This window comes from Bos grunniens, chromosome 26, assembly GCF_055505025.1.
Source record: "Bos grunniens cultivar Pamir isolate PY7600 chromosome 26, Bosgru_T2T1.0, whole genome shotgun sequence".
In the NCBI taxonomy this organism is placed as follows: Eukaryota; Metazoa; Chordata; class Mammalia; order Artiodactyla; family Bovidae; genus Bos; species Bos grunniens.
The window spans coordinates 38,677,301-38,821,479 of NC_141190.1; the positions used below are offsets into that span (position 1 = coordinate 38,677,301).

The 144,179-nt window shown below is 43.4% G+C and overlaps 1 protein-coding gene and 2 long non-coding RNA genes across 5 annotated transcripts; 1 reads left to right on the top strand and 2 right to left on the bottom strand.

Moving 5' to 3' along the window:
- Nucleotides 1–10,817: 10,817 nt before the first annotated feature.
- CACUL1 (CDK2 associated cullin domain 1) lies at nt 10,818–80,909 on the bottom strand. 3 transcript variants are annotated; one of them, XM_086377648.1, is made up of 9 exons: nt 80,305–80,909; nt 58,350–58,476; nt 57,142–57,244; nt 32,630–32,725; nt 30,599–30,701; nt 28,053–28,142; nt 24,428–24,566; nt 16,234–16,277; nt 10,818–15,799 (listed from the first exon to the last, which is right to left on the bottom strand). In XM_086377648.1, the coding sequence occupies exons 1-9, from the start codon at nt 80,660–80,662 to the stop codon at nt 15,759–15,761; spliced, it is 1,101 nt and encodes a 366-aa protein (XP_086233774.1). In that variant the 5' UTR covers nt 80,663–80,909; the 3' UTR covers nt 10,818–15,758. The 3 variants fall into 3 exon arrangements, with proteins under 3 accessions (XP_086233774.1, XP_086233773.1, XP_086233775.1); XM_086377647.1 differs by lacking the exon at nt 16,234–16,277; XM_086377649.1 differs by lacking the exons at nt 10,818–15,799; nt 16,234–16,277; nt 24,428–24,566; ... (1 more) ...; nt 30,599–30,701; nt 32,630–32,725 and adding an exon at nt 51,959–54,261.
- Nucleotides 80,910–80,939: 30 nt separating this feature from the next.
- On the top strand, nt 80,940–84,880 carry LOC147344406 (uncharacterized). Its single transcript, XR_015155315.1, has 2 exons — nt 80,940–81,225; nt 84,342–84,880. It is a non-coding gene; the product is annotated as an uncharacterized LOC147344406 (long non-coding RNA).
- Nucleotides 84,881–108,904: 24,024 nt separating this feature from the next.
- LOC147344407 (uncharacterized) lies at nt 108,905–113,607 on the bottom strand. Its single transcript, XR_015155316.1, has 2 exons — nt 112,879–113,607; nt 108,905–109,270 (listed from the first exon to the last, which is right to left on the bottom strand). It is a non-coding gene; the product is annotated as an uncharacterized LOC147344407 (long non-coding RNA).
- Nucleotides 113,608–144,179: the final 30,572 nt, after the last annotated feature.

The following is a 144,179-nucleotide window of genomic DNA, read 5'->3' on the forward strand; positions in this document are numbered from 1 at the left end:
CCACCCTCATCTCTCCGTGTTTCTGAGCAGATGGAGGGGGAAACGAGAACCCCAACTCTGCTCCCGCCCTAAGCCTCCCAACTCTCCCTCCTAGGGGCAGAGCGCAGTTCACTTCCTCCCCTACTCCTGGCCCCACCAGACTCCTTGCTTGGAAAGAGGCTGCCTGCCCACCATATGGTTAACTCACCCCCTGTGTTATTCATTACATCTTTAACTGCCCATCAGGACCGGTTAGGCCAGAATGAAACTGCCAAAGTGGTCATGGAGAGTTAATAGCTTTCCAGCTACCAAATAACCCAATCTGAACAGCATTTCAGAGGTAAATGATCGGTTTCTAGTGAGGGTCCTAAAATGCTGAGGTGGCTCAGAGCCTCATTCTCGAGCTGGGGTCTACAGCATGACCCGGGACTGAAATCACAGCCCTTGGGGACAGACCCAGATCGGACCACAGCTCTATCCCCTAGTAGGTGTTGTGCTTAGTCGTGCTTAGTCCCTCAGTCGTGTCAACTCTTTGTGACCCCATGGTCTGTAGCCCGCCAGGCTCCTCTGTCCATGGGGATTCTCCAGGCAAGAGTACTGGAATGGGTTGCCATGCCCTCCTCCAGGGGATCTTCCCAACTCTAGGATCGAACCCTGGTCTCCTGCACTGCAGGTGGATTCTTTACTGTCTGGGCCACCAGGGAAGCCCTAGTAGCTGAGGGACTTTAAATAAGTTACTGGTTATCTCTGAACACCACTTACCCCATCTGTAAAATGGGGCTGAAAATGCTCATAGCTCCCTCCTGAAGAGTCTTGGGGATTAAATGCCAGTGTATATAACATTTTTCACCCATGGCCTGACAATGCTCAAGTTCAATAATTGAAAGCTACTGATTCTGCCCAAGGCCTTCCTTCCCTCACCCGCAGCCTTGGACGCCGAGGCACAAAGCTAATAAGATGGAGACATCTCAGACTACCATGGAGGTTGTCTAATCTAATCTGTAGAGGCTGCTCTGTGGCTGTTTATTGAGTTAAAAGAAAATAGGAATCTAATTTTAGCCCAAAGAAGAGAAAGCTATATGACAACTAGAGTAATGGGCTCTGGCTAGACAGCTTGATAGTAACTGATGATGTTTCCAGCATTTACTACATGGTAACTGCTTTCCCTTAAAGGAAAAAAGTCATTTAAATTGACTACAATTATAGCTGCTATCCGTTTTCCCAATAGGATTACTAGCCCCACTTCTAATACAAGCCCAGTGTACCTGTAGATGGGGAAACGACAGTCACATCTCTAAGGGGCTGAGCTGAACTGTCTGCCTCCCTGGAACCAGGCTCCTTCCTAACAAACACCCCGTTCTGAGCATCAGCAGGAAAACTCAGTGGCAGCTGACACAGCACCAGTTCTTGCAGCTCTGTGGGAAAAGGGACAGATGATGTGGCCCCAAGCAGCCCCCCAACGTCACCTGCCCAGGGAGTGGACGCCACAGTACTGCCATGCCAGGTGCCGGCTGAGTCCAGCTGTGGGGGTGTGCAGTGTCAGGAGGGGATGGCCCTGGGCTAAAGACGAGGGAACCTGGGTTTATCACCAGCTGGTTCCCCTGGGCCACTGCCTAACAGAAGCAGCTCTGGAGCCAGACAGCCCTGGTCCGGATGATGTCTGGGCCTCAGGCTGACGGCAGGGGTACAGTAGCAGGGTGAGGACACGCGGCACAAAGTGTGCAAGTGCCTGACACAGTGCTTGGCTCAAATCAAGGCTCACTAAGGAAGGCTTATTCTTAAATGGCCTCATTTCGAAAACAGACACTGAGGTCTTCAATTCACCGTCCGTCCTGCTCAGGACACGGTGAGGTTGGGGGGCCTTTGAGGGCCCCCTCCAGATCCCTCCAGGCACAGAATGAGAGGGCCTTAGAGCCGCTGTGTGTGGGGACACGTGCCCGTCGCCTGTCTCCTCCCGCCCCCACCAATCTGGCTCCCACCGGCCCAGAACATCACCTGTCCTCTCTAGGCCCAGATGCCACCCCAGCACAGCATGTCAGGTTGTCCCTGGGAGCTCAGAAATGCTGTGATAGAAATACACCTACTGCTACCTGGAGATTGAAAATGTGTTTTTCACGCTATCAGGCAGTAGGGCAAAAGCAATTTACAAATGGTCAGCCGCAGGAGAGCTGCGGCTGGAAGTGTTTGGTGGTTTATCAAACAGTGCTGACCAGGGCTACAAGACATGCAGTGCCCGGACAGGGCTGGGGTGAGCGTGCAACTGGGTTTCTCTGCAGGGGGGTGACCAAGGATGCGGGCTCTTAGGAACGGCGTGCCTGGTTACTCCATGCTGGGGACCTTGGCTTTGGGATCAACTGAGCATCCCCCATTTCTACCCAGAGAGAAAATGCAGAGGACGAAGAAATTGTAGACTCCATCTTTTAAATGTATTTGGTACTGAAAGTGTGTGGGGGGTTCGGTGAGTGCCGTTCAAAAGCCAATAAACAGGGCAGGTTGGTGGAAAGGGAAGTTCGCTTTATTTTAGGTGCCTGCAACGGAAGGGGTGGTGGTGGGATGGCAGACATCTGTTCAAAGGTCGCCTCCCCCACCCCACTCCACCGCCCCACCCCCACCCCACTCTACCACCGCACTGGCACCAGTAGGACAAGAGCTTTTACAGACAGAAGGGGCTACATGAAGAAACAGCTCAGTCTACTCTGACAGTCATCTTCAGATTGGTCATCAGTGGTCTGACCAGCACTATCCCGGTTGTTTTAGGTACAGTTAACCTTCAGTTCCAGCGTCCATTCATTCCCATTTCTTTGAGGCTTGTTTTTGGAATTGTAGCAGCTTAGGCCATGGGTACAGTCTGGTCACCGTGTAGTTAACTTCTCCCACCTGGGGTTTCAGTATCTATAAGACAGCTCACAGGATATGGTTCAGAATATTTTCTATAGTCCAGATCCAACCAGTCCATCCTAAAGGAAATCAGTCCTGAATATTTATTGGAAGGACTGATGCTGAAGCTGCAATTCCAATACTTTGGCTACCTGATGCGAAGAACTGACTCGTTGGAAAAGACCCTGATGCTGGGAAAGATGGAAGGTGGGAGGAGAAGGGGATGACAGAGGATGAGATGGTTGGATGACATCACTGACTCAATGGACATGAGTTTGAGTGAACTCCAGAAGTTGGTGATGGACAGGGAGGCCTAGCATGCTGCAGTCCACAGGGTTGCAAAGAGTCAGACATGACTGAGCGACTGAACTAACTTAAGAAGGAACTAAAGGTCCTTGACTGTGCTTAGTGACTACATCATTATTTTGGGTCTCCTCTGACTGTTTTCGGTTCTGCATCTCACTTCTCTGATTATTCCTTGACTAACATTTTCCACAAAAGGCAGACTGACGACATGGTAGGGGGCAGGACAAGGACCACAGGGTCCTGCTCCATTTCATATTATTTGTTCACCACTTTGTTTCAGAAAAGCTCCAAAGTGGATAACAAAGACCCCGTTTATTGAAAAGGGATCGCACAGATCACCCAGATCTCCTGGGGGCCTTAGGACACTTGGGCTGCAAACAGCAAGCACTGACCTTCACCCCTTACGGTGAAGGAAGTGTGGTCACCAAGTGGACAGCAGAGCTAGCCTTTGTGGGAACGAGAGCCTGGTGGCGTCAGGATTTCAGCAGGCAGATCCCAGCCCAGTCCCTGGGGCCTCTTTCAGGCTTCAAACGGCTCTGCTCAAAACTCCATTTCCAGGGGAGAAAGCAGATTGGCTCAGATAACACGCCCATCCAAACAAAGGCTGAGGAAGGCAGGACAGTTTCACCAGCCCTGTCCAAACTGTTGTTGAATAGGGAAGAGCAAATTCTCTAAATCATGTGCAGGAGATGGGTTTTATAGCAGAGCAAACCAAGGCTCAGAGAGCTGAAGTGACCTGAATGGGGACACATGACACGTAGGACCAGGAGTTACTGACCCCAAATGCATCTGAGTGAAGAGCTTATGTTATCTGTATGGCCCCACATGGCCTCTCAGAAGGCCTGGTCCACATCTGTACTTGCCCGCTAGCCTCTGGGTCTGCAGGTCCCCATGTTTGCTGCCTGTGAGGGCTCACCCTGGGCCCTGGCCTCAGATGGCCTGATGAGACTGGCAAGTCTTGGCTCTTACAAATGCTTTCACATCAACCCACCCCCGAGCTCTGCCTTGCACCTGAAATTTCCCACTTCTCCTCCCAAGACCCCCTTACACCGCTGCTAAGATGACACCCCATAGTCAGAAAGCCCATCCATGCCTGCTTCTTCTCTTTGACCTTTCCTGTACTAGGAGATGGGTCTGGTACCTTTAATTTTCTTGCTGTCCTTGTAGCTCTGACACGGTTCCCCCCTTCACACTGCCGCCTTGGAATAGCTTGATTTAGCATGACTTTCAGTAGACTGGAGAACTCCAGGTCTGTGTAACTTGGGAGGGTCTGACTAACCAGGTTATCCTTAGGAAAGCCTGAGAGCAGAGAGTGCAGAACCCAGAAGAGAGGGCTCCTTTAGTGCCCAGGAACAACCCCACTGGTTGACTGCATGCCAAGGACTTTAACTGCTCCTCCACCAAAGCTTCCTCTGATGGGTTGCAATGACATTTTCTCCAAATGTCAATCCAATTCTCTAACCCTGATTGGAAGCCAACATGTACAATCAACTACAGCAAGAGGAGCTATGAATGAAACATGTGATTCACATGAGAGTTTGTTAAGCTCAGACCCTCCAATTTGAGGATGGACATTTTTATCCATCTCAAAACAGACTTTTGAGGAGCCACCAGCCCCAAATAGCTATGTGTTCACTGGAATCACTGTGGTTCTCTACAGAGGAATCATATCCCCTTATAATTCTGAGAAACCCATGGGATTTAAAAAAGCAGCTTTCTTGGGGAAACAGTTTTAGATTTACATACCAAGAGTTGCAAAGACAGGACAGTGTTTCTATAAATCCTTCCCCCAGTTCCCCCTAGGGTTTAAACTCCAGGTAACCATGGTACGAGCTTCCCCAATGGCTCAGCAGGTAAAGGAATGCAGCAAACATAGGAGACATGGGTTTGATCCCTGGAAGAGGAAATGGCAACCCATTCCAGGATTCTTGTCTGAAAATCCCAAGCAAGAGGAGCCTGGTGGACTAGTCCACAGGGTCACAAAGGGTTGGACACAAACTAAGCACACAATTTGATTTGACAACCGTGACATTTCTCGAAACAAAGAAGTCACCAAGAGCAGCACTATGCCTGGGATTTTATCCAGATTTCTCCAGTTACTCCACTTGTATCTTTTTTCAATCCCAGGATGCCAAATGGCATTTTGCGACTATGACTCTGTACTTACCTTCACATGTCACAGGTTTTTGGTTTTCCCTGACCTTTAAGAGGGGCAGTCGGGTGTCCTGGAGAAAGTCTCCCTCTTGTCTGACACCACAGAGGTGAAGTGTCCTCCTCAGGGGTAGGATACGACGTGACTCATGGTTGGACTGTGAACCGTGACCACTTGGTTAAGGGGCTACCCTAGGTTTCTCTGTGATGAAACCTTTTCCATACTCAGAAGCCAGTCACTGAGTACAGCCCATATCCAGCGGGAGCGTAATTAAGCTCCACTTCCTGAAGGCAGAAATATCAAAGAATTTCTATACATATGTTAAACCACACTAATATTTGGAGAGACAACTTTTGAGTTTATCCAACTATCCTATTTCTCCTTCAACAACTTCCACATACCAATTTAGCATTCATCAGTAGATCTTGTCTACAGCAATTATTACTGTGGTTTTCTAATGGTTTTCTATTTCCCCATGCACACGTGCATGCATGCTCAGCTCAGTAGTATCCGACTTTGTGACTATAGCCTGCCAGGCTCCTCTGTCCATGGAACTTTTCAGTCAAAAACACTGGAGTGGGCTGGCATTTCCTTATCCGGGGGATCTTCCTGATCCAGGGACTGAATCTGCAAAGCCTGCATTTCCTGCGTTGGCAGGTGAGTTCTTAGCCACTGCAGCACCTGCGAGGCCTCACTCCCCCAGTACTGGTTAAAAGGGATGTATTCTGAAAGGAGCAGTGGGATTCCACAGTGCGGGGACACCACCATCGTTCTCTTCTTGAAAACTGTGGTCTGAGCGCCCCCACAAGGCAACCGGACTTAGACGTGATCTTACATGAGAGCATCTTTACAATGTTTTACGAGATGTGTGTGTGTGCACGTGCATGCCCAGTTGTGTCTGACTCTTTAGTTGTGTCTGACTCTTTGCGACCCCATGGACTGTAGCCTGCCAGGCTCCTCTGTCCATGGGATTATCGCTATTGCAGCAAGAATACTGGAGTGGGCTGCCATTTCTTTCTCCAGAGGATCTTCCGGACCCAGGAATCTAAGCCATCCTGTGGCTCCTGGATTGGCAGGCTGATGCTTTACCACTGAGCCACCTGAGTAGCCCCATTTTCTGAGATGGAGAAATTTAAATCCCAGAAGAGGTTTGTTGGTTATCTCACAGTAACATTTGATAAAGTATTGTCGGTATTAAATATGTTCTTTATTTTTTAGTGATAAAAACACGTTTGCAATTTGCCACCTTTTTTGTGGTGACAAGTGCCTGTCAATAATGCAATCACAAAGGTACTTTAAAAACAAAAAAGACAGACTTTATCCAACTCTTCAAAGTAAAGATGCTATACTAATAATGAGAAAGAAAGTTGCTATTTTCTGAAGAAATTCATGTTAAGAGCATCTCAAAAATGGATAGACATGATTCCAGCTTTACAAAAATGTGTTGTCCAAAATCGGTCACCTATAAAACCTCTTGTAAGAGCACACTCAAACTTGGGAACTAAAATTCAAAAGTGAGTTTCAGTAGGTCTTGAACCCATTTGTTAATAATAAAAATACCACACTCAATTATTGAGCAAGAACAAGTTAGGAACAGTGAGACGGATGGAAATTTATTACAAAGATTTCAACAAACACTTTAAGACTAGGAGATGGAACTGAAAACAGTATTGTTTCTCAGAAAGCCAAGTCATCTGGACCCACGTCTTAATGAAGTGGGTTTTTTTTTTTTTTTCCAGCTACAATAGCCATAAGAACTTAGCATTAAAATAAACTTACCTTAGAATCACACATTGCTTTTATTGTGAAGTGTTAAAACTAGAAGTTTCAAAAATAATGAAGCATTTTTAATAATATGGCTCTTACTAAACTTTTCAGAAAGAGTAAAGGGTTTTTTTTTTAACCACAATACACACAAAAAGTATTTTAAAACATTTTTACCTCATCTTTTTTTCTCATCTATTTTTTGTCTTACGTGTATTAGTATAGTACACAGACAATTTAAAAATATATATGTATGTACAAATGCTGGGTCAGAGCTCTACATAGTGAGGCGGGTGATTGATTTACACAGGGCTCTGTTTTCAGACCATTGCTTACATTCATAGAACAAACGTCTCCCACCTCAAGAAAATATAAATGGTATTGTCTTCTAGTTTTTATAACTTTAACCTTGTTCACTTTTAGTCCATCTGGAATTTGTTTTTGATGTACCGTATGACTGAATTTTTGCCAGCTGTATCAGCACCTTCCACTGAATAATATGTCATGATCAGAACCACTTAAAATACCCACCTTTACCACGCTTAAAAGCATTTGAGTCTATTTTAAACCATCTTCCATTAACTTGTCTTTTGACAACAGTGTAAAAATTTACCATTGTAAAAAAAAGTATTTTTTGGTACAGCAAGTTCCTCTTCTTTTCCCCCTTTTGATGAAGATTTTATTTTCATCTGTTCATACTTTCACACAAATTTTTTATTTATACTTACAATACTTTTTGGTGTTTGGATTGGCTTTGCACTGAATTTAGATATTAATTCAAGAACTGACATGTTTACTAATATCAGAATGTTCCTAATTCTCAACTGCTTATAAGCCAGTGTTTCTCTCTGTTCTCACTTCCCCTTTACCCCACCTTCAAGGAGCCCATGGTCTTGAAAAGTCAAAGTCGTTCAGTTGTGTCCGACTCTTTGAGACCCCATGGACTATACAATCCATGGAATTCTCCAGGCTCCAATACTGGAGTGGGTAGCCTTTCCCTCCTCCAGGGGATCTTTCCAACCCAGGGATCAAACCCAGGTCTCCCACATTGCAGGCGGGTTCTTTACCAGCTGAGCCACCAGGGAAGCCCAAGATACTGGAGTGGGTAGCCTATCCCTTTCTTTGGCACATTTTCCCAACCCAGGAATTGAACCAGGAGCTATCAGGGAAGCCCCATGGTCTTAAATGTTAATAAATCTCTTTACAGTTTTACTACTTATGAATCCCTATACAATATACTGTTTTTCCTGGTTATGAACTTTATATAAGGGTAATTAGGCTGACTATACTTTTCTGATTTGCTTCTTTTTAACTCAATGTGGTTTCTGAGACTTACCCAGGTTGACGCACAAAGCTGTGCACTGCACTCAGGACTCGACACAGATGCCATGCACACACACATTTCATCTCTTCATTTCCCTGTAGATGGGTCGCTGGCTCTTTTCCTTTTTGGTTACTACAAACACTGCTGTTGTGACCATTCCTGTACATGGGTCCTGGGTATTCACATCTGACGTGATTTTCTCTAAAACTGGAAGATATACCTGACGTTCAACTTCACTAGCTAATACTATTTTCCAAAGTGGTAGTACTGACTTACACGCAGAGTACCAGATGAAGTTCCTGTTGTCACAACCTCTGCAATTTTTAGTATTTTCTGACCCATCCCCCCCTTTTAAAATTGCAGTTGACTTACAATGTTGCATTAATTTCTGCTGTGCAGCAAAGTGACTCAGTTATACATACATACGTTTCCACTACGGTTAACCCCAGGACACTGAATAAAGTTCCATGTGCTACACAGTAGTGCCTTGTTGTTTATCTATTTTATATGTAGTAGTTTGCATTTGCTAATCCCAAGCTTCTAATTTATCCCTCCCCTGCTTCCTGACTTTTTAATTGTTGCCAATATGGGAATTGATGCTTTTGAACTGTGGTGTCGGAGAAGACTCTTGAAAGTCCCTTGAACTGCAAGGAAATCCAACCAGTCCATTCTAAAGGAGATTACTCCTGGGTGTTCATTGGAAGGACTGATGAGAAAGCTGAAACTCCAATACTTTGGCCACCTCATGAGAAGAGTTGACTCACTGGAAAAGACCCTGATGCTGGGAGGGATTGGGGGCAGGAGGAGAAGGGGACGACAGAGGATGAGACAGCTGGATGGCATCACCAACTCGATGGACATGAGTGTGAGTGAACTCCGGGAGTTGGTGATGGACAGGGAGGCCTGGTGTGCTGCGATTCACGGGGTTGCCAAGAGTCAGACACGACTGAGCGACTGAACTGAATTGAATATGGGGACTAGAAACTGCTATTTATGGTTTCAGGTGTGTTTCCTGATTACTGATAAGGCTGGACATTTTTTCATGCCTATGGGCCATTTCTTTCTTCTGTAAAATGCCTACTTGTGCTTTTTGCCCAATTCTCTCCTGAGTTGTTGCTTTCTTATTGATATACATTCAGGTGCTTTTTAACAATTATGTATATATCATGGTTATCTGTATCTTGTTCCAGTCTGGCCTTACTTTTTCATTCTGTGGCATGTTTGGTAAACAAAAGTAGTTACTATTAGTGCAGCCAAATTATTTCTCTCTTAACTAATGGTTTGTACCTTTTTCCCTTCCCCCTAAAGTCATAAAAAATATTCTTCTATATCATCTTATAAGTTTTACAGTTTTAACTTTAATCCAGTAAATCTTTAATCCACTTGGGACTGACTTTTGTGTCTGGTGCAAGGCTGAAGTCCAATTCACTTTTTTTCCTTTTTGAAAAATTACTGAAGCCTCATTTAAGAAATAATCCGTCCTCCTCCTCCTCACTGATCTGCAGTGACTATCTTTTAACAAAATTTGGTTCTGGAACATGAGTGGGTCAGTTTCTGAGCTCTTTATTCCTGTCCATTCATCTACTTATCATCTCTGTGCCAACTCCACAGTGTTTTAAGCACTCACTGTATTTCACAGTAAGGGTCATACTCTGGTAATCCTAGCTCTCCTCACACCTCACCTTCTTTTACAAGTATCTTGGATATCCATGGTCCTTTGTTTTTCCATTTAGATATTAGGATCAGCTGGGATTTTTTGTTGGAATTTCTTTAATCTACTAACAGATTCGGAGAAAGAGTTGAGACTGAGATGATCTTACCAACCACTGTCTATTTATGTCAACAAAGGTGCTTTTTAAAAATTCTCAATTTCTCATTAAAAGGCTTATGTATCTTTTATTAAGATTTTTAGGTACTTTATGACTTTTCTGTTCCTAGTATAAATTCTATTTCTTAACAATATTTTAAAAATTTACAGACATTACTGCTTGTGGTTGCTGCATTTAAAGGTAATCAACATTTGCATATGGATTGTGTTCTAGCAACCCTGATAAACTCACAAGGCTACTAATCTGCCTTGTAGATATTTTGGATTTTCACAGACAATCTGATCACATGTTAATCTGTTGATAGATGGGTCTGTCACATTAATTGATTTCCTAACATTAACCAATTTGCATTCCTGAGATAAATCCAATTTGGTCATCACTGATCACCATCATCACACACACACACACACTCACATTGGTTGTAGAGGTCAGGATGGCCACTCATGCTGCAGGCTAATGAATGTGGTAGAATACGGAGTGTCATTATCATTTAAAGGAAGCATCATGAATGTACTATAAGCAAAACCATATATTCTGTATTAAAACAAACTTCCAGTAAACCAGGTATTAACATAACAAGGCCAAGGACATCTGTACAAGATTTATTTCATTAACCACAATGTTTTAGAGTGATGGTATACACCCTAATACAGAAGGAGTGATTCAAAATCCAACAAGAGTTAAAGGTCAGAGCCAAAGTCAGTGGCTCTGAATCCCCAGTCAATAAGAGCTTCATCCACCATTTTGTTCTTCTTGGATTCATAAAAGAGCTAATGTACAGAACACCCTGTTCTAAGCCCCACCACGCTTTCTGACAGAAAAGGACCACCAGGAACTAGACTCACCGCTTCACCCTTGTTCTGGCTATGCTGGTGGGTGGCAGAAGCGTTTTGTCTGCATTTGGCCTCCCATTTACTCGCAAGCATTCCTGTCTCCAGTCATAGCTCCCCACAACATCACATCTGAACAACAACTCCTGAATTGCATGGCTGTAATATTGACAAACAGGGCCAATGAGGGCAATGAAACTGCCAACTGTTGAACAAGACATACCCTTTGAAGAGAACAGCCATAGTCTTATTGCATTTAGTACATAGTCACAACATTGAAATGACATCTGAGAATACAAAATATTTATTTTTTTCAAACCACAGAATTCACCTCGGAGCCACACTATCAATTTCCCAGAATTATAAGCCAATAACACACTGCATTTCTGAACAATGCAATCCAACTAGAAATGAAGATAATTTCCAATCAGCAGGGGTACAATATACCCTACGGTCCTGTAAGAATGTACCTCTGATTAGCATTTTCTTTAATGCTCCCACAGCCACTCCACCAACATAAGCAGAAACAGTATAGGTACGTGGCCACTTGGCTCTGGAAAGAGGTTCGAAATGAGGTCTTGGCCAGTGGACATGGGAAAGTGTCAATGATTTATTTAATCAACAGTGGGAATAGAAGAGGAATCATTTCCCTTGAAAAGAACAAAGGTCCTTTCATAGATCCTGGTGGCCAAAAACTGGGACAAATTTCAACTTGGTAAGGAAAATAACAGGAAAGCCATTTCTCTATGAATAACTATGACCTCTGTTTTAACTTCTGATAAACATAAATTTCACCTTGTGCAATCTTATTGAAAAGAGTAATCACAACTAAAAAGGTCCTTATAAATCTCTTCTGGGTGTATGTCAAGTGATTCATACTCTGATCTTAAATTTTAAAGTCCCGTTAAGTGGTCTAAAGTGAATTAAAGTCAAAGTAATACTCTGAAGCTCAATGAGATACCATTAAAAAAAAAAAAAAAAAAAAACCCAAACATCCAAACAATGACTGGATAACTAATGCAAGGGTTCTATTTTGTTTTTTAATTGTGAAGTTTTTTAATAACCCAGATTAGTGTATATTCATAGAACAATGTTATCTAATTCTAGCTGCTTATTGGAAAATTGAATTTTAGCTCAAGGGTAATGCCTCGTGTAATAATCATGGAAATAATAAACTGCAATAAAAAAACACAGAGAAGAAAACAGAGCCAGTCTCAGTGAGAAGACGAGATCTGAAGGGTGACCCTGGGAGAGTAAACAGCTTCTTTAAATACTACGACACAAGCGCTCCTGCTCACTTAGCTCCGGAAACCAACTGTGTTTGCGAGATCACCATTACCTTTGTTTGTACGTGTGCACAGACCACCACTCTGAAGTTCTTTTGTGCTGAAAAACTTTCAAACCCCTCGTCTGGCCGGTACAGAATATTATAGCGAGGTGATGCGTGTGCAAACTCTTCCTGAGGAATTCTTTGTGTGTGCAAATTTGCAACCTGACAGAAAGCATGGTGTGCAGCAAGAGGCGTGACAGTGTCACGGGCTGTGGCACTGGGATACATGTGCGTGCAGCGTTACTGCCACAGCCCACTCTTCTGCAAGCTCACTTACTCACACGGTGACTTTCATCCCGCACCCCGAAGGCGGGGAGGGGAACCGCCTCCAACTCATAAAAGGGACAGGGAAAAAAGTCACTTCTCCACAAAATTTAATAACGCACAACTCATGTGCCCAGGTATTAGTCTCGTCTCTTTTCACTAACTCTTATCTAAGACGTAGTATGTGAAGAGTCACAACACCAGGTTTTGCTCTCTGCCCCACAGAAAGCACAGCAGTCAGGTTAGGGTGCAGCTGTGACTAGAGAAGGATATGAGACAACACATACTGAAGCCTAATGCCAGCTTTAAAATAAGTACCATCTCTCCAAACAACGATCATCTATTGATGTTAAGTGTCACCATTCCAAAGTGAGTGAAATGGCTTTCTCTGGAGGGTCCAGTTTCAGGCTGCATGTATGTATACACTAGCCCATTTGGCAAACCAACTACTTGTGCTGACTCATGAGACGATCAACCTGCTTTACAATTTTCTGCCTTTGATGATTTGGGCCCCATAAAAAGCCAGTGTTTAACTATGGTGTGTAAACTACATACTGTACTGGCAAGAACACAAGTGAACACGTGAAGGAAATACTTTTAGGCAGACAGTGTTAGTCAACACAAAATGGAGGCATTTCTTACTTCTTCACTGCAGACTAAGAATTTTGTTAAGAATCCCAATTAAATAAGCAAGGTCACTATTGAGTTAAAGAAATAAATCCTTCATACTGCAGTATACCTCACAAGGCTAAGATGAGTAAGAACCAGGCTGAATGTACTGGGAGGTGTTCCTCCAGTGCCTTCCAATCAAAGCTTTGCACCACTAAGCCCTCACCCACAGCGAGCTGCAGCCACTGTGCAAAAATTTACAGAGAGACTAAATTCTGCAAACTTTACTCTGCCCACTGCGTTAACACACACATAATAATAACAAGGAGACAATACAAAATATTCCCCCATTAACTGAACAATGCAAAAAGCATCCAAAGATTTTAATGCCAATTCATATCCTAATGTGATGCTTTTATAGGGAAGGTTCCATTGTTGGCCAAAGAATACTTCCTTCCCAGAAAAAGCATTTGGGTACATTACTAGGATAATGAAGAGTTCATCCACATTTAATGAAACATTCCAACTTCATTCCTTTTCAGAAATATTATTATTAAAACTACTTGAGAGAATTTGGTTGCAGGTGTTATAAGCCTGCAGCAAGCATTCCACTGAGTAAAATAAAATTTGAACTTCATGATAAAAGAGAATTCTTCCTTGACATTAGAATGTTATGATGTGGCAAATCAAATCGTACAGGGCACAATGAGGGCCTGTTAATAGTCTTAACAGTAATTCAGTGTTTATCAATACAATCCAAGATGCTCACGGCATTAAAGGAGCACACGTGAAAGTCCTCCTCAAAATCTACCAACTCTGGTTGATAAGTACTTAAAAAAATAAATCTGACAACCTTTAACTTTTGCTTCTCTGAATACTAATTTTACAAATAAGAGGATTTCTATGCAATGACTTGACTTGCTCCTAACACTACACTTCGAACTCACCCCGAGCCTGCTCTCTGCAAAAGCACCAAGTGAACTGGCAGAGGCAATTCTATGAACAACCTGGAAATCACAAGTGTGATAGTCAGTATCCCTGGTATGTCTTCTTTTTTTGCCTCTAGTCCTCTAAAGAGACAAATTAGTCTGACATAGCCAACAAAGCCAAAAAGAGTCAAGCATATGCTTGATTTAGATTTAAGCAAAACTGAGAAGAAAATCATTTTTCCCTTGTTGCATCTATTTTCCTTTGCCTTTCAAAATCAATAGGGTAAGCTTCAGAGTCTTTTATAGGACTAAAGAGCACTAAGGAACTAAAGAGCACTGTGAGTGTATGGAAACAGAAAATCTAGCTTGGCCAGAGCCAGAAGGGAGCCTTAAAACAGCAGTGCTACTTCTTCTCTATGACACTTGAATATAATCTTTTAAAAGATATAGACTGCAGACTTTCTTAAGTACTTATCTCACCCATTTAAAATGAGACTGATCAGGAAAACCACACTATTGATTATGTTTGGATTTAATAACCGTATCTGCTTCCTAGAGCATCATAGAAACCAGCTTTGACCGCTGGGCAATTCTCAACAGTATTAAAAAGGCAGCTTTAGTGCTAAAGTACTGCCCAACCCTAAACTAGCATAATGCCAACACTACAGCAGCTGGGGAGAGCCTGTTAAATGACAGAGGAATGGAAATGTTCTAAAGAGTTGGTCCCCAACATTTAACAAGAAAACACCACTGCGAGGCAGGGGGAAATCTGACCCGTGTGCAGCATGTCCCTCTTTCCCCACTGATTTCAGCCTCCTGCTATGAGGTCATACCCGACATCTTGGCGGTCAGACTGTAATGCTATCAGCTTTTTCAGGAAGCATTTGTGAGTTTGACAACATGGTCACAGAGCTGCAAAGTGCACAAAGCTCAAGGCACAGAGTAGAAAAGAGTTATGAACTGATGGGGGTGGGGGGAGGGGAGAAGTTATATTGAAAGCAGAGTTAGCATTTTCCTGTAACGAGACTTTCTAATGCTAAACAAAGACCAACTCTTTTTTGTTTTTAAAGGGGGTCGTTTTGGTTACGGGTGAAAAATACTCATTTTGTAATGATCTGCTTGATTTTAAAGCAAAAGACATCTTGATGTGTGAATCCAATCTGCCAAAGTGCTAAGTCCACAAATGAACAAAACAAGTGCTTTAAAAAAATCCTTCTGCTCTTATATTTTTTGGAGGAAGCTGCTGATTTTGGCTGCCGGATCTCACTTAGCAATGGTCACTCTTCATGATGTGTGTTCCTCACGGAATCTGTGGATAAACTCGTTAAAAGATTGTCCCATTTCAAAACCATCCCCAAGTCTAGCAGCAACTGTTTTGTTTTTGTTAGTTTTGTTTTGTTTTGTTTTTAAATTACAAACCAAAGCAAGAAGTCCAGCATCCTCTTCCAAGAACAGCTTGGTGACACGGCTCCTGAGTGTCTGCGGGACCCCCGCTGTGCTCTGAACACAGTCTCTGCAGCTCCAGTGTCCTCTTTTCAGGAAGTAAAGTACATTCAATACATTCACTATCTGTACCCTCTGGAACTTGCACAGGCTGATGAGCTGTCTGCAAAAAAAAAAAAAAAAAAATTGGAAGGGGAAGAAGTATCAACAGCAGCCAACATCTATCTGATAATGGTAGAAATCTGCTTATGTGACACATATTTCTCATCCTTCTCCCAAAAGTAGATCAGGAAAAAAAAACACCTCAAAACCCCGTGGCTGTGAATGACGAGAAAGGGGACCATATCACCTGGCACTGAGTCTGGACACTTATCTCATTCTAGTGGAGACGAAAGAACTGGCAGCCTCTTGACAACTGCCTGAGCACTACCACCAGCAACTGGGCTTCAGAGCTGCCACGGCTTACAGAACAGTCTGACCCTGCCCATATACAGTGCCCTTGGAGACCACCATCAGGAACTCTGTGGACATCATTATGGCCAGTGGCTGCTTTATATCACAAAACCATCAAAAATGGTAAGGAGCATCATTACTTACTATAAGTCAACTCATCCCCAGCTCTCTTCCGGGACTGGTCACCTCTGGAGATAAGAAAAGGAGGAGTCAACAGAACTGACTGACATCGTCACACACCAAAGTAGAGGAGAAATGAATTGACATCACTGATGATGGAAGTGGAGTAAGTCTTTCAATTTTAACAACCTATTTTAAAACTGACTTTAAAATTGACGTTAAACTTGTAAACAGCAGCTGAGTCACTTATAACCTGAATATTCTTAGCTAAAAGGTGCTACCTTTTAAATATAGAAAGCCATTAAATGAAGGAAGGATTATCTATAAAGATGGGTCCCAGAAACTGGTTCAGACTAAACTGTCTTTGAAGACAAATCTAGGCTCTATTAACAACATCCCTGGTGAACTGCATATAACAGGGCAAATTTCAACTATGAAATAGAATATACCAAAATCTTCCCCTAAGAGCCCTATTATGGGATTGAAAACTGCTTAAAGCTTTTGAAGAAAATCTCAGAAATCTTAATGAATACCCTTCTTGCAGACAGAACATGAACCTTTACATACAGTAACCAGTTCACCTTAAATACTTACAGTAACACCTAAATACCTACAGAAGTTCGAGTTCCACTTAAGAGATAGGAAAATAAGAATTCTATGCTATTTGTAAATCCTCCGTTAGTCTCCGAGATTTCTTAGACAACAGTCCAGACAAACGACTAAAATGCCTAAATAATGAGTAATAATAACCAGTCCACTAGCTTTTTCCTCAGTCTCAGCAGCATTTACTCGGTTGACCTCCTCCTTCCTGAAACACTCCAAGTTCTGCCCAATGCTCTGTCCTTGGCCACTTTCTCTTCTTCTCCACGTATGTTCTCCTTAGTCTAGGAGAGTGGTCATACCAGTCCTGTGACTTAAAATATGATCCTTATGCCAATGGCTCCCAGATTTCTATCTCCAGCTCTGATTCCCTCCTGACCTTTCGGTCTTGTAAGGTCCAGATTTCTCATTGCCACTGTCACCTGGATGACTTCCACGTTCTGCAAATTTACCACGGCCAGAATGCATTCCACCCCCACGGCTTCCTCAGTAAATTGCACCACCATCCGCCCAACTACTCAGGCCCCAAATCCTAGCTCATCCTTGATTCCTCTCTTTGCCCTACTCTGGAGCATTCTGTCTCAACACATAACCCCAAATCAACCACTGCTCGATCCCACAGCTACAATGCCAATCCCAATCCACTATTACCTCTCCCCTACTCCACTGCAAGATCTTAGAATTAGTCCAGGCAAGAGCCACAGCTACCTTATGTTAAAAGCATGTATAAGATGACTTCATGTCTCTGATTAAAAGCCCTTCGGTGGCTTTCTATGACAGTTAAAAAAAAAAACAACTCTAATTCAAATTTATTTTCCCAGCCCTGTGAATTACAGCTCTTATGTGCCTCTCCACACCCATTTTCTCCCTCTGTTCACTATACTTCAGTCACTCTGGCTTTCTTTCTGTCCCTTGGGCATGTTAGCACTTCTGCACTTTTTTCTGTACCTGCAACACTCTCCTCCCAAGTTAGCCGCATGGCTATCTCCTTACTGTTTAGCTGGGATTCTCCTCGGGGGCATTACATCACTAAGTGAGGGGACAGCCCCTCGTGCATGCCCTAGTCAGCTACTCTCCATCCTATGCTCCGTCTCATTTTCTGTGTAGCACTCATTATTATTCGAAATAATTTGTTTACACGTTTGCTATTTATCTCCCAACAGCAGAGTATAAGCTCAATAAAAATAGGAACTCTGCCTGTCTTGTTCACCCAGTATCTAGAAGCAGTATCTAAGCGCAGAGTAGAAAAACGAAATATTTGCTGAATTAACAAATTAGTGCATAACTGATAAATAGCCTCCACAGATGGATTAAAATGCTAGCCCAAGTATTTATTTCATGCTTTTGTGTAATGTTCCAGATTACCAATGTTTCCCACTTTCTCTGGTTACGATCAAGACCAGGACAGAAACCTCTTGCTAAGCTGGATGAGGGGTCTCAAGGACCAGAAGAAAGAGAACACACCAAATGGTCTCTGAAGGATTTTTCTCTCAGTTGAGCATTTAAGAGAAAAACTTAGCATGAACCAGGTTTAGACAGCCTAACAAATTCTAAACAGATCCACCCTACTGCTGCTTTTGAACACCTCTATTGTTAATACACTATTTGGCCAAAGCCGGCTGAGAATCTTACAGTAGTATCATCACAGTTTTGTTGCTGTCCAGTCACTAAGTCGTGTCCGACTCTTTGCGACCCCATGGACTGCAGCACAGCAGGCCTCCCTGTCCTTCAATCTTTACCAAAGTGTGTTCAAATTTATTGTCCACTGAAATGGTGATGCTATATTACCATCTCATCCTCTGTTGCCCCCTTTCTCCTTTTGCCTTCAATCTTTCCCAGTATCAGGGTATTTTCCAAAGAGTCAGCCCTTTGTATCAGGTGGCCAAAGTATTGGAGTTTCAGCATCAGTCCTTCCAATGAATATTCAGGACTGATTTCCTTTAAGATGCACTGGTTGGGTCTCCTTGCTCTCCAAGGGACTCTCAAGAGTCTTCTCCAGCACCACAATTTCAAAAGCATCCATTCTTTGGTGCTCAACCCTCTTTATGGTTCAACTCTCACATCCACATATGATTACTGCAAAAACCATAGGTTTAACTATACAGATCTTTGTTGGCAAAGTGATGTCTCTGCTTTTTATTATGCTGTTCTGGTTTGTCACAGCTTTCCTTCCAAGGAGTAAGCATCTTTTAATTTCACGGCTGCAGTCACCATGATTTAGGAGCCCAAGACAAAAAAAATCTGTCACTGTTTTCACTTTTTCCCGTTCTATTTGCCATGAAGTGATAGGACTGTATGCCATGATCTTAGTTTTTTGAAGGCTGAGTTTTTTAAGCCAGCTTTTTCACTCTCCCCTTTCACCTTCATCAAGAAGCTTTTTAGTTATTCTTCAATTTTTGCCATTAGAGTGGTATCATTGGCATATTTGAGGTTATTGACATTTCTTCCAGCAATTGTGATTACAGCTTGTGATTCATCCAGCCTGGCATTTCACATGATGTACTCTGCATAAGCAGAGTGATAATATATAACCTAGATGTACTCCTTTGCCAATTTTGAAACAGTCCGTTGTTCCATGTCTGGTTCTAACTGTTGCTTCTTGACCTGCATACAGGTTTCTCAGACGATAAGTAAGGTGGTCTGGTATTCCCATCTTTTTAAGAATTTTCCAGTTTGTTGTGATCCACACAATCAAAGGCTTTAGTGTAATCAGTGAAGCAGAAGTAGATGTTTTCCTGGAATTCCCTTGCTTTCTCTGTTCTGTGCTTGGTCTCTCAGTCATGTCCGACTCTCAGGCTCCTCTGTCCATGGGGATTCTCCAGGCAATACTGGAGTGGGTCGCCATGCCCTCCTCCAGGGGATCTTCCCAACCCAGGCATCAGACCCAAGTCTCCTGCATTGCAGGTGGATTCTTTACCAGCTGAGCTACCAGGCAAGCCCTCGCTTTCTCTATGATCAACACATGTTGGCAATTTGATCTCTGGTTCCTCTGCCTCTTCTAAACCCAGCTTGTACATCTGGAAGTTCTCAGTTCATGTATGGCTGAAACCTAGTTTGAAGGATTTTGAGCATTACTTTGCTAGCATGTGAAATGAACGCAATTGTACAGTAGTGTGAACATTCTTTGGCACTGCCCTTCTTTGGGACTGAAATGAAATCGGATCATGAGCTCCTGATAACAAAATTCAGGCTTAAATTGAAGAAAATAGGGGAAATCACTAGGCCATTCAGGTATGACCTAAATCTAATCCCTTATGATAATACAGTGGAGGTGACAAAATAGATTCAAGGGATTAGAGCTGGTAGACAGAGTGCCTGAAGAACTATGAAGAGAGGTACATAACATCATCACAGCAGCATTCACCAAATACTCTGAAACAAGTAAATTAATGCTGATCAAAAAGGAAGACACAGCATGGATCTTGAATTTGGAACTTAGACTTCTATAAACAAACTTCACTCCCACCCCTGCAAAATTTTTTAAAAAATGAAACATGTTAAAATAACAGGAGAAAAATACGGATATGAAAACAACAGCAGGCACAAAGAATGTCAGTGTGATGTATGTGAGGCTGTTAAACCACTATCTGATAACACTATTAAGTCAGCTGCCCACAACACCAGACCCAGGCTACTACTGAAAAAGCCCTGATCCTGGAGTGACCGTCTCAGCTAAAAGAACAATACCCCTAACAAGGTTCTACTTTGTTCTAGAAATCCAGGTAACAATCACTCAGCAAGAATGGTTTACTTGCCTTTAAAAGCTACTTGGCACATGCTTTCAAGAGGCCCATAGATGGGTTTGAATGAGGATGCTCCATCTGAGGGCCTGCGTGTTAGAAATTCCCTAGTGAGCTTATCTTCCATAACGTAATCTTTGACAACAGCAGACAACAACCTGCCCTTCCCCCAATAAGCAATTCAACTATGCAGGTAACATGCTAAAAACAAAAACAACAACAAAAAAACCCTGCTTTTAGCTGGTATGTTACTTCTAGCTTTGAAATAAGTCCACACTGTATTTCTTTACACCTAAAGATGCTTCACATAAACTCCAACTCAAATAAGAATCTGTCCATTAACTACAAAGACAATATATTTGACAATATTCACTTACTATTTTAAAACACTTCAAAGACTGTGCCATCCACATTAAAAGCAATGCACTGTCATACCCTACATCATGTAAATGGAATACAGCCTTAAATGAAAAAATAGCTTGCAAAGCTAAACAGGAATCATGTGACTGGCTAGACACAAACCATAAAACAATTGCTCATATGAAGGCAGCCAGTAACAGAATTTTTGTTAGACAGCTTATATGATATTTTTTGCATCAGTGGACACCATTTCTTCAAAGCAATTCTAGCCAAATAATGATCAAAGGCAGCACCAAGTTTGGCAAGAGCAGAGTACGGAAGGTCCAGACACAAGTGCTGGAAGCACAGGTGACTGCCGTCAGCTGCTAAGTACATGGTGTGTGCACACCCTTTCTGACTGGTCTGAGCCAGCCCAGCAGTTCAGAATGTTTGCTGAAAGGAGGTCCTACTCTGTGCATATCACCCAACAGAGTAAGTCACGAGGCAGCCTTTAATCTTCAGAATAAATGTATAATAATTTGTTAACAGAAATAGCTCAACTCAGTTTGTAAAATAAAACATTTTTATCATCTTTTGGAATACGAGAGTTTAAATTTCATATGAATGAAAGCACCTGACCATCCTGACCTTATCAGAACAGTGCCAGGGGAAATGGCAACCCACTCCAGTGTTCTTGCCTGGAGAATCCCAGGGATGGGGGAGCCTGGTGGGCTGCCGTCTATGGGATTGCACAGAGTCGGACACGACTGAGGCGACTTAGCAGCAGCAGCAGCAGGCTAGTCCTTCATGTTCAAAGGCAATGTTACCTGAGATTATTTATCGAGTCAGTGCCTCAACTCATCACAAGCAGATTTTGCCTAAGAGCGAGGACACACCAAACAGTCCTGCGCCCTGCTCTCTCATTCCAGGTCCCAAATGTTATCTAAGAGCGGCTGGCTACACACCAAACAGTCCTGCGCCCTGTTCTACTCCAGCTCAAAAATCAGGATTAGGAAAATGTCTCTGGATATGTTCCACACTCTTCTGTAAGGTGAATTCAGGTGTTCAGAGAAATCTACAAGAGCTATCTTCCTACACTGCTTCACAGAAATAAAAGCCTTTCAAGGGCTGTTTGTTAAAAGCATCGATAAGCTCATCTCTAAAATTAAAAGCAAACATTCAAATATATATATATATATATATATATATGGGAAAAAAGCATAGAATAATTCAAAATTATGGTGAGCCTAGGAAAAAAACGTAAGAGCTATACTCAGTTCATTCTGCATTAATTTTTAAAACATTTCAAGAAAAAACTTTTAACTATAATTCAGAATGCATAAGCCATAAAGAAAAAACTTGATAAAGTTAGTTACATAAAATAAAAAAAACTTGCACATGACTTCAAATAAAACAAACAAAGAAAACCCATCATAAGCAAAGTCAAAAGAAATAGAAAACAACTGTCATTTTGGGCAAACAACCTCTTCACTATAGAAAGAGCTCCTAGAAACCAAGAAAAAAAGACTAACAATCAAATAGAAAAATGAGCAAAAAAGCAGAAACCGTTTATAGGAAAAGAAATAAAAACACAGGAAAATATGCTCAGCCTCACTCATAATAAGAGAAACACAAATGAAACTAACTCTGAGTAATTATTTTCACCTTCCAGACTGGCAGTGTAACAACACACTCCACAGGCAAGGACGTGAAGAACAGGCGCTCTGCCTAGTGAACGCGCAAACCGGCACGGTCCCCTATGGAGGGCTACAGGCAACATTAATCAAAATTACCACTGCATTTGCTCTTGACTCAGCAATCTAACTTAAGGGAATTTACTCTGCAAACATACTGACAACCAGTATGAAAATTATGCATGCAGCATTCTCTGTAACAGCAAAAAGACTGGAAATGATTCAATTTGCCATCTATAGGGGACTGGTTAAATAAGTTATAGTACGTCTACACAACAGAATGTGTAAGAAAGGAATAAAACTAAGAATATATATTGTGCTTGTTTGTATATGATATAAATGCTGGAGGGGCTCATAAGAAACTAATAAAAAATGGTTACCTAATGTCTGAGAGCAGACAGGGAGACAGGCGGGAGTAAAACTTCTCAGTGTATGCTTTTTAATATCTTTATTTAAAAAAAAAAACAAACCTATATTAGCTCTTCAAAACTGAGTAAGTAAAATTACTATAGCATTAAATGGCCTCATTCTGTGTATGAAAATAGTATCACTGTTAGAAATACTACAGTTGATGTCAGAAGACACCCAACCACTGGACATGAGGGAGAAAAGCCAGCTGTTGGCATGCAGACTCTCCCAAGGCCTTTTGTTCCTCTCCCACGGCCTTTTGTTCCTCTCTCACTTGCCACAGAGAAGGCGGGCTCGTGAGCCTGTCTACATAGCTTCCTTCTGACATCTGACCGAGCCCTTCCAGCGTCAGCTGCCCACGAGGTGGATAATGATCGGTGGGTTACTCAGTGGCCCCTCTACCACATGAATACAGATGCCTTCCAATGCCGGGACACAAAGGGAATAAATGCCAATCCATGGGCCAGCAAAGAACAAAGGACCTGCTTTCTTTTCTTACTGGTGCTGAAATGAGAAACTTAGAAACAGTGATCTTGATCAAGGCTGGTGTTCTGAGACTGAATGTGGCCTCAGAAACTGTGAAAGAGCGTGGCCATCCCCTGCCCAAGCCAGAGAAGTGAGTCAATACTCAACCACTGTTTGTGGTCACAACTATGCCTCAGGGAGGAACCCAGGTGTCTTTCTTGCCACAACTTTCTCCCTTTAATGTGAGGGATTCAAATAAGAAAAGACATGCAACCATGCTAAGGAGAGGGCAAGGATTATGAAAATTATAAAGTTCTACTATACCCCCCAACGATCTGATTACAGAACAGGGTGCTTTCCCATGAGAAATCACACAATTTTTGCTGAAAATACACACTTTGAAAGATTTTCTGGGATAAAGCCAGGATACTGAATTGCAACTTTCAGAAACATTAGCAAAGAGTTTATATCAAAATCAAGGGAGGTGAATTTTGTGGACACATACAAGTGATATCCTACTTTTTAAGAAGAAATGACTAGAATTTAGTGGAAAAAAATGGAAATATGAAAAACACAATCTAAAGCCTGCTTACCAGTTTAGTCATAAAACTAATCCTTTGCTAGTTTAGTCATAAATGTACCTTATAACTGATCATAAAATTTTGACAAAGTTTTTCCAAATATTCAAAACGAGTATAAGAGGATCAAAGCTGGAAGAGCTCTTCGGAGGCTGCCCAGACTAACTGCCCACCCGATGAGAAATTCCTTCTTCAAAATCTACTTAAGAGCAGCTCTCATAAAGTCAAAACCCAGCTTCAACACTTTCACAGACAAGGAGCTCACCACCTCAGCACCGGCCCTATCAGCAGGTAGATGTCTCCCATTCTAAGAGCCTGGCGTCCCTCCCCCACCAAGCCAAACTGGCCTAAGGAAATGGACACATTTTATCATGAAAGGAAAAGGAAAACTTGCCTCATGAAACCATTCTGTATAAGTTCTCTTTGAAGCTTCTGATCTTGAGCAGCATATTCAGACAGTTCAGACTCCACCGCACGAGGCAGAATGTTTGGAATAAATTTAGAAAACAGAGTCGGAGCCATCTGAACCCACTCTGTGAGGGAAGGAAAAGATTCATTAAGGAAATCATACAATTTAAGTAGAAAAGGAAGAACTTTCTTCCCAAACAACAAGATTATAAATTAAACCAAACTTAAAATGGGGAAAAAAATTAGTGCAGCCCCTTCTGATAAAGAGGTTAAGTTTCTTTTCTAAATGGAATTTACCGAAAGAGGATATTATACATTTTACTGATTTAACCAAATTTAACAAAAAAATCCCTAGAGAATTTTTGAATGAACCATCTCAAAAATTCTAAATGTGGAAGAAAACACGAGGGAAATAAGCAAAGAATTCTGAGCAGGAGGGACTTGGAAGGAAAAGATTTGGTGGAAATACTTAGCCCTGTGGAACATTAATTTAAAAAATACACTGGCCTAAGAATAACAGTACATGAAGTAATAAGCAGACATATTTTTAAAGTACCATAAAAATGGGGAGGGAGGTGGGAGAGATGACGGGTAAGTACTTTTAAAATATAAACCAACTTTGACTCACATTAAATTACAGCAAATTAAACATATATAATGGTGAAAGAAAGAGAACTAACTGGTAATCAAACTATTAAGGAAAAGATGAAAGATCAAGAGAATAATCTATAGAAAAAAATTCATTCATCAAAATAAACAGACAAAAAGAAGTCTAAGGAAAATATCTGCATTAGACATGAGAAAGATAAATTAGTATCTTTACTGTAAAGCATTTTCTCAAATCAGATACTCTTCCCCTTACTCAGTGAACACGAAATATAAATACTGCCACTTCTGTGTCCTCTTGGATTAATCTAGTCCTTTCAAATTTTTCCTTTTGGATATATATATAGGCTTCCCAGGCGGCACTAGTGGTAAAGAACCCAACTGCCAATGAGGGGACCTAAGAGACATGTGTTCAATCCCTGGGTCAGGAAGGTCCCCTGGAGGAGAGCATGGTAACCCACTCCAAGTATCCTTGCCTGGAGAATCCCATGGACAGAAGAGCCTGGTGAGCTACAGTTCATAGGGTCGCACAGAGCAGAACATAACTGAAATGACTTAGCGTGCGCACGCGTGTGCATGTGTGTGTGTGTTCTGGCTGTATATATCAAAACCCATAAAATTTCAATGCTCTATTTAATCCAGCATGCTCACTTTAAAAACTGTAATCTAAGTAAACAACTCTAAATCAGAAAAACAAAGCAAAACACATTTAATGCTATGCAATGCTGGATCACTGGCAAGTTAAAAAAAAAAAAAAGCCTAATAAGAGAAGAGTTAAACTAGAGATGGTGAAAAACAAACAACAAAAAAACCAAGCACCACAAACACTCTCAAGGTGATCCAATCACCCTTTGTATCAAAATGTTCTCAACAGTGTCCCATTTTCTAGCTCAGTTCAAATGGCTTTAAAGAGTCTCAGGTCAGTGCCCTGGGGAACCACTAACCCATATGTCAGAGAAGGCAAGGAGTCAAACCAGTCTTACATACTCCAGGCAATCATTAAAATGAAGATAAAGAAACAATGAAAAGTGTTTGTATTAAATGAAGAAGAGCAAGATGGGATCATGGGAACTATTCCTAGTGAGCTTCTAAAGACTAGATGGAAACACTTTTAAATAGCAGATGTCATCAGAATCTCCAAAGACTAGGGCCCAGGAATCTACAGTTTAACAAACCTTTTTGGGTGATTCAGATGCATCCATTATATAAAAATCAGCACTACTGTAATGAAAGGAACCTTTACATTTAAAATTCAATTTTTAAAATATTTTAACCTTAATCTGTCAGGTGAATAAAACTGCTTTAACAAACTAGGAAGACAATGGATACTGGCAAGACGAATAAATGTCAAAATAAGTTTAAGAGTATCTCAGAAAATAGTTAGGAGAGCAAAAGGTTCGTCTGTGATAAAATTCACCTTTCCAAAAGGACAAGTCTCAAACACAGAATTCTCCTCAGAAGTATTACGATCCTATTACAAGAGCTCAAACCTGGATAAAAATAGCATTTGGATAAACATGGATCTACAAGTTTTTCTACCATTAGTGACTAGTTTTATTCTATAATTTTGTTACTAACGATAAAAGCCAGAGCTGATAAAGCTGCTCAACTATGGAGGCAGAATTTAGAAATCTGTCATACTGTACTTGGATGTCTTCCAAAATAAAAGAAAAAAATCATTCATAATCTAGCACTAAAAGAAAAATTCATGAGTTACTTTCACCACACTTAGCAAAACGAAATTTAAAATTCTAAGAAACTAGAAATTCATCAGTTTATTGGACACAGGCAATACTTTTAATTTTATATAAATAATTATTCTGTAGGAATATGTCTAAAAATTATGAAGATTAGAGCAAGAACTTATTCCAATCTAAGTCACATTACATTTGAATATTCTAGATATCATTAATTGTTTAAAGTAGCCTGAGAAAGAAGGTGCTTCTGGTAGATCACAGTCTAACCCTAGTATCACAGTTTTTACTTGGTTTCCAATTTGGTAAGCTAAATTTTGCTATATCTTTTAAATTAAGTAAGTAAAATATTCAGATATCAGTCCATTAAAATAACCACTGGACCCAAATGAAAACAGTAACAACAGCTAATATTAGCATGCTTATTACATTATCAGGTACTGTGCTAAGTTCCTTAGATCCTGTTTTATTTCATTCAATCCTCAAGTGACAGAATTTCACAAAAAGATAATTACTGTCCAAAAGGCATCCTTTAAGTTTCTAGACTGGCAAGTATTTTTCTTTTCTCTTTCTTTCTTAAGTAGCAGAGAGAAAGTACACTCCCAAGAAAATATGAGAGGAGACTCTGAAAACCACAAGCAGTCAGAAAACAATTTTCTACCCTGAATTTCGGCAATCTCTGTCCTATGGACATTTTTTAATTGGCTAGACCACTGGGATAAATTTGAGGTGCTGGGTTATAAACAGAAATCTATGTATAAAAGCATCTGGAGAATCCTTTAAATTCAGTGTTTTTATTATAAGACATATATTAAGATAACTTACAAACCATGCCTTGAACACAGTGATCTTTGATTTTTGGTTCTGCTATTCTATCTCCCTCCTCAAAATACCCTTGTATAATTTTATCAGAACTTCTAGATTCCTTGCAAGATATATAACAGGCCTTACAAGATGGAGCTGTGAATATGTATGCCTGGGCATATTTGCAGTATGAGGTAGAAGTAAAGGAGAACCTAACAAAAAAAGAGATTCATGCCAGACACAAGATTCAACTGTATCTAAAGTGTCTCCTACAAACTATTTCTTGTATTCCCTAAACTATCTGCTTTTCACTAGTATAGAAAGATTTCCAAGTGAGATCCTGAGTTTACATTTCACAATAATGAGTATCTACTCAACTTTCTTCTGTAACAAACCCAAATACCATTAAGCCTCAGAAAACATGGAGAAACACTATCCTCTCACGAATCAGGCTGGAATTGCCATAAACAAACAAATCTAACCCCTAAACAAATGGTGAATGTTTACCTGGTCTGAGAGTATACAGGCCTTTCACAATATTTGCCATAGTTGAAGGTGTGACCTGAAATGGTGTTGACTGGGCTTCTAAAAGTAAAGCTGAAATAAAGAGAAAACGGGTTACAAAAATGATGCAACTCTTATTGATTGTCAAGGTTTCGTTTTCTATCACCATTTCGCCCAAAGACTGAAGGATAAACAAGGATAAGAAAAGAACAGCTTAAGAGGGTAAAACAAGTATTTATACACTAAATTTCTTCTTTTTAAAAATTAATCCACCACAGTCGAGTTCCATCTACCAAGTAAATATGTGCTTGTCTGTTGAAACACTGATGGAAATGATTCGATTGATGGAGGTTCTGAAAATAAGCAAAGCTTTATTAAAGCAACAGTACTCACGGTACTTAAGTGCTGCTGCTGCTGCTAAGTCGCTTCAGTCGTGTCCGACTCTGTGCGACCCCATAGACAGCAGCCCACTAGGTTCCTCTGTCCCTGGGATTCTCCAGGCAAGAATACTGGAGTGAGTTGCCATTTCCTTCTCCAATGCATGAAAGTGAAAAGTGAAAGTGAAGTCGCTCAGTCGTGTCTGACTCTTAGTGACCCCATGGACTGCAACCTACCAGGCTCCTCCGTCCATGGCGTTTTCCAGGCAAGAATACTGGAGTGGGTTGCCATTGCCTTCTCCAGGTACTTAATTGAGTGAGCTTTAAATACTTCACATTAAGTTCATGATTTAAAACACTTACATTTGGGGAATGAAAGTTCTCTAACTCCCTCATCTCTAACTCCTTCAATCATTTCCCTTTCCCCCAAATCACCATATATTAACTAACAAATACTCATGAAACTTGGGGTAATTTTAGTCTAAGCCAGGCTTGTCAAATTATTGTTTTTTCTATTCACACCTTTTTAAAAATGGAAATGCCATCTCACTTGTTCAACATTTCTGTAGTTTCAAACATGCAATGTGTGTTACATTTGAATTCATGTACTAAAGGCCACAGGGTCACTGGTTCAAGTTTTTCCTTCTGATTTTATCATCAGTAGATAGTTATAATTTTGAATGGCATATATAAATTTAAAGGCTAACAAATGCTAGGCATTGCAGAAAAATCACATCTTAAAAAGGAATGTTTAAAAACTGAAATTCTAAATTTTAGTTTCTTGGAGTCTCTTCTACTCTACTAATTTCAACATGACCCCAAACCCAGACTCTGTCTCTGTTAATTCATCTTCCTACTTTTGGACCAATCATTTGGCTTTCAGTAAGTCTTGAAAGTGAAAGTTGCTTAGTCATGTCTGATTCTTTGCGACCCCATGGACTATACAGTCCAAGGAATTCTCCAGGCCAGAACACTGCAGTGGGTAGCTTTTCCCTTCTCCAAGGGACCTTCCAATCCAGGGATCAAACCCAGGTCTCCCGCATTGCAGGCAGATTCTTTACCAGCTGAGTCACAAGGAAAGCCCAAGAATAGGAGTGGGTAGCCTAGCCTTTCTCCAAGGTATCTTCCCAACCCAGGAATTGAACCAGGGTCTCCTGCATTGTAGGCTGCAGTCCACGGGGTCGCAAAGAGTCGGACACGACTGAGCAACTTCACTTTCACCTTTCACTTTCATGCATTGGAGAAGGAAGTGGCAACCCACTCCAGTGTTTTTGCCTGGAGAATCCCAGGGATGCGAGAGCCTGGTGTGCTGCCGTCTATGGGGTCACACAGAGTCGGACACGACTAAAGTGACTTAGCAGCAGCAGCTCCTGCATTGCAGGTGCATTCTTTACCAACTGAGCTATCGTCTTATTCCCAACTAACTCTACAGGTTCAATCATATAGTCATTATGTCATCAAATACATACATTTGCAAATAACCTCTACATAACTATAACCACCTATGTCAAACTTGATAGCTACATAAGGAAATGATAAATTCACAGATTAAACATAAAATGAATACAAATTTAGGATGAATTAATTGAAAATAATCACATTCAGTTACAAAAAGATATAACATTTCAATAAAATCCTCTCCACTTAAAATTGTTTATAGAAAGTCTTTAATTAAAAAGTAAAATTTTCTAGTTGAACTCCCCTTTTAAGTAAAACAAAATGGGAATTTGAGGGAGCCATACATGAGAGAAGGGACAAATGTATGTTCAATTCTCATAAGCTTTAACTTTTTTAATAAAAATAAGGAAACTGAGAGGATACTGTGCTATTTCAAAATACTAACATTATCCTTCTAGAATTATCGGTAACAAAATTACAGGCAAATGAACTCCTTAACATTAATAATATTTCCCCCAATGTCAGAGGAAAACAAAAGAGGCAAGTATCACTCCAGCTATGCAGGCACTGTTCAGAGCCTGGCTTCTCCCAGCTCACTGGGTGACCTTCAAGTCACATTTCAATTCCTCAGTGTCCCGCTATAGAATGAGGCTTTAACACTTCTTGAGATATGATTCGCAAGATGTCAACATTGGGGTTCAGATGCCAACGCTCTCTGAGTCAAAAAGGAAAACCTGCTAGTGTCATGTCATCCCTCCAAGATGGAACACTTACGCATTAGGCTGTAAATGTGCTTTTCTGCAACATGTTCGGTAAACAGCTTTATAAGGTCATCTTTTAAGTCTCTGTTAAGCTTGGTTTCGATGTAAAACTTATTCTGAAATGGAAAACAAGTTATTTTTCAGGGCATCAATTAGAGGGAAATAATTAGTCTAATGAACACAGGCACTAAAAAATAATTTTAGGAAACAATTCATAAAAGCATCAATTAAAACATAAAAAACCAACATCAGAAAACAAAAGCTCTGCCACTATTACAGTCTTCCTAACATGGGAGTTTAAAGCACATAAAGATAAAATGCTATAAATCATATAAAAGAACATGGAAGATACTCAACATTAACTAGACAGGGATGTAATGGGCCATACTGTATGACCAGCACTTAATACGCCCTTTTATATGACTACATCATCATCCAAAGGCAACACCAGGAAACACGAGTGATAGGTATGCTATTTAAAGATCCAGGCTTAAAGCAGGCAGTGGGCATGCACCGGTTGACTCCCCTACATTCCACTTTAATGATTAGTCCGAATCATTCAGTTTACAGCATTCCTTCCGGATGGGTAGTCTTTGGTTCAAAGGCAGACAAGTGACCCAAGGTAACCCAAGCAGACCAAGGGAAACTGAGGCTTGAGTGAAGAGTACCTTACAGTCATCTTACAACCATGTGGAAAACAAGATGAAACAGATATGTAAAGCAAAGAGACAAAAACAAGCTAAGCCTTTGGTAACACTGCTGCAACTACAGATTTAACCAACCCTGGAAACGACTTCATTTCTAGAATTTTATAGCAAGAGATAATACTTTTCTTTATTTATCTACATCACTTTGAATCAAGTTTTCTGTTTCTTACAGCCAAAAGCATCCTAATTAGAATGACTGGAAAGTCAAAAAGACTAAACTCATTCGTGTTTAAAAATGCTAACTCCATGTACAGGAGTGGAATATACAAAGAGGAATATTAACAAGTTGCTCACTGATTCACTCAATTTTTAACATGTTTTCTTTCCTCTCTGATATGTTTTATTTCCCCTAAAATAAAGAAGAAAACACTTGCTAATGAAGAAATACAACACACTGCTTTACATCTTGCTTTTTCGCCTAATGTGGTAGCTTGAAAAGATTTCTCTCAAAAATAACATAGGGACATATCATTATTTTTGACTGTATAGTTTTCACTGTAAACATCCTTCATCCATTATTTAAACAGTAGTCTCCCACTGACAACACAGATTTCTCCCAATGACCTGGTTTTTTTCTCCCCAGTAAAGCATATCTTATGGACAACAAATCATTTTGAAGTTTGGTATCACACACATAGCGACCTCTAAGCAATAGAATGTAGAATCAATCTAACAACTCAACCTAATATTAACGAGAAAGTGGGACAATGGTTTCTAAAGGCTCTTCCATTCAGTACGAACACAAACATTAAGATCCTATAACTTTATATATTTAAAACGTGGGGTGGGGTGGGGTGGGAGTGGAGAACACGTCAGCAAAATCAAGAGACTACAAATTATACCCATGGTATAATCCTCCAAATGAAAGAGATCATTAGAATGAAAGAAAATTTTATTGTTCCACTTTTTATGGAGTTACCTCCTTGGCATTTATTATACATCATGTTTTTAGATACATGTCTTAACTATACTTTCTGAAGATAACAAATCTTCGTATATAGGAAAGATTTTATTTTCTTACCTTTATTTCTTTATCTTTATTTTCTAAGCACAGTATTTTTTATATGGTAGAAATAAAATAAATGCTAATTGAGTGACTGAGATTAAGTAATGCCTAATTGTCTATTTCAGCAATGGTACTTATGAAATTTTAAAACAGTGTACACAAGGCTAAATAAGTTTTCTATGTCAACACTATCAAATATTGCTGAAAGAGATTAATTTGCATTTCTAACATAATAGTAAAAGAAAAATAGACTATACTTAATTTTCTGCATCTGTTTGCACTTAGGCCAATAAACCAAGGTATGTGGAGAGGGAAAATAGCTCCAACTTACCATATATATGAAAAGAGGCACAATGCTCTGCAATGCTCCCATATATTGTCCAAGAGCTATATTAAATCTTTCAATATAGAGGTCTGGAGGGCTGGCCTGTGAAAAACAACATACATGGGATCATTTTGGGAAACCAGGTATAAAGATCTTCCAGCACAATCTAAAATGCAAACAGAACTCAATCAAAATTCATATTGAGATTCACAATTAGGAAAAGAGGAGGCTTATATCCTGAAGTTTAGTTAAAAGTTTTATCTCTATTCCAGTATCTGTTATATAAAACTAAGGTTTGATTTAGTTGTCTTTAAAATTTGTGTAACTGTACCACCTTAAAAGGCTTGCTCTGTTAATAAATAAAAATGTAAATTCATAATTAAGATAAATGATACAATTTTTTAAATTACCACTAAACTATAGACATTTACTATGGGAACCAAACTATATCTGGGCTTGGAAAAGAGGAGGGGGGATTCAAGGAAATGGTATACTATATACTTATAGTATACTTATATACTTATAGTATACTTATAGTATACTTATAGTATACTTATAGTATATTATACACTTATGTACTATATACTGTATATTTAATATACTATAAGAAAGGCTGTTGGTATTTTGTAATTATCTTTGACACAGTAATATTCTGAGTTCTATACTAACTCGGTTGTAAACCACTCGCGTAGCTAACCAACTATAAACCTCATCAAGCAGAAAGCAGGACTCAGAGGGTCCATATACATCTGCAGCTCTGGAGAGCAGTTAAAATAAAAATAATACACGACTGGCACTTAACTGTTATCAAATATCATGTTGTAAACCCATCAAAAGAGAACACTTCCAATTTCAGTGCGTGTTGTCGAGTGTGCCTGCCTGCATGCCTGCAAGCTATGTGTGAACCCACACGCAAGTCCTAGCCAGTGAAGCTGCAAGCAGAGGCTAAACGAGGCCACAAGAGCCCTGCTCCTAAAGAATTAGTGTCCTTATAAGAAAAGGCACCAAGGGGTTCATTCTCTTACCCTTCCTCTCCCTTCCCTCCCGCTAAGCATACTCAGAGGAAAGTCCACAGGAGCGCACTGCAAGAGGATGGCTGCCTACAAGCCAGGAAAAGAGCTCTCACCAGAAATCAAATCAGCTGGCACCTTAACCTTGGACTTCCCAGTCTCCAAAATGGTGAGAAGTAAGTCTCCACTGCTTAAACCACTCAGTCTCCAGTACTGTGTCATGGCAGACCAAATAGACTGTGTTTTACACAAGTGTACCCAGGTTCTATTTCACTTTGTTCTCCGAAGCGAAATTAATTAGGTACCATTTTAACACTGAAGAAACACACAAATGGGCAAGGATTTGCCAAAAATGAGTGTGTTAGGAGATGACATATCTGGGTCTTCCAGTTCTGAATTGAGTCTTGGGCAAGGAGCTGGGATAACAGGCATGGCACACAACATCACACAAAGCTGATTCCACAAAAGGGCTGACTCGTACCCATCTGATAAGCTGATAACCATTATCATACACAGAAAGTCTGGCTTTCAAACAAGGCTACAGAGAAACACCACACTGAAAGACTCCTAAATATTAAATACTGAGATTATAAAACCATTTCAGCTAAGCTGCTTTAGAAAATTTCCAAACAGTCCAATAATATTTTAAAATAAAATTTAACTCTTTTTTTTAGTTCTGCTTAGAAAGAAAGAAAGTGAAGTCGCTCGGTCGTATCTGACTCTGCGGCCCCATGGACTGTAGCCCACGAGGCTCCTCCATCCATGGAATTTTTCAGCCAAGAGTAGTGGAGTGGGTTGCCATTTCCTTCTCCAGGGGATCTTCCTGACCCAGGGATCGAACCCGGGTCTCCTGCAATGCAGGCAGACGCTTTACCATCTGAGCCGTACTTACTTCTAAGTCATCTCCCATTACTGAGTTCTTACATAGAGGTTTGGTGCACACTGTTTTAACATTTATTTTTCTTAGTCTACTGCAATACATCCAACATTTTTCTATTTAACTTCTGACGTAACTGAGGCTCAGAAACAATCATTTGACTGTAGTTCTACTGCTAATAAGCCCAAGAATTAAGACTCAAACACTGTTCAAACTTAGTCCTGCATCTATTTATTAGGTAGGTACAAAAGTAACTGTGGTTTAGCATTGTTGAACTTTGCCGTTTCATACTGGAATACATTCTTAAATAAATGTGGTTATGTTATACATCATTTTAATGTGCATATCTCGATTTTTTTGGCTAATGACTTACTACTTGGTGTGTATTTCATATTTATTTCAGACTAGGAAATGATGTTAGATGAAAAGCAAACTCAAGTGATTTTCTTATTAGAGTTCAAACTGGGTTGTAAAGTAGCAGAGACAACTCTCAACATCAACAACAAACGCATTTGGTCTAGGAACTGCTAAAGAACGTACAGTGCAGCGGTGGTTCAGGAAGTTTTGCAAAGGAGATGAGAGCCTTGAAGATGAAGAGTTAGTGGCCAGCCATGGGAAGTTGGCAATGACCAACTGAGAACATCATCAAAGCTGATCCTCTTATAACTACACAAGAAGTTCCCAAAGAACTCATCGTTGACTATTCTCCGGTCATTCAGCATTTGAAGTAAATTGGAAAGGTAAAAAAGCTAAATAAGTGGGTGCCTCATAAGCTGACTGAAACCAAAAAAATTGTCATTTTGAAGTGTCATCTTCTCTTCTATGCAACAACAAACCATTTCTCAGTCTGATTGTGATATGCGATGAAAAGTGGGTTCTATACAATAGGCAACAACCAGCTCAGTGGCTGGACTGAAGAGAAGCTTCAAAGCACTTCCCAAAGCCAAACCTGCACCAAAAAAAGGTCACGGTCACTGTTTGGTGCTCTGCTGTTGGTCTGATCCACTACAGCTTTCTGAATCCCAGCAAAACCATTACATCTGAGAAGCATGCTCAGCAAATCGATGAGATGCATCGAAAACTACAACACCTATAGCCAGCACTGGTCAAAAGAGCCCAACTCTTCACCACCACAACGCCCTTCACACAACCCACGCTTCAGAAGTTGAACGAACTGGGCTAGGAAACTTTGTCTCCTCCTCCGTATTCACTTGACCTCTCATCAACCAACTACCACTTCCTCAAACATCTTGACAACTCTTGACAAACATCTTGACAACAGGGAAAACGCTTCCACAACCAGTAGGACACAGAAAATGCTTTTCCAGAGTTCACTGAATACCAAGGCATGGGTTTTTATATTACAGGAATAAACAAATTTACTTCTCATTAGCAAAAGTGTGTTGATTGTAATGGTTCCTATTTTGATGAATAAAGATGTGTCTGAGCCTAGCTATATTTCTTGGGCTCCAAAATCACTGCAGATGGTGACTGCACCCATGAAATTAAAGACACTTGCTCCTTGGAAAAAAAGCTATGACCAACCTAGACAGCATATTAGAAAACAGAGACATGACTTTGCGACAGAGGTGCATGCAGTCAAGGCTATGGTTTTTCCAGTAGTCACGTATGGATGTGAGAGTTGGACCACAAAGAAAGCTGAGTGCCGAAGAATTGATGCTTTTGAACTGTGGTGTTGGAGAAGACCCTTGAGAGTCCCTTGGACAGCAAGGAGATCCAACCAATCCATCCTAAAGGAAATCAACCTGAATATTCATTGGAAGGACTGATGCTGAAGCTAAAGTTCCAATACTCTGGCCATCTGATGCGAAGAGCTGACTCACTGGAAAAGACCCTGATGATGGGAAAGACTGAGGGCAGGAGGAGAAGGGGACGACAGAGGGTCAGATGGTGGGATGGCATCACCGACTCAATGGACATGAGTTTGAGCAAGCTCCAAGAGTTGGTGGTGGGCAGGAAGCCTGACGAGCTGCAGCCCATGGGGTCACAAAGACTGAGTGACTGAACTGAACTGACAATGATTTAAGATTCACAGTCCAAAACTGCAATTATGCTTGCACCAACCTAATACAATCAATTTTTAGCACTTCGAAACTTAGAGAAAAAAATTCAAAATTCCAATTTAAAGCACTATCTTACCTCTATCCTTTCACAACCTGCTTTCACATCCTACCATGCAGCTACTAACAGCTCCCCAACAACATCCATGTGCTGCTTAGGCCTAACTGCCTACACGTTCTACCTCTTCCACCACGCCCTAAGACTCACCATGGCTAACTCCTCCTACTCATTCTTCAGGATCTGTGTCACTTCCTCAAAACTAACTGAGATATATGGCCCTTCAACTGGGCACCACCACACTTACTTCCTTCTCCACTGGGTGGTCTCTGTCACTAAACTTTCAGACCCTAGAGGGCAAGATCTGTGTCTTGTCTTTACATCTCCAGTTGCAGACCACAGAACCTGAACATCATAGGTAAAGATAAATGTTTTTGGTGTGGTTATTTTTGCATTTAGAACAGTCTTGCTTATATCTAAACTTGTTTAAAACTAATCTGTGCTATGCGCTCACTTGGTCATGTTAGACTTTGTGACCCAACGGACTGTAGCCCACCAGGCTCCTCTGTCAATGGAATATTCCAGGCAAGAATACGGGAGCAGGTTGCCATTTCTTCCTCTAGAAAACTCTAATCTTTATTTCTCATGTGTTCCCCATCCTGAACCCTCCTCCCTCCTCCCTCCCCATACCATCCCTCTGGGTCGTAAAGGAATAAAAAAATTAAAAAAAAAAAAAAAAAAAAAAGAAAACTCTAATCTAGCCTTGTTTAAATCTAAATTGCTATTTTATCATTTAACAAGGTTATATGACAATTTACTTATTTAGCCTTTTGAATTTTGATTTCCATACATACAAAAAAAAAAAAAAAACAAGAAAAATACTAATGTGCCACTTCCAAGATGTGTTGAGAATCAAAGAAAATAATGTGTAAGTGCTCTGAAAAATGTCAATTATTACACATGTACATGCAAATAGTAAACCCCTTTCTGAATTAACTGTCTAATACCTCAGAAAAACTTATTAACATTATTAAAGGCATTCTCTGTCAACTAAAGAAATTGGGGAAAACGGTTCCACATTATGGGCAAACTTTTCACTATAACTAATCAACAGAATCACATGTAATATCTTTCTCCAAACTGCATCAAAGAACTCTGGAAATATTTCAGCATTCAAAGAAATAAAATGTATAAGTATTATATGAAAAAAGAAAATCTGAAGAGTTTTTGCATTAAAATAATTTTCTCTTTTCATAAAAGGATATTTAATCTATCCAAAAGTTAAAAGTATGAACACTGATCAAAAGTCATGCTTAACAGCAGACAGAATAAATAAAATTGAATTCCTTAGCTATTCTTTTAAAGAATTCCCAAAGCCTCAAAGGTTATAAGTGTTAGAAAGTACTTTTTGTACTGAATCAAATGTCAAAACAGTCACTTAGCTTTTATACTTCCAAATTTCATGTAGTACTTTTTTCAAAACCTCTTAAATAACAGACTACAAATTGTAATAGTCTTCTAAAATAAATCCAGTCTCTATGAGAAACCTAGAAAATACCTGCCAGTAAAAAAACTAATCAGATTTTTTTCTCCTTAAAACTTAAGTTCAGTATACTTTGGGCCCCACTGGGGAAACTGCTACCTATTTGATTTATATAATTTCACCATTAAGTGTATTTGAATTGGACTGTATGTGAAATTTTTTACCTCTAAAATATAAGCAAGCTTCATTTTCTTCACTAATAAAATAAGAAAAAGCAAGTCGCCAGAAAAATAACCATTATTCCAAACTTGTTCCAACTATCGTAACAGACTTATATATTCCCTGAAATTTGTAATATAGCTGGTAGGAATATTTTAATTTCTTCTTTTTTAAATGAGTAATGCATTCAACTGGTTTTAAACTCAAGGAAGTTCAAAAGTTTTAAAGGGAATTCACCTTTTATTCCTTCCTTACTGAACAAACCAACACTTAATTCCTTTATAACCTTCCAGAAGAATTTTACTTACATACAAGTAAATAAGAGCCCTATTTCTAGCCAGTGGGAACTTAGTGTATAACACAGGGAGCTCAACCCGGTGCTCTGTGACAACCTAGAGGGGTGAGAGGGGTGGGAGGGAAGTTCAAGAGGGAGGGGACATGTGTGTACCTATGACTGATTCATACTGATGTAAGACAGAAACCAACACAACACTGTAAAGCACTTATCTTCCAATTAAAAATAAATTTTTAAAAATCCCACTTATATTCTTTTTCACATAAATGCTAACTTACAATCATACTGGATCTGTACTTTTCTTAACAATGTATCTTGGAGACTGTTTCCTTCTAGTGGTTCTCAAACATTTGGATTATGTCAGGAATCTTTTATACTCTTAAAAAGTAATTGAATATTCTAAAAGTATTTATAACGTAGGTTATTCAGTGCAGTTCAGTCACTCAGTCGTGTCCAACTCTCTGCGACCCCATGAACTGCAGCACACCAGACATCCCTGTCCATCACCAAGTCCTGGAGTTTACCCAAACTCATGTCCATCAAGTCGGTGATGCCATCCAGCCATCTCATCCTCTTTCGTCCCCTTCTCCTGCCCCCAATCCCTCCCAGCATCAGGGTCTTTTCCAATGAGTCAACTCTTCGCATGAGGTGGCCAAAGTATTGGAGTTTCAGCTTTAGCATCAGTCCTTCCAATGAACACCCAGGACTGATTTCCTTTAGGATGGACTGGTTGGATGTATTGCAGTCCAAGGGACTCTCAAGAGTCTTCTCCAATGCCACAGTTCAAAAGCATCAATTCTTCAGCACTCAGCTTTCTTCACAGTCCAACTCTCACATCCATACATGACCACTGGAAAAACCACAGCCTTGACTAGACGGACCTTTGTTGGCAAAGTAATGTCTCTGCTTCTCAATATGTTATCTAGGTTGGTCATAACTTTTCATAATAATAATAAAAATTGCATTTTAACAATTTTAATGTTAAAATACAGCTGAATACTTTATAAACTAATACGTAAATAACTATATTTTCCCCAAAAAAATTAGTAAGAAGAGTGGTATTACTACATAACATCAAATAAATTAATATCACCACCTATCTCATCAGAAAAGTCTTTTTAAGGATTGGGATATTATCAAAGTCATCGTGACAGATACAGGTTTTCCAAAATTCTGATTTTCACTTCAACGCTCGAATTTTACCATTGGCAAATAAATAGCATCAGTTGTTTTTCTTTAAATGACATGCATCTTTCCTTTTTCAGAAAATGTCTATTAAACAGCAGTCTAAATAACCATGAGGTGTTCCTGGTGTCTCAGACAGTAAAGAATCTGCCTGCAAAGTGGGAGACCAGGGTTCAGTTCCTGGGGCAAGAAGATCCCCTGGAGAAGGGAATGGCTACCCACTGCAGTATTATTGCCTGGAGAATTCCATGGACAGAGAAGCCTGGTGGGCTAGGGTCCATGGAGTCACAAAGAGTTGGACATAACTGAGGGCCAAACACTTTACTTCACTTTCACTAAATAACCACAGTTTGTCATTTTTTCAAATAATCTTTTAAAGGGGAAAACACTACCTAAACAGCTGGTTTAGCTCAAAACTCATGTAAGTACCACAAGTACTATTTCTCAAAACAATCTTTGCTACTTTAGTGTACACAGCTTCCCATTTCTGCACAAAGAACATTCCTTTAAGTATATTCAAAGTCACAGTTTAGTAATATTAAGACTTATCACTGTTTCATCCTGGACATTAAGTGAAATGCTTTTGTCTTCTGCTGTGAGTGTCAAGAAATGAAGATTCAAGCTAAGACTCCAGCAGTTTTACCCACCATTGCTTCTGCACTACCAGACCAAATAACATAGTGAAAAGGGAAGATGAGATCTTAGCATAATTAGAAAAACTGGTGATTTTACAGACCCCCTGAAAAGATTTCAGCGCCCCTCAGAGGTCCTCAAACCACTGTTTAAAGAAATCTATTCTTGTAAATATGGTGTTTGAATGTACTATTCATTTAAACAGTCCCCACTGATAGCTTATTGTTTATCTTTTATCACCACACAATGTTGAAATGAATTACTTCATACAGATGCTATTCTGCAGAGTAGTCTTAAGAAAAATTAAGTTTAAAAAAAAGGTAGAATTAGATAATCAAATATCATCATAAAAAACAAAATAATTTTGACACTTTGTTTTACAGAACAAAGCTGCTAAATATCAATATACATAAACACATATATTTACTAAGTATATTCCTCAGTTAACTTAATTTTGAAAGCTAGATAGGAAAGTCTGGTCAGTTACTCTAATTAGATGTATATTAATTTTTAGAACAGCATGACTTGTTTCATAATTTTACTAGCCAATAGAGGGCTTCCCCTATGGATCAACAGGTAAAGAGTCTGCCCTACAATGCAGGCGACCAGACTTGGGTTCAATCCCTGGGTTGGGAAGATACCATGGAGGAGAAAATGGCAATCCACTCCAGTGTGCCTGCCTGGAGAATGCCATGGACGGAGAAGCCTGGCAGGCCTCAGTCCAAAGGGTCACACAGAGTCGGGTACACTAGCACTAGACGCCAACAGACAAATATACTACAATCTAGGTCAGTACTGCCCCAAAGAATCTCCTGATGATGGAAATGTCCCGTATCGGTCATGTCCAATATGGCAGCCACTGGCCACGTGTGACTACTAAGCACTTGAAATGAATTTAGTAAGTTACATGTGACTAGTGGCAACCAAACTGGATACTACAAATGTAAAATACAAGTTCCAGAACTTAATAATTATATCCCTCCTCTTCTATCCACACCCTGTTCCCATCCCACCAAAATGAAAGATACACACAAATAAAATTTAAGAGTACCTGCCTTTTATGTTCATAAACAACATAGTTGTCTTCAAATAAATAGCTTTCATATGTTATAATGAAATAGGGAGGTAGAAAGGAAGGAAAGGAAGAATGTAATAAACCTAACAAGGCCACTAACACATAATGTTTGTTGGAAGTAATACATATTCATTGAAATTTTTAAAAATCAAAAATGCAATTATAGAAAAATAACCACTACCAAGAATGGTAGATAACTACCATCAACATTTTCTTCTGTTCTTCTGTGTGTATGTGTTTTTATGGAATGAATTTTGTAATCTAGTATTATCACTGTGCTATATATACTCATTAACACCTCCCAGATCAAATACATTTCTACAATGTAATTATAATGACTATCTGGCCCTAGCAGTGTCTACTTCATCAGTCCCTCTTCACTAGACACTTAAACCAAGCTCTGCTATTTGTATTACCCAGGTATGCACAGTACTCCTACTCCAGACTGGCACTGCAGTGGTGCAAATGTGTTGTGTGTCTTCAGCAACAATACAATCTTACATTTAAACCAAAAGACACACCACTCCTAGCTTGAAGAAAGTCCAGGTTTGGGAATCACGACACATTTCCCCAGGCCACCGCTCTCCTAAGCACCTGAAAGGTTTATTAATGATGCAGATTCCTTTGCCACACTCCAATCCAAAGTCCAGACTCAGAAACTCTCCAGGAGTGTGTATTTTTAATGAGAACTTCAGGGGATTCTTTAGACAGCTGGCCCAGCAGCGGTTAAGCACTTAGAAAACTCTATCTTGGACCACTTCAAAGGAAAGAGAGGTGCTCTACGGGAAGGAAGTCTAAGGGATCCAAGGGAGGGTGGAACAGTAAGCACTCACTGACACAAGGCATTTACTGCATGACACAGGGACACTGCAGCTGCAAACTATACCAAAATCAGTAAAAATATGGTACACTAACATTTTAACATTAGCATTAAGACTATAGGTGAATTGTTTTTTTTAATTTAAGAGCTTCTTGATTATCGAATTCAGTGATTATGAAGTTATTAAAGTCTAGCAGTAAAGCTCTAACTCCACTTAGAATGCAAAAAGCCACCAGAGAACATCAGTCCTGCCCTGATAAGAAAAAGCTGGTCAACCTACAAAATCAATTTTCTGAGCTCAGAGACCTGATGTCACCATGTTTTACAACTGCAATGTCCAACCCCTCCTGATTCACACTAAGAACAGTCACAGTGCACTGTTTGAGAGTCTGAGGCCTTATCTACTGAAACAATAAAACTCAAATCCAACTCAACTACTAACATGACTGACTCAATTCCTCACACTAAGAGCCCAACAGAAGAGGGGCAGGCCCACTAGTAATAAGCATAAAATCATTTATGCCAGTCTCTACTATTGTTTCCATACACACTGTCCAGCATTCAATTAGAAACACCCCAAAAAAGCAAGAAAACACACCCACTGTCAAGAGTTAAATGGCCAGTAGGCCCAGACACAGACATGCACACAAGCTGAAACTATCTTACGCACTTTAAAATAACTATGATTAATACACGTGATGATCTAGAAGAAAAGGTTGGCAACACGCATAAAAAGATGGGGTTTTTAAAGTCAAACAAATGCTAAAAATTTTCAAGTAGTTCCTTCATCTTTTAACATTTATCCCTTATATTACCAAGCAGGACTTCAGCATTTTGGATGCCATACAAAGGGCCCTGAATGCTGTCTTAATATTTTCTGAATCAAAAATTCATTTTTCTCTTTTAAATCTGCCTCTCTATGAATAACTTTAGCAAAAAAGAAGAGCATGTAACATACTTGGTCTAACTAGCTTAATCCGTGACTTTGCAGAGCACTTCCATGCTGCCGACAGCCGGGTTTCTCAAGGCTCCAGAAGCAAGGCTACACTGAGACCGACAGACGCTACATACAAACGGAAGTTCTTTCCAGACAGACACAATACATCCGTCTAGTATTACATTCTCATCCATTCCCATTTCCAACGTGCAGATATTGCTTCCACAGTAAAATATGCAAAAAATTGTAAGATATGTACAAGGTAAATGAGTCTCAGGAGCTATTAAGAATTATAATGTATATATTAGATGCTCCTAATACAAATTGTAAGGATGATTTTCTAATTAAAAACAACAGTAAAAAATAAACTGAGTCAAACAGACAGTGGAAGACATTTCTTGTTTAGGCCTCTTAACTTTCAAAGTCAACTGCTACTATTACTACTGTTACCATTATATGGAAATTTCTTTCTCACTTATTTCTAAAAAAAAAAAAAAGACTGTCTTTATTTTTCAAATACTATTTGGATCTGAACACTAAACAGAATTAAAATCAAGCCTCTGTATTCCTGGATTCCTTTAGCTTACCCACACAACAGTGAGATAAACCTAGGTTCTAATCTCAGTTTTTTAACTGACAGGTGGTGGTTTAGTCAATAAGTCGTGTCTGACTCTTGAGACCCCATGGACTGTAGCCCACCAGGCTACTCTGTCCATGGGACTTCCCAGGCCAGAATACTGGAGTGGGTTGCTCTTTCCTTCTCCAGGGTATCTTCCAAAGCCAGGGATCAAACCCCGGTCTCCTGTGTTGCAGCTGGATTTTTTACCAACTGAGCTACCAGGGAACAACAAAAAACAGTTACAAAAGGTTCAAGGATTACATAATAGTGAAAATATTCAAAGAAGTCAGATGGACTCGGATGACTTTTCAATGTCCTATACCCCTCATCTCTTTGAACGATGAACAAAAATGATCTGATCACTTCTCCATATTTGCTTATTTTTTGAAGTAAACCTTTTTCCTTATCTTTTCCAATTTAAGTACATAACTCTGTCTTAAAACAAAAAGTTTACTTTAAAAAGAGTGTAACTCATCAAGGTACTCTGTACACTCTGATAATAAACAACTGCAAATAATTATTATTTAAGTGATTTGACTCTCCTGCTCATTACAAATCCATTTTCCAAGTTAACTCTTTTAACTGTAACAGACGGTTCTAGAAATCTCAGCTATAAGGCAAGCACATTTTTTTTAATCTTTATCAACTTAGTAAGCGCTTTTACTGGATCTCTTTGGGGCCTGGTGGTCCTATTAGGACAAATGAAAAGAAAACACAGACTTGCCTTCAAAGGATGGTGGTAAGCATATTAGAACTATGGTCTGAACGCAAGCCTATAGACTGAACAAGGGTTAAGGCGTCTCACTGGCAAATTCCCTGAGATAAGAAAAACTTTGCTATAACAAAGTTATATATATATATATAAAGTATAAAACTACTTTAAGTTCTTATTTGTACTTAAAAATAGATCTCCAAATAACTTATTCGGAAAGACTTCTTGGGAAGAGTTACTTACCAGTTGGCAGTAACAGCTACCTTACTTGAAATCTATGCAGAAAGGGTAACAGACATTGTTCTTATTATCTAAAAATCTGTTAACCTTTCTGCATAGTTGTAGAATATATGTATACACTTTGTAGTTCAACAGCTATAGAAATTATAGCCTCCAAAAAATACACAAAATTTCACAGGACGACACTCATGACAACTAGTTGAATTATGCTGCCATCCACTGGACAAAACACAAATGGCAAAGCAATTCTTGCTCTGATTTTTAAACACAAAGACAATCAGGTTCCATTTGTTAGCAGTTTTAAGAGTAAAGGATGTCAAACCCATGCAGTTCAGTTATCCAAATGGTAGCAGGGCAAAACAGAAAACAGAATCTTCTAGATACCATCAATTCAAGTGCTGATTTTATCAGTCAAAACACAACTCCCCAAACCTCAGTAACTCAACAGAACAGAGCTTAGATAAACAAACTGTGGTATAACCATACAATGGAATGCTATCCAGCCAAAAAGAAGAATGAAGCATCATGCTATAATCATAAATAAACCTTGAAAACATGCTACATAGGTATTTAAGACAGATACCGAAGGCCTCATATTGACTAATTCCATTTCTATAAAGAATAGGCAAATCCACAGAGACAGAAAGTAGATTAGTTACTGCCAGTGGCTGAGAGGAGTGGAGATGCCGGACTGGCTACTAATAAGCGCCAGCTTCTTTCTGGGGTGAATAAAATGTCCTGACATTAGTGGTGATGTTGCACAACTTTGCGTCCACATGAAAACCCACTGAGTTATAACTTTCAAAAAGGTGAATGTCAGGGTATGTGAATTGTATCTCAATAAAAATATAATAATTTTTTATTGTGTTTAAAAGAGGAAAAAAGTACATACAGCATACTTTTATTTCTCCCTTGTTTCATGCCCATCTTGAGTATAGCTCCACGCTATACTCACTTAGGGATCCAGGTTACAGGAGGCTTTACCATCTAGAGCACTGGGCAGAGAAGGGAAACATGGAAAATTGCACTGCCGATCTTAAAGGCTTCAGATCTTTGGGGGGTGCACACCTCACTGAACACACTTTCTCTTACAATTCACAAGCCAATGCACTTAGCCAAGTCTAACTTCAACAGGATTGAGAAGTATACTCTTGATTGGGAACATTTGGTTAACAGAATCAAGACCAGCATATTTACCTAATGAATTGTTGTTGCTGTTTATTTAGTCAGTAAATTGTATCTGACTCTTGTGCGACCCCACAGACTGTAGCCCGCCAGGCTCTTCTCTCCATGGAATTTTCCAGGCAAGAACACTGGAGTGGGTTGCCATTTCCTTCTCCAGGGGATCTTCCAGACCAGGGACTGAACCCACATCTCCTGCATTGACAGACAGATTCTTTACCACTGAGCCACCAAGAAAACCCTACCTAATGAGTGCTTAGTTCAAGACCACAACAGGCCAAGGAAAACAAAGTAAGTTAGGATCCTTGCCCTTAAGAAGCTCTCAGTATTGCAAAGATGACTTCCTGCTGGTAACTAAATATATGCCAAGTGCTAAACTAAGGACTCTAGCAGCAACACAAAGTGCTAGGGCGGCAAACCCTAACAAGGGGACAAGGAGAATGCCCCCTCTGCAGAAAGGGAAGGAGGAAAGAAACAGCGGCTAAAGGAATTAAGAAAACACACAAAGATAAAAAGACAACCCCTGACCCCACCACCACCACCATCTAAATTTTAAAAGCAAAATACTCTTACACTATCTTGCTGAGTTCAGGTGCAAGGAGCCTTGAAATTCTTTTTAAGCAGGATGGTGTTTGTTCTTTGGGCAAACGAAGAAGCAAAAGGTTAAGAAAATGAATGACATGCTAAGTCTAAAAAATAAACAAAATGGATAGAGGGAGGGTGCAAGGTCAAGATATGAACCAGCAATCTTTTTCTATTGTTTGAGCAAGTATGAATGAAGACCTAAATAAACTAGAGACGTGGCAGGGAATAAATCTGAGACAATTTACAAGGGAGGAAAATCAGTAAGACTTGTGACTCATTTCAAATCTCTATCATGCTATTCACCACACTCCAGTATATTAAAATGACCATCACACTTTTTCCCTGAACAGTACAAAGAATAAACCCATCTTACTCATCACTGTATCCTTTACATCCAGCACAATGCCTGGCATATGGACACTAAATGTTAGCTGAGCTAAATATTCAAAAACCATTCTCATCTTCCCTCCCACTCCCACTTCTAACAATTCCCCTGAAGCCAAAATGACCTTCAAATGCTCTCATCCTACATCTCTTCCAACTTACTGTCTTATTTGTCCTGCCTCTTTCATCTGTGCAATGTGCCCCAGACATCTCTTTCTCCCTTTTGATTGACAACAGGTTCACAATTTTTCACCCAAGATTCCTGGGACTAGAAGTGTGCTACAATTTAGAGCTTTTCAGATTTAGAAAAAGCCTCTTGATGAAAGTGAAAGTGGAGAGCGAAAAAGTTGGCTTAAAGCTCAACATTCAGAAAATGAAGATCATGGCATCTAGTCCCATTACTTCATGGGAAATAGATGGGGAAACAGTGGAAACAGTGTCAGACTTCATTTTTTTGGGCTCCAAAATCACTGCAGATGGTGACTGCAGCCATGAAATTAAAAGACACTTACTCCTTGGAAGGAAAGTTATGACCAACCTAGATAGCATATTCAAAAGCAGAGACATTACTTTGCCAACAAAGGTCTGTCTAGTTAAGGCTATGGTTTTTCCTGTGGTCATGTATGGATGTGAGAGTTGGACTGTGAAGAAGGCTGAGCACCTAAGAATTGATGCTTTTGAACTGTGGTGTTGGAGAAGACTCTCGAGAGTCCCTTGGACTGCAAGGAGATCCAACCAGTCCATTCTGAAGGAGACCAGCCCTGGGATTTCTTTGGAAGGAATGATGTTAAAACTGAAACTCCAGTACTTTGGCCACCTCATGTGAAGAGTTGACTCATTGGAAAAGACCCTGATGCTGGGAGGGATTGGGGGCAGGAGGAGAAGGGGACGACAGAGGATGAGATGGCTGGATCGCATCACTGACTCATTGGACGTGAGTCTGGGTGAACTCCGGGAGTTGGTGATGGACAGGGAGGCCTGGAGTGCTGTGATTCATGGGGTCGCAAAGAGTCGGACACGACTGAGCAACTGAACTGAACTGAACTGAACTGATGGTACATAAACCATATACTCTGTAAAATATCCAGTAGAGAATGGGAATATCAACCTATTGATATTTCTGGGAGAAAACATATGTAGGTTCCCACTAAGTTCCTTCCTCACATGAGTTTTAACCAAGTTTTACTGCAAATGAGTTTTGGCACCAAATTTAAGAGGGGGGAAAAAAATCAATTTTCAAAGTTTTTTTTTGTATTTTGGAATTACAGACAAGGGACTGGGGACCTATATATATTCAGAGATATGTAATTCATATCTCAGTTTTCCTTCACTCCTATTGACTCTCCAAGTTTTCATCTAGGGATATTTTCCTTCTATCTGAAGAACACTCCAGTATTTCCTCAAAAGGAGAAACTACTGGTGATGAATTCTCCCAATTCTTGGCTAAAAACGTATTTCATTGGTTCTCTCCGTTTCATGATCACCTCATCTCCTAATATAACCAGGTATTTCTGACTGAACATCAGACACTGCTTATGAAAAATTATGCAAACAATTTGATGCCTAGGATAATTATCTTGCTACAGACAGAATTTACTTTTGCTTCTGGTAAGCCACTAGAGGAGCTAGCAAATCCACACCATCTTCATTCCATCAGGAATCAAATGCCAGCTACCATGACAGCTCTAACTGACCATTCTTAGTATACCTGGGATGTGATCCTTTAGGTTTGGTGGGACCTGAACCCCAATTTTTATCACCCTACCCTCATAAACCCATCAAAGTTTTATAAAATATCTCAGCCTGGAAATCCCATGGATGGAGGAGCCTGGTAGGCTGCAATCCATGGGGTCTCGAGGAGTCGGACACAACTGAGCAACTTCATTTTCACACATTGGAGAAGGAAATGGCAACCCACTCCAGTGTTCTTGCCTGGAGAATCCCAGGGACGGGGGAGCCTGGTGGGCTGCTGTCTATGGGGTCGCACAGAGTCGGACACGACTGAAGTGACTTAGCATAGCATATGACACTACTCTTCCCAAATAAACAGGCGCCTCTAGCAGAGAAATGGCTCAAATGCTAGTCTCCCGTCTCCAGATTTCCTTCTTTTCCCAGATCTTGGTCCTATAATTCTTCACTTTTTAATTAGCTCCTTGGACTTTTTTTTTTTTAAACATTTTTGTTTTTTGGCCATGCCACAAAGCATGTGGGATCTTAGTTCCCTGACCAGGGATCGAACTCGTGCCCCTGCAGTGGAAGGGTGGAGTCATAACCACTGGACACCAGGGAAGTCCCCATCCCTGCTCTCAGCTGTAGAGTTGGTCTAAATGACCCAGCCTTATCAATCATACGTCTATGGCTGCACCTGCCAGAGCACCCTGCACACTAGCATAGGAAAGAGCAAGCTCTAGTAGGTTCCCCACTAGGGATCCCTACAACCCACCGACCAGCTCAGTTACTTTATACTGGCTAAGAAATCAACAGTGATTAAGAAAAGCAAATGGGAATCTTTGATGTTTTTGAATAAGAAAGTACGCCCATCAAAAATTAGCATTTTTAGAAGATTCAGTTCAGTTCAGATGCTCAGTCGTGTCCGACTCTTTGTGACCCCATGGACTGAAGCATGCCAGGTTTCCCTGTCCATCACCAACTCCTGGAGATTGCTCAAACTCATGTCCATCAAGTCGGTGATGCTATCCAACCATCTCATCCTCTGTCGTCCCCTTCTGCTCCTGCCTTCAATCTTTACCAGCATCAGCGTCTTTTCCAATAAGTCAGTTCTTTGCATCAGATGGCCAAAGTATTGGAGCTTCAGCTTCAGTATCAAGATTAGTCAGTCCAAAAAAAAAAAAACTGACTGAACAAAGGAAGACCAGTTAGGAGAGTCCTGCACTACAGTAGGCACTAGCCAGCAATGACAAGGAAAAAGATGACAGCAGTGGGAATAAAAGGGGACAGAAACAAATCAAATTATTGTATTCTTATCAACCTTGACTAGCACCTGGAAATAAGAGATAAGGGAGAAAAAAGGAGTCAAAGGTGAATATGAAATAACAAGCCTGAGAGTAAAACTGATTTGAGAGAAGAGGAATTTCAATTTATACATGAATATGGAGTATCCAAAAGGAGAAATACAAGTTGAAATGTCTAATGGGCATTTGGAAAAGCTGGTTTGAGCCATCACCTAAAGTATAATGATTGCCACAAGTTTCAATAGAATTTTCTTTTTTTTTTTTTAATTCAATTTTAATTTAAAAAAAATTATACATGTGTTCCCCATCCTGAACCCTCCTCCCTCCTCCCTCCCCATACCATCCCTCTGGGTCGTCCCAGTGCACCAGCCCCAAGCATCCAGCATTGTGCATTGAACCTGGACTGGCATCTCGTTTCATACATGACATTTCACATGTTTCAATGCCATTCTCCCAAATCTTCCCACCCTCTCCCTCTCCTACAGAGTCTATAAGCCTGTTCTATACATCAGTGTCTCTTTTGCTGTCTCGTATACAGGGTTATCGTTACCATCTTTCTAAATTCCATATATATGCGTTAGTATACTGTATTGGTGTTTGTCCTTCTGGCTTATTACTTCACTCTGTATAATAGGCTCCAGTTTCATCCACCTCATTAGAACTGATTCAAATATATTCTTTTTAATGGCTGAGTAATACTCCATTGTGTGTATGTACCACAGCTTTCTTATCCATTCATCTGCTGATGGACATCTAGGTTGTTACCATGTCCTGGCTATTATAAACAGTGCTGCGATGAACATTGGGGTACACGTGTCTCTTTCCCTTCTGGTTTCCTCAGTGTGTATGCCCAGCAGTGGGATTGCTGGATCATAAGGCAGTTCTATTTCCAGTTTTTTAAGGAATCTCCACACTGTTCTCCATAGTGGCTGTACTAGTTTGCATTCCCACCAACAGTGTAAGAGGGTTCCCTTTTCTCCACACCCTCTCCAGCATTTATTATTTGTAGACTTTTGGATCGCAGCCATTCTGACTGGTGTGAAATGGTATCTCATAGTGGTTTTGATTTGCATTTCTCTGATAATGAGTGATGTTGAGCATCTTTTCATGTGTTTGTTAGCCATCTGTATGTCTTCTTTGGAGAAATGTCTATTTAGATCTTTGGCCCATTTTTTGATTGGGTCATTTATTTTTCTAGAGTTGAGCTGTAGGAGTTGTTTGTATATTTTTGAGATTAGTTGTTTGTCGGTTGCTTCATTTGCTATTATTTTCTCCCATTCTGAAGGCTGTCTTTTCACCTTGCTAATAGTTTCCTTTGATGTGCAGAAGCTTTTAAGTTTAATTAGGTCCCATTTGTTTATTTTTGCTTTTATTTCCAATATTCTGGGAGGTGGGTCATAGAGGATCCTGCTGTGATGTATGTCAGAGAGTGTTTTGCCTATGTTCTCCTCTAGGAGTTTTATAGTTTCTGGTCTTACATTGAGATCTTTAATCCATTTTGAGTTTATTTTTGTATATGGTGTTAGAAAGTGTTCTAGTTTCATTCTTTTACAAGTGGTTGACCAGCTTTCCCAGCACCACTTGTTAAAGAGATTGTCTTTAATCCATTGTATATTCTTGCCTCCTTTGTCAAAGATAAGGTGTCCATATGTGCGTGGACATGATGGCTGGTTTGAGCCATCACCTAAAGTATAATGATTGCCACAAGTTTCAATAGAATTTTCTAAAACTAACCAGAAAGAATATCATTTACTAAACTAATAAACCAATTTTGGTATATCAAAAAATCAGAACTGTAAATTCACATTTTGAGGCTTTGGAGACATAGGGGAAAAAAACAGAATAGAGATGTTCATCCCCATATTTAAAGAACAGAGGAGTGAAGCACAAGTCCGGGAGAACGACTTTAAAAAAAAAAAAATGCAAAATAGGTCACAGTTCAAACAATCTGGTAGTTTAAGTAAAAAAAAAAAAAAGTATAGATACATACATAAGAAAAATACAATAGTAAGTAGAACACTAAGTCGGTTTAGCTATGAAAGTGATTTAATAAATTTAACAACAAAAAAGTTTTTAACTTACCAAAGTGGTCAAGTCATTGTTCAAAAATACATTTTTTCAAGAACAAGCAAGTCAGATTATGCTGTTATATTAAAACATTTAGGTTTGACAAATTAAAAGAATCTTTTAAAATATCTAAAACCAATATTCTATAGTTTTTAAGTCAATAACTGGGGAACATGAAACATTATTTCATATACTCTTCAGTCCCTTCAATACAATATGGCTTTTGATAGAAATAAATAAATCATTCTGACAGTGTAAACATACACACACCAGTAGTTATTTTAAGATGCTCTTGAAAGATAAGAGGTTGATGCCCTAAAGGTCCAACTCACTGATTATATTAATCCAAACACCAAATTTCTGATTATCTGCCAAATGCACCTCATATCACACTCCTGTTTTAGCTCATAACAGCATTTCATTACTACACTCAGAGCTGCAAACAAAACATTCCACCCAAACGGAACTCTTCTGGCTCAAGGGACCTGAGCATACACTCATGTTCTGTCCCAAATGAAAACTGTCCTTAAGGTCTCTATAAAGTAGAGACTGCATCACCATTATGCCACACACCTGCAACACTGAATAAATTGATATACTGGATTAAGTGAAAACTGAATTAATAAAATGCCTACACAACTAGTTAGGACTTTCCAGATGGCTCAGTGGTAGAGAATCCACCTGCCAACGCAGGAGACGTGGGTTTGATCTCTGGTCTGGGAAGATCCCCTGGAGAAGTAAAAGGCAACCCACTCCAGTGTTCTTGCCTGGGAAAGCTCATGGACAGAGGAGCCTGGTAGGCTATAGTCCATGAGGCCACAAAGAGCTGGACACGACTTAAGAGACTGACCAACAACAGGCATCCAAAGACATAAAGATTAGTGGTCACTAATTATGCTACTCTTCCCACTGGTCAAATCTGATGCCGAACATTTACTTGACAAACATTTGGTGAGCTGTAACTGTGCCAGGCACTACGGATAAAAAGACAAACAAGACAGAGTCCCTGCCTTCCAAGGAGGAAGGAGCTGTCAGGTGTCCAGACGTGGACGCAGGAACAATACAGAGTTGTTATTGCCAAGATGCTATGGGTACACAGAAGAAAAAGTTCCACTGGCGTTCTGTTTGTCTGAGGGAAATGCGAGGGTGTGAGGAAGATTTTACACAGGTGGACACTCATGAGTTTAAGCCTGAGAAAAGAATGAAGCAGCACTGGCCGAGAAGCAAGCAAAGAAAAAATATCTTAGACCTGAGAGTAAAGGAACCAAATATTTCGGTAAAGCCACTTCATTTTAAGAATGAGAAAATTTGCAAGATGATATCAGCATGCTTAATCAAGAGGCAAATAGCTGCTGAGGGGCAAGAGTTGAGACCAGAGCCCAGGTCCCCATATTTTTATCCACTTCATCCTGCTATTAATAATGGTTTGACTTAACAATTTTACAACAGAGATCATTTCGAAACAAGATTTTTCATAGTCCCATGCCGCTGAACTCAAAGTAGGATATGTATTGATTCTAAAAATAAACTAAGTTCCCTGGTTTTACATAGTATACTATCTGCATATTTATCAATATAGCTTTTAAAATTTTAGCTATCACCTAATACTAGCTCACAAGAGCTATCACCCCTGACTACAATTTTTATAAGAATTATGCCTATATTAATACAAAGCAAAAATTCTTTAGTTACCTAACATGCCATATTAGTAATGGTAGAGAAAACAGGCTTCTGATACACACCGAACCAGTGGGGGCACATAACTTGGCACAACTTTTGTGAATCACAAAATATGCACAAAGTACATGAGATGGCAGGCAGACCTCAGAGATACTACAGGTTCCACTGCAGACCACCACAATAAAGCAGTTATCAATAAATAGAGTCACACGTATTTTTAGTTTTCTAGTGCTATAGTCTATTAAGTGTATAATAGCATTATGTCTAAAAAAAACCCAATCCATGTACATACTTTAGTTTAAAAAAACCAATCAATGTACATACTTTAGTTAAAAAAAATGCTTTATTGCTAAAAAATTCTAATCATCTGAACCTTCAGCAACCTAAAGTAATAATATCACTCATCACAAATCACCATAACAAATATAATAATAATGAGAAAGCTTGAAATATTGCAACAATTGCCAAAGTGTGACACAGAGACACTACGCAAACAGATGTCCTTGGAAAAATGACGTCAGTAGACTTGCTCAGTACATGGTTGCCACACACCTTCAATTTGTAAAAAATGTAGCACCTGTTAACTGCAATAAATCAAAGCACAATGAAACTTATAAGAGCGATTATTCACTGTACCACTGTTAGTAATAGCCAAAGACTGGAAGCAACCTAAATATTCACCGGTTAAAAAATGGTTAAATAAACTGAGGTACATCCATAAAGCAAGGGACAATGAACTATGGTGCATTTGTGATAAAGAATAAAGGAGCTCTACACACAGTCAGAGATCACTCTCCAAAACCACAGAAACTCACTCTCCAAACCTCAGTGACTCCCAGGTATTAGGTCCCTGTACAGTCCATCCTGGGCAAGTAACAGGTTACCTTTGGGATACCGATAACTGATCAAACAAATTTATGCCAGAGACTGTAGCAAGTGGTCTTCCAAAACTATCGGTTAGATAGAGCTTGATGATACTACACTACAAGGCCCTCTACCTTTAAAAGTATTTTACAGTAATATTCTAATTCTAAGAATGAAAAGTCTTACAGTGCTTACAAAATTAAGTACCAGAAAAATCTACTCAAGCAGAAACTGCAATACGACAAATAGCTTTGGCAAATCAGAACTCTATCAGTCAAATTAATGACACACGCGAAGTCAGAGCATAAGTGTAAAATGTATTATAAAATTTCCAATTCACATTTCAAAGATGACTTTTATAAGACAAGTAATATATTTTATCCTTATAAGTTGAACTGAAAGGTTTGCTTTCTGTTTAGAAGACTATTTAATATTATTTCAATAATAGCAAAAGAGTACTAATAACACGATCCTTTTTGAGATGAGTTTTTTGCTGATCTAATGAAATCTCTGGTATATCCTACACCCAGAAGATCACCTAGATTTCAGGTTAAAAACAAGATCAAACTCAGATTTCTACTAGAAAAATTTTCATTACCCAAGAGATAATAAATATTCATAAACATTCATTCACTATACATTTTATTCAGTAAGTGATGGCTAGTGCGTATCAGACACTGGGTAAGGTACTAACGCACAATGATGAAGACAGACATGCACCTCTGCTCTCTCAGGACACACTACTGGGGCAGGGGGTGTGGGGAGAGGGAACAGCCAAACTAGAAATTACAATACACAGTGAACTACCATGACATACTCAGTGCTAGAGAAGCACAGATAAGGGGTTCCCAAACCCAGACTTGGGGAACAAGGTATCAGAGAATGTTTTCCAAAACAAACGATGTCTGAGCTGCAGCTTGAACATTAAGTTCACAATGACTGAAAATATAAGAGGGAAGAGGAAAAGGAAGAATGTTTCAGGCAGTCAACTTAACATGGGAAAAGCCAAGATGTGAGAGAGTACCTAAAGTGTTCAAGGAACTGAAATAAGTTCAGGAACAGAAAAGCCATTATTGCTGTTCAGTCGCTAAGTCATGTATGACTCTTTGCGACCCCGTGGACAGCAGCATGTCAGGCTTCCCTGTCTTTCACAATCTCCTGGAGTTTGCTCAAACTCATGTCCATTGAGTCAGTGATGCTATCCAACCATCTCATCCTAAAAGCCATTAGGCTACAGAAACAAGCAGGAGTCAAGACAATGAAAGGCTTTCTAAATCCCGTTAAGAAGCTTAGATGTTATTCTAACAGGAATATGATTATCAGAGCTGTATTTTAGAAACAGTCACTCTAAAGTGCAAGATTCTAGTTAGAAGTGTTAAAAGTAGAGGCAAAGCACCAACTGAGAGGAGCATTTGAGAACACACCTAAAAAGACGTAGCCTGGACTGGATGATGGAAAGTGGACAGGAGCCAAGACAGAAGTAGAACATAAATGGGATTTGGCAATAAACTGGACGTGGGGATTCAGAGAGGGTAGAGTCAAGAATTATTAAGCAAACCATTCAAAGCCACAATGCACAGGTCTTAAGTTTTACCTGTAATTCATATACAATGCCCAGTACTAAATATATTTGTTAAATGGATAAAAATTTTGTATTTACACGTGTATGTATGGCTGAGGCCCTTCGCTGTTCAACCGAAATTACCACAACACTGTTTGCTAATCAACTATATCCCAATACAAAATAAAAAGTTTAAAAAGACAAAAAAGACAGATTTTGTATTTAATGGCAAAAAAGATGACAAAAACAATTTATACCGACAAAAGGAAAAATATATATCTGGCTATGATAAATACAACTCTGACTATAATTTTTTTTAAGAAGCTACTTTTACTTAGTACAACAACTGTTTGGGGTAAACAAAAACTAAGACACCTCAGACCACAAGGGAAGTGAGGAACCGTATCCAAATAGCAACCCAGCACTTGCTGGAAACTGGGTATTTCAGAATTGCTGAAGCACATCCTGACTGAGGGGGGACCTCGGTGATCTACTGCTGCGTGACTCTTCTACACATCCTGCAATTTCTACACTGCAACTAAAATGTGAGCTGGCCCTGGAATAAAGATAGTACGTGACCTTCAAGCACTGGAAACTTTACTGAGGCGGGGAGGGCCAGCAAGCCATCAAGAAGCCAAGTGCCTCCTTAAACAAAATATTTCTGCAACTTGCCCCAGATTTCACAGCTGGGATGATGTTCGTCTGTAGAGCTGACCAATAAAATGCTAACTTCAGTTGTTAATATTAGCAAATATTAGAAACTGGTAGGCAAATAACACTTCAAAGATAACAATAAAAAAAAAAGTTCAGAAAAAATTAAAATACACAGGTTCATAATACAAAAGTCACCAAAGACTGAGGTTAACAGAACAAATAAGGTTTTAAAGAAAAGAAATGCTGACATGGTTAATAAATGGAATTAAGGTCGGAAATACACATAATCTAAAAATGTCCACAGTTTATGTTAAATTTCCAAATTAATCTATTCCCAAGACGAGAAAATTTGAAGAAGCAAAAATCGATACAATCAGTTCTTTACCTGCAGCTCCTTTGAGACTCGTTCTAAGTGGTTAGTTATCTTTTTAATCAGATCACTGTACATCTGCTCCGAGTGCTGCTGGCACACGCATTTATACACACAACTGTGGGGAGGAGGGCAGACAGAAAAATCAACAATGACGCACTTAACTCAGCCCAAGGTAAAGGCATACCCTCAATATATAACCACTGGTGAATTAATTCGGGCCTAACAAAGTAACCAACTGCAACTCTTAAACAAAAATGTACCCTGCCCCAATCAGTGTTCAGACGGAAGAGCCAGCACTGCCAGCTACAAAGAATCTTTCTGAGGATCCTATTAACTATTTTATCAGAACTAGATAACCTAATACTGGGTAATAATCTGAATTTGACTATGGGAACTACTTAAAAGTCAGCTTCTCTCTTTGACACTGAAAACTGAAAGTGAAAGTGAAGTTGCTCAGTCGTGTCCGACTCTTTGCGACCCCATGGACTGCAGCCTACAAGGCTCCTCGGTCCATGGGATCTTCCAGGCATGAATACTGGAGTGGGTTGCCATTTCCTTCTCCAGCAGATCTTCCCGATCCAAGGATCTAACCCGGGTCTCCCAAATTGTAGACAGACGCTTTACTGTCTGAGCTAATAGGGAAGTCCCATTAATGAACGTTAAAATAAGGAAGAGAGAGAGTGATGCACAGCCGAAGTTTCTAACTCACAAAAGTGTTTGCAATGTAATGTCTTTGTGATTCACTTGTGTAGAACAGCACAGCTGTCACTGCCTCCTCTTGTGACTGGGCTGATCTGACATCCCACCCCAGTCCTCACTAATGTGGCTACTTTCACCTACCAGGAGCTGGGAAACAAAATCACCAAAGATAGGTAAACTTGTGTATCATAAACATCAACAGAACAAGCTAGCACCTCCCCATGACACTGAAAGGACAATTTTTTTTTTTTTTTTTTGCCTTTTTCACTGACCTCTATAATTTCTGCATTGTGTTGGTGGGGGTGGCAGGCTGAGGTAGGGTTAACAATACCTTGATTTGAAAACCAATTCTGAAGTAAGAAGTACAAATAAAACCCCCAATCCACAAGTGTGTAATATAAATAATTTATAGAGCCTCACTGTATGTATCATACATTATATGCATACATACTGCCATAATTCAACTTGCTGTGAACCTCAATATACCCTCTAAAATCCAAGCAAATAAAATCTTGACTTACCTGTATATCTGTTCATAGGATATGGGGATATAGTCACCAGGACTCTGAGTTAAAAGCTGATCTATGGCACCATCCAATTTTGGCCAGTATGTGCTCTTATAATCTTCAATAGTTATAACATTCATTACTAAAAGTAAAAAGTAAGATGAATATTACTATGTGCCACATATAAAATAAACACAAACCATAGCAGTTTTTCAAATTCCTCTAATTTTACATTGACAATCTATCACCTAAATATAACTCAATTATTATTTCACTTCCAATTTCAAAAAGCCCAGTCTGATCAGGGAATTTAAGCAGCCATTAATTATGATTTTAAAAATTACTATACAAAAGAGAAAAAAAATTACTATAAATCTACCTATCATTAAAAATAACAAAACAAGCAATTCTCTCTGGTTCCCTTTGCAGTTTTCTGTGATGACTGAAGCATTCCTAACATGCACTGACCTTCAAATACACATTGTCCATGATGCGACAAGATGGCCTATTCAGGAATCGCAATAAAGTTCTAGGAAACTTAACTTCTAATCAATCTTTACAGAAACCCCTGGGAAAATCTACCTAAGGAAATGACTGTGGAGATTAAATTCCAAATGCTAGAGTGCTAGAAACTTGCCAAGATTTTATGGCACCACCAGGAGCTCCTGGACATGACAATGGCTGTGATGCAGGCTCACGCGATCCCACCCTTCAGATAAGCCCAACAGAAAAGTGTTGAGGAACTCCAGCCGTGTATTGAAGGCTTACCTCATTCCTAACGGCTGGCTGGCTCTTATTCCTCCAGGATGGGTTTAACAAAGCGTTTACATAACAGCCTGTTCTAACTGTGAAATCCAGGGGCGATGGGGACTTCACAGCAATGAAACGCTAATAGTGAGAAGAGCTACCCGAAGCACCTAAAGTAACTTGCATCGTAGAGTCTCTATAGGAGCGAACAACTACTAGATCAGCCATTTTACTATTGAGTTTATCAGAAACTTGGGAGCAGAAGGGTGATTTCCCCAAGAGGACACAGCTAATCCCTGGCAGTGGTACCAGGAAAAGCAAAGTCTTGATCTGACATCTTTCTATCACGTTAGTGTTAGTCGCTCAGTCATGTGGGACTCTGTGACCCCATGGACTGTAGCCCACCAGCATCCTCTGTCCGTGGAATTCTCCAGGCAAGAATACTGGAGTGGGTTGCCATCCCCTCCTCCAGGGGATCTTCCGGATCCAGGGGTCAAACCCGGGTCTCCTGCATTGCAGGCAGATTCTTTATCGCCTGAGCCACCAGTCCATTTCCCAATTTTAGGTTCACTAAGGTTCAAGATATTTCTCATATCTCTGTGTCACATCTATTGTGTTTGTTCAATACTTTCTTTAAATCAATTGACTTTTGGGGGGGGGCTTTAATATACTTAAAGGACACTTGAGGATTTAACAAGTGATTTACACAACATGGAATAATCTTAAATGTGTTCTGCTAAGTGAAAGAATCAGATCAAAAAAGCTATATATATATGGTAAGACTCTCTTATTTATAAAGGCAAAACTGTAGGGAGGAAAACGGATCAGTAGCTGCCAGAGACTGGAAGGTTGAAAGAGGGACTGTCTACAAAGGGGAAGCAGGAGGAAATGTTTAAGACAATGGACTCTTTTGTATGGATATGTGGTGGCGGATACACCACTCCGTGCATTTCTCAAAACCAAGAGAACTAATCACTATAAAAAGTAGATTCACTGTATGGAAAAAAAAAATTCAACCAGGATGTAGTAGTAAAGATGGAATGTAAACAGTGACAAATAAATCTAATTTACAAATGAATCACATAGCTGCCACTAAAAAAAAAGGGCTGGCGGGTGAGGGCGGGGGGCGGGGGGGGGTGGCGGTCGGGGGGAAATGGAGACAAAAGTAGTGTTCTGACTCTATACAAGGCTAAAGACAAAAAGAACTGGACGTGTGTGTGCACACATAGGCACACACACAAAAGGCAGAAGGTGGTCAGATCCTGGAGGGCCTTATGAGCGGTCGAAAGATTCTGCCTTTCACTCTGAGTTAAGAGGAGGAGGGTTTTGAGCAGTCAAGTTATGTAATCTTTGATTTCTATGTATCATTCCAGCAGCCTTATGTAAGAAAGCTGTGAGATGGTGGGGGGCTGGACTATGTGAGAGCAGTGAGGACAAGAGGAAAGGTCAGATTCCGCATGTATTTTAAGGGAAAGCCAACAGGATTTGCTGATGGTTTGGATGTGGGATGTGAGAGAAGGGTCAAGGATGACTCTAAAGTTTTTAGCCTGAGCATCAAAGGATGGGGGTGCCATTGACTAAGATGTGGAGGACGCAGGAGAAGCCACATATTCAGGAGTTGAAACCGCTGGTACCCCGCCCACCTACTCTGCCCACAAAGGCCATGGCGGGGGGGGGGGGGGCACCTACCACTGTTTGCCAAAGTGCTATCTGGCTGCCACTCCTCTGCCTGAGGGAGGGGGCAGGTTGGAAGTTCAAGAGAATTAACACCCCCAGGAGCCACCATCAAGTAATGATTAATGAGTCCTCGGGCACACATCCTCAGCATCTCCCTTTACTCTGGGTGAATGCTGCGCCGACTCCCAAGCCCCCACTGGGAACACACTCCAGTTGCCACGGTGCTGACTTCTTTACTGGCTTCCTTACCATCTCGGTCTCTCATCTCCACACTCTGACAGGTGCTTCCTAGAATCACCCCCTTGGGCATAAAACTACCCATTCTTCAAACAAAACAAACAAACAAAACCCATCAAAAACAGAAAAGTAGTACCATATTAGCAATATGCCCCATAAACATAAATACAGTTGTTAAATTCTAGTGAGGTCCTACTGCCTTGAAAGATTGCGTGAAGCTTGCTTTCCCAGCGATAAAAGGGAATCAGCAGATATTGCAAAGGATTACACGCTATCTCCAAAATACCACCTCCCCTTATGCCAAGTCCCTTCGCTGTCTAACAACGTTGTTAATCGGCTATACCCCAATACAAAACAAAAAGTTTAAAGTTTGAAGGAAAAAACTGAAAATAACTGAAAACCAAAGAACTCACTCTGTGATTCTAGGTTACGGAACCTATCAGTGTGTGGGAGACTGCAGGACAGAGGAGCCTGGCATGCTGCAGTCCATGGGGTCACAAAGAGTTGAACACAACTTAGCGACCGAACAATACAACCTCAGTGTTCATCATCTAAACCACACCATACACCTGCTCCATGCCCAAAGCTGGGAGCTGAGAACGCTAACATGTTCAGATCAGAAAGAAAACTTCAAGTCCCAAAAGCCAAGAACGAACAGGCCAACCCACAGGCTCCTGGACAGCTCAGTTCAATGAACTCCATCTGGCACTGGAGCCGGCACTGGAGCTGCCTGCTTTCCAAGCACGGGTCCCACACTTCTACAAATCTCCAAGGCAAAGATCTGATGGAGGAAAAAGAACCTAAGATGTGAAGTCCCGCAGGTGTAAGGACAGGATGAAGTCCCAGTACAGAAGCAAAGATTTCTGATGCCTCTCGGATATCTTTCATGTGGCACTAAAGAAAAAAAAAAAAAAAAAAAAAGCTCTGCTTTTAAATATCTTTGAGAACAGACTTTCAAACCAAAATGAAAAAGGCACAAGTCACAGCAGAAAATTTTAACTACTATTTCCACATCTAAAAAGAAGTTATAGCTATTTCCACATATATTTTGCTTGAAAAACCACAGAAAACCAATTCACTTACTTGCTACCTATTATGGAGTGAATGTTCACATCCCCTCAAGACTCATGTGTTGAAATCCTAACCCCCAGGGTGATGGTATTAGGAGGTGGAGCCTTTGGGAGGTTTTCAGATCATGGGGGTGGATCCTCATGAATGAACTGAGTGACTCTAGAGAGCCCCCTCACCCTCTCCACAATATGAGGACCCAGGGAGAAGGTGGCCTTCTATGAACCAGGAAGCAGGCTCCCTCACCAGACTCCCAGTCTGCCAGGGCCTTGATCCTGGACTTCTCATCTCCAGAAATGGGATCGATAAATAAGCCACCCTGTCTACAACAGTCTGGCCCAGCAGCAGGAACACTAGCTAGCATGTGGTTTCTCAGGAGCCACCCAATCTTCACCACAGTAGAAAGGAAGGCAGAACACAGATCAGCATCTGCCAGCTACAGGGAGTCTGAAGGGTGAGCACCGGCTGGTGTTCATACCTTCAGCCAAAGATCAAGAAGGGTTTTCATATCACTCTGCGGTCAACACTTAAAACAACAATCCCGACAACTTTTAAAATACTTAATTCCTTGCTAATCTCAACCCAATCTCTGATTTAAAACAAACCAAATAATATTAGCCATGTGTTTGGTTTATCTAACACTTGATACACACAGCCTCAAACACTGTGTGTGCCTGAACCCACACAGCCTTGAATTCTAAAAATAGATCCTCTTGTTAGAGAAAGGTAAGCAATCCCTTTCAACTCTGCCCACAAAAAAGTTCAGACTAATCAAAAGAAATATAAAATACGGAACCTAAACAAAACCTAACTGAATTTTATCTAGGTTAGATTCCCCAGCTTGAAAAAAAATGCACTATTTTTCAAAGTGCCTAAAGAAGATACTCTAAACTCAAATGCCTGCAAGGCCCAGGCCAGTAACATAGATGAGTAACACAGACCTGGCACAAGAATAAAAGACCTGTGAGCATTTCAATGAAGTGGAGAACGCACATGCCCTCTAAGAGACATTCATGTTCAAACAATTTAAAAACCCTACAGCCTCAAAACATCATGCCACAAGGCTTAAACTTTGAACCTCATAAGATAACAAGCTCACATAGCCTACTGAGAAAGTACTACAACTGATCTTTACTAAAATAAAGTGAAATACAATCTGAAACACATGGAATAGCTGGAATCGGAGGTTCAGAAAGTACTGTCAGTCAGTTTGCCAATAAACGAGAAACTACTGGGGATATGTAATTCATACCAGGCAAGAATAATTATGTTCAACTTTCATACTTTGTTATCCAAATAACTTGACATATTATGTGTTAAATATCAATCTTCCTCAAACCAGACACAAGCCCTTTGGAGAAGGAATTCATTCAATGCTAGATTCCCAAGTCCAAACTAGCACACGATAGGTATTCAATAATGCATGTGAAGTAAATTAATTTAATGGAAGACAAAATAAATGTTTAATATAAAAACAATTCAAGGCATACTACTTATCAGTAGCTTTGGAATTAAAGTGCATTTGGTTTCACAGACTAAAGCAAACCCTACCAGATATTCCTTTTGAGTATTTTTTTTTCTTGTTATTTGTTTGTAAGGGGAGGATATACTCAGAAATTATAGCAGGCATTATTAATTCATTCTAGATCTACTGCAAAGACTGGTCACTCCCTTCGATCAGTGGCTCCGAAAATGTGATACTAGAAGCAGCATCACCACCACCTGGAAACTTGTTCATTTGATGTAAATGCAAAACACGGCCAGGGCCCAACCCAGACCTGTGGGGTCAGAAAAGGAGGGAGGGTGTAACACATGATGCAGAAATCCCTTTGAGCCCTTCAGATGATTCTTCTGCCTGCCTCTTAGAGAAGCACTGCCCACTGCTCCTACTACGCTCAGAACAGCCGGGGGTCACAGGCGCTCCTGTTCTCAACTTGCTAGCATGTGGTTGTTGGGTCTGAACAACTTCAACCGCAGAACAAATAAAGGTGCACGTGTAACAAAGAAAACAATTTAAAGGGCAGCTAGTCAAAAGAGCCTTCAAGTTCTAGTCTTCCATTCCCTTCTCCCCACCAAAAAAGCCACCTTCATTAAGAATTGGCTCCTAAAGGAGAATATAGTATTGGCAATTATGAAATAAATGATTAAGCCAAATTAAACAGGCTAAATTATGTCTCAAGCATAATGACTTTTTAGATTAATTACAACTAATTACAATGAGATAATCTGACAAGTCAACTAGGAGAAAAAAGATCTGGCTAGGGTACATGATTTAAGAGAAAAAGTATGATTTCTTGTGGTCACAGTGTGCCCATCTATCAATAACCATCTTGTAAATCTGTGTGGTCTAAAACTTCACCCCCTGGTAGAATATTCTTCTCCCTCCAACATAAGGGGAAGTCTGAAATCTTTCAAGCAATGGAGCGAGAGAACAAATCCTGTAGAATGGGGAGAAGCCTTTGGAAAAAAAAAAGAACAGTCACAGTGGAAGAGAATTAGAATCAGAATAAGATTGTGCAGTTTAGCAAATAAATGGAGTTTTCCTCTTTCTTTAAAAAAAAAAAAAAATCCCTGTTACTTATTTCTCTCAATAGGAAAATAATTTGATCCAAGCAAAGAAAACAGTAGTTTAGCTGCTCCCAAGAGAACTGCCCAGTTGCGGGAAAAAACAGTAAAAGAAGTTACCAAATCCTTTAAATATATTTTTCCATATTAGAAGGAAAAAAACAAAACCTGTACCAGCTACTCAGGTATATTTTGATTCACCATTAAAAGATGATAGCTAATGTTAAATGTTAATAAAGGAATTGTTTCTAAAGTAAGCTAAAACTTTTTAAGAGCTACATGCTCTATGGGGAGTTTATAAGTTTTAAGTTCTAAGTTCCATGTGTCTGGGAAGTTTCTAAGTTTTAGGGCATATGGTTTATATAACTTAATTTAAACACTATGAACAATATAAAATATCTATTGTGATCATTAAGAAGTCATTCTTTGTAATGTTGTTATATCCATGTAAACACTGAGTTACATTTATGTAAACAAATAACTAGATTAACATTTTGGTCCAGAAAAGAATTATAAGATAAAGACACTGGAGCCTTGGAGAAAAGCTATGACAAACTTAGAGCATTAAAAAGTAGAAACCATGCATATTAAAAAGTAGAGACATGCGTATTAGAAAGTAGAGACATCACTTTGCCCACAAAGGTCCGTCTAGTCAAAGCTATGGTTTTTCCAGTAGTCATGTATGGATGTGAGAGTTGGACCATAAAGAAGGTTGAGCACCGAAGAACTGATGCTTTCAAACTGTGGTGCTGGAAAATACTCTTCAGAGTCCTATGGACAGCAAGGAGATCCAACCAGTCCATTCTAAAGGAAATCAACCATGAATATTCACTGATGGACTGATGCTGAAGCAGAATACTCTGGTCACATGATGAGAACAGCCAACTCTTTGGAAAAGACCCTGATGCTGGGAAGACTGAGGGCAGGAGAAGTGATGATAGAGGATGACATGGTTGGATGGCATTACCCACTCAATGGACATGAGTTTGAGCAAACTCCTGGAGTTAGTGAAGAACAGGGAAGCCAGGTGTGCTGCAGTCCATGGAGTCACAAAGAGTCAGACATGGCTGAGTGACTGAACACCAACCATATGGAACTATAGAACCTGCTTTGCCTCGCTTCAAGTGACATGTTTCTTTTCCCAAACACCATAAAACTTACACAGAAATACATTCCACTATTACTTAATTTGAGAAAATGTAATAGAAGGGTTGGGGCTTCCCTGGTAGCTCAGCTGGTAAAGAATCCGCCTGCAATGCAGGAGACTGTGGTTCAATACCTGGGTCGTGAAGTTCCCCTGGAGAAGGGATAGGCTACCCACTCCAGTATTCTTGGGCTTCCCTGGTGGCTCAGACAGTAAAGAATCTCCCTGCAATGCAGGAGACATGGGTTTGATCCCTGGGTTGGGACGATCCCCTGGAGGAGGGCATGGCAACCCACTCCAGTATTCTTGCCTGGAGAATCCCATGGACAGAGGAACCTGGAGGGCTACAGTCCATGGGATCGCAGGGAGTCGGACATGACTGAGAACTGAGCACACAGCAAAATAGAACAGCAGAAAATTCCTTCATCATTACTATGTTACAAACAGAAAATAGGCGCTGAGGCCTACCAGCAAGATTGAAACTGACATTACTTTAGAATAATTCCTGCGCATTATTCCACAATATCACACTTGAGCCTGTAAAAGAGTTTCCACAATGAACATGTTATTTATGAAAGCACATATACGAAAACGGTCAAGTGCTATCAATATATCCTTTATGGCTCCAACTCCAACTAATCCCAAATCTCCCCATGCTCAAATAGAAAGCATCTGCTCAATTGAGGTTCCACAGGTGTGAACCATGCCAACTTAACTGTAGGTCTGCCACAGTTTTAAAATTCCGTTACTTCTTGCAAGATTTAAAGTCAACTCTCCATGGCACTGACACCAGGAAAGTAATTACAGTAAGAGCAGAAGGCAGGACGCGCTGAGGCGCAAACACCAACAGGTGAGCTAATCTTGCCCTGCAGAACCCTGAGAAGTTCACAGGAGGACACTGAGCAAGGTTAGAGACAGAGAATTAGTGGGAAGGGTGAAGGCTGGTTACAAATCTGTAGACTAAACAATGAGAAAGAGAAGGGTTATTCTGCACAGAGACTGAAAGATAAGAGCTTGGGACTCCAGGACGAGATACACGGTAGGTGGGTGCGTAGGTGGGAAGCTCAGGGCTGGTGAGTTGAACTGAAGTCAAAAGTCAAAACAAGAAATGCTCAAACATCCAACCCTGCCCCTTTTCTTTAATTCTAGACCGCCACTGGCAAGGAGTAATGTTTTTACTTCCTATTTGGCAGATCACCCAAGAAAACAGCAGTTCTGCATCCAATTAGCCTACAGCGAAGACCAACACTTACAGAGGCAAAGTCCCTCGCAAACAAAGAGCTACCAATTACCTTTTCACTTTTAAATATGAATAGCTGGCAAAGGATCACCAAAATTTGCAAGGTTTCAAACACGAGACTGGAGAAGGAAATGGCAACCCACTCCAGTACTCTTGCCTTGAAAATCCCATGGACGGAGGAGCTTGGGGCAGGCTACCATCCATGGGGTCGCAGAGTCGGGCACAACTGAGAGACTTCACTTCACTTCAGACACGAGAGACCAAAAAAACAAAAATTGCAAAAACATAAAAGCAAAGATAATTAAGAGAATAAAATAAAACTTAAAAAAAAAAACTTTATAATTACTATGCTCAGAGAAGACAAAATTTTTAAATGGTGATGAAAAGGAAGCAATCCAAACACTCTCAAGATTAAAAATACAGCCACTGTTAAAAATCCAACAGAAAGCATCAAGAAATTCTCCCTGAGTTTAGAGAAATAGAGGAATAGTTTAAGAGAAATAGAATATACTGAAAAATAGTTAACAGACTTAGAAGATCAAGGCAGGAAATTCAACATTTGACTACAAATAATTCCAGAGAACAGAGAACAGTAAAGGGAGAAAAACACTGACTCACTAACCTAAAAAAGCATCCCGATAACTTTCTCAAGGGAGAAAAGCCACATGCAAAATAACAAGAATAAAAATTGTACCTAAATTCTCCACTGTAACAGTGCAAACTTATAAGTAAAGGAAGCAACAGTTTAAAAATGATTTACGTAAGAATTCTCAACCCAAAGTGTTAATTGAATATGAAGGAGCATTTTTATATATTCAACACCTGAAACTATTAGCCATACACATTTTTCTCACAAGTTTGCTAGAAAATATGTTTTATACACACACACACACACACACAGGAATATACCGGTAAAAAGGAAGACATGAAGTGGGGTGGCCAAGACAGCAGAGTAGAAAAATCCTGAATTCATCCCTTCTGCCATGGAAACACCAAAATTACAGCTCCTTACAGAGAAGCTATCTAGGAGAACGGCCCAAAAACTAGCAGAAAAGCTACTCCACAGCTACATACCTAAAGAAGGAATCACAACGACCCAAGTAAGAGGAGACACGGTACACTCAGGACTCACAATTCCAGGTCAGGGATTCACAAATGCGAGGAATATCACAATCACAGACGTTCTCTCCAAGGAGTGAGGCTCCTGAGCCCACCTCAGGCTCTCCTACCCAGGGCTCCTGCACCAGGAAGACGAGCCCCAGAACCTCTGGCTTTGAAAAGCAGCAGGGCTTGTGTCCAGGAGAGCCTACCCACTTGCTGATCCTGGAGAGCCCCCTGGAGAGGCAGGAGGCAAACCGGACTCCCCCTGGGGGTGGAGATGCTGGCAGCAGCCATTTGAGGGCGCCCCTTCTACCAAGGTAACACAGCCCTGGCAAGTGACACTTCGGAATTCTCCCCTAGCTTATCATTGCTTGAGGCTTACCCGCCCACCAGCAGGCAAGCCCCAGGCCCAAGGCCAGGCAGAGAAGCCTACTTCACCCTCCAGCAGGCTTCACAGCCAGGCTGGGGGCCAGTGCTACCCACCAGCGCACCAACCACAGAAGCCCCACCATAAGAGAAGGGCGCAGGCAACCTACAGGGGCGCCCCAGAACATGTGACTCGGCGACCAGCAAGTGTGTGCTGCTGGGACCCACAGGATGTCTCCCACATGAGGCCATCGCTCCAAGACAGGGAAATGCAACCAACCCACCTAACACGGTGAACTGGACAAATGAGCAGAGGAACATGCGCCAAAGACACAAGACAAAACCTCAGAAAAAGAACTAGATGAAGTGGAGGTACACAGTCTACTCAACAGAGTTCAGGGTAATGATCATAAGGATGCTTCCTAACTCAGAAGAATGGATAAACATGGTAAGATTTTAAATTCCAAACTGGGAAAGGAGGATTTCAAGGCTGTATACTGTCACCCTGCTTATTTAACTTCTATGCAGGCAGAGTACATCATGAGAAACGCTGGGCTGGAGGAAGCACAAGCTGGAATCAAGACTGCCAGGAAAGAAAGTGAAAGTGAAGTCGCTCAGTGGTGTCCGACTCTTTACGACCCTGTGGACTGTAGCCTACCATGCTCCTCCGTCCATGGGATTTTCCGGGCGAGAGTACTGGAATGGGTTGCCATTTCCTTCTCCAGAGGATCTTCCCAACCCAGGGATCGAACCTGGGTCTCCTGCATTGTAGGCAGACACTTCCCCATCTGGGCCACCAGATTGCTGGGAGAAATATCAATAACCTCAGATATGCAGATGACACCACCCTTATGGCAGACAGTGAAGAGGAACTAAAGAGCCTCTTGATGAAAGTGAAAGAGGAGAGTGAAATAGTTGGCTTAAATAAAACTCAACGTTCAAAAAACAAATATCATGGCATCTGGTCCCATCACTTCATGGCAAATAGATGGGGAAACAATGGAAACAATGAGAGGCTTTATTTTCTTAGGCTCCAAAATCACTGCAGACGGTGACTGTGCCAAGAATTTAAAAGATGCTTACTCCTTGGAAGAAAAGCTATGACCACCTAGACAGCATATTAAAAAGCAGAAACATTACTTTGCCAACAAAGGTCCATCTAATCAAAGCTATGATTTTTCCAGTAGTCATATATGGATGTGAGAGTTGGACCATAAAGAAAGCTGAAGGCAAAAGAACTGTGGTGTTGAAGAAGACTCTTGAGAGTCCCTTGGACTGCAAGGAGATCCAACCAGTCCATCCTAAAGGAAATCAGTCCTGAATATTCACTGGAAGGACTGATGCTGAACCTGAAGCTCCAATACTTGGGCCACCGGATGCAAAGAACTGACTCATTTGAAAAGACCCTGATGCTGGGAAAGACTGAAGGCAGGAGGAAAAAGGGATGACAGAGGATGAGATGGTTGGATGGCATCACCAACTCATGGACATGAGTTTGAGCAAGCTCCGGGAGTTGGTGATGGACAGGGAAACCTGGCGTGCTGCAGTCCATGGGGTCACGAGGAGTCAGACACAACTGAGCGACTGATCCGAAGGTTTTAAAATAGTTAGAAAATACTGAGAATCAAACAGACCCTAAGAATACAGTAACTGAAATTAAAAATGCACTAGAGGCAATCGACAGTAGATTAGGTAAAACAGAGTAACGGATTGGTAATCCGGGAAGATGACAATAGAAACCACCCAAACTGAACAGAAATTAAACTTTTGTTTCAGTACTTCCAATATTCTAAAGCACAAGAAATGAGAACGCTCAGCTAACCCACTGCCAACGGATCTCTCCACCCAAATGTCCCACAGATAACTTAAAAGAGACACATACACATACACCCCTACCCATACTCCTTCCTTATCCATATCCTCCCTTCTTCACCCCCAAATTTTATAGACTATAGTCCCCAAATGCTTTCAAACTACCGCACAACTGCACTCATCTCACACGCTAGGAAAGTAATGCTCAAAATTATCCAAGCCAGGCTTCAGCAATATGTGAACCATGAACTTCCTGATGTTCAAGCTGGTTTTAGAAAAGGCAGAGGAACCAGAGATCAAATTGCCAACATCCGCTGGATCATGGAAAAAGCAAGAGAGTGCCAGAAAAACATCTATTTCTGCTTTATTGACTATGCCAAAGCCTTTGACTGTGTGGATCACAATAAACTGTGGAAAATTCTGAAAGAGATGAGAATACCAGACCACCTGATCTGCCTCTTGAGAAATCTGTATGCAGGTCAGGAAGCAACAGTTAGAACTGGACATGGAACAACAGACTGGTTCCAAATAGGAAAAGGAGTACATTAAGGCTATATATTGTCACCCTGCTTATTTAACTTCTATGCAGAGTACATCATGAGAAATGCTGGACTGGAAGAAGCACAGGCTGGAATCAAGATTGCCAGGAGAAATATCAATAACCTCAGATATGCAGATGACACCACCCTTATGGCAGAAAGTGAAAAGGAACTAAAAAGCCTCTTGATGAAAAGTGAAAGAGGAGAGTGAAAAAGTTGGCTTAAAGCTCAACATTCAGAAAACGAAGATCATGGCATCCGGTCCCACCACTTCATGGGAAATAGATGGGGAAACAGTGGAAACAGTGTCAGACTTTATTTTTCTGGGCTCCAAAATCACTACAGATGGTGACTGCAGCCATGAAATTAAAAGACACTTACTCCTTGGAAGGAAGGTTATGACCAACCTAAATAGCATATTGAAAAGCAGAGACATTACTTTGCCAACAAAGGTCTGTCTAGTCAAGGCTATGGTTTTTCCTATGGTCATGTAGGGATGTGAGAGTTAGACTGTGAAGAAGGCTGAGCGCCAAAGAATTGATGCTTTTGAACTGAGGTGTTGGAGAAGACTCTTGAGAGTCCCTTGGATTGTAAGGAGATCGGACCACTCCATTCTGAAGGAGATCAGCCCTGGGATTTCTTTGGAAGGAATGATGCTAAAGCTGAAACTCCAGTACTTTGGCCACCTCATTCGAAGAGTTGACTCACTGGAAAAGACTCTGATGCTGGGAGGGATTGGGGGCAGGAGGAGAAGGGGACGACAAAGGATGAGATGGCTGGATGGCATCACTGACTCGATGGACATGAGTCTGGGTGAACTCCGGGAGTTGGTGATGGACAGGGAGGCCTGGCGTGCTGCGATTCATGGGGTCACAAAGAGTCGGAAATGACTGAGCAACTGATCTGATCTGATAGTCCCCAAATGCTTTCAAACCGTGGGGCTGGAGAAGACTCTTAAGAATCCCTTGGACAGCAAGGAGATCAAACCAGTCCACCGTAAAGAAAATCAACCCTGAATATTCACTGGAAGGACGGTTGCTTTAGCTCTAATACTTTGGCCACCTGATGTGAAGAGCCAACTCATTAAAAAGACCCTGATGCTGGGGAAGATTGAAGGCAAAAGGAGAAGGGGATGACAGAGGATGAGATGGTTAGACAGCATCACTGACTCAATGGACATGAATTTGAGCAAACTCAGGGAGATAGTGAAGGACAGGGAAGCTTGGCATGCTGCAGTTCATAGAGTCGCAAAGAGTCGGACACAACTTTTGAGACTGAACAAGTCCCTAGATATTTCCAAAATCTGAAATCGCCTCTGTTCCAATCCTTAATTTGCTCAGGCTGTCACATCTCTTGTCATTACAAGCCCCTAACCAATCTCTGTTTCCATTTACTCTCTTTTCTAATCGAACATGCTAAGACAAATTTTACCAAGGTGACTCCCTGTGGCTCCTGTTCCCACAGAAGAGAATTCCACCCCTAACCTGGCATGCCCTTTGCATCTAGACCTTTCTATCTAGGTTTAACTTGTGCCACTCCCTCCTCACACCCTGCTGCTGCTGCTGCTGCTGCTGCTGCTAAGTCGCTTCAGTCATGTCCGACTCTGTGCAACCCCACAGACGGCAGCCCACCAGGCTCCCCCGTCCCTGGGATTCTCCAGGCAAGAACACTGGAGTGGGTTGCCAATTCCTTCTCCAATGCATGAAAGTGAAAAGTGAAAGTGAAGTCGCTCAGTCGTGTCTGACTCTTAGCGACCCCATGGATTGCAGCCTAACAGGCTCCTCCGTCCATGGGATTTTCCAAGCAAGAGTACTGGAGTGGGGTGCCATTGCCTTCCTACAATAATTTCAACTGAGTCTTCCACACAGGCTTCTGTCTCTGCAAAGGAAGTCTTTTCGAGCCCAACCCTGCCACCTCAGTCCTCCCAACAAAATGTTCATTTTCAAAGATTCTTTTTCCCTCTGTGCTACCATGGACATACATAACTTTACTACAGCATTTAATTATAACATATCACAATCATCTGTCCATCAACCTCCATGCTAAATTCTGTCTCATTCATCAAGAGAGGCTAAAATATTACCTTGGCATACAGAAGACAAAAAATATCTGTTAGATAAAATGCCATCCTAGACAGCACACCTGCAACTACAAATTACTCCTCCTCTATCTGTGGAGGTTAACAGCCAAATAACTACAAACGATGAAAAAAATACGAAAGGCCAGTTTGCTCTGCCAAGACATATTACCAAAGAATACCCAAAATAACTTTTTATATAGCTTTTAAGTTTACAATGTGATTATATCAATATATGGTCTGCAGCTTACAGAGTTACTGTTTTTAAAGAGGAACTAAACAATACTCATTTTCTTGAAGGATTTGGGACTGAGCCTTACATAAATATTAATGGATTTCTCTTACAGTTTCATCAATGTCACTTGTGCAATTTACACCAAAAAATAGCAAGACAAGGGACCTCCCTGGTGGCCCAGTGGTTAAGAATCCATCTGCCAATGCAGGAGACATGGGTTCAATCCCTGGTACGGGAGGATCCCACATGCCCGGGAGAAACTAAGCCTACAGGCCACAACTACTGAGCCTGTGCTCGCGAATTCACAAGCCACAACTACTGAGCCCACGGGCAGCAACTATTGAAACTCTCACGCCTAGAGCCCGTGCTCCACAGCAGGAGAAGTCGCCACAGTGAGAAACCCACACCCCGCAATGAAGAGTAGCCCGGGTCACCTCAACTAGAGAACGCCCACACGCAGCAATGGGAACCCTGCGCCTGTACAAATAAATAAATAAAGGCAAGACAAGATCCCCAATGAGATCCTGAAATTTGGACAATCGGTTGATATCACAGTGATGTTTGCTGCTCTGGAGAAGGAAATGGCAACCCACTCCAGTATTCTTGCCTGCAGAATCCCATGGACAGAGGAGCCTGGCAAGCTATAGTCCATGGGGGTCGCAAGAGTCAGACACGACTGAACAACTAAACCACCACCAACTGCACTAAGACAGACAGTGAGAAGACACCAAACCACCACCACCGATGCCACAAACAGTGCATACTGTAGGGCCTGAATACATTAGCTGATCCACTTGGAAAAGAATCAACCTGGAAACTGACAGATAGGACTTGATCAGATAAAGAGCAACTTTACTCAGGATTTACTAAAATCGGTTAACACTTTCACTAAATTCAGAAGTCAATTTTAACAGACTTCTGAATCACTAATTTTAAAAAGTGATCTCATTAAGTTCAATTAAAAATACTGTGAAGATTTCATTTATCTGGAGAAGCTTCTGGTGTACTGTGCTCATAGTTCTCCTGAGATCATGACACAAGATCATCAGTCAATGCAAAATCCCTCCCAGCCACCTCCTTCCATCTACCCCTTCACTGCCTTTTATCCTCACACTCAGTTCCACCTGCCCGCAGCCCCAAACCATTCAGACAGGGAACCATTCTAGCCTATTTAGTACATTTGGAATATAAACAGATGTGACATATGCTACATCTGAGCAGAGGCTTTCAAAGCCATTGGGTACTGCCGTCCACTCTCTTCCCTTTGCCTCCGCCAAGAGTGACAAGACCCAGAAGAGAGGTGTGCCTCAGAATGAGATGACGTGTGAAGAGTGACAGCCAGCTGTCAGCCAGGAACATAACATGACCAAGAAATAAATCTTTACTGTTCCACAAGCTTCTAAAATTCGGGGGTTAGTGTTATAGAAAGCTGACTAACGTGCAATGAAAAACTGAAGTAAATAATTTCACTTCCCAAATTACATTCCATCAGTCAGACACATCTGAATGAGATTTGGAAGGGGGAAGTGAGGCAAAGGACAGATTATTGTGGCTGGTGGCTCTGGCAAACAAGGTTAGAGATGTCAGAGTTTGTGGCAGCCAAACTCTGAGTTTCAGCATCTGGTCACCAACTTCAAGGACGAGGGAGGCAACTGTGATGATTCAAGAACGCCGGTGGTGGCAGCAACAGCAGCCTGCCCTGGGGAGTGCGGCCAGTGGAGAGCCTCACTGACTGCATGTCTCCAACCTATCCGACAATTTGCAAAGGACCTGGTTTTTGCTATTAAATCTCCTGTTGCTTTAGATACCTACTGTTTTCTTGGACTGAACTGTGGTTGATGAAGTATTTGGTACCAGAGGAGTTACAGGACACAGACTCAAGTTAGGAAGCTGACTTTGGTTTGCCAATCTAATTGGATTTAAAGGCAATGATGGGCATTGCTACCATTAGATAACATAACGCTAACACTAGATGACATGGAGCGGCAAAGAAAAACCTATCACCTGCAGCTACCTGGGATAAAGGTCTTCTTGAAGAAAACACATGGCAGGCTGCTGCGGCTGTCAGGATGGAAACAAGAAAGACGAGAACTGGAGTGGGCTGACTCTGATGACAGGTGAATGCTTTAAAAAAATATTTAGCTTAGTAAACCGAGGGCCAAAGAACATCCACGATTGCAAAAAAAAAAATGCCCTTTAATGCTTAAAGGCAAGGGTTGATAGAGCTAAAAATGAGAAACAGAATGATTCTGCAAATTACAGAATTACCAAATAAAAATTCAAATTCTAGACAGATCTCTTAAGTAAAAGTTAGGACACTGATTGTGAAATGGTAGGACTCTGAGACCTGAAATGGGGTCAGTTTGGTGTTTTATCAACCTGAGAATTCTGACCTCAAAGCACTCACAGAGAGGAGGACCCCTTCTCCCCAACATGAGGCTGATCTTCACTTGGCAGAAGCCCCTTCCACAATACTACCTGGAAATACACCTCCAACTAAATTACATTTCCCCAGGGGAACAAGCACCAAATCCAAACAAACAGGAGCCAGTTTTTTTTTCACTCCAAAAAAACTAGACGCACAGTAGTTAAAACGTAACTCATCTTATTGTGCTTTGTTTTACTGCACTTTGCAGATACTGGACGTCTTACAAGCTCAAGTTTTGTGGCAACTCTAAAAGTCAGCCAAGTCTACTGGTGCCGTTTTTCCAACAGTATTTGCTCACTTTGCGTCTCTGTCGCATTGTGGTAATTCTCAAAATATTGCAAACTCTCTACCAGCAAAAAGATTATGACTTGTTAAAGGCTCAGATGATATTTAACATTTTTTTAGCAATAAAGTATTTTTAATTGTTATGTTTGTTGTTTCTTAGACATAATGCTATTGCACACTTAACAGACTATACTATACTGTAAATATAACTTTTATAGGCAATGGGGAAACTAAAATATTCACGTGGTTCACTTTATTGCAATGGTTTGGTACATAACCCATAATACCTCTACATAGGCCTACGTAGACTTTCGGAAGACTTTTTAAGAATTCTAAAGACTAAAATATAACTTTAGATGAGACTTAAGTTATCAAAAGGAATACACTAACTGAAGATTCATTGTAATATCTCAAGAAACTAGACATAATTATAACAATTCGCTCAGTTAACTGACTGAAACCTGGATCCAATGACAGCCTATGTTAAAAACAGTTGGAACTCCTGCTGATCAAGAGCAGACTTGAACTAACAACAAATTAAACAGCAAAGACAACACAGCAATAGAAACTATCTGAAGTGAAGCACAAAGTGGGGTGAAAAAGCTGAAAAAGATAATGAACAGAAACTCAGTGATTTAGCGTACCTAACATGTGCGACTGAGGGGCACTGCGCAGTCATTCTGAACGATAATGTTCCAAACTGGACAAATTCCAGAACCCTAAGCTCAAAGAACACTAAAAAGAATAAACCTAAAGAAAACTCTACCCCCAAGGAACACACAATCAAACTCAATTTGATATAGTGAAAGATAAAATGAAAATCTTAAAGAGAGCCAGAAAAAAAAAAAGGACACATTACATAGAGAGGGAAGTAGAATATTCACAGATTTATTATGAGAAATAATGGAGGATGAAAGACAAAGGAAAGACATATTTAAAGTACTGAAAGGAAAAACAAGGCAATACAAGACCATCAATCTAGAATTGTATCTCCAGCAAAAATATCCTTAGAAAATGAAGGTAAAAAAATACTTCCGTGAACAAGCAAAAGGTGAATAAATTCCAAGGTAGAGCCCTTGGCAATATTAGGCACTGCAAATATCTTCTCTAATTCTTTCATCTCTCTGTCACTGAAAGAAAAATCTTTCATTTTTTTCTACAAAGTTATCATTTTTTCACCTCTGTTTAAGTCTTAGCAGCTTTAAGATGCCCTTCCCTGTCCCGAGGGAAAGAGTGTCTTCAACATTGTCTTCCATTAATTTTCTAACTTTTCCTTTCACACTTAAATCTCTAATTATCTATAATTCATCCCATCTGTGGTGTTATATTGTTTTTTTTCCCATACAGTTGAGTCACTCTTCTGAGCTACATGACTTTCTCCGATGATTTATGATAACACCCTTAAGTTCCTAAACATTTATAGGTTAACTTTCTGCTCTCTAATTTGTCCCCCTCAGTCTATGTTCTCACATTCCTACTAGTTTTTATTACTATAGTTTTGAAACAGAATCTTAACTTCTGATAAGTCAAGCCCCGACCAAAGCAAATCTTCAAGACTGATTTAGCTATTCAGACTTTATCCTACCTGTCATATAAATTTTAGATCTAGGTTATGGAGTTTGTCAGAAAAAACGACTGGAATTTTGACGGCAGTTTAATCAAACTTACAGATTAAAATGGGAATCTGCCTGACAATGAAGGAGATGTAAGAGATGTGGATTTGATCCCTGAGTGGGGAATAATATCCTCTAGAGTAGGAAATGGCAACCCACTCCAGTATTCTTGCCTGGGAAATTCCATGGACAGAGGAGCCCAGTGGGCTACATTACAGTCCATGGGGTTGCAAATAGTTAAACTCGACTGTGCAACTGAGAACACATTTCTGGCTCCTTAGTCAAGTTCTCTCCTTAAAGATCTTATGTGTTCTTAGGTTCATTCCTAGAGACTAGTTTGTTCCCATTATTGTATACAATATTTATCTTTGATTACCTTACTGATTGCTTATTGCTAGTGTACTAAATACTACTAATTTCTGTAGGTTGATTTTAAAAGCAGTAAGCCTGCTAAACTCTTACTAGTTTCAACAGTTTCTCTCTTGATTCTAATGGTTATTCTAGATAAGTAATATTATCTGCAAATAATGAGTTTTCTTGCTTTCCTTCTTGTTCTTAGACTTTTTATTTTTCCTTCTGTAGTGTCAGTCAAGACCTCCTTATGTTAAATACCAACAGTGATACAACGGCATCCTCATCTTGTTACTGATCTTAAAGTAAGGGTATCTAAAATTTCTTTATTATTATTTGCTGTAGGTTTTTGGTAACGACCATTATCTAGTTATCTTGTATTCAAAGCTTGTTAAGATTTTTTATCATATATCGGTGCTGGATCTTATCAAATGATTTTATAGTATAGAAATAATTGATGACTTTTCTCCTTCAGTCTATTAATGAGACAAATTACATTAACAGCTAAACAGATGTTGAACCATATTTACATTCTTAAAACAAACTCTATGGATCAAGATTCTTTCAACACATTGTTGGATTTGATGAGCCAGTATTCTATGCAGGATTTTTTGTTTATACTTTCTCATATTGTATATGTATTCTCATATGTATAACTTTCTCACATTGACCTCAACTAGTTTTGAAATCAAGACTTTACTAACTTTATAAAGTGAGCTTGGCATCTTTTTTTTTCCCCCCCTATTCCAGAAAAACCTTTAAAAAGAAATTTTCATTTAAAAATTCATTGCAACTCGGTAAGATTATCTTCATACAGGGTTTTCCTGAAAGGGGAGGTTTTGCCATTGTTTATTAAATATTTATTAGTCAGCTCAAGCTATCTATTTCTTCTGATACCAACCTTCATAGCTTATAGTTTTCTAAGAATTTATACATTTCCTCCAGGCTTTCAAATTTATAAATTATAAATTAAAAATTATTTTTTAAACATCTCACGTTTGTAGCCGTTTCCCATTTATCACTTATTTTATCAGCATCTTTTTAAAATCAGAGGTCTGTTTAGCTTATTTACCTTCAAAACATCTTTCAGTTTGGCCAATCTTTCTTTCCTTCCTAATTTCACTGATTTCTGCTCTTAACTGTAGGCTGTTTTGTTTTTTTTTTTTTGGAACTCTTGAAATGAACTTGGTAAAAGCACTGAGGCAAGCTTCCTTCAACATTTAGATAAGTCACCCTGCCACTCTGTCTCAGATCTGGTTTCACTACATAGACTTCAACACAGAAACTATACACTATAAACAGTTTTCTCTCCTATTCACAATAAAAATAAAACTAGACAAATCTTATCAACCCTAACTACATATGAATGTCTCTATGTTGAAGGCAAATAAATAAGGTAATGTGCTTGTTCCCCCAAAATATGTAAGGCTACCACTAGGTACCTGAACCAAGGCACTTTCTCTGCACAGCTACTTGGACAATTACTGGTACAGCTTGATAAAATTAGCAACTAGAAATAAAATCTCCAGTTGCTTTACCAGATGCCATTCAAAACTTGTAGTTATTAATAGGAGGGGAAAAAATCTGGCTGTGGCGATCGATTTCCACCACCACCAGCCCCCCAAAAAACTCGCTTAAAGCAGAAGCACTTTTTTTTTTCTAGCTGTGGAAGCATACATCCCTGGCTGGGGACAGTTTCAGGTACAGAAAAGATTTTGATTTTAAATCTTTCTCCCTGCAATTGAGCGTTAAGGGGGATCACTAACATAAAGTTCAACATTCAACACAACCTTGGACTTGGACACATACCGAATGGCTTATTCTTATGAGTGTAGGCTTTGAAAAATAATTTTATACAGTATTAGCTTCAAAACGGATGTCGTAGCTCCCACTGTACTGGTGTTAACTCAAGAAGCAACTCATACATTTTCCCTATGAGGATGCAGAAGGCGTGCACTGGAGACGGGAAAGAACGAAGCGCAGATACAGGTCAACTTTCTAATTCCTGACTTGCTTAAAGCAGGCTGGCTAAAAGCGCAGAAACACAGTGGCCAGATTTTTTTTCCCCTGGCTGCAAAAAAAAACAAAAAGACTGAAGGCCTCTCCCTAACGAAACCCGGGCAACCTTATACTTTTCCTTCACGTTTGAGGGTAAAACTTAAGGGGGAACGGAGAAGAAAAGAGCTTCCTAACGTTGAGAGCGAGCCAGTCGTGATATGGATCGCGTCTGCAGGAGAATTCGGGGCTGCGTGCGTTTAACCCCGGCTGCTCTTTTATAGGCCAGGTAATACAAGAAGCCAGGGCCGCTCCGGCGCCGGCCCACCGACACCAAACCGGGAAGGGAGGGAGGGAGGGACGCGAGGAGGTGGGGAAGAGGAGACCCGGGCCTGAAACAAAGGAAGAAGGGCTGGCCGAGAGGGACGGATTCGGCGTCCGCGTGGGGAGGAGGAAAAAGCCAAGGCTTCTGGTGAAAGGCTGGACTCACAGAACTTGGAGGTGGAGGTGTTGATGTTGATGGTGGAGCCGGGGGTGGGGGCGGGGGCCGCCTTGGCCACGGAGGCCGCGTCGCCGCTCTTCAACATCATGATCACCCCATTGGCCTCCGGCGGCGGCGGCGGTGGCCCCATCGGAAGCCCCTCCTTGGGGCCTTTCCTGTCCACGGAGACCGCAGGCATCGCCAGCAGCTGACCGCCGGGAGTCTCTCGGGCAGGGGCTGGGATAGAAGGCGGGGGTGGCGGGGGCTGCCGGAAGCCCTCCACGGCGGCCTCCCAGTTGTTGTGGTTCTGGTCGTCCATCATCGCCTCGTAGCTGCCCCCCTCCTCCTCTTCCATGCTTTCCTCCATCCTGTAGGCCCCCAGCACCCGCCCGCCTTCACAGGCACCTGCTGCCCGTCTCAACCCCGGGCCGGGCCGAGCCGGGGTAGGGGGCGGGCACCGCAGCCTCCTCGAGCCTCACATCGCCGAGGGCCGGAGCGGGCGCGGAAGGGAGGGGCAGCGGCGCGCCTCGGGTCTCTCAGTCTCCGCCGGGACGCCTCTTTGCAGACAGGGCTGACGGCGGTGGGCGCTCCCGGGTTCCACTCTGGGGAGAGGCAGCCGTAAAGCGGGAGCGCCCCTCACGACATTTTACAGCAGCTTCCAACAGGCAGTTGGGGAAAGGGCGGGCAGCGGGGGAGGAGCGGCCAGGAGGGCACGTGGTGCGAGGAACCAAGCCTCCGGAAAGCGGAGCGAAAAGGGGCGGGAGCTGTGAGCCACCACCAGGCGGGAAAACAGAGGTTCGCCCCGCCTCGACTGGTCGCGCGCAGAGAGGCAGGCGCTGGGCGACCCAGTTCCCGGGTAGCCGGCTCCGGCCCCGCCCCGTGCCCGGACTCACGTGATAAGGGAGAGGAGTTGCGCATGCGCTTTCTCAGGTTGGTTACCAGGACGACGGGCAGCTGAGTTTGTGACTGAAGATGTGTCCAGAGCCTGGCCTGGCGGTCGATGTGACCCGGGCTTCCCCTTTCGGCCGTGTTTTTCTTCCGCTCCCCCGATTTATCGGGTCTTCGGACCACAGAGGGCCTTGGATTTCCGACTTTTTCTTGATCACGTAACCTTGGTGGGCAGTAGAGGGTCCAGGTCGAACATTATAAATGGGTTGGGACCACCCAAGGGCGGCCCTTGGCCGAATCGCTGATGACCCTCAGCAGACCCGTCCCAAACCCTCAACCTGGTGAATAACAGGCGAAGCAGCAGTGACTAAAAATACTAAGTGTATTTGAGCTAATCAAGGATTTTTTAAGTTCCTAATTCCTCCATACACTGAGGCCAGAAACTTTAAACTTAAAAATGACACTTTGTGTATGCTGTTTCACAAATCTTAACTACAAATTTGAGATTATGAGAGTTTTGAGGGACAAAGAAGAAACATTATGTAACTCTGTTATAATTTCTTCGATTCCTCTGCATTTTCAGATTATAGTAATAGCAGTATATTGTGTGAGAATGTGGTTACAGTTGTTTATTGTGGCGCTCATTCTCGCTGCTGGTGAAAAGTTGTCTAGAAAAACCCTTAATTACTTTAAGCTAGCAAATAATCAATCTTTATTTCCACAGATATGTAATTAGTTTGAAGTTACGTAAATCACTTCAGCCACTGAGAAGTTGTCTCTGATAAACTTGTGTCCACATTTATTTCAGCTTCTCTACACGTATTTTCCCAGCGTATTCTGCACTATACTTAATGAAGCATTTTGACCACTTGTTGTTTTTTTAGTCATTAAGTCATGTCTGACCCTTTGGCAACCCCATGGACTGTAGCCGATCAGATTCCTCTGTCCATGGGATTTCCCAGGCGAGACTACTGAAGTGGGTTGCCATTTCCTTCTCCATGGGATCTTCTTGACCCAAGGACTGAACTCATGTCTCCTGCATTGGCAAGCAGGTTCTTTACCACTGTACCACCAGGGAGGCCCAGTGAGCACTTAGAATGGTTTAATTTCAGAAAATGCTGGCTCATATTCATTAAGGGCATATATTTTTTGAATCAGCACAGGATTTTGATTCCCTGGCCCTGGGACATTTGGGGAATATGGAAAAGAAAAAAAGACAATTTTCACAGTGAAATGCGCTGGGGGCGGGGATTGTAACCTTAGAATTATAAGCCCAGCAAGAAAAGAATGTGAGAGGAAAGAGAAATTATAGTTTTTTCAGGCAACAAAGGATAGTTTGTCATTACTAGACTTTTGAGGTGGTGGGTGTGGCTAGGTAAAAAAACGCTCAGTACACAAGATAAGAGAATCATAAATATGTGTCTAATAATATGGGCACAAAATACATAAAGCAAAAGTTGACAGAAGTGCAAGAAGAAAGAGAAATCTGCCATCGAAATAGGTGATTTAACAGTTTGCAATGGGTTGAATAGTAGCTCCCCCAAAAGATATCTCTGAACCTGTAAATGTTACTTTATTTGGAAACAAGTTCTTTGCATAGGTAATTAAAGATCTTGAGATGAGAGCTTCCTGGATTATCCAGGAAGTGGGTTGCCATTCCTTTCTCTAGGGGATCTTCCCAACCCAGGGATTGAACCCAGATCTCCTGCTTTGCAGGCAGATTCTTTACAGTCTGAGCTACCAGGGAAGCCCTAGGATTATCCAGGTGGAACATAAAACCAGAGGCAAGTGTCATAGTTAGAGCAAGGAGAGAGATCTGAGACAGAAACAGACGAGGAGGAGGCAGTGTGACCTCAGAGGCAGAGGCTGGAGTGATGCAGTCACACTCTCACACCAAATGCCAACAGCTACCCAAAGCTGGAGGAAGCAAAGAATGAGTTCTCCCCTAGAGTCTCCAGAGAGAAGACAGCCCTGCCAAAACCATGATTTCAGACTTCTAGCTTCCAGCACTGTGAAAGAATATCTTTCTGTTGTTTAAAGGCCCCTATTTCTGCTAATTTGTTACAGCAGCCACAAGAACTAACATATAGATCAAATGGACCAAAACATCTTTAAGGGACTAGAGGATTTGAAGAAAACAGTTACCAAGTTTTGGTTTAAAGTATACACAGATAACTCAACAACTGCAGAATATACACTCATTTTAAGAATATGTGAAACTTTACGAAAATTGAACATGCTGGGTCATAAAGCAAGTCTCTCTACATGTCTCAGGATTGGTATCATAGCAGCCACATTCTCTGACCACTGTATAGTTCAGTTAGAAATCAATTACCAACAGACAGCTAGTAAACCCCCATATTTCTAGTCTTCCAATCCGCTTATGGGTCAGAAAATCATGATGAAAAGAAGACATTTAGACCTGAAGGGAATGGTAACTGTCACAGCATATAACTTTCATCTATTAATAGTAAGGCTTACTACAGAGAGGCTTACTGAGCATACTTGTGAACATAGAACCCTTTTGCTATAATAATCAATATGAGACATTCATCTTAGCTGTAACTGGTTAAACATACCATTAGGGAAAAATCTAACCATGATTCAACCAAAGCAGTTACTGACAGGGTGCAATTTGCCATAAATAAGAAGCACCACCTACTGAAGGGAAACAAATGAACATATTGATAACATTGATTTTATGGACATGAGACATTATTATATTACACTTGGGGCTTCCCTGGTGGCTGAAACAATAAAGAATCTGCCTGCAATGTAGGAGACCCTGGATTCAATCCTTAGGTCGGGAAAATCCACTGGAGAAGGGAGTGGCTACCTGCTCCAGTAGGCTTGTCTGAAGAATTGCATGGACAGAGGAGACTTGTGGGCTACAGTCCATGGGGTGGCAAAGTATCGGACAGAACTTAGTGACTAACACTTTCACTAAAGCTTGGTATATTTTAATAGGTATTAACTTAAAATCTTTGGTGATTTGTTCTGGGATGTGGAGATGGGGAATAACATTACTAGCAACCATTGACCCAACACTGTACAGATAGAACACAGGTTAATTAATGATTACTACAACATGCCATAGTCTCAGACATTAATCTATTTTCTTGGATTTTTGATTTGTCTTTTATTTTCTGGGGTAACAGGCAAATTTGGCCTTGGAATATAGAATGAAGCGGGGCAAAGGCTAATACAGTTTTGCCAAGAGAATGCACTGGTCATAGCAAACACCCTCTTCCAACAACACAAGAGAAGACTCTACACATGGACATCACCAGATGGTCAACACCGAAATCAGATTGATTATATATTCTTTGCAGGCAAAGATGGAGAAGCTCTATACAGTCAGCAAAAACAAGACCAGGAGCTGACTGTGGCTCAGCTCATGAACTCCTTATTGCCAAATTCAGACTTAAATTGAAGAAAGTAGGAAAAACCACTAGAACATTCAGGTATGACCTAAATCAAATCCCTTATGATTATACAGTGGAAGTGAGAAATAGATTTAAGGGACTAGAGCTGATAGAGTGCCTGATGAACTATGGAATGAGGTTCGTGACATTGTACAGGAGACAGGGATTAAGACCATCCCCATGGAAAAGAAACGCAAAAAAGCAAAATGGCTGTCTGGGGAGGCCTTACAAATAGCTGTAAAAAGAAGAGAAGCGAAAAGCAAAGGAGAAAAGGAAAGATATAAGCATCTGAATGCAGAGTTCCAAAGAATAGCAAGGAGAGATAAGAAAGTCTTCCTCAGCAATCAATGCAAAGAAATAGAGGAAAACAACAGAATGGGAAAGACTAGACGTCTCTTCAAGAAAATTAGAGATACCAAGGGAACATTTCATGTAAAGATGGGCTCGATAAAGGACAGAAATGATATGGACCTAACAGAAGCAGAAGATATTAAGAAGAGGTGGTAAGAATACACAGAAGAACAGTACAAAAAAGATCTTCACCACCAAGATAATCATTATGGTGTGATCACTGACCTAGAGCCAGACATCCTGGAATGTGAAGTCAAGTGGACCTTAGAAAGCATCACTATGAACAAAGCTAGTGGAGGTGATGGAATTCCAGTTGAACTAGTCCAAATCCTGAAAGATGATGCTGTGAAAGTGCTGCACTCAATATGCCACAAATTTGGAAAACTCAGCAGTGGCCACAGGACTGGAAAAGGTCAGTTTTCATTCCAATCCCAAAGAAAGGCAATGCCAAAGAATGCTCAAACTACCGCACAATTGTACTCATCTCACACGCTAGGAAAGTAATGCTCAAAATTCTCCAAGCCAGGCTTCAGCAATATGTGAACCGTGAACTTCCTGATGTTCAAGCTGGTTTTAGAAAAGGCAGAGGAACCAGAGATCAAATTGCCAACATCCGCTGGATCATGGAAAAAGCAAGAGAGTTCCAGAAAAACATCTATTTCTGCTTTATTGACTATGCCAAAGCCTTTGACTGTGTGGATCACAATAAACTGTGGAAAATTCTGAAAGAGATGGGAATACCAGACCACCTGATCTGCCTCTTGAGAAATTTGTATGCAGGTCAGGAAGCAACAGTTAGAACTGGACACGGAACAACAGATTGGTTCCAAATAGGAAAAGGAGTCATCAAGGCTGTATATTGTCACCCTGTTTATTTAACTTATATGCAGAGTACATCATGAGAAATGCTGGACTGGAAGAAACACAAACTGGAATCAAGATTGCCGGGAGAAATATCAATAACCTCAGATATGCAGATGACACCACCCTTATGGCAGAAAGTGAAGAGGAACTGAAAGGCCTCTTGAAAGTGAAAGTGGAGAGTGAAAAAGTTGGCTTAAAGCTCAACATTCAGAGAGCTAAGATCATGGCATCCAGTCCCACCACTTCATGGGAAATAGATGGGGAAACAGTGGAAACAGTGTCAGACTTTATTTTCCTGGGCTCCAAAATCACTACAGATGGTGACTGCAGCCATGAAATTAAAAGACGCTTACTCCTTGGAAGGAAAGTTATGACCAACCTAGATAGCATATTCAAAAGCAGAGACATCACTTTGCCAACAAAGGTTCGTCTAGTCAAGGCTATGGTTTCTCCTGTGGTCATGTATGGATGTGAGAATTGGACTGTGAAGAAGGCTGAGCGCTGAAGAATTGATGCTTTTGAACTGTGGTGTTGGAGAAGACTCTTGAGAGTCCCTTGGACTGCAAGGAGATCCAGCCAGTCCATTCTGAAAGAGATCAGCCCTGGGATTTCTTTGGAAGGAATGATGCTAAAGCTGAAACTCCAGTACTTTGGCCACCTGATGCGAAGAGTTGACTCATTGGAAAAGACTCTGATGCTGGGAGGGATTGGGGGTAGGAAGAGAAGGGGACGACAGAGGATGGCTGGATGGCATCACTGACTCAATGGACATGAGTCTGAGTGAACTCCGGGAGTTGGTGATGGACAGGGAGGCCTGGCGTGCTGTGATTCATGGGGTCGCAAAGAGTCGGACATGACTGAGTGACTGATCTGATCTGAGGGCTAATGGGATTACAGATGGTTTTTATCTACTTCTTTGTTATCTTCCAATCTTCCCTATATTCTCTACAGTGAGCACATATCAATGCTATTTTTATAACCAGAAAAATATTCCTAACCTCAAAGTTTAAAAAATAAAAACGTTAAGAAAGTTTAAGTTGGGATCCTGTATGTTAAAACATTTATTTTGGCTTCCAGAAACAGAAATCTCAAGTAAAAATTGCTCAAAAATCAAGGCTGTTCATTGACTAACATACTGATAAAAGTCTAGGAGGGACAAAGGTGAGGTGTGTTTCAGTCAGGTCTCCAGCTCTGTTATCTGCCTTGAGTTTTGACCTGATTTTCTCGTTTGCAAACTTCATCCTTAGGCTGCCAACAAACTGGCTGCCACAGCCCTAGACCTCAGATACTTGACCAACAATGTCCAGAAGAGGGTCTTTGGCTCCTGGTAGGCATTGATTGTAAGCAAGCAAGTTCTTTCCCAGAAGCCCTGAGCATACTTCTTCTCCATGTCCCATTGGCTCATTCTTGAACCAATCTACACAGCATTTAAACCCAAATCCCAGAGTCATTTACTGCAAGGGCATGGATTTATTCTTGGGAAATGAGGCCCATCCCTGGTACTCAGAGTGGGATACAAGAATAAAATCTGAGGTCAAGTAGGGAAGTTTAAACTGATTCAATACCCATTACAGGCCCAGATATCTAATCCCCAGAGCCTGTCCACTACATAACTTCATCCCAACCTCTTCACTACCTCCTCCTCGTAAACACATCCCTAAAAATATATATAGGCAAAATTGAGTGGGCTTCCCAGGTGATCCTAATGGTAAAGAACCTGCCTGCCAATGCAGAAGACATGAGAGATGCAGGTTTGATCCCCTGGGTTGGGAAGATCCCCTGGAGGAGGACATAGCAACCCACTCCAGTATTCTTGCCTGGAGAATCCCATGGACAGAGGAGCCTGGAGCTATAGTACACAGGGTCACAAAGAGTCAGACGTGACTGAAGTGACTTAGCATGCACACACACGCAAAATTGAGTATGCATTGATTTGAATCAAGACAGACAATTACAAAATAAATATGTAGCTAATTATCTAAAATAGTTAAAATAGGGGAGTGTAGAGGTTTTGTCACTAAGAATTAGTCTTACATAGCTTTGATACCTGGAGAAGGAAATGGCAACCCACTCCAGTACTCTTGCTTGGAAAATCCCATGGACGGAGGAGCCTGTTAGGCTGCAATCCATGGGGTCACTAAGAGTCGGACACGACTGAGCGACTTCACTTTCACTTTTCACTTTCATGCATTGGAGAAGGAAATGGCAACCCACTCCAGTGTTCTTGCCTGGAGAATCCCAGGGACGGGGGAGCCTGGTGGGCTGCCGTCTATGGGGTTGCACAGAGTCAGACACGACTGAAATGACTTAGCAGCAGCAGCAGCAGCAGCTTTGATACCATCATGTCACCTTTCCTACAGAGTATTTCATTACAATTGTTCAATATTTTTGAATGAATAAACACATCACTACCTTAAATCTACTTGAAATCTTATTTTTAGATTGGTAGCCCTTTTTCATTTTAATAAACTCTTAAAATACCATCCATATGATGAGATAACATTCTTCCCTAAAAGAAAACAAAGCTTATTATTACCATTTTTTTTATATCTTTCCATCTATTTAACCCTCCTAATTCTTGCATTGTTGGTGGTAGAGTGGTTTAGTTGCTAAGTCATCTCTGACTTTTGCAACCCCATGGACTCCTCTGTTGATGGGATTTCCCAGGCAAGAATACTGGAGTGGATTGCCATCTCCAGGGAATCTTCCCTACCCAGAGATCAAACCTGGGTCTCCTGCACCGCGGGCAGATTCTCTACTGACTGAGCCATCGGGGAAGCCTCTAGAAAGAGATAAAATTGCTCAGAGGTGAGCAAGAAGAGAAAAGAAGAGATGAAAATTTATATGAAAAAAACTCCCAAACTGTACATGCTTCTAAGTAGTCAAGTCAGAACCAATTGAATTAGATAGGCTTGTGATAGATAACACATGGACCTATAGATGATTGTTTTTAATTTCTATTTCATTTTAAATTCACTATTAATTTCATGAAGGCATTAGCATGGAAAAATTGAAAACACAACTTTGATAGAGATAAACTATATTAGGATAAAGAAGAATGAATAGTTTTCTTGTAATCTCCCTAGGAGATTATAATGGTACCAACACAGCGTTTGACAAAGAAGTGACTTGTGAATGCATAATGCAATTGGAAGTCTAAAGGCAAAGCTATTGGAATGATCTTGATTAGAAGGTAAGAGGATTAAAGGCATGTAAATAACTCAAGCCTCAATAGCTGTGCAATGAGATTACGGCTTACAGTGGAAATGTGTAGCCACTCGGGGGAGTATTCTCTATTCGATATTTCTTTCCATGTTGGATTTTGTTCCTTCCTTTTACATTTTAGCATCTGCATTCAGCTGGATTCCATCCTAGCAGGGGAACAAAAATAATGATGCAGATTCTTTCTGTAGAGCTGATGAATTAGGGGCTAAAGGAAAGGATTCCAGGCTGAAGGAAACTATAGGAAAAAAGCTTACCCTACCAGCTCCCTGTTGTCAGCCTATTTCTTTTACTCCCTCATTCACAAATATCTCTGTGCTCAGGCGCTGTGCTGGGGCTACAGGTGTAAACAGACAGGAAGGGTTTCTGTCCCTCATGGAGTTTCCTCTGAAGTGTCAAGATTTAAACAATGAACCACAGAAACCAAAGCCTGACAAGCAGGATAAAGGAAAACATCAGACACTGTAAGAGGGCATCACAGAGAAAGTTATTTTACTTGGGGTGACCAAAGAGACTCGACCTGAAAAAGAGTATTTCTGCCAAGACAAAAGGATGGGTAGAAGTGAGCCAGTCAACAAGTTAAGGAGACAACTTTCCAGGCAGAAGTTGTTTGACATCATCTAGGAACTAAAAGAAAGAAACTGAGACTCTAGTGGAGGGAAGAGGAATGGAAGGATCGTGGCATATGAAGGAGAGGTAGAAAGGGCTTCCCTGGTGGCTCAGTGGTAATGAATCTGCCTACCAAAGCCTGCCAGTGCAGGAGATGTGAGCTCAATACCTGGGTCAGGAAGATTCCCTTAGAGAAGGAAATGGCAACCCATTTCCTTGAATATTAGAAAAGGAATACCAATATTCCAGTACTAGTATATTGGTATTCCAATATATGAATTGGAATACCAATATACTATTGGTATATTCTCTTGCCTGGAAATTTCCAGGCAAGAAAATATGCCAGTATTCTTGCCTGGAAAATCCCATGGACAGAGGAGCATGGCAGGCTACAGTCCCCGGGGTCGCAAAAGAGTCAGATATGACTTAGCGACAAAACAACAACAACAAAAGGAAATGGCCACATGTGTGCTCTATACCTCCTGTTGAGGAGTCTATATTTCTGTTTGAATGGAAAAGACATAAGGAAGTGCTGTAAGATGTAATTTACATTGTATAGGGGCATCTCACTACCTTGAGGGAAGTGGCTTATAGGGAAGGAAAGAGTGGGAAAAGAGACCAATTAGGGAGTTATGGCAATACTTCAGGCAAGAGAAGATGGTGGGGGACTTCTCTGGTGGTCCAGCAGTTAAGAATCCGCCTTGCAATCCAGGGAACATGGGTTTCATCCCTGATCTGGGAACTAAGATGCCACATGCCACAGAGAAACTAAGCCTCTGGGCTGTGAGTACTAAGCCCTCGCAATCCAGAGCCCAGAGCCTTGGGCCAGAACTAGAGAGTCTGTAAGATCCCAAGTGCCAAAACTAAGACCCAATGCAGCCAAATAATAAATATTTTTTTAAAAGAGGTAACGATGACTTAGACTTTGGGGATGGTAATGGCTGAAGAAAAATGTAGTAGACTGCAGGACTCTTTTGGTACTTGAATGGACAGGACTTGGGTTAAAGCTTGAAGGTGAGGGAAAGAAAGGTTTCAAGAATGATGCCACTGATTGATGTAAATGATCATATTCTTCTAAAGCTGGGGTTTTGTCAGATGCATGAAATGGAAGGAGAGTTGGATCAGTGATGAAAAAGATGAATCAGTCATAAACTTCAAGCTGCATAAGAAAATAAAGACAGATGGGGCAGGTGGCTAGAGAGCCAGGAGAGTTGTTTATTAACGAGAGGTCTCCATGAGGTTGAAGAGTTGCTGCAAGGAAGTGAAAGTGAAGTCGCTCAGTCGTGTCCGACTCTTAGCGACCCCATGGACTTCAGCCTACCAGGCTCCTCTGCCATGGGATTTTCCAGGCAAGAGTACTGGAGTGGGGTGCCATTGCCTTCTCCATGCTGCAAGGAGGTCTGTCCTTAATCAGGAAACCTGCAGGATAGATGATAACCAAAAGGTAGAGTGTTTGAATTAGCAATTCAGTATTGCTTCTCACTGATTCAATGGACATCACCAATTCAATGGACATGAACTTGGGCAAACTCCGGGAGATGGTGAGAGACAGGGAACCCTGGCATCACGAAGAGTTGGACACAACTTGGTAATCTAACAACAACAATTGCTTCTCCAAACCCCACATCCTCAAAACGACAAGCAACAGTTCTGAATGCCATGAAGGTTTCTGTGCGTTGGTGGTGACACCACCAATGGTGGACAGTGACGTATCAGAGTGCAAGGAGGAGCTGAGCAACAGCAGCACTTAACTGAAAGAGAAGACAAATTAATTAACTTCTGAAACCCTTTCCCCTTGGCGTTAATGTGATCGATTCTTGCATAACAGTAACATTGCCCAGTTGTGCCAGGTGTCCATTTTCATGTTCTAATGCATAGGCTTGGAGCTACTTGCTGTGTTAATTTAGACAAGATAGATGGGGTTCACTTGAAAAGTGAAACAATAGAAGTGAATTGCAGTCTTCAGTAGAAAATAGTTACTTTTTTTTTGTATTTGTATTTGCACTGTCCACAGATACTTGGTGTGAACTGTTGCTTACAAAACACAACCATATACAGTTGTTTGTTTTTCACTTTTTAGAGCATTGATATTTTAATTTTTAAAGAAAATGTTAAAGGAAACAAAGTTTGCATGACTACAAAAAGCCTTGTACAAAACTACCCCAAAAATGGTTTCTATGGAGATTTTTTGTCCATTAGAGATCAAAATGGACTCTGAAGAAAGATTTTAACAAATGAAATAATATACTGTGGTTGTCAGTCTTCTTATTCTATCTCAGCATTGAGGAATTTGAAAGGAAAATCCTTTAAAATAATGTATAAATCTTGATCTTTCTTATAAGAGAGAGTGAAATTCAAGATATTGGCAAAAGAAATTTTCATAATGAAATTGAAATATTTTGTACTATTTTCTGTAACAGTAACTAATTATATATAGCCTAACCCCATTAAAATATTACATATGAAACTCATAATATATCATGATCATATGCACATGATGTTAGACTTATGATTCATTTCCAATCTAAGTATTGTTTTAAGAATTTAATTGACAATTCCAGTTGCTGCAACCTCAACCAAACGTAGTTTCTTCATTTTGAAATGTCCCCAGAAGTTTATCTAATTCATCATTACTCTTGATAGAACACAAATTATGTGAAAGTCTTGATTATAACAACATAATTAGTAATTTACTTAAATGAGGCAAGTAAATTAACTTTTATAGAGTAAATATAATTTATGAATTTTTATGAGTTCATTTTATTACTTATCCAAATAATAAGCTCATGGAAAGAACACCCAACCAAAACCAAAATCAGTTATGAATAAATCCATCATCTTGAAATTTTACCACAACTTTACACACTTTGTAATGTTGCTGTCATATAAAGATATATTTTTCAAGAAAAGGGGGTAGTATATGTGTTATTTAGCATTCTGTTAGCTGGGTGAATAACATGTCAATGTTTGGACATAGAGACATATAGATGAGCCTCCATTTGTATTCTTGCAGCAAATATTATAATTAGGCCTGGTGGGATTTCCCTGGAGGTCCAGTGGCTGAGACTCCGCACTCCCAATGCAGGGCACCTGGGTTTGATCCCTGGTCAGGAAACTAGATCCCAGATGCCTCAACTAAAGATCCCACATGCTGCAACAAAGATCTAAGACCCTGAGTGCTGCAACTAAGACTCAACGTGACCCAATAAATATTTTTTAAAAATAAAAAAGAATTGGGTCTAATGAGGAGGCCAGCAACGGTTGAGGCTAGAGGGCTTGAAGGGCTCTCTGCACAGATGTTGGTGTTTCCCACATGGGAGTGATGGCAGGGCTGACGTGGAGATAAGGGGAATCTGGAAAGGAAAGTGATGGGGGCGGTAATATCCAGGAGGTGGTCAATATGAGGAGGGCGGGTAGGAAACTCCAATGATGTGAGCCTCAGTGGAGCTCACAAGGGGCAGGGGAAGGAATGGATGGGACGAGAAGGACACCAACACCACTTGCCCATCAAGGAACCCAAGTCATGGGAAATGTGTCCCTTTGGGAAGTCACAGGGAGACTGCTCTCGGAGGAGGGCTAAGTCTGGGTTAAAGCTGAGACGTGGAGGGAATATTTGAAGAAAAAATACATGAGAAAATCTGCTGATCGTGGAGCAAACATTCTAGAAGGCACAGTGAAAGGAATTATGAAGGAGGAAAAGGGTGAAAGATTGTGTCAGGGGAGAAGATTACAGAGAACTTTGAAGATGAGAATTAGAAGTTTATTAAACATTATCGCCTACACTTACCGGGGGGAAATGGCATTGAAAGGTCTAGTGCATCCAATCCCAATGGAGTTCTCAGAGGAAGGGGACACCTGGGCCCAACATCATTCAGCTGTGGCCTGGAAGTAAGGGTCTTCCTGGGATTGAAATTCAGGACTCCCCCACCCCCTCTCCTCCCCCTCCTGCCACCATCAGCCAGCACTGGCAGGTGCTACAGGCATAAACATGGTTGGCAGCGGTGAGCACAAAACACCTGGTTCCTCATGGCCAATCAGTCCAAGCAATTGTCATCAGCATTCCAGGCGGTTGGACCAAGATGCTTCACGATCTTGGGGCCAGCACTCAGTGGATTAGCATTGGGCAGGGGCTCAGAGCCCTTTATAGGCCACACTGATCATCTGGTAGGAGCTGACATCCATCTTGTCATATTTAAGGAGCGACAGACAACCACAGGCCTCGGCTCCATCTGTTTTGCACACAATCAGCACTTCCATACATCATACCCCAAATTGCCTTTCATACTCTCAACCCAAACATTTCCAGCTTTGGCACAGTGGTGTCTCCTGTCAGCCAACTGGTCAGTTTGGGCAGCTCCCTCTCATATCTGGTCAACAGTATGTGTTTATGAAAACTGCAGGGGTTTTGCCTTATTGTTTTATAAAAATGAGTAGAAAATGGAATACTGGATGGACTGGTGTGTGTGCGTGCACACACGCGCGCTCAGTCATGTGCAACTTTTTCGACACTGATCTGTAGCCCTCCAGGCCCCTATGTCCATGGGATTTTTCAGGCAAGAATACTGGAGTGGGTTGCCATGCCCACCTCCAGGGAATCTTCCCGACCCAGGGATGGAACCCGCATCTCTGGCATCTCCTGCATTAGCAGATGGATTCTTTACCATTGCCCCACCTGGGAAGTCAGATGGACTGATACCAGTGATTTTTAGAAAGCTGTAAAGTTAACCCCATTTTAGACACAGATGGAAACCATTAGGAGCACCACAGGAAGTCTAATCTCTACTGGCCGGTCACTGGACTTCAGCCAGTGACTCACATGTCTAATTGCAAAATAAAAGAACAAAATGAAATTCAAAAGGCAACAAAACATCAGCAAGGAAGGTTTAAAAGGACAGCTGTGATTGAGGATTTTAAATATTTTTCAGCTTTGTGAGGATAGAACAGCCGTTTATTACCACATGGATCCATTGTTCAACTTCACATATACAGTTGTCCCAACATCTTGAGGAATTTTTTTGTAGGGAAGCAGAGGCTGCCTGTGCCGTCAGCAGAGATTCAAAACGGAAACCTCTCTCCGATCCTTAGGCATCACACAGGAGGCTTGACAGGAGAGACAGGCAGCCTGGTCCAACAGAAAGGAGAGTTTGGGTCAGAGAGATAATCCACCTTGCTGCTGCTGCTGCTGCTGCTGCATCTCTTCAGTTGTGTCCGACTCTGTGCAACCCCATAGACAGCAGCCCACCAGGCTCCCCTGTCCCTGGGATTCTCCAGGGAAGAACACTGGAATGGGTTGCCATTTCCTTCTCCATTGCATGCATGCATGCCAAGTCACTTTAGTCGTGTCCGACTGACCCCATAGACAGCAGCCCATCAGGGTCCTCTGTCCACGGAATTCTCTAGGCAAGAATACTGGAGTGGGTTGCCATTTCCTTCTCCCAATCCTGCCTTAGAGGGAGCATTTCCTGAGGTTCTGAGGACCAGTCCCATTCTCTCTGATACCCTCTTTCCAAGGCAGAGCTTTAATATTCCCCAGAAGAACTGGGGCAGCTTGGCCCCACTTATAGCCGTATGCACCTCTCTCTCATCCCCCAGTCAGCTTGCTTCCTCCTGTAAACAGTCCTCTCTCTAACCTCTCATTTCCATCCCTTTTCCCTGCCTCACTGTGCCTTATCTTGCCAACCCCACCTACAAGCAAAGCTAAAGCTTAGTCCTCAGGAATGCAGAGATGGCAGACATCTAGTGGAAAGTCACGAAGCAATGGTTTGCAGCTAGAGTCCTTTGATCATAGTTTTGCAGACCCGGCTGGGCTCAGCCAAATCTGCCTAGAGTGTGGCCATGCTGGTTTCAGGCAAGGACAGTTGGTAGCCTAACCAACAGTCACTCCCTGTCCCCACAAGTCTACTAGGTGGCTGACAGGCAACAGGTAACCCTGGGTACTACGGAATGAGTTTTGATTTGCTCAAGCCCGTTATAGTGGTTCCTTAGGAACAGTGGTTGACTTAGGAATGGCCCTGGGCTGCAATCCTGGCCAAGGAGTCATGATTAATCTACTGGAGGCTCGAGATGCCAGGAAGGCATGTCCTTTTCTAGGGACGTGGGAAAGCTTGGAGATACAGCACCGGATACACAACTACAGGTCTGAGGTCAGAAGCCAACACGCTGATTAGAAGAGCAGGAAGATGGAATGAGCCTGAGTGTTCCAAAAGTAAATTAACTAAGCCTGGAGCTGCCTCACCTCCATAGTTCCTATCACGAGCGATTTTAAGTCCCTTTGAAATTCTAGCTGTTTTTTGGTTGGCTCCACTATCACATGTGGGTGAAATCACCCTGATACAACAGCCCATTAGCATCTGGTGGCCCTTGCCATTGATGGGGTACTATGTCCAAATCTACGCCAAACTCGGGGTGCCCTGGAAATTTTAGTCCCATCACCAGCACCCCAGACCTGTGGGTAAAAATGCAAATGAACAAGTGGGAAATTATATAATAAACTTTCCATAGACCGGAAAAGTGTCAAAGCACTTTACAATCAAATCTAATTGAAAACAACAGCTCTTTAATCTAAATTTACAACATAATCAGCCTTCTGGTTACCTAATTATAATTAAATTAGATTGGCAGTGTATTTCATAGATGCTAATTAAAAGCACCAAAAGAAAACACTGTGTTTTGAAACTGCTGTGTCTCTTCATTCCCTATGAGAACCAAGTGTGGAAAGAGCTCCCTGAGCTGTAAATCTGGAGACCTAGGTTCTAATCCTGCCTCTGCTCAAACTGGCTGTGTGACTTTAGGTCAGCCCCTGAGACCCTCTGAGTCTCCTTGTTTGTCACATTCCTCCAGTCAAACACAGTGCTGTCTTTGATTCATTTTGCCTGTTCTTGAACATGATATAACTGAAATCAGACGACACGTAATTTTCTGTCTAGTAAGACACCTACGACAATTTTTAGGGTGTTTTATTGCCAAAGAAATGACAAGCCCCAACTAGCAAAGATTTTGAGTGTTGAAGCATTGAGCCACCCTCTGGGCCCCAAGATTGCCCAGGCAGGAAGTTGTCTTATGCAAGCTGGACAGCCTCTAAGTAGAGCAAACTCCCCGACATTCACTTCAAATGTGGCCCAGGAGATAGTGATCAGGGAGAAATCTCCCAAAGGGTGGAGTCAGCCATAGAGAACAATGGACCAGGGAGCTCCTCTCAGAAATCAGAATAGGCTGTAATGAAGGGACTAGTCCATTCAACGGAGAAGGCGATGGCACCCCACTCCAATACTCTCGCCTGGAAAATCCCATGGACGGAGGAGCCTGGTGGGCTGCGGTCCATGGGGTTGCTAGGAGTCAGACACGACTGAGCGACTTCACTTTATTTTTTCACTTTCATGCATTGGAGAAGGAAATGGCAACCCACTCCAGTGTTCTTGTCTGGAGAATCCCAGGGACAGGGGAGCCTGGTGGGCTGCCGTCTATGGGGTCTCACAGAGTCGGACACGACTGAAGCAACTTAGCAGCAGCAGCAGCAGTCCATTCAAGAGCCCACCTCCTCAGTGTGTGCCTGGCAGAGCTCATCATGGCTGGGGGCCAGGGGCTGCTCTGTCTGCCAGCCTTCCCTTTGTGAATACAGGCTGGTACTGCAGTCATGTTGTGTCTGCCTCTACTTCCATGTATAGGGTGTGAGCTGAGGGAATTGAGATAACTTGCACTTTTAGTTTATATGTTGTTAATGCGAGAGAAGCCACATTCAAACTCAAGGGCTATCCAGTATATTCTTAGGGAAGGAAGAAGAAAAGTGTGCCCAGATGTTTAGCTGGTCACCAAGGCTATGTGACCTCCTTCTGGACTGGGGAGTTGTCACTGGGGAGCAGCAGCTGCCCTGCCAGGGATAATGTTTGCCAGCCCCTTGCATGCATTTTTTTTTTCAATTGGGGTGAAATTCGCATGGCATGCAATTAACTGTTTTAAAATGGACCATTCAACAGGAGCTAGTCCATTCACAATGTTGTGCAGCCAACCCCTGGATCAAGTTCCAAAACATTTTCATCACCTCAAAAGGAGCAATTACACCCTATTCCTCCCTTTTTCTGGCTCCTGGCAACCACCACTCTGCTTTCTGTCTCTATGTGCATGCGGGCTAAGTTGCTTCTGTTAGGTTCGACTCTTTAAGATCTCATGGACTGTAGCCTGCCAGGCTCCTCTGTCCATGAGATTCTCCAGGCAAGAATACTGGAGTGGGTTGCCATGTCCTCTTCCAGGGGATCTTCCCAACCCAGGGGTCAAACCCACTTCTCCTGTGGCTCCTGGACTGCAGGTAGATTCCTTACTGCTGGGCCATCAGGGAAGCCCTTCTGTCTCTACAGATTTACCGTCTATGGGGTCCCACAGGTTGGACTGTACTAGGACATTCTGGACATTTCTCATAAGAGGAAACATTCAGCATGTGGCCTTTTCTGCTTCACTTTGCATGGTGTTTTCCAGGTTCATCCATGTTGTAGCCTATGTCAGTGCTTCATTCCTGTTTGTGGCTGAATAATGCTTTATTGTATGGATTTACCACAAGTTGGGTTATTCATTTGTTTGTTTTAGTTGTTTTTTTAATTTTTATGGCAGTATAGTCAATTTACAATGTTGTGTTCATTTCAGGTATACATCAAAGTGAATCAGTTATACATATACACATATCCACTCTTTTTCTTTAGATTCTTTTCTCATATAGGCCAATACAGAGTACTGAGTAGAGTTCACCATGCTATATACAGCAGGTTCGCAGGTTCTTATTTGTTACGTATTATATATATATTTTTTAAAATATATATATGGTAGTATGTACATGTCAGTCCTGATCTCCCAATTTATCCCTCCCCGCACTTATCCCCTGGTAACCATAAGTTTGTTTTCTATATTCGTGCTTATTTCTAATACAGATTGCTTATCCATGCATCTGTTGATGGGCATTCCTAGAAAAGAAAATGGCAACCCGCTCCAGTATTCTTGCCATGGACAGAGGAGCCTGGCGGGCCCCAGTCCATAGGGTCACATCAGTCAGGCACAACTGAGTGACTAACACGTTGTCATTGTCGTTGATGGGCATTTGGGCTGTTTCCACCTTTCGGCTATTGTGGATCACGTGACAAATTCTCTACAATGACAAGTGGGTGGAAGGGACCTTCATCACATCTGGGCAAGAGTACCTCTCCTCTGTCTCAGCCCCCTCAGTGGACTCCAAGTTGTGCGGGAGGAAGGAACCACAAGATGGAGGAACCTCAATCCTTGATGAAGGCTGCCTGACCAGGAACACACGCACATCATGGTATAAACAAGAAATAAACATCTGTTGTTTTAAACTACTAAGATTTTGGGGTTTGGGTGTCCCTGCAGCTGGCATTAACTTATACCTCACTCAAGCTCCATCTCTTAATTTCCAGCTTCCTAGTAGAGTCCAACCTGTATAATCCACCCTCAAATCTCAACTGCTGCTGCTAAGTCACTTCAGTCGTGTCCGACTCTGCGACCCCATAGACAGCAGCCCACCAGGCTCCCCCGTCCCTGGGATTCATCATATCTGCTCTAGGCAGGGATATGTCAATTACAGGGATCAGATCAGATCAGATCAGTCGCTCAGTCGTGTCCAACTCTTTGCGACCCCATGAATCACAGCACGCCAGGCCTCCCCGTCCATCACCAACTCCCGGAGTTCACCCAGACTCACGTCCATCGAGTCAGTGATGCCATCCAGCCATCTCATCCTCTATCGTCCCCTTTTCCTCCTGCCCCCAATCCCTCCCAGCATCAGAGTCTTTTCCAATGAGTCAACTCTTCACATGAGGTGGCCAAAGTACTGGAGTTTCAGCTTTAGCATCATTCCTTCCAAAGAAATCCCAGGGCTGATCTCCTTCAGAATGGACTGGTTGGATCTCCTTGCAGTCCAAGGGACTCTCAAGAGTCTTCTCCGACACCACAGTTCAAAAGCATCAATTCTTCAGCGCTCAGCCTTCTTCACAGTCCAACTCTCACATCCATTCATGACCACAGGAAAAACCATAGCCTTGACTAGATGGACCTTTGTTGGCAAAGTAATGTCTCTGCTTTTGAATATGCTATCTAGGTTGGTCATAACTTTCCCCCTTAAACCAAGAGAAGCAAAATAAGAGTTTACTATAAGGCTACTGCGGAGAAGGCAACGGCACCCCACTCCAGTACTCTTGCCTGGAAAATCCCATGGAAGGAGGAGCCTGGTAGGCTGCAGTCCATGGGGTCGCTAAGAGTTGGACACGACTGAGCGACTTCACTTTCACTTTGCACTTTCCTGCTTTGGAGGAGGAGGTGGCAACCCACTCCAGTGTTCTTGCCTGGAGAATCCCAGGGACGGGGGAGCCTGTTGGGCTGCCATCCATGGGGTCGCACAGAGTCGGACACGACTGAAGTGACTTAGGAGGAGGAGATAAGGCTACTGAGATGTCAGGGACTTTGGAGACAGGAAAAAAAGTACACCCAAATCTCATGCAAGCAATCAGAAGTACAGCAAGCAAAGACAGCTAAAGGAAAATGGGCCCCTGAGTGCCAGTCACAGGGTTGTCACAAAAATGTAGGTAGAGAACGTTTTCAATTTCAGTTTTGCACTAAGTTGAGTTGAGTCACCAAATTGTGTCTGACTTTTTGCAAGCCCATGGACTGCAGTAGGGGACCAGACTTCCTTGTCCCTCACCATCTCCTGGAGTTTGCCCAGGTTCATGTCCATTGAATTGGTGATACCATCCAACCATCCTACCCTCGACTGCCCTCTTTTCCTTCTGCCTTCAATCTTTCCCAGTGTCAGGGTCTTTTCCACTGAGTTACTGTTTTTAAATATGCTGACCATGAAGCCTCTAGTCCAGCTGTATATTTGATACTCATTTCCAGGCAAACCCTAGCCCCCAGGCTCCATTGATCTTCCTCTGTGCTAGGATGAGGGTCCAGATGGCCATTAGGAGCCGAGGAAAGTACCATCTCAACTTCCCCACCCAGGGCCCAGGTGGTCTCTGGTCTCTGCTTCCCTCTGGGCAACTGTGCCTGGCTCTGCTTCACAGACAGCAGTCTCCTGCTTGCTTCTTCTCTCCCAGGCAGGCCTGATTTCCCACTGGAGGCAGTCCAGCCCTTTATCCTGAATGTCCAGACCTCACTGGTTTCATTTTTGCTTCTGAAATCTTAAGTGGCCCAGGGCCCACTCCCATCTGTCACCTAGAATTCCTGCCTTGTGTGGCTGGTTCTTCTCTAGTGATTGTTTATCTCATCTCTGCAGGGAGAATAGGGTGCCAGAGTTTCATGCCTGGGCCAGAACCTGGCGCCCCCACACATTATTTTATGATTGCAGGCAAATGACTGAATATCTCAGAGCCTTAATTTTTCATCTGTAAAATGGGTAGAATAATACAACCCACCTTAGAGTTCTTGCAAATATTGTATATATATATATATATATATGTATGTATATATAAGGTAATGCAAGCGTATTGCTTAGTAGGGTTCCTTAGTAGGTTTCCTGATACATAGCGACTGCTCTCAATTTTTACTGTTCCATCTCCCTCCTCAGTCTTGCTGGTGCTTGGGGAGCAACAGATGTGATCATCTATCGGTCTGGTCCTCAGACCTTCAGATGAGCAGAATCAGATAGGGAGCTTTGGGAAAGGCTCCTTTCCCGTCCCTCATGCAACTGGATCAGAATCCCAGGGTTGGGCTTAGGAATCTGAGATTCTAATAATCAGCCAGGTTCAGCACCCTAGGGAGACTCTATCAGGCTGGTAAGGCCACTTTCAGTAGGAAATAGGGAGAAAATGCCAATCACGGCCTAAAGCGGTCATCCCCCTGCAGTCGCTAGAGTTCCTCCCTCCCTCATTCAAACCCTGGTCAAAATCCTCTCCTCAGAGGGGTGACTGTCTCCCTCCATCTCTTTCCTCATCCTTCCTAGCAGTTTTCACTACCCAATCTGGAGTGTGTGTTTACTGCTCATCATCCATCTCTCCCACCCTTGAGGCCTGTGGCAGTGCCTAGCACATACCGTGAAGAAGAGAATGAACCAGCCTCTACTGAATCTCCCTTTCCCATCCCTTAGCAAGATGTGGGGCAGATTTCAAAGCTTTCAGGTCCCCTTCCTTATTAAAACTCAGCCCAGTTTGGTTTAGAACTTAATCTCTTATCCGATTCCAAGGTCACCCCTTCTCTATCATGAGTGGATGTGGGGCTCTGGGGACTTGAAAGGGGACAGACAGTCTGCTTTCCACCTCTTCCCCCCACCTCCCTCCACCCACCACTGGGACTGAAGGGAGCTTGGTGTGACTTTGAGATAACCCTCTCTTTCCTCAGGTTGTCAGAGGTTGGGGGCTGGGAGTCAGCAACTCGTGGGAAAGGAACGGGAAGTCTCCCGATGTAGCCAGTGTTTTGCAATCCTCTCCAGGTTAGCAGAGCTGCTGGCCTGCCTGACTCTTCCTGGGGGAGCTTCTCAACGCCAATGCCTTGTAGGGTGCAGGCGGGGTTCCTCCGGATGTTCTCTGAGTGAGTGATCCTGTTCCACTCCACCACACACCTAAGCTGCCTAAACTGGCAGTTACACCCACGGCCTCTTGCTACTGGGGTCCTTTTGCCTGCAGGCAGCCACCTCCCACTGTGTCCCCTGGACACCTGAGAAACTCACACATGTGGGTGTTCAGGGCACACATGGTTAGATAGGTGCCAGCCCTACCCTACGGCTTCTCTTCAGCCCTCTTCTCCCCTGCATGGTGAGGCTCATCTAGAGAACAGCATGTTCAGGGCTAAGCACTATCTGATTGGGATAGAGGGGCTCCCAGGGCCCACAAGGGATACTTTGCAACCCTTAGTTACACAATGAGGGTAAAAACACAAAGGAGCAGCTCCCCTCCTCCATGCACACCTTGGGGAGGAAAGGAAACTGCCCCTGGTGAGCCCCTCCTCACACAGCCCCATCAGGCGACTCCTTGTCCTCATCAGTCTTGGGCCAAGAGCCACGGGACAAGTCCCAGCTCACAGCCTGTCCAACAGTCAAGCACTTCTTGATCTTCTGATCAAAGCTTCCAGATTTGGAGGCTGTGCCAAGTGCAATAAATTCATGAAACTTGTAAAAGTCAGGATCCTAACAGAGCCATAGGAATACAAATTTTGGTTCCTCCCTCCCCTTCCTTCCTTCTTCAATTCTCCAGTGGCTGAAGGAATATAAACTGACTTCTAGAAAGTGGCTCTTAAAGGAAAGGGCAGGATCTTCCCTATTTCCTGATGGCTAGAAGGTGGACCTGATGGACGTGATGGCTGGAGCTACCACAACTATCGTGGGCTATAAAGGAGACACTACACGATAAAGGTGCCAGAGCAGCAGAGCAGGAGGAGTCTGGGGACCCCACGATCATGGAACTGCCTTTCCATCCCTAGGCTTTTGGGTCTATGTACATGGGAGAAGCATATCTTACTACGTTCAACCAATCTTTTTCAAACTTCCTCTTACAGCCGAAACTCGTGCTAATAGTCTGGCTCTAAGCTTGAGGCCTCACTTTATTGGAAAAATTATTTGCTTGCAGGATTGCAAGACAAATGGAAAGGAAATCTGCCTCATGACTTGATATTCTTTAAACATATTGCTACTTTAGTTCTCTCTCCTGCCACAGGTGGTGCCTGCCTCACGCTTTAGGAAAATCTCACAGATTACAAAGTCGGTAAAACCCAAGTTAGAATTTGGTTTCTATGATTTCTTCAGCTGTGTAGTAACCTTGAGCAATTTACTCAACATTTCTGAGTTTTAGTTTTCTGTTTTATTAGAGGGTTTTTAAATATATATATTTTACTTACTTATTTTTGGCTGCATTGGGTCTTAGTTGCAGCACACAGGATCTTTCGTTGCAGGGTGTGGGCTCTCCATTTGTGGCATGGAAGCTTAGTTTCCTGGGGGAATGTGGGATCTTAATTCCCTGATCAGGAATCGAACTGGAGTCCTCCGTGTTGGAAGGTGGTTCTTAACCACTGGACCACCAGGGAAGTCCCTTCTGTTTTATTAAACAAGAATAATAAAGTCTGTCTTGAAGAGTTCATCTGACAAATTTTTATTGAACGTCCACTATCTGCATGACGTTAAACTGGAGATACCATAGACAATAAACAAGGGGAGAAATAAACAAGTCCAGTGAGGGAGAGATGATAAAGAAAGCAAATAAACAAGCAAACAAAATAATCACAGTAAACAGTTTACTGTAACAGAACAGCAGAGTGTAGGAGCCCTGGGAGCTAGGAAATCCTCCACGATGAGGGCGAAAAGACACACTTCATGTAAAGCGCTGAACACATGCCCTAGCTACTATTCTAGTCCTCGCCTAGACCTTTCAGTCTCCTCACACAGGGCATGAACAAAGCCCAAGGACAGTCCCCCATCCTCTGCAGCTTGTGCACAGCTCTATCAGGGTAATCTGATCTGTGCTGTTTCTGTCCATCCAAGGATGGAAGGGCTGGACAGACAGAGGGCCTCACACAGACTGCCAGCAGAAAAGCTGTTGGCTGTAGACCCTGCCTGGCACAGACCCACCAATGAACTGGCTTTGTCCCCGTGTCTAATGGGCACCACCTGGGTCCCAGGGATGGCAACTGGCATCAATTAGTTCTCATCAAGCCCAAGCTGGAGCGGCACCCTGGCTTCCCTCCCAGGTAGCGGCGTCAGAAACCGCCAGCTCCCAAGCTGCGTGTCGTTTACTGCTAACGACCTCCGTCGTGACCTCTGTTCCATTACTTGGGACCCCACCAGGCCCGTGGCTGTCATCATCATGAGAAACCTGGTTCTCTGAAGGGGCCAGATGTGTGCAGTGAGGATCACTGAAGCAACAGAAGAATTCTGAAAATTCCCTTTCTGGCTTTCGAATTTCATGCAATACAGAAAGATAGGCAGTCCAAAACTGGGGGGACTGCATGGAACCTAAGCAGGTACTATGAAGGCAGACCTAACGGAGAGATCAAGTCCTCCTCAGCTGTTTCCAGGTGTCTGATCTTGGGCAAGGTACTTAACCTCCTTACACTTTGGTTGCCGCATCTTAAAATGGGCATGGTAATCCCTGGAGGGGAAGAAGTAACCAAAACAATCCATGTAAACACTTTCAGGAAATCTTCCACATGTGTTTGTTTTGACCCATTTTCTTTATTCCACAAACGTTTCCGAGCGTCTAAGATGCGTGAGGCTCTGTTCTAGGCTCAGGAAATGCAAAGAGAGATAACAAAGCTGGAAGGACAGTTGAAAGGCATCTCATCTGGGACCATCCACTTTTGGACTGCAGAGCATCTAAACTGAGTAAAAGGCCCTAGGATCCACCCACCCCAGGTAACAAACTGCTCCAAAGCTCAGTGACTTCCAGCAATAAGTGTTTCTACTTTCTCATGACTCTGTGGATTCTCTGGGCAGTTCTTCTGGTCTGGGCCAGCCTGGTCAGACCTGGGTGGGCAGGGTCGGCCCCACGCACAGGTCCCAGGCCTCAGCTGGGGGATCGGCAGCTACATTTCTCTTGGTCTCGGAGCCTCCAGGAGGCTGCTGGTGGGCTAGTTCACTAGCTGCCAGAGGGCCCCATGGTAAGAGAGGAGGCAAGCTCCAGCTCACCAGCACTTTCTCAGCCTCTGCCTGTGACACATTAGCTTCGCTCCCTTGGCCAAAGCAAGTCACATGGTCAGGGCCAGAGTCTGTACGGGAGGGGGCCACCCAAAGGCGTGGAACAAGGGAAGTGGGAACAAATGGGGCTGTCAGTGCTACAGTCAAACACAATAAGCCATTTCCACCTTCCAGAGGAGAAAGAACCTCATGATAGGAATCAGAGAAGAAATATAAGGGAACCACACACTACGTACTTCAGTGATTCACAAATGTTTTTGATCACATATCTCTGTATTTGATCACATATCCCTGTATTTTGATCACATATCCCTCAGGGGCTGCCATAACAGAATACCACAGACTGGGCTGCATAAAGGACAGAAATGTACTGCTCACCCTTCTGGAGGCTGGAAATCTGAGATCAGGGTACCATCACAATGGTTTCTGCTGAGAACTCCTGTCCTGGCTTGCTGATGACCACCTTCTGGATGTGGTGGGCTCATGTGGCCTTTCCTCCGTGTGTGTGTATGGAAAGAAACAGAGAGATTGCTCTCCTCCTGCCATTATAAGGTCACCAGTCCTATTCGTTTAGGACTCCATCCTCATGACCTCATTTAACTTTGCATGCTCAGTTGCTCAGTCATGTTTCACGCTTTGCAACTCCATGGACTGTGGTCCACCAGGTTCCTCTGTCCATGGAATTTTCCAGGCAAGAATACTGGAGTGGGTTCCCATTCCTTTCTCCAGGAGATCTTCCTGATCCAGAGATTGAACCCGCATCTCCTGCATCTCTTGTATTGACAGGCAGATTCTTTACCACTGAGCCACCTTGGAAGCCCCATTTAACCTTTGATCATCTTCTAAAAGGCCTAATTTCAAATTCAGTCACCATGGGGTTAGGGCATCAACATATGATTTGGGGGCACCATTCAGTCCATAGCGATACCTAATTTTTTTAATTTCACCTCTCCAATATATGCATGCTTATGTACACATTGTATACACATTCTTTTAAATAGGAAATTTAGGCAGATGAGTTAAAGGTGAAAAGTAATACTTGAAGTGTTAATTTTGATGACCCTATACTATTAATAACTAATATTCCAAGGCACAATATATACTAAGGGTGAATTTCATCATCAACAACAGTGGGTGTAAATCCATCTTTCAAGTAATCTCCTTCATAATTTTTAATTTGGGGGGCAAGGGGAATGACTTCTTGTCTGATCTTGTTTTCACCTCACCATGTGCCAATACAGAGCTCATACCAGCCACATCAGCTAATGTTTTTGTTTATTACTGAGTCATGTATTATTTTATTAGTATTGTCTTTAATTCTCAGTCTCTCTACAATAATCCGTTCAAATCATTTCTCCATTTTGTAGGGATTAGTTTAGCTAAAACTAGATTGTGTAATTTGTAAATCACTTATCCAAGCACATGTCAACCGTAATATCCCAAATCCTCCTGGGAAGTAATTCATAGGTGAGGTTACCCCCATCGCCCCCTCACTGTAGAGCTCCTGAAGGGCCTAACTATGTTATGGGTGACATCAGACGCCCTGACATATCCACTGAAGGAAGCTACTAGTGCTGATCTGAACCTCAAGAGATTAGGAAAGTATAACTGTGGGGCTTTGGGGGGACTCCAAAGTTTTACTTTTTCCCCACAACCCACTTGTGTTGAGTACCCCACTTGGAGACCACTGATTTGCTTTATAAAGACAAATTTGAAGTTTTACACATGATACTAAGATTTGAAACAATGCCTTATACCCAAACCTGGGGGCTTAAAGCCAGAGAAACGTATTCTGTCATAATTCTGGAGGCTTGGAATCTGAACCCAGGGTGCGGGCAGGGCCCTGATCCCTCTGGAGGCTCCAGGAGAATCCTTCCTTGACTCCTCCAGCTTCTAGCGTTGTCAGCATTCCTCAGCTTGCATCACTCTGCAGTGTCTTCACATTACCGTTTCCTTCGTGTGCTTATCTTCCCTGGTAAATGTCCTTTTACAATGACAAATGACATTTGTCATTGGATGTAGGGCCTACCCGGGGCTTCCCAGGTGGCTCATTGGTAAGGAAACAATCTACCTGCCGCAGTAGATGTAAATTTGATCCCTGAGTTAGGAAGATCCTCTGGAGAAGGAAATGGCAACCCACTCCAGTTTTCTTGCTGAGAAAGTCCCATGGACAGAGGAGTCTGGAGTGCTACAGTCCATGGGGTGGCAAAGAGTTGGACATGACTGAGCAACTGAGCAAGCACACACGTGGGGCCTACCCAGATGGATGGTTCGGGGTGATCTCCTCCTCTCAAAGCCCTTAATCACATCTGCAAAGACCCCATTTCCAAATAAGATCACATTTGCAGGTTCTGAGGGTCACCATTCAACCTGACGCACGCATCCTTCCCACTATTGTAATGGATGCAGTGGAAACTAGAGGGGAGTCGGGGCACAGTGTAGACCGGCTTCTGTCTCTCCCTCCTTCTGTTTCTCCCTGCAGGGCTTCTTTGAACACAAGGTTTCTCTCCAGAAAACTTCCCCCAGCAAAGAACTCCTTCCTCACTGTGGTTCATGATTAACTCATGTCTTCTGATGTGAAGGAAATGCCTGAGACTTAGAAAAGCAATTGCTTGTCCTTTAAGAACTGTTAAGACTCCTTCCTCCCGTCTTTCCACTACCATTCCACCGCATCTCTTCTCCTCTAGGCCTCCTCCAAGCATTTTCTCAGGAACTACCAGCCTGGTTTCTGATTTCCAAGGAAGGAGCCAGCCACTGGGGCTTTACAGTGGGCACAATAGCGCCAAAGCTTGGCCAGCCCCAGGGCAGAGCTGTGGCCAACCAGAAAAGGAAGAGTGAACCGGGGACATTGCCTCTTAGCCTCAGAATCTAACCACTTTCAAGTTTTACTGGGAGTTTGCCCTATAATCAGGGTTGCTGTATTTAGCAAATAAAAATGCAAGGTGCCCGGGTGAATTTCTGTTTTGGATAGACAATTCGCAGTTTTGTTTTGTTTTTTGTTTTTAGTATTTTAGTATGTGTATTTCTCATGCATATTTAAAAAAACTACTGAAGACGAAATATTTGGAAACAAAAATTGAGTATCCTGCATTTTATCTGTCAACCCTACCTATGACCTTCTCTCTCTCTTCTTCCTTCCTTTCTTCCAAAAAACCTAGTCTCTGCAAAACCCCACAGTAGGCATGCTGCTGCCGCTGCCGCTGCATCGCTTCAGTCATGTCCGACTCTGTGCGACCCCATAGACTGCAGCCCACCAGGCTCCTCCGTCCGTGGGATTTTCCAGGCAAGACTACTGTAGTGGGTGCCACTGCCTTCTCCCATAGTAGGCGTAAATAAAGGCTGATGCTTTCCTTGGGGCTTCCCGGGTGGTGCAGTGGTAAAGAAGCTGCCTGCCAATGCAAGGGATGCAAGGGACTCGGGTTTAATCCCTAGGTCGGGAAAATCTCCTGGAGTAGGAAATGGCAACCTGTTCCAGTATTCTTGCCTGGAAAATTCCATGGACAGAGGAGCCTGGTGGGCTGCAGTCCATGGGATAGCAAAGAGCTGGACACGACTGAATGCACACACACTGCTTTCCTTCAAGGTATTCACAACATAGGGGAGGAGACAGGTAACAGATGGCCTTTGCACAATGAGATTCATCTCCATCCCAATAAATCTTCATTCAGATTATTCAGACTACATAGAAGCAGCAATTCTATATGAGGAAGAGCTGAATGAGGTGGGAAAAAGTTCAAAAAAAAGCACAGGGGTGGAAGGCTCTTGAGCTGACTCCATGGACAAGTGTAAAGCCATGGAAGGCATGGCTTCAGGAAGATATGCTGGGCTCTGGGAGCATGGAGTGGAGGTCTTGATGAGGCCAAGTTGCTGATGTGGGAGCTGTGTGTGTCTGAGGAAGCTGGCATCAGAAGTGGGGGCCAGAAGTGTTGTCTGGAGAGTGAAGGGCTCTATACACCATGCTGAGGAGTTGGGGCTTTCTCGGATGGGTCCTAAGAGACCAAACCTACAAATGGACAAAGTTCAGATCATAAGTGACCGTAGAGCTGTGACCACAATCGCTGCAGCAACCTGCCCAGAAATCCAAATCACAGCCTCAGTCCATACCTCCCAGCTTCCCACCTTTTTGTCCCTGCTTCCAACTCAGGACCAATCACACAAAATGCCCCGTTTCCAGTTACCAGCCTCCACCTCCCTCAGGCAACAAGCTCCAGTCAGGGCACACCTGAAGTCTCTGAAAAGCGTTCCTGCCCCCTACTCGGCTTTGAGTTTCTGCTCTAAATAAACTGCTTGTTTATTCTCATTTAAGTCACGTCTTCATTTATTTCCACAGTAGAGACCACAGGTATTGCTTTGTAGAGAGAGAGAGAGGGGGCAATGGAAACAGATCTCATACCCTGATATGTGGTGTTAATACAATCACAGAGAGTGGTGTTATTCAGAGCTAGAAAAATGTGCTTTTTAAGACCCTTTGCGATCTATACACACACACAAATTCTTAATGTTTATGTTCACCTGAACACCCCCAAATTCTTTTACATTCTAAAGAAAGGCTTTGTATCTTTAAATGCAGTTTAAAAACAAGTGTCAGCACTGCCCTTCATTTTCTTTCTGACAACATTTTTATTTCCCCTAGTGGGAGATTGCATCAATTTGATCCTCTTCCCTAGATCAGGCCCCTGAGCCATTTTACTCTACAGCCTCCTCTCACCACCACCACATCCCCTCCACCCTCCCCAACTAAATGGGTGGAGCCCTGTGATGTTGAATTTGGTCGTGTGCCCTGCTTTGGCCAATGATGTGTTAGCAGATATGATGCAAGCAGAGGCTTGAATCAGGCTTGGCCTCTGAGCCTGGGGCTCTTATACCTCTGCCACCTTCGTAAGAAGGACCCTGCGTCTTATGCAGGGTGAGAAGAGGGTGAGTGTCAGGTGGAGCTAAACCACTCCAGCCAAAGAGTTTAGATTAGACAACCGCCAGCTGACCAATGAGTTAAATAGTTATTTTTCAGTTCCTCTAAAATTTTGTGATTGTTACTCAACAGTTTCATACCAATAGTTGACTTTCTACCACTTGATTTCAGAATTTCAAGGGATTTTTCATTACCATGAATATATGATTGTTAATAGCAAATTCTAATGGTTGTCTACCCAATTTCATGTTTCCCTGCCATTCTTTCCTTCTGTTAGAGCCTTGATTTTATTTTCAGGTCACCCTATGCCCAGACAAGGGCCCAGAGAAGGTGTCCTGTTCAACCTCAAGGAGCAAATGTCCATTCATCCAAGTCAATTGTCATTTGCTGGTGACTGCAAGTCTGTACCAGTTATGGCCAGTGAAGTGTGAGAAGGCTGCTAGGGGCTTTCTGAGATGGCTTCTCTCCTCCTTATAAGGAATTCATGAGATGATGCTTTCTTTTTTAATGCCACTTGACTCTTAGAACTGCTGCAGCCATCTTGGGACTATGAGGGGAGCTGACAACAGGGCAAACCAACATTTTGAAGAGAACAGATTGTGTCCAGACTCACTGCGTCCAGAAGAGAACAGGCTGCATCCCAGACTCATTGCGTAGCCGTCCCATAGTGAGCCTTTGGCACTGCCCTAACTCAGGGCTATTTGTTCCGTGCCCTTGCTATTTAGGCCCTGTTTTCTTACAGTTTCTATTCCTGATAGCTCAACCCTTCCTGATTCAGATGTTTCCTCAGAAAAGGAAAATCCCATTTAAAGAAGGGGATGTGTTGATTTTCTTTTCTTTCTTATGTTTTCATCAAGTGAGAATCACTTGATAAAAAGTGGGGCAAGGCCTCTCAAAATCTTTAAAGATGGGCTTCACATATTTGCTCCAATTTGTTGTTGCTGTTGAGTCATTCAGCTGTGTCCAGCTCTTTGCCACTGTATGGACTTCAGCACACCAAGCTTCCGTGTCCTTCACTATCTCCCTGAGTTTGCTCAAACTCATGTCCAATGAGTCAGTGATGCCATCCAATCATCTCATCCTCTGTTATCCCCTTCTCTTGCCCTCAATCTTTCCCAGCATCATGATCTTTTCCAATGAGTCAGTTCTTCACATCAGGTGTCCAAAGTATTGGAGCTTCAGCTTCAGCTTCAGCAACAGTCCTTCCTGGGAATATTCAGGGTTGATTTCCTTTAGGAATGACTGGTTTGATTTCCTTACAGTCCAAGGGGCTCTCAAGAGTCTTCTGCAACACCACAATTCAGAAACATCCATTCTTGGGTGCTCAGCCTTCATTATGGTACAACTCTCACATTTGTACATGACTACTGGAAAAAGCATAGCTTTGACTAGTCAGAACTTGGTCATATAGATGTCATTTGCTTCAGTTGATGCCTCCAAAATTTGACTTTAAGTGGTGTCACCATGACTACAATATGCTATGAAAGGACTTCTGACCTCACTACATGAGTCTGTGCTGCTTTGGGCTGACAGGTAAGTGCAGGAAGAATTTCAACAAGCACAGGTTTTCTTAATGATGGTCCCTCCTTCCAAAGAAAGACTCCCAGGGCCTATTACCCTTCCTTGACCAGGGTGAAGTTGACCTCTTTAAGTAGTAGCAGATACATCATAAAAAGCAGATTCAGTCCACAAGAATGTTCTTGCTCCAGCACAATAAGTACGTGATACATCTGCTCACTATGATACATCCCATTGCAGTAGATGACACTTTTTGAAAACATATTAAAATCTCATTAGATTTTATCTAAACTTGCTGCTAATTTGGGTAACTTGACTATCTTCCCCTCGTCCCATGCTGTGCTCAGCAGAAACCAGCTCATGCCAAATTATCATTCATTTTGTTAAAACAAAACTTCAGGCCACTCTCTGGACTTGCAAACTTTCTTCTGCCCCAGGGCCACTCACTGCCCTCGCTCTTATTGTTCCTGGGAACATCTCTCTCCCACTCACTGCCGGTAAACTCTTGGCATCTGGCAATGCAAAATTCAAACATCAATTCCTCTCTGAAGGTTCGCCTGGATCCTCGAGACAATGCTGCACAAGGGGTGAAGTCAGACTACGTGATTTTGGATTCACCTCTGCACCCAGTTGGGGCTCAGGTGGTAAAGAATCCATCTGCTGGTGCAGGAGACTTGGATTCGATCCCTCGGTTGGGAACATCCCCTGAGGAAGGAAATGGCAACCCACCCCAGTATTCTTGCCTGGAGAATCCCATGGACCAAGGAGCCTGGTGGGTTACAGTCCATGGGGTCACAAGAGTCGGACACAACTTAGCAACCAACACTTTCACTTCACTGTCCCCAGTTAGCCAGGACACCTCAGTAGAGGAGCCCAGCTTTTCTGAGCCACGTCTCAGCTTCCTCTCCTGTAAAATATGAACGCTGTTTGCCCCTGCCTCCAGCCGGTGCCAGGGAAGAGCCGAGCTCATAGGAGAGGCCTGGCACAGAGTAAAGGCTCAGTATGTTTTGGCTGTTGTTACTGGATACCTTTCTACAGAATCATAAAGCTTTATAGCTAAAAGGGGCTTCAGAGAGTTCTTCTCAACCTTCAATGTGCAGCGAATCACTTGGGGATCCTGTCAAAACACGGACTCTGATGCAGCAGCTCTGGGGCGGTGCCTGCAATTTCTGTGCATTACTCACAAGTGTTGCAGATACTGCTGGTCCCAGACCCGCACTTGACTAGCCCAGCTGTGTAGGACGCTGAGTTCCTGCTTGTTTTAGAAAAGAGGAAGATGAGGCCTGAGAGAGGCTGTTCCTGGGCCCAGCGAGATCTAGAAGCCTGCTGAGAAAGGCAATATGGAACACAATCCTCCTGGTGGAGTTTAATGAGAGATTCACTTTTCAAAGCAATCCTCGTCTGAAAACCATGTGAAATTGATCTGTGCATCGTAAATTTGTTTCCTCACCCCGAGAGCCAGAGCTCCATTTCCTGAAGAGATATCCTTTTTTCCTGACTCTCAGAAGGGAGGAAGTGGGGATGAGATGGACAATGTCTAAAGCAAAGGCATTAAGCCAAAATGAGCGGTGTTCTACTGAGGGAGAAGAAGAAACACATGACCTCAGGGCCCGTGGTATAAAATATAGCTTAGAAGGAGCTGCCTTGGGTTTTTACTCATCCCAGAATGTCCTAAAAACAATCAAAGTTTTCAGGAAATTGGGGGAGTGTGCAGAAACAGTCATTGCTTTTCCTGCAAAAGGCAATTACCAGGTTTCCAACATTAGGGAAATACTCAGCTCTCTCGTCTGTGGGCAGGCATCTGAGCTAATGAGGCTCGGTTGTGTGGCACACTGAGCCGGGTCTCACAGCTTTCCTAAGTAGATCACAAAACTATTCCTTAATTAAGAAGACGTGCCCATCACATCCCACTGTTTGTGCCAACACCCGGATGCCTGTCACATTGACTGCCACGGTGGATTCTATTTCTTTTCCCCACACCCGACCTTTTCTCTCATTTGGTTCAAACCAAAGCTTAACCCCGGCTTCTCAGCACAGCTGAGAAGGAACCTACTAAAGAAAACACACAGAGCCCCCATCAGAGAAACTGCTGGAATCTACCAGCTCCTGAAAGCAATCCTTTAGAGAAGGCATGACTCGATCCTAAGTGAGATCTGATATTTAACAATCTTCTGCCATCCACAAGCCCTGTTGGTGTCAGCAAAGTTTTTCCCATCAGCTGCTGGATGGAAGAAAAAATGGAAGTAAATTGTTCTATGAAGGGTTGCTCATACCCAAAAGACTACAAGAGTTCAGAGATGCAAGTCCCTGAAGAAAATGGATCAAGTCTTTTGCATGGTATCAATAATGATTCAAGCAATTCTGTTCATTTTCTATCAAAAGACGACCAGTAAACTCCCTCAGGTCTCTCTGCTGTTTGCAAATGGCCCTTGTCTTCAGAGAGTTGACAGTCTAGTAGAAGGAAGAAGAAATAACTAGGAAACAAGGTGGAGAGTGGTCCCTGCACTAAAGGAGTAGGAGAATTGCTGGAGGAGGGGAATATGAACCCTGATCTTAGAAGTAGAGCACCACCCTTCAGGCAATTTTCAGAGTTTCATGGCCCAGCTTTCTCAACTTCCCTAAGGATATCTAGAATATAAGACTTGTCTAACTTAAAGAGTAAATGAATGGGAAGTAGTGTATATACTCTTCTGCTTTTATAAATATAAAAATACATATGATCATAATTGTAGAGAAGAGGAGCAAAGGACTTAGCCATTTTAAGTAGTTGTTTCATCCCAAATGGCACTGTAAGGTTGGGCAGGTCGTGCACTGTACAAGGGCACCTGACTAAGGGGGCAAATAAGGACTAAAATCCAGCGATCTGCCTTAGTGCAAGGTTGCATCTATCCAGGAAAAAAAAAGGTGTCCCTACTTCTGATTTGCACAGGGCATCACATTGCCTAGTAGTGGCCCTGATTCTGAGAAGTTAAAAATATCTTAAAATTCCTGTTAAATATCTATAGCATTTTCTTTTGAAACTTAGCGACTGAACAACACCACTGCTATATATAAAATAAACAACTAGGTTCTACTGTGTAGCACAGGAAACTATATTCAATACCTTGTAATAAACTATAATGGAAAAGAATCTGAAAAAGAATGTATTATATATGTGTATATATATAAAAAAACTCAATCTGCTGTAAATTTGCAACTAATACAATGTTGTACATCAATTATATTTCAGTTAAAAACAATTTAAGATTCATGTTGATAACTGCCTGATTTGTAAGAGTCAGAGTCACCTCCCAGAAACATCAGAGTGCCTGTGGAGTGGGTGCTGGTACGAAGTGCAGGCAGGAGCTTGCTGAGCAAGGTCCTCCAGGTTGGTTTTGTAGAGGAAGCAGCAGGGCAGGAGGATGGGGTTCTGGGGGACGTGGTTGGCTGGGGTCTTTGTCTCCCTGCTCACCTGGAGCTGAGATGAGGATTTCTGACTCTCTGACTTTGGACCTCTGCCGTTGCTGCTCTAGAGTATTCGGCTCAGCCGTCCACCCCAGCATCAGCTCTCCTGGTCATCCAGTAACAGGTGATATGGAACAGGCAGTCCAAGGTTTAGGCAGAGAGGTTACCAGGCACACAAATGAACTTCAACATCCCTCACTTGAAAAAAAAAAAAATCAAAAAAAGCAGATTTCCTGTTCGCTGCTCTAAAGAGGAAGCTTTCTATAACCTCAGAAATTTCAGGCCCCAATGCCTGCTCTTCTCTCCCTGAGGAACCTGCAGCCTTAGCCCTGGCTGAACGCAATTGGCATTAACCACATTCAGCTTTTTAATAGCTGATTCCAGCCAACCTTCTCCTCTCCCCATCTCCAACCCCAAGAGTATTGCAGAGATTAATTAGAGAGAAGCTGTCTGTAAGAAGGCAGCCATATTATGAGTCTCTGGAGAGCAGGGCCCCTGTCTAATTCAGCCACTTGTCCCATAAATAGTTACTGAATGTGCCAGGCATTCTTCCAGATAATAGAGCAGAGTGGTTCTGGGCACAGTCTGAGCAACGCTGCATGGTTCCTATTTCAGCTCTACTACTACCTACAAGCTGTGTGATCTTGGGCAAGTTAACTGACATCTCTGAGCCTTAGGATGATAATGTTACTTACCTCACAGGGTTTTAAGGTTTGAATGACATATGTATAAATTTCTGAGGACAAATAATGAGAACATGTATCCACATGGAGGTTGTACACAAATGTTTGTAACAGCCCCAGAGCAGAAGCAACCTAAATGTCCATCTGATAAATGGATAAATAAGAGGTGGCACATCCATACTGTGGATGATTATCCGGCGATAAAAAGAAATGAAGTACAAACAAATATAATAAGGATGAGCCTTGAGAACATTATGCTAAGTGAAAGAAGCCAGTCACAGAGGACCACATATTGTATGATTCCCTTTTTATGAAATGTCCAGAACAGGGAAATCTAAAGAGGCAGAAAGGAGGTTAGTAGTCACCTGGGCAGGGAGAAGGGAGAATGATGGGCGGGTACAGGGTTTCCTTTTATGGTAAGGAAAATGTTCTAAAGTTGATGGTGGTAATGGTTGCACAGCTCTGTGAATACACTAAAAGCCATTGGATTGTATACTTGAAACTGGTGAATTGTATGGTATGTGAAATATAATTTTCACTAAAGCCGTTTTTAAAACGTCTTAGGACAATGCCTAGTGCAAATTAAGCACTAAATAAGGGTTAGCTAATATTGTTTGGTGCTCGGAAAATTAGGAATGTAAAAGATGAGCAGTCTTTGCTTCATGAAGCTTGCATCCATGGAATTCACTTCTGCATCCCACGCACTGTCAGGCACAGAGTTTGGCGCCCAGCCAACATCCTCCATTGTCCGTTGGACCGTGTGCCTTCACAAGTCTCATCAAGTGAAGGGGTGACTAGTGATGGCTGGTCAGGGCTGTCTGCCTGCCTATTCTTGTCCCACCCTCTCGCGGTCCACACGGTCAACTCAGCGGTTTTTCTTCTGGATCATCTCAATTCCTGGCTTGGCTTTGTCTCATGCTCTTAAAAGTCCTTGATCTCTTCACTTCCTACCCTATGCTTGGACTTTTTTTTTTTTTTTTAATGTGGACCATTTTTAAAGTCTTTATTGAATCTGTTACAATATTCCTTCAGTTTTATGTTTTGATTTTTTGGCCACGAGGGACGTGGGGTCTTAGCTCCCTGACCAGGGATCAAACCGGCACCCCCTCCATAGGAAGGTGAAGTCCCAACCACTGGACTGCTAGGGAGGGCCCCCCACCCTTGGACTTGACAATGCCTCTGCTTCTCTGGTTTGGACCTTCAGCTCTCAGGGACAGGAGCTGGGCCCCCATCCACGGGGTGGGGTGGTGCCAGTGACATGGGACCATCTCGTCCTCAGGGCATTGCCAAGGTTTCCAAGCACACCAGTTCTTGGAACATTCGCCAGAGGGAGTACAGAGGCAAATGAAGACCTCATCCCCAAGGAGCCACACTCTGTGAGCACGAGCATTATCAGGTTCTTCCCTCACACAGCCACATGGCTGCATTCCTGTGGAGTCTCAGCGGGTGCAGAGGAGGCAGACTCTGTTCTTCCGGGACAGCAAGGCACTAACTCCAGCCCCATCCAGTTCTGGCTTTCCATGTCGGGTGACCAACTCGTCCCAGCTTGCCAGGGACTTTCTCAGTTAAAAAGCTCAGAGTCTCTGCTCTCAGGAATCGCCTTGGCCCTAGGCTAGTTGGAGCGAATGGTCACTCTAGTTCCACGGCTCAGTGGGAGGGAGTGTTCCCTGGGAGTCAATGACCCCGCCTCCTCCTTCCCCTCCACCTCTTCCTCCCCTGGCAACAACCAGGGTGGAAATCGTCATGATGGCATCAGGCCAAAGACAGACGACAGAGCCAACACACAGGTCATCAGAGACTGGGGAGCCTCCCCTCACACCCATGGCGGGCAAAGAGTGGAGGAGCAGGGGAGCTGCAGGACAGCCCACCAGCCTGGGGTCCCAAGGGGAGAGGCTTCTAGACACAAGGTGAAGAGGAAAAGACAAGGAGGCCACTGCATTCCACCAGAGGGCTGGGCGGGCCTGGGGCATCCGTCCTCCCTAGAGCACCGTACTAGCCCCAGCCCATCTACCTCGGCCCCCTTTGCCCTTGTCACCGCCAGTCTGCGCCTCTACGTCGCACACCAGCCTGGATGACAGCAGCCATCCATCTTCCTGTGCAGGCGGCAGCGGTTATCAGGAGGAATGAAGCTGGTGGAGCGGAGATAGGTGTTCACAGCTGCGGGCAGAGGCCAGCGTGGCTGACCCCCAGTGCCGTGGGTTTAAGGATAATGAACATCACCCATGGGAGCCAGACAGCAAAGAGCCCTGAGGCGGGGCCTCCCTCGTCTCTTCCCGAGGCATTGCCCTGCAGCCAGCCTCCATCTGGGAAGGACACGTAACAGTGTAGGAATTCACCACAGGCCAAAACTAGGAGACAAGCACTCCCAAGAAGGGATCAGAGTGTGTACAGCAACCCCCAGCTTAGTCAACACCACCCCCGCCACACACATCACACCAAGGAGGGCATGTCTGAGGTTCTTAGACCCTTTAAAAAAAAAAAAAGCAAGTCATCATTGACATTTTGAAGTCCTAGAATCAAGTTATCAGGTTCTTCCCTCCAAAGCCCTAGGTGATACCATCCCGAAGTGTCCTTGAATAGCAGGTTTGGGGGGCCTGGAGGCTCTGGATGCGGGGCTGGGGAGGGGCAGCTCTGTGCAGCCAGGGTCCTGTGATGGGAGAGAAGGTTGCTGAGAGGTGCCATCTTCATCTCTTCTCACCCAGTTTTTGCCCCCTGCTGTCCAAAAAGAGAATGCTCGTGCTCACAGAGTGCAGACTCAGCACTACCCAGGTCTGAGACAGTCCTGATGGGCAGCAAGTGTCTTGGCAGTAATGTCAGCCGCGGGGCTGGGGGAAAGTTCTATTGTCCATGGCTCTAAGGCTTGTATAGCCAGGTTACCCTGGGAATCAGAAGCCTGAATGGGGCCCCATGAGTTGACCCAGCATGGAGGACAAGATTCCTGATTCAGTTTCCCTACCCAATACTCTGTTGCCCTATAGACCACATGTCCTGCTCTCACTTCCCTTAATCTGCTGAGTTGGGGACCTAACACTCGGCTTGAGTTGTTCCAGCCATTCCTTAGAGGCTGTAACTTGATTCCCAGAGCTTGCTTTTGGACCCTGGACAGCTGGCCTTGCCAGGACCACACCCACCCCATCCTTCCTGGTCCTTCCCCTGAGCCTGTCAGCCAGCCACATGGCTGTGGCCCCAACGGCTCTCACACTTGAGTTTGTCTCCTTTCTTTCCCTTCTCTTTCCATATTCATTGAGTGGACTGGAAGGTGTGGTCCAGTGGCTGGACAAGTGACCATTGCCTTACTGAGGGCAGAGGGGAGCCTGAAGAGAGCAGAGGCAAGTGACCTGGATCTTCAGAAAAGCAAGCACTGCTGCTCAGAGGAACCAGGAAGAGGGGTGTGAAGGGCAACTGGGAAGAGGCCCAAAGCAAATACAAACACAAACAGGACACCAAAAATGTATTGCATGTGGGTTAAATGCCCACGCTCTGGAACGAGACTTCTCAGATTCAAATAACCTGTGTGATCTTGAGTAAGCAGTTAATTTCTCTGAGTCTCATCTGAATTTCCTCATCTAAAAAATGGAGATAATAAAACCTTAAAGGGTTGCAATAAGAACCAAGTGAGAAGCACATAGCCTGTGCATGGCATATAGTAGATACTCTAGAAATAGGGGCCATCATTTTATTGGAAAATACATACAATTTGCTTTGGTTATAGGAACACCACTTCCAGGAAGCCCTCTAGGCTCTCTTTCAAGTTTCTGGAGTACTTTTGGGGGAAAGAGCAGAAGAGAGAATAGGGGATGGTGGGGTGAGGGGTTGCTGGGGAGGAAATAAGGATAATAAACAGGGACAAGAATGCATTTTGCCCCTCCCTGGGGCGGGGCCCTCGTGCTAAACTCTTGACATATCAAACCTCATACTATCCACTCAGGAAGGGCTTCCCTGGTGGTTCAGTGGTAAAGAATCCACCTCCAGTGCAGGAGACACAGGAGACACTGGTTTGATCCCTAGGTCCGGAAGATCCCTGGAGGGCACGGCAACCCACTCCAGTATTCTTGCCTGGAGAATCCCAGGGACAGAGGAGCCTGGCAGGCTACAGTCCATGGGGTCACAAAGAGTCGGACACGGTTGAAGCGACTGAGCACTCAAGCACATTCAGCCAGGAGCCCAAAAGAGGGAGACATTCTGGTTGGCCCAACAAAACAATAACCGGCCTTCGTCAGTGAACAGTAAGCTGCTCCTGAGTGACGAGGGGACATGCGAGGCCCAACAGGAAGACTAGCTCAGGACTGGCCTTCGGTGACCGCTCAAGCTCCGGGCGTCAGGCTCATCAGCAATGAGTAAGGCTCTTTCCTAAGGCTGTGAGCATCTGAACACCACACTACCATCCCCCAGGACAGCAGGTGAAGAGAAAACTTTTTCCACGTACAAAGCAGGAGCAAGGGAGGAGCCCGTCAAAGGGGAGGTCACACACTGAGCTTGGACCTGGGTTAGAGACGTGGCATCTTCAAAGCATAACCTACTTACTATGCTGGGTCACAGGGTAACCAATGGAGCAGGGGTTCTGGAATGATCTGCTTGTCTGTAAATGGCTGTTTGCCATGGCAATGGGCACTGTGGAGACTCCGAGCCTGCTCAGATGGGAATCTGCTCTCCAGGGATGAGTCAGACCTCTCTCTCCTCATTGTGCAGGACAGGCTCCTCACAGAGCAAATCTGGGGGCTGAAAGAAGCCCAGAGATTCCCATCTCCCCTTCCCAGGGCCAGCCCATGTCTCCCTGTTTTCTCTCTTTGGGAGATTTGGATCTAAGGGACAATAGCTTGAAGAGGAAAGAAAAGGCAGCACAAAATCCGGTCAGACCAGCCTCTCTGAAAAAACCTGTTCCGCATCCCACTCCCACCAGCAGAAGTCAGGAAGCCCAGAAAATGCTATCACCTCATCCCCAACTGAGCCAAGCATCACTTCTACCAGGGACTTTCCAGAATGCCTTCATCCATGCAGCCATTCCATGAGCAGTTACTACAAAGATAAACATAGACACAGTCCCACCTTCCAGGAGCTTCCAGAGCCCCAGGGATGTTTCCAGAGCATCTGCTGCGGGAGATTGGCTGAGTATAGCCCCAAAGAGCACCCACAGGGAGGGATGGAGTCCTGGGAAGGCAAGGGGCCCCACCTCAAACTCCCTTCTCTATGGTTCCCCTCATCTTGTAATGGCCAAGCCCAGTATTCCAGTGAGTCAGACCAAATCTTGTTTCCAGTTCTCTCTCTCACACCTCATGTCCAGCCCATCCTACGCTCCCTACTGCAACCATGCCTCTTGGCTGGTGTCCCTCTTTGCCCCTCTCTCATTGCCTGTTCTCCATGGACCAGCAAGGGCCAGCCCTCCATCTGAAGTCAAGTTGTGTCCTCTTCTGCCCAAAACTCACCAAGGGCTTCCCCTCTCACCGGGAGGGGAAAACCACAGCTTTGGCTTCAATGCCCTGTGTGACCTGCTCGTTGCTACCATTTAAACTCCTGCCAGTGCCAGCCCCTCTCCCAGTCTGCTCCAGTACTGCTGCCCTTTTTATCATCTCTCCTCAAATAGCACCTTCTCCCAGAGGTCTTCCCCAACCTCTGTGAGGAGGCTGTGATGCTTCTGCTTTTCTGTTGCAAGAATTTAACAAGTTCTTGCCTATGAACTATCTGGCAAGATGGTGCTTAATAGATGGTAATAACCTCCTCCTACCCCTGTATCAGTCAGTTATGGCTGCATAACAAACATCCCCAAATTTCACAGCTTAATACAGCAGCATATTGCTTTTGCATCTGAAGCTATAAGATTCTTTGGGTTTTTAATTCCTGCCATTCAATCCCCATCCACTGAGATAAAATAAGCAGAATAAAAGAAACACTCAAATGTCCCAGCTTCTCCCTCATGCCCAGAAGAGATGGCTGGTGCCCATTCAAAGTGCTGCTTCACCAGGCAGAGACCTGGGCTGCAGATTAAAAGCTGGGACTGTGCTGACAGTGGGATTGGCTGGAAACCAACCAGGAAAACAGGCCAGCGTCCAGCAGAGCTAATCTGTTGTCCACCCACTGAGGGCTCAAGGGGCTCAAGTCACTTTTCTAGAGTGGATACAACCCGGGTATCACCTGGCTCTCTCTACCCCTTAAAACCCAGACAACAGTCCTTCCCACGGTGGTCCAGTGGTTACGACTCTGAGCTCCCAGTGCACAGGGCACAGGTTCGATCCCTGGTCAGGAAACTAAGATTCCACATGCCCTACTGGGTGGTGCCACCAAAGAGGGAAAAAAAATCCAGACAACGTTGCCTCAAACCCCCTCCCCTATCCCAGCCCTGGTTTCCCCCAAAGTGTTACATCCTCACAGTCACCCTGGCTCTAATCCTGGCCTTCCCTGAGTTCCTGTTTTCTGCTCCACAATCTGCGGCTGGTCTTTTGTGCCCACGTGGCCACCCAGCCGTAGGATGCAGACCCACCCCAGCCTTGAGAGGGCAGCAGTTCACACTGGTGATTTGGAAACATGAAGGCAGATGGATCCACAAAACAAGTTTAAAATTAAACCTCGGACGTGCTTGCTCTCAAATAGAACCTCAGCTATTTCACACCCGCACCCCATCTCCCCACTCGGGTGCCAGCACCTTCCAGGCTTCTCAGGTTCTCTTGTGGCTGGCTCCCCTGCAACTGCAAACACCATCCCCGTCCATTTTATTGTGCAGAGAAACCCAGCTTTCTTCAGCTCCAAATAGCTCAGAACCCCTTTGCCTGTCCACCAGAGCACGTCCTCAGAAAAGCACACGGCCCAGGTGATACCCTGTCCCACATGATTTTAAGATATGAACATCCACTTCCTCAAGCAGAAGGGAAGGACGTCCCTCACTCCCCTCAGGAAGACAGGCATCCTAGTGTTGGCTTGGACTTTTTAATGATGATACTTTTTCCTTCCTGTGGGCTGGATCTGCCCTCATCCAGCCCTGTTCTTTCATCTGGCTTTACCTACCTGGTCCTCCAGCCCAAAGGGACTGGTGGTGGATTTGGAGCCAGAGGACACTTGCCCAGGGGGCAGTGGGCATGTTTGTGAACTGGATTCTGTAGCACGATGCTTGAAGCCACCAGAGGATGAGATGAATGTCCATCACAGCCCTGATGGTTTAGGTCAAACTGTTTCCCCTGAACAGCCAGCCTGTGACTCAGGGGTGCAGGATGAGCTGCAGAGTTCCCGGATGTGTGACACCCCACTCCTTCACTCCAGGTAAAAGGAAGGCTGGGCTGCTAAGATATCTGCAGGTAAGAGGCCACAGAGCAATTCCCTCCCGGAAATCCTGGCCCAGGCCTGTTGACCACACATGTCTATCCACACCTTGCCTTGCTTGTCCTTTTGCAAGGAATAAATGCCCAACTGGTAGGTCCCTGGGTCCAGTGACAAGGAGAGGAGAGCAAAGATGACTGGCCAGGGTTGGGAATAAAGGCAGGTTGCTCCAAGCCAAGGCAGGCCACACCTGGAGCCCTCCCCAAGGCCATGGTCAGGGTGCCTTTGGCTGGCCTCTCCCCACCACTGCTCTGTGCCCAGACCTTCCCAGGAGCTTTTCACCCTCCGTTAGCCACCATCTGGTGGTGTTGTTGAAAGCCTGGAGGGTGGCCAGGAGCTGGCACGAGCTAAGCACAGAGATTTGCTGGCCTGTGTGCTGAACCTGGCCCCAGGGACCTGGGCTGTCTCCTGATTCTATGATGGGGGAGTGGGTTTCAGCTGCACCAAGCGTGGCCCCCGGGGTCGGCAGACGGGCAACCCTGGGAGGAAGCCACATGGCAGGGCTGTGTTGTTGTTAAATGCAGCTCATTAGGTTTTATCAGCAAGATGCTGCTCCACTGGCAGGAACATACCTGCCCCCAGCAAGGGAGGCTGCCAGAAGCATCAGTGGCCCTGGGAAGACTTCGGTGGGAAGACTGGAGCCATAGGCTTGCTGGAGCCAAGTCTTGGAACTGGGTAACCTCTCCCAGACCTACCCCTCCATGCTTGGGGTGGGGGGTTTTGTTCTCAGTCGTGACTCACCTGGTGACTGTGGTCAGGTCACCTCCCACCCCTCCTTCTTCCTGACTCCCAACCCCCCCATCGCTTTGTGCCAGGCACCAGCAGGCACAGCTCTGAGAAACGAAGTGGGGTTGTTCTCATCTCAGCCTTGCCTATGTTCCCTCCTCGTCAGCTTCGGACCAGCTGCCACTCTGCCTTCCCATGGTTGTTTCTCCACCAGCATGTCCACAGCTCATCCTATTTCTGAACCTCAATTTTCTGTGCAGATCCGGGAAGCAGCTATTGAAGACTACACATGTTCCAGGTCACAGATGCCCTGTACTGGACCCCTCCATGTACCAAGTCTGATTTATGGGCACCTGAGCTGGGCACTCCAAAATCCCTGCAGGTGGTGACTGAAGCCATGAAATTAAACGATGCTTGCTCCTTGGAAGAAAAGCTATGACCAACCGAGACAGTATATTAAAAAGCAGAGACATTGCTTTGCTGACAAAGGTCCCTGTAGTCAAGGCTATGGTTTTTCCAGTAGTCATGTATGGATGTGAAAGTTGGGCCATAAAGAAAGCTGAGGGCCAAATAATTGATGCTTTTGAACTGTGGTGTTGAAGAAGACTCGAGAGTCCCTTGGACTGCAAGGAGATCAAACCAGTCCATCCTAAAGGAAATCAACTCTGAATATTCATTGGAAGGACTATTGCTGAAGCTGAAGTTCCAATACTTTGGCCACCTGATGCCAAGAACTGTCTCATTTGAAAAAACCCTGATGCTGGGAAAGACTGAAGGCAGGAGGAAAGAGGATGACAGAGGATGAGATGGTTGGATGGCATCACCGACTCAATGGACATGAGTTTGAGCAAGCTCCAAGAGTTGGTGATGGACAGGGAAGCCTGGCATGCTGCAGTCCATGGGGTTGCAAAGAGTCGGACACAACTGAGCAACTGAACTGAACTGAGCTGGGTGCTGTGATCTCTACTTTTTACAGATGGGAAGGTGTTGCTGAGTGAGTTGAATGGCTGGCTTCCAGGTCCTGTGGCCAGGTGTCTGATTCAAGCTTCTTTCTGCTAGTTTTTCCCTGTAAGATGGAGTGGGGTTGACAGTATGATCTAGAAGTCCAGTGTCCCAGCACAAGGCTAAGAGGATTCAGATATGACTTAGGCTAGGCCTGGCATGCTGCAGTCCATGGGGTCGCAAAGAGTCAGACATGACTGAGCAACCTAACTGAACTGAACTGAGGTTTGGGCACTGAGGCCACTAGAAATGTGTTTGTCTGAAGAACTAAGGAATCTGTGGGGAGAGAAGTCACCTGAGGAAGATGGACTCAGGCAGATGCACTCAGCCTGACCCTGAGCATGATACAGGGAAGGGGTTATCGGGACCACAGCAGGCCCGGGCACAGCTGGGGGCCTCAGCGGTGACTGAGCCAAGGCAAGAGGACCTGAGGTAAGGACCAGGAGATATTGGGATGGCCACGCAGCAGCTCAGGGGCCCAAGGGACCAAGAGTGGGGAGAGAGACCTCCGCATGCCACGGGCAGCAGGCCAGGGCTTGGGACACTCACACGCTCTGTCCCCAGCTAAGGTGGCCATGCACAGGGGCTGTGGGGGCTCGGCTGGCCCCTGACCTCCGTGGCTCGGCCTTGGAGGAAAGCTGAGGGTGGCCTCTGCTGCAGGATTCCTTGCCCAGGAAACTGTAGACCAGGGGCTGGCAAACCTGGCCCTCTGCCTGGTTTTGTACAGCTTGCGAACCAAGAATCGTTTTTACATTTTTAAGTGGTTACCCGGTGTCTTCCCAGCCACCTCCATCCCTGAGTGCAAACAGATGCTTTCCCTCACCTACACCTGGCCACGGGGGTCACCACCAACCCAGCTTCAGGTGGGATGGCTTTGGCTGCACCCGAGTCAACCAGGCGTAAACAATATGGAATGAGAAGCCTGGAGCTCGGAGGTTCCAGGGTAAGTTCTCAGCTCTGGGACATCTCCAGGTCACATCCTCTGAAAGTCTATGCTGTTGGCCTTGCCCACTTGGCTGCAAGACAGATGCTGCAGGCACCACCTCCCCAGACAACTGCATCCCAAGACCCGAAGTTGTGGGGAATGGGGCTTCTCATTCAAACCAAGTCCATAGCAGACTTCTGTCATGTCCCATTGGCCAGGACTGGGTCACACTTCCAGCTCGAAAGCCATCACTGGCAAAGGGGAGAGAGCCAGGCTCCAGGCTGACCCCCACAGTGTACACAGCACCCCACCTCCACAGCTTGGAGTCTATTGGAAGGAAGATGGTGGGAGTGAACATTCAACTGGAAACCAACCCAGCTGCCAGGGCTTGTTGGGATTTTTGTTTTTTTAGCTTCTGCGTTATTTTTAACTAGAGATATTATACTGTCAAAACAAGTGAGTCACCATGCCCTTCTGACTGAAGCCTGGTGGCTTATTAATACTTCCATCCAAATTCCCAGGGAGACACAGATGCCTGGATGGGACGAAGCAAGGAAATGTTCGGCTGCCCTTGGAAGGGTTTGATGTCATCACACCAGGAGCTGGGATGCTGGATTGATGGAGAGGGGCTGGGCTGAGGACCCATGTGTAGGGATTTGGCAAGCAATGGCTTTTATTCATTCACTGTGTGACAGGCACTTCATTAAGACATAAGAGAAAGAGTCCATAAAATATTAAGGGGCTAAAACTAACTGAATGGTCCAAATGCTCCACGAGTGTCCCCAACAGGGAAGGGAGCCTTCTCCTGGCCCCTCCTTGTCGCAGAAATGATTCACGATCATCAGGCCAGGGGACAGGTCGCCAGCATCTGATTCTAGATGAGCCGCTAGCCCATCCTCAGTCTCCTCATTTGTAAAATCAGCATTTGGTGTCAAAGGTCAAGGTTCTTGCTGCTCTGGTCCTCACTGACTGCAACCTTGAGGAACAAATGATGAGCAGGACCCAGAGGTCTGAAACCAGCAGATCTCTAGACTGATGGAGATGATGCAGTGGTGATGGGGATGATGAAGGGGTTAGAGATGATGATATTCAGCAGGAAGAGCCCTTGCTGAATGCCATCATTGCCCTCATGTAGCACCTCACTGAATTCCCTCAAAAAACTCTATGGAATAGGTACTTTTATTAACCTGATGTAACAGATGGGGAAACTGAGGCTTGGCAAGGTACATGCCTATATTCACCTAAGGAGTTGTATCTCTCCAAAATTCATATGTTGGGGCCCCATCCCCGTTGTGACTGAATTTGGAGATTAGGCCTTTATAGGGGTTAACAAGGGTAAAAGAGGTCATCTAGGTAGAGCCTTAATCCAGTAGGATTGGTGTCCTTACAAGAAGAGAAACAGGAGAAACTCGCACAGAGAAAAGACCACATGGGGACTTGGAGAAGACGACCACCTGCAAGCCAAGGAGAAGGGCCTCAGAAGGAATCAATCCTGCTGACACTTGAGCGTGGACATCTGGCTTCCAGAATTGTGAGAGAATAAATTTCTCTTGTTTAAGTCACTCCAACTGTGGTATTTTGTAATGACAGCCCAAGCTGACACGTCAGCCAATGGCAGAGCCATCAGTGAAACCAGGCAGTCTGACTTCAGAGCCACATCAAGAACCTCTCAGTCTAAAAAATGATCTAATTTATAGAACAGAAAGAGCCTCACAGACTTAGAGAATGAACTTATGGATGCCAGCAGGGAAAATATGGGGAAGAGATAGTTAGGGAGTTTGGGATGGACATGTACACACTGCTGTATTTAAAATGGATAACCAACAAGGACTACAGCACAGAGAACTGTGCTCAGTGTTAAGTCACAGCCTGGATGGGAGGCGAGTCTGGGGGAGAATGGATACATGTATGTATATGGCGGAGTCCCTTTGCTGTCCACCTGAAACCATCACAAGATTGTTAACAGCTACATGCATGTGGGCAGGCTAAGTCGTTTCAGGCGTGTCCAACTCTTTGCAACCCTATGGACTATACTGCCAGGCTCCTTTGTCCATGGAATTCTCCAGGCAAGAATACTGGAGTGGGTTGCCATGCCTTCCTCCAGGGGATCTTCTCCACCCAGGGACCGAACCTGCATCTCCTACAGCTCCTGCACTGCAGGCAGATTCTTTACTGCTAAGCCACCAGGGAAGCCCCTAATCAGCTCTATTCCAGTAGAAAAAGTTAAAAAAAAAAAGAAGAAGAACCTGACTACCTACAACTCGACTCTGATTGGAGAGGTGGGTAGTGGGTCTCCATGTGACTGGTCCTGTAGGTACAAAGTATACGGATTGCCCAGGCTCACCCTCTCCATTCTACCCAACAAAAGACAATCCGTTCAGGACCAGCCAAGACCCACATTTCGGGTGAAAATGATCTCAGGGAAATACAGGCCAGTATTCAGTAGGTGGCTGGAACCATCAGGGTAAGGTGTTGACCTGTGTCATGCCTCAGATGGCTGTAGGTACCAAAGAGATTTCAGTCAGATTTGAAGGGGTGTCACCATCTGCTTCCAGGGAAGAGTCCCGTTTGCTGCCCAAGTCAAATCTGGATTGAAATCCTGTCTTTCCCAGGGTGGAACCTTGGACAAGTTACTTCACCCTCTGAGCCTCAGTTTCCCTGTCTGTCACATAACCATCCTGACTTCACAGCAGTGCCGTGAGCATAGAGAAGTCAGCACACAGGACTCCACTTCACAGATGGTCTCAATTTAGTAACACTTAACTCCAGGGACCACCTGAAATCTCTTGAGCTTCATCAAAGTGAAAGCCACGGTTACAAACCCCCCAGCAGGCAGCCATCAGTCTTCCGTGGAAGGAGCTGGGGATAAATGAACAGATCAGTCTTACCGGTCAGCTGCTATTCTCATTCTCACCCCACTGTGGGCAGAGGTCTGGGCAAGTCCCCTTCCCCTGGACTGCCCACCTCCTGCCTCAAGCTTTCCTTCCCCCACGCACTTGCTCTATTCCTTAGGCTGGGGATGAGGGGGTGCCATGAAAGGACTCCCTGAAAGCTGCTCGCCCATTGGACGGCCACAGCCTGAACCCCAAGCCCAGCCCCTCTGAGCACGCCCACTCCATCCTCCAAGCCCTGGGAAAGGTTCTGTCTCCAGAGACCTAGAAGAGAAGCCCAACGCGCTGAGGGAATTTTGTGTTTAAGCCTGGGAGGCTAGGATTTCTCTCCCAGTGACTAAGACTCCATGCTCCCAAAGCAGGGGGCCGGGGTTCAATCCCTGGTCAGGGAACTAGATCCCACATGTTGCAACTAAGACCCAGCACAGCCAAATACATACATAAATTGAAATATTTTAAAAAGAAAGAAGACTGGGAGGATGCAAGAGGCAAGAGCAGCCCTGTTTCCATCAGCAGGGTCTGCCCACCTGAGGGGACCAAGCAAGATTCCTCGCTTCTTTCCTGGGGCCACCCGCTCTCCCCACACACATCTCCAGGCCATATTGCCAAGCCACGCCAGCACAGGGCTTTCTCTCCCTTCACCAGCCCCTCTCCGAGGAACCCCCAGCCAGAGCAAGCCAAGCTACCAGCTCCTGGGTAGAGTCCAGGTCCAGGTATTTCTCCTCCCAGGAAATCTAGGATTCTGCCTCAAGAGCGAAGGCCCTGGAGCCAGCCAATCAGGACTCCAACCAAGCTTCACCCTTCCAGACTCGTTTGCTGTTTGTTGTTATTTTTGTTGTTCAGTCACTAAGTTGTATCTGACTGACTCTTTGTGACCCCATGGACTGTAGCCCGCCAGGCTCCTCTGTCCATGGGATTCTCCAGGCAAGAACACTGGAGTAGGTGGCCATTTCCTTCTCCAGGGGATCTTCCCAACTCAGGGATCAAACCCAGGTCTCCCGCACTGCAGGCAGACGCTTTAACTTCTGAACCACCAGGGAAGCCGCAAAACAGGAGTTAACAGAGGGCCTGGCGGGAAGTAAGCTCGAAACAGAGATTAGTGAGCTCTGATCCAGGGCCCAGGGTTGGAGTGGAGTGAACGAGGCAGTGAAGGCACAGAGGGCAGGGGCCTAAGAATGAGGGTGCCTTAAAGCTCGTGGCCTGGCACCTGGCTTACCTCACAAGTGAAGCTGAGAGACCCAGAAGTTTGGAATCAGCCAATATTTGCATCAGTCTTCACAAAGGATGGGCTTCCCTGGTGGCTGAGACGGTAAAGAATCTGCGTGCAATGTGGGAGACGTGTTCGATCACTGGGTTGGGAAGGTCCCCTGGAGGAGGGCAGGGCAACCCACTCCAGTATTCTTGCCTGGAGAATCCCATGGACAGAGGAGCCTGGCATGCTACAGTCTATCAGTCAGTTCAGTCACTCGGTCATGTCTGACTCTGCGACCCCATGGACTGCAGCACACCAGGCTTCCTTGTCCATCACCAACTCTTGGAGCTTTCTGAAACTCATGTCCATCAAGTCGGCGATGCCAGCTAACCATCTCATCCTGTCATCCCTTTTTCCTCCTGCCTTTAATCTTTCCCAGCATCAGGGTCTTTTCCAATGAGTCAGTTCTTCACATCAGGTGGCCAAAGTATTGGAGTTTCAGCTTCAACATCAGTCCTTCCAATGAATATTCAGGACTGACTTCTTTTAGGATGGAATGGTTTGATCTCCTTGCAGTCCAAGGGACTCTCAAGAGTCTTCTCCAACACCACAGTTCAAAAGCATCAATTCTTCGGTGCTCAGCTTGCTTTATAGTCCAACTCTCACATCCATACATGACTACTGGAAAAACCATAGGTTTGACTAGATGAACCTTTGTTGGTGAAGCACTGTCTCCGCTTTTTAATATGCTGTCTAGGTGGTCATAGCTTTTCTTCCAAGGAGCAACCATCTTTTAATTTCATGGCTGCAGTCACCATCTGCAGTGGTCTTGCAGCCCAAGAAAATAAAGTCTGTCACTGTTTTTATTGTCTCCCCATCTATTTGCCATGAAGTGATGGGATGGGATGCCATGATCTTAGTTTCCTGAATGTTGAGTTTCAAGCCAGCCTTTTCACTCTCCTCTTTCACTTTCATCAAGAGGCTCTTTAGTTCCTCTTCACTTTCTGCCATAAGTGTGGTGTCATCTGCGTATCTGAAGTTATTGATATTTCTCCTGGCATTCTTGGCTACAGTCCATGGGGTCATGGCTACTACATGTAGTCCAAGGCTACAGTCCACGGGGTCACACAAAGGAAGATGCAGGGTCCAGCCTGCAGAAGGCAGAGTTCCTGAGCTGGCTATAGTTCAACTCTTCTCACTTCTCTGGGCCTATTTACTCATCAGAGATGCTGAGGCTCCCACAGTGGGTCCCCACCAACCATCCCCATCCCCATCCCAGAGCTGTGTGGGGACCAAGTGATAAGGAACTCAAAGGGCTTTGGAAACTATAATAGGTGGACCAGACTGCTCAAAAAACGATGCTTACAAACAAGATGGTTAGTATTACATTCTGGGAGGTTTTCTCCACTCTCCCCACCCTAGCCTGCCTCTCAGCTCCCCTCCTAATGAGCTGAAAGTCTTGCCAGCTATTTAAAGCTCTGTTAAACACAGTCAATTGTCCTTTGATTCTCTGGCTTCATGTCTTTATATCCGAGAAAAAAAAAAAAAAAAAGCAAAAGTACCCAAAACATGAGTTGGTAGAGTTGGTAATAAAGTGCTCTGTGGCAAGACCCATTCATCTCACCTCCATTTTAATTTTTTAAACAAAAACTACAAATCACCAACCACCACCTTCAATGAATTAAATGGTAAGGAAAATTAGAAAACAGCTCAACTTTTAATCAATATTGGCCTTGGCCACACAAACAGAGGTTCCTTCTTTGGCCCGTTTCTAATCAGGAGTGTTAATTATCTTGCTACGTGCTAGTAAATTAAGTATGAACTAATGAAGTTAAAGGAGGTCATTTGTTAAGGAAAACTGATTACATATTGTTAGCTCTTGGGGATTCAATGGAAAACCACTGTCATGAAAATGGCTTTAAAAATTAGACCTGATATTTGATTTGTGAGGTTGCCTGGCTGAAGGGATTAATCACAAAGTCTCCCACAGCAACCCGTGGGGGACCTGAGGGCCTTTGGACCACAAGCTGCAGTCATCATCACCTCCTCTGTACTCGAGAGTCTTTCAAAGGTCTGCCCCCTGGTGAGAGCCCTAGATATTAACACTATATAGGAGCAAGAGAAACACAGGTGGGAGAAATGTAGGTGATTGTGAGGAGAGAGAGCTGGGGAATGTGGGGGGCAGGTGTGCACATGTGCAAACACACCATGGGCTCCATCCATGGCCCAACTGCAGCAGTGTCTCCTCAGCAGGTGAGTCCAGGGCAACTGAAAGGACCCTGTCCTACTCTCTGGGGAACAGAATAGGAGCCTTAGCAGTTTTACCCCTCACGTGGGGGTCCAGGTGCTGCCTTGGCAGCAGCAGAAAAGCTGAGCAGGAAGGCAGAATGCTCGGGCTTGGTCCAGTGTTGGTTATCCAAGTCAGGGGGACAAGCCTATCACTGAATGACCGACTTTCCTATCCTCCCATCCCTGAGCCAGGCCTGCAGCACAGAAGTAGCAGAATAAGCTTACTAGTTTTGAAAGTTCATCCAAGGCCTTGACTGCCATGCTTAGTGAGGCAGAAATTGCTAGTTGCCTACCAGTATTCATTCTCCTGTTCTTCCTTAGAAGAGAACTCTTGTTTCATTTAAAGTGTCCATGTGGTAACTGGTCTTCCCAGATGGTGCTAGTGGTAAAGAGCCCACCTGCCAGTGCAAGAAACATAAGAGACGCGGGTTTGATCCCTGGGGTCAGGAAGATTCCCTGGGGAAGGAAATGGCTACCCACTCCTGTATTCTTGCCTGGAGAATCCCATGGACAGAGAAGCCTGGCAGGCTACAGGCCATGGTTTCTCAAGAGTCAGACATGTCTGAAGTGACTTAGGACTTAGGAATTGAAAACTACATTTCCTGGCCTCGCCTGCACCTAAGTGACTAAATTCTGGTCTATAAAATAAAAGTGGATATTACTATATATGATAGCTAAGGAGAAGAATTGATGCTTTTGAACCGTGGTGTTGGAGAAGACTCTTGAGAGTCCCTTGGACTGCAAGGAGATCAAACCAGTCCATCCTAAAGGAGATCAGTCCTAAATATTCATTGGAAGGACTGATGTTGAAGCTGAAACTCCAATACTTTGGCCACCTGATGTGAAGAACTGACTCATTAGAAAAGACCCTGATGCTGGGAAAGATTGAAGGCAGGAGGAGAAGGGGATGACAGAGGATGAGATGGTTGGATGGCATCACCCACTCAACGGACATGAATTTGAGTAAACTCCAGGAGTTGGTGATGGACAGGAAGGCCTTGCATGCTGCAGTCCATGGGGTTGCAAAGAGTCAGACACTACTGAGTGACTGAACTGAAGGAGAAGAAAACTTGGGTGCACATTTTTGCTCCTCCCTATTCTTTCTTCCCTGCCTGGAATATAGATATGATGGCTCGTGCTCCAGCAATCATTTTGGGGCAGAGGCACACTTGAGAATGAAAACCATTCACTAACAATGGTGGAGAATAAAGACAGAAGAAGCCCTGGTCTCTGATTACTGGGGAGCCCCACTTCAGTGCTGAAACACCTTCCTTTGAACTTTTATAGAAGAGGGAAAACAAAACACCTGAGGTGATGTGTTTGAGCTATGGTTTTTATTGGGGTCTGGGTGAGGCTGTCTCCCTCAGAGTGGAATGCTATTTCTAACTCATACAATGAGGAATATGGCCAACTCAGAACTGGAAATGGGTAGCCCCAAAGGTTTGATTTACTCAAAGTTTGTCAGGCTGGAAGGAGAAACAACTATTTATGAGGGGGAAGCTCCTGTGAAAGGGGGGAGCAGAAATCTAGCCACAGTGACGCCCCCTACCCCAACACACTCTAGACACACTGGCTTTGCTCACCCTCCTCTCACTGGTCAGAACATTCTAGCTCCCCGCTAAGGTTCAAGCCAGTTGTCCCTATGTGCTCAGGTACATGGGGCTTGGGGCATGGCCTTGGGGCTTGGGTGGGAGTTAGGCTGCTACAGCCCTCACTTCCTGAACTTCTCTCTTGTGCGGTTCCCTTGGCAGCTCCCCCTCTGCAGCCACTGGCCAGTGAGGTGGCCTCCTTCTAAGTCCCAGAAGTCTGTTCACCTGACTCGTCAAGAGTCAGACCAGGAAGGCTGCTGGCAGGAGCGCCCAACGTCCTCCATGATAGTGGAAGGCGGGGAAGCAGCCAGGCCCCCTCTCTCAGGGCGACAGAGGCCTTGGAGGTGACCTCACTTCTCCATGTCACACATAAGAAGAAAACTGAGGCCAGGAAGGTTGGGAAAATGCTCAACATTTAGCCTGAGAGAGACCAACACCAGCTCCCCCAGCCCCTCCTAATCCACCACTCCTAAACCTTCAGTCATGTGACCCAGTTCACTAAGGGCTGAGGAGAATTAAACCCAGGTTGGGCTGAACCCCACTTCTCTGTGATTCACAAAAAGTGTTAACTCAGCCATATTCTAAAACCATGCCACTAGAAATAAATGCACGTCACAGATGATGTAGTCACACTCCTAGGAATATATCCAGAGAAAAACATGATCTGAAAGGATACATGTACCCCAATGTTCATTGAAGCACTGTTTACAATAGCCAAGACATGGAAGCAGCCTAAAAGTCCATTGACAGAAGACTGAGTAATGATGTGGTACATATATACAATGGAATATTACTCAGCCATTAAAAAGAATGAAATAATGCCATTTGCAGCAACATGGATGGGCCTAGAGATTGCCATCCTGAGTAAAATAAGTCAGACAGAGAAGGAGAAACATCACATAACATCCCTTATACGTGAAGTCTGAAATGAAATGATACAAATGAACTTACAAAACAGAAGCAGACTCACAGACATACATAAAGAAAGAACTTATGGTTGCCAGAGGGAAGAACGAGGGAAGGGATAGTTAGGGAGCTTGGGATGGACAGGTACACACGGCTATATTTAAAATGGATAACCAACGAAGACCTACTGTATAGCACAAGGAACTCTGCTCAACGTCATGTGGCAGCCTGGTTCAGAGGGGAGTTTGGGGGAGAATGGATGCATGTATATATATGGCTGAGTCCCTTCACTGTCCACCTGAAACTATCACATTTTTAATCAGCTGTACCCCCATCCAAAATAAAAAGCTTAAAAAATAGACAGAAAGAATGTCCTTCCTCACAGGGTTGTGTGAGGATGAAGTCAGCCAACACTCAGTGACTTACAACAGCCTCAGCCTCTCTCACGCTTGTGAGTGGACAAGGCTCAGTTGGGCAGTTCTCACTTGGCGTCTCTTGTTCTTACAGTCAGATGTCAACTAGAGTTGCGGTCACCTGAAGCAGGTGTCCAAACGGCTCACTCACAGGGCTGACGGAGGATGAGACTCCTGACGGGAGCAGGGGCTGCTTTAGAGAGGTGGTCACGGAGCACTTTTCTGAGGAGGTGACATTTTTGCTGAGGCCTGAATGGTGAGGAGACAGCCATACAAATGCTCATTGGAAGCCTGTCTCCAGCTGGAGGAACAGCAGTTATGAAGCCTATGATTCCGAAAGATTTCAGTCCCAGCAGCAGGCAGACCCAGCTGGCCAGTGGAGGAGGCAGCTGGTACTCTCTGCTTGGGACTGAGTTCAGAAGGAAAAGAAAACGCGATGCAGGGTCAGGTGGGCAGGAAGCCTGCCTCTCGTGAGGCTTGGAAAGATGAGATTGGGGCCAGGATCCTCCTTCCTGTGGAAAACTGCCTCATTTGTTCAGTCCAGGCCTCCTAACTGAATTAGGATACTCCCCCCATTCCTCAAGTTTCATGATTGCCACCAGCGACACCTCAGTGAAAGCTTACTCCAGGCACGACTGGAGACGGAACGCAAGATTGCAAGGCACCTTTTATGAAGCGAGCCCAGCAGGCACCCTAAACAGCCCTCAACCTTTTCCCTTCTCTTTGACATGAACAGCTGCACTCATGTGAGTTTACCCATCAGATCAGAATAATTTGCTAAATATCACAGTGGAGTTATTTATAAGCGGCTTCAGTTACTGTCATAAGACGCAGGGCTGGCTCAACAGTGAGATGCATTTGGAGAACCAAAGTAGGGATTTGAATCAAAACCTCAGAGAAATGAAGCATATATTGACAGTTCAATCAGGTGCTATCATAGCCCGGATTATTTAGCTATTTGAGTCTACCAATTTAAATGCTAATCTCATCTGGGAACACCCTCATAGTCACAGCTAGAAATGTTTAGCCATATATCTGGGCCCCCCATGATCCAGTCAAGTACTCAGTGCTCAGCCACTCAGTCATGTCTGACTCTGTGACCCCTAGACAGTAGCCTACCAGGTCCCTCTGTCCATGGAATTTTCCAGGCAAGAATACTGGAGCGGGTTGCCATTTCCTACTCCAGGGGATCTTCCTGACCCAGGGATCGAACCCACATCTCCTGCATCGGCAGGTGGATTCTTTACCACTGAGCCACCTGGGAAGTCAACATATAAAATGAACCATCACACCCGGTCCATACATTAACGCACTTTACTGAAGCTCTTTCAGGGGGCTCTGATCGTCACCCAATGGTCTAGATGAAGAATTTGAGACTCAAAGCTTCTAAGCTTGCCAAAAGCCACAGAGCTACTCACAGCGTGTGCCGGATCCTAAGCCAGGGCTCTCTGACTTCGCAGCTGTGCCGGTTCATTTTCCCCTGGCACCTGGCTGCTGTGTGGTTCATAAATACTGTGCAGGTGTGAATACTGGCTAGAGGAGTCTGCACACCCCATGCCTAGAGAGGTTCTGGTTAGGAGATAATTCTACCAGTCCCTGAAGCCCCTCTTGATAGAACGAGCATGCTTCCCTGGGAAGAGGAGGCTGGTCTAGAACTCTGTTAAACCCTCTCCCAGCTTTTTGAACCTTTGGGTACCACCCTCCTCCTGGGGACAATTTATGTTAATTGCAAGGAAGGGTCTCAGAGGAAATAAACAAGAAATAAACAGCCCTTTAACAGCCCCGCCTTGTCCTCCCTAGCAGTTTTGGTCCAGGAGGACCATCAGCTCTGTTCTATGCTGAGTAGATATCTGGGGGCTTTTTCAGAAAGATTCTTAAAATGCAGAGACAGTCTCATACGGTGAGTGCGTAGGGACTGTCCAGCTGTTCTACGACCTGACTATGGTTGTGGTGGGGGGAGAGGGCAGGGCACAGGGGCAGGCAGTGCTGCAGTGGCCCTCACCTGCTGGGAGGCACCATGGCAAGCAGCTGCTCCCCACCACCATCCAATTCCTCTTCTCTCCCCTCCCCCTGAGGCCTTCCTGGCTTCTTCTCCCAGAGCTCAGCCCATTGGCCTCCAGCCAAGCTGGCACCTGGCAGGTGGATGAAGGCAGGGTGAGTCACAGCTTCCTAGAAAACTGTGGTCTAGACAAACTCCCAAAGGGCAGAGGCCATGTCCAACCAGCCTCTCCGGGAGCCTTGTCCAGCTTGTTCTGTTCCAAGTACTTGAACTGCAATTGGAAAAGGGGGACCTACAGGCTCACCCCGGGTGTGGGACCCAGTTTCTGGCTGTGCCTCCCCCCAGTTCAGCTCAGTTCTATGCTCCCAGGGAGCCAGGATACTGGACTCAGAAGACAGGTTCAGAAACTATATTCTGATTTAATGTGTCTCAAACTGGTGTTGTTTAGTCGCTAAGCCACATCCGACTCTTTGCAACTCCACGGACTGTAACATGCCAGGCTTTCCTGTCCTTCACTGTCTCCCAGAGTTTGCTCAGACTCATGTCCATTGACTTGCTCTGTCATCCTCTTCTCCTCATGCCCTCAATCTTTCCCAGCATCAGGGTCTTTTCCAGTGACTCAGTTCTTCACATTAGGTGGTCAAAGTATTAGAGCTTCAGCTTTGGGAACAGTCCTTCCAATGAATTTTCAGGGGTGATTTCCTTTAAGATGGACTGGTTTGATCTCCTTGCTGTCCAAGGGACTCTCAAGAGTCTTCTCCAGCACCACAGTTTGAAAGGATCAGTTCTTTGGCCCTCAGTCTTCTTTATGGTTATACACGCAAAGAGTCACCTGCGATCTTGCTAACGTATCAGTTCTCATCCAGCAAGCCTGGGAGGTGCCGAGCCTCTGCCTCTCTAACAAGTTCCTGGGGATGCAGCTGATGCTGGTTCCCGCCATTCACACTGAGAATCAGGAGGATCTAACCCTGTCTCCCAGGGTGTGCTGTGGTTCAAAGGGCACACATCCCAGCAAGGGCTGGCAGATGTGGATGGGGAACAGCATCAAGCAATGAAAATATGAGTGCTTGGGGGTCAGGCAAACAGTTACTTCACCTGTCCGAGCCTCAGTTTCCTCTACTGTAAAAAGAAAACACTAATTTCATTGGAGTTTCTGATGAATCAAATGTCCTAACATTCATAAAGTCTGAATTGCTGTTTTTTAACCAATCAGAATATCAGGGATCACCACATCTGCTTACAGAAGTGCATTCAGGGACTTCCCTGGTACCACAGTGGATAAGAATTCACCTGCCAATGCAAGAGATACGAGTTCAATCCCTGGTCTGGGAAGATTCCACATGCCTCATGACAACCAAGCTCATGCTCAACTACTGAGCCTGGGAGCTGCAAGTCCTGAAACCCACATTCCCTAGAGTCCATGCTCCACAACAAGAGAAGCCAGGGCAACGAGAAGCCCGAGCATCGCAAGGAAGAGTAGCCCCCACTTGTCACAACTAGAGAAAGCCCAACAAAGCAACCAAGACCCAGTGCAGCCACAAATACATAAATAAAATTATTTTTAAAAACTAAGTGCGTTCAACCAAGATGGTGTAAGGATTTTAATACCACTGGATAGCAAGTAATGATGGACAATGATCCTGAGACACAGGAAATAAAATAAGACCTATGATTGCCTTTGCTTGCTGCCTTCAGAAAGTTTCCAGAGGTGGTGCAGAAATGGGAAACTCAAGAGGAACTCAGTGGACTCTCTGAGTTGAGAAGGTGGAACTGAGTTTGGGGAAAAGTGTTGGAGAAGACTCTTGAGAGTCCCTTGGACTGCAAGGAGATCAAACCACTCCATCCTAAAGGAAATCAGTCCTGAATATTCACGGGAAGGACTGATGTTGAAGCTGAAACTCCAATACTTTGGCCACCTGATGCTTAGAACTGACTCTCTGGAAAAGGCCCTGATGCTGGGAAAGATTGAAGGAAGGAGGAGAAGGGGGAGACAGAGGATGAGCTGGTTGGATGGCATCACCAACTCAATGGGCATGAATTTGAATAGGCTCTGGGAGTTTGTGATGGACAGGGAAGCCTGGCATGCTGCAGTCTATGGGGTCACAAAGAGTCAGACATGACTGAGCGACTGAATTGAACTGAACTGAACTGAATGCAGTTAGAGGTAGAAGGACAGGGTCCTGGAGAGAAGAGAGCTGCACAGGGAGAACTCCAGAGAGCTGCAAAGGGTTGCTTTGAGTATTTGCCTAGACTGATCAGCTCATGCATGTGAGGAAACTACCCACCATTATGGAAAGAACCTTCCAAAAGGAGGGCCAGGTACAGTGCCTATTCCCACCAGTCAGAATGGAAAAATTCATAGACATTGAGTATTCAGAAAAGTCTTGCCCCATTAGAGAAGAATAATTAACACCAGACACCACTGCTCTGGTCCTGCCTACCAAAGCTTAAAGTAAGATTCAAAAGAGACAAAATGTAATTTAACTACATAACTCAGTTGGTAAAGAATCAACCTGCAATGCAGGAGACCCCGGTTCAACTCCTGGGTTGGGAAGATACCCTGGAGAAGGGAAAGGCTACCCACTCCAGTATTCTGGCCTGGAGAATTCCATGGACTGTATAGTCCATGGGGTCGTGAAGAGTCGGACACTACTGAGCGACTTTCACTTTCACTTTTCAGAAAAAAAGTTCAAGAATTTAAAAATATCTAGCACCTAACAAAGAAAAATCACAATATCTGACATCCAATCAAAGATTACTAAGCTACTAAAACAGAAAAACATGACTACAGTGGAAAATTTTAAAGCAATCAATTGAAATCAATCCAGAATTGACACAGATGTTAGACTTAGCACACATAGACATTAATTATTATAATTGTATTCCATGTTGAAAAGCTACATAAAACCATGGAAGAATTATTTTTCAAACACCAAAATCAAATTTCATCTCAATACTATAATGTCCAGATAAAAAGCAATACTGGATGGAATTAGCAGAAGATTAGACATTACAAAAGAAAAGATTAGTAAACTTCAAGACAGTGATAGAAATTATCTAAAATGAAACTGAGAGGAGAAAAAAGATTTTTTAAAAATTAAAAGAGCATCAGTGAGCTCTGGAACAACTTCCAGCAGCCTAACATATGTGTAATTGGAATTTCAGAAAGACATGGGGATGCAAACAGAAAATACTTGTTCTGATTCAGTAGGTCTAGGGCAGGGCCCAAGAATTTGTACTACTTACAAGTTCCCAGGTTTAATGCTTTTGGTCCAAAGGTTACACTTTGAGCTACTGCTCTAAGGCAGAAATCAGTAAACTATATCCTCTGGGCCAAATCTACCTGCTTTTATAAAGTTTTTTTGTTTGGTTGGTTTTGATTTTTTATAAATTTTATTGGATAGAGAATGGTGTCCACAAACTCTCATGCCATGGGACAGCTTGAGCTCAGTGTGAAGACAAAAGAAGAAATATAGGGCCATGAGATCTCAGGAAGAAAGAGTGCAGGCAGAGGGGTCACTGAAGATGGGCCCAGATTGATCAAACCCCTGTGTCTCTTTACCTGGAGCTGGAGGTGAATGGCCAGATCACAGCCTCCCCATCCCTGGGCAGCTTGGTGACATCACAGCCTCTCACTCCCACAGACCCACTGCATCAGTCTCTCCAAGGAATGGTGGCCTAGGGTTCCCTGTTTTCCGGGCTCAGCAAGCAGTTCCAAATAAGTTCCAAATAGGAAGACTGGTTCTAAATAGGAAAAGGAGTACATCAAGGCTGTAATTGTCACCCTGCTTATTTAACTTATATGCAGAGTACATCATGAGAAATTCTGGGCTGGAAGAAGCACAAGCTGGAATCAAGATTGCCGGGAGAAATATTAATAACCTCAGATATGCAGATGACACCACCCTTATGGCAGAAAGTGAAGAAGAACTAAAGAGCCTCTTGATGAAAGTGAAAGAGGAGAGTGAAAAAGTTGGCTTAAAGCTCAACATTCAGAAAACTAAGATCATGGCATCCGGTCCCATTACTTCATAGCAAATAGTAGGGAAACAGTGGCTGACTTTATTTTTCTGGGCTCCAAAATCACGGCAGATAGTGATTGCAGCCATGAAATTAAAAGACACTTACTCCTTGGAAGGAAAGTTATGACCAACCTAGACAGCATATTAAAAAGCAGAGACATTACTTTGCCAACAAAGGTCCATCTAGTCCAGGCTATGGTTTTTCCAGTGGTCATGTATGGATGTGAGAGTTGGACTATAAAGTAAGCTGAGCACCACAGAATTGATGCTTTTGAACTGTGGTGTTGGAGAAGACTCTTGAGAGTCCCTTGGACTGCAAGGAGATCCAACCAGTCCATCCTAAAGGAGATCAGTCCTGGGTGTTCATTGGAAGGACTGATGTTGAAGCTGAAACTCATACTTTGGCCACCTGATGCAAAGAGCTGACTCATTTGAAAAGACCCTGATGCTGGGAAAGATTGAGGGCAGGAAGAGAAGGGGACGACAGTTAGATGCTATTATCGACTCAATGGACATGGGTTTGGGTGGACTATGCAGTTGGTGATGGACAGGGAGGCCTGGTGTGCTGTGGTTCATGGGGTCACAAGGAGTTGGACATGACTGAGCGACTGAACTAAACTGACAAGCAGTTCAGATGATGACCCAAGTCTGCAAATGATCTCCAGGCCAATTTCTGTGACCCCTCCCAGCTATGCAAATATCTTGAAATACATTTGAGGATCCCATCAGCATGTTCTTAGAGGGCAGCGACCTATGAGACCAGTAATGTTAATACACCCATTTCACAGATCAGAAAACTGGCCCACACTGAGACCAGCTAGTTCATGGCTCATTTCACTTGGCCTTAATTCCACCCAGAGCCCAAATTGTCTCAAACCTGTGCTTCAAACCTGCGCATCTCAAACTAATCCACAGATGGGCAAACTTCTCCTAGACAGTACATCTTCGGCTCTGTGGTCCACACAGCCTCTGTTGAAGCAGCTTGACTCTGCCATGGTCTCAGGAAAGCAGCCTTAGACATTATGTAAATAAGCAAGCATGACTGTGTTCTGATAAAATTTTATTGATAGATGCTGAAATTTGAATTTCACACATTTTACATCACAAAATATTTTTCACCTTTTGATTTTTTCAGCAATGAAATAGAATTCATGTTTTATAGAAAGACGAGAAAAATATACACATAAAACTTTTTTCTGCCCATTTGGGCCTCCTCCCTCCCCTTTACCCTGAGTCAGACATGACTCAGCAACTAAACAAGCAAGCCTCCCCTTGAGTGTGTGTTGTGCTCCTGCATTAACCAGAGCACCCAGGAGATAACACTCCTGCTTAATCTTGTAAAGAGTCACAATGATCCGTAATCCCTTGGAAGATAACCTTCCATCTTAATCTTGTAAGGGGTCCCGATGACCCACTGCTTCTTGTACACGTGGATCTGGGTTGTGTCAACTGTCAATACATCATTTGCCTCAAACACTATATAGCTGTGCTTCGACCTCTCAAGGGCAGGGCAGGAGACTCCTCAGGGCTTTCTGAAAGAACATCTCCTGCGTTATAATCCTCAGGTTGGCTCAAATAAGATTTTCCATTTCTTTCTTAGATCAGCTGCTGATTTATTTTGTCATCGATACCAACCATCTAAAAATATAAAAACCATTCTTAGCTCACAGGCCATACAATAACAGGCATCAGGTCAGATTTGGCAGTTGCCGTGGTTTGCGAACCCCTGCACGAATCCATTCACATATCAGGCAACCGGCCCTCCAAGGCAATGAGCTGGGGTGTCCAAGCCCTGTGGGCCGTTTTGGTCTCAGACCCATCACTTCACTCCCCCAACCCCTGCCCTGCCCCGCTCTGCTCTTTGCTTCTCCTTGGATCTGCCCAGCCTGACCTCTTTGACTCCCAGATTTACACTACCCCTTAGGTCTTTAAGTCTGGGCTTCCCAGGTGGCACAGTGGTAAAGAATCTATCTGCAGGAGACACAAGAGACATGGGTCTCATCCCTGGGTCGGGAAGATCCCCTGGAGTAGAAAATAGCAACCCACTTCAATGCTGTTGCCTGGAAAATTCCATGGACAGAGAAGCCCGGAGGGCTGCCGTCCATGAGATCGCAAAGAGTGGGACACAAGTGAGCACACATAGTCATACTTGGCCCCCGAAGCACAGTCAGTACTAACCACTTTGCCATCTTGCCTTAACAAGTCTTCACTGCTTTCCAGAGATCAGACACATTAATTGCCTACTATTTGGAAATTCAAGGTGGGGGAACTTACCCTGAATTTTAAAAGAAAATTAAATCCTCCCAACCAGTTTACAACCCACAGCCCAAGGTGGGAAGGCCTCCCGGACCCTGGGGAAGCCTGTAGTCAGAATCACACAGTGTAGAAGTCACACTGGTTCCGTGCTTTTCACAAACAGCCCCAGAAGTTCTCGTGTGACACAGAACTTTTTTTTCAGTGGATTATTTTAGCTACCAGCCAGCTCTGTGATCTCTCTCCCCTGGGGTCAAGTTCAAAGAGAATTCCAATGTGATTAAGTAAACATATGCAAGTAGTAGATTTATGTGCTACTGTGCTATTCTTTGTGATGTTGGCACTGGGGGTAGGGAATTATCACAGCTCCTGGGTGCTCAGCTTATTTCCTAAGAAATTAACTCATCAGTCCCCACTGTGGATGAAAGCGCTGTTTGGGACATCTGAAATTCAAAGTGAAATGATTCACAGCTCTATCATTTGAAAAGGATAAGGAGGACAAGGATCAGGAGGCGGTGATGATGAACAAGAAAGGACCAGTGAGGAGTGACTGATGAATCTCTGCTGTTTGTGGACGCGTGTGGTTCGTGGAGAGGTGCGGAAGCGAGTTGGATATTTCTGTCCATCACGACTGAGAAACTGGACTGCAAATGGTACCTGGAGCAGGGGGCTGAAACTGCCCCACATGGGGAGTTAATGGAAACGTGGAGAGCTTTTCTGTTTTAATAAAGTACTTGAGCTGTTATCTCAGCACACCCACCGTGTACAGGGACCATGTAGGCTGCTGAGTTAACCAGGCAGTTAGAGCAGAAATAAATTCCCTCTCAGCCTGGCAAGTGGACGCTC

Bases quoted from the DNA above. Each gene is read 5' to 3' on its own strand.
- CACUL1 (XM_086377647.1), bottom strand. From the start codon at position 80,662: ATGGAGGAAAGCATGGAAGAGGAGGAGGGGGGCAGCTACGAGGCGATG. The intron at 57,245-58,349 runs GTAAGTCAAGAT...TCCTCCCCACAG, and splicing joins TCCTATGAACAGATATACAG to TTGTGTGTATAAATGCGTGT. The intron at 30,702-32,629 runs GTAAGTTGGAGC...TTTCCATTTCAG, and splicing joins TGCCTCTTTTCATATATATG to AATAAGTTTTACATCGAAAC.